Source organism: Ursus maritimus, unplaced genomic scaffold (genome assembly GCF_017311325.1).
Source record: "Ursus maritimus isolate PB19 unplaced genomic scaffold, ASM1731132v1 scaffold_12, whole genome shotgun sequence".
Classification (NCBI taxonomy): Eukaryota; Metazoa; Chordata; class Mammalia; order Carnivora; family Ursidae; genus Ursus; species Ursus maritimus.
The window spans coordinates 34,331,675-34,463,673 of NW_024423564.1; the positions used below are offsets into that span (position 1 = coordinate 34,331,675).

At 43.3% G+C, this 131,999-nt stretch overlaps 2 protein-coding genes and 1 long non-coding RNA gene across 9 annotated transcripts; all 3 read left to right on the forward strand.

Moving 5' to 3' along the window:
* The first annotated feature begins 3,291 nt into the window (after positions 1-3,291).
* MCOLN3 (mucolipin TRP cation channel 3) lies at positions 3,292-27,951 on the forward strand. Of its 3 annotated transcripts, none has more exons than XM_008690651.2 (12): positions 3,292-3,519; positions 6,922-7,089; positions 11,176-11,329; positions 12,583-12,667; positions 12,747-12,843; positions 18,099-18,198; positions 21,212-21,324; positions 21,408-21,557; positions 23,066-23,167; positions 23,277-23,399; positions 24,153-24,359; positions 25,991-27,951. In XM_008690651.2, exons 1-12 carry the CDS (start codon positions 3,292-3,294, stop codon positions 26,123-26,125), a joined length of 1,662 nt encoding a protein of 553 aa, XP_008688873.1. In that variant the 3' UTR covers positions 26,126-27,951. The 3 variants fall into 3 exon arrangements, with proteins under 3 accessions (XP_008688873.1, XP_040483026.1, XP_040483027.1); XM_040627092.1 differs by having other exon boundaries at positions 23,298-23,399; XM_040627093.1 differs by lacking the exon at positions 24,153-24,359.
* Positions 27,952-29,526: 1,575 nt separating this feature from the next.
* On the forward strand, positions 29,527-81,813 carry MCOLN2 (mucolipin TRP cation channel 2). 5 transcript variants are annotated; one of them, XM_040627087.1, is made up of 14 exons: positions 29,527-29,762; positions 47,151-47,310; positions 52,948-53,121; positions 55,133-55,286; positions 59,040-59,115; positions 59,220-59,316; positions 61,010-61,109; positions 66,849-66,961; positions 68,132-68,281; positions 69,695-69,796; positions 69,903-70,025; positions 77,262-77,468; positions 78,481-78,602; positions 80,972-81,813. In XM_040627087.1, exons 1-14 carry the CDS (start codon positions 29,686-29,688, stop codon positions 81,006-81,008), a joined length of 1,692 nt encoding a protein of 563 aa, XP_040483021.1. In that variant the 5' UTR covers positions 29,527-29,685; the 3' UTR covers positions 81,009-81,813. The 5 variants fall into 5 exon arrangements, with proteins under 5 accessions (XP_040483021.1, XP_040483024.1, XP_008688879.1 ...); XM_008690657.2 differs by lacking the exon at positions 29,527-29,762 and adding an exon at positions 30,132-30,231; XM_040627088.1 differs by lacking the exon at positions 29,527-29,762 and adding an exon at positions 37,512-37,709.
* A 3,933-nt stretch (positions 81,814-85,746) lies between these two features.
* Positions 85,747-90,752, forward strand: LOC121102068. The gene is made up of 3 exons (XR_005834123.1): positions 85,747-87,482; positions 87,776-87,865; positions 89,807-90,752. It is a non-coding gene; the product is annotated as an uncharacterized LOC121102068 (long non-coding RNA).
* Positions 90,753-131,999: the final 41,247 nt, after the last annotated feature.

The following is a 131,999-nucleotide window of genomic DNA, read 5'->3' on the forward strand; positions in this document are numbered from 1 at the left end:
GACGCGGAAGGCGCCGGGCTCTATCGGAGGCCTCCCCCGCCCCACCTGGCCGCCGAAAGACTACCCAGAAAGGGCGTGGAAAGGAGAGGGAGCAAAGGGGAAGAGGGTCACGAGTCAAAGCGGCCGAAGTGCGGAGGATGCCGCCGGCGGCAACTGGCGGCCGCCGGGCTCTCGCGCCGGACAGAGTTGAGCGGAGTCTCAGAGGCTTCCGGAGCTGCGCGCCGAGCTACCGCGCCCCCTGCAGCTGAGAAGACCTGACGCCCACCCCACCCCCACCCGCCCGCCCCGCGGACGCTGCCCCCGAGCCGCAGGTGAGTCGAGCCGAGCGCCGCCCGGAGCATCAGGTGTCGTGGGAGCAGCGCCCGCGGCGTGCAGGGAGGGACCGCGATGGGGCGAGCCGTGGGTGACACAAAGCGGGAGGGTCAGGCCCCCGGCCGTCGGCGCCATGGAAGGGACCTCGGTGGGAGCGGGGTGCGAGCTGCAGCGGTTCGGCACGGCGCCGGCTCCGCCGCCAGCGCAAGGTCAGTGGCGGCTCTTGGCGGCCGGGGGTCGGGCGGGGGCCCCGCACCTCTGCGGCTCAACCCCGTCCGGCCCGTCGCTCACCGGGAAGCCCGATACAGGGACCCCGAGAGCAGGAAGCCACCTGCAGCGGAGTCTCGCCAGGGAAGACCTGGGCGGAGGGCGGGGCAGCGGCCGAGATGGTCCAGAAGTTGCGCAGCCAGCCTCTCTGGACTCGAGTGGCCTTTATTAGAAGCGGGGGGTGGGGGGGCGGATGGAAATGGGGGCCCAAGCCGGTGTCCCTGGACTGGGCGACGTCGGCCTCCAGCCAGGCCCGGCGGTCGAAGTCGCTCGCGGCGCGGAGGCCGGGGAAGGGGCGCGCTGCGGCCCGCGGCGCCCTCGGGAGAGCAGCTGCACCGCCTCCCCGCGCCGGACCGCAGCGCCGGGCAGTCGGTCCCCACGCCGGTGAAAGAGAGGGGGGAAGGAAGGGAGGGAAGGAAAGAAAGGAGTTTCGTGTCTGGTGACGTGAGAAAGCGCTTATGAAGAAATGAGGTGGTGTTACTTTATCAGCTGTGAGGTTTTTCTATGTACGCATATTACCTGGTTTTCTCTAACCTTCCGCAGCTCAGTCCAATTAAGCCCCTAGTCGCCGTGAATAACAAACCTCTGTGTGTCGGTTTGTCGATTCTAAGAGCGCGCCTCCTACCTCGGAGAGACTCCGGACCCGCGTCTCCGCCTCCGTGCGTCCGGCGCCGCGCTCCCGGCGTGTGTGAAGGGTGCTCGGCGCGCCGTCAGTGCCTAGGGGTCTGGACACCGAAGGGCTTCTGAGACTTGGCAACGCTAACGTTTGCCGCAAGTGTAGGGCTCAGTCCTTGTGAATGAAATGCCTTGCTTCCGGGATAATTTGATGCCAAGTGCTGAGTAAATTAATTGTGTTTGGCGCATTTTCTCTTTGTTCCTGTGAGTTACTGTCGCACGGCGTGTGTCTTGTTTGTTTAAAGTTTACTTTTCCCTTTACTGGAATAGAAAGGGCTTAATGGGTCCTCAAATCTGTAATTCACCAACATGCTCTATTATTACCAGCTTCATTACTATTGTTGGTATTCATGTGCGAGTTTTGATTAACATAAAATCATCTTCCTTTTACATCCCATAGGTCATGTCTCTTCAGATGCTGGTTTTTGAAGAAGGAAATAAAATGTTCTTGAATGAAAATCCTAAGGGACTAATAGCTTTTCCCCCTCCCTTATGTCTTTATCTAAGAGTTTCTGTACTCATACTTTGACAGGCATTTTAAGACGTAAGAACCATACTTGAATGAGTTCCATCATAATTATTTCTTTTTGAAGATACTGTACATGCTATTTTTATTCCATTGTAAATATGTTTCATGCTTTACTGACTCAGCACTATCCTTGTTAATATTTTCATTAATCAATATTGTAAAAGCTTTCCCCATAGCTAGTTTTTATAGCCAATTTCTATTACTTGGAGATGCTGGGTTTGCTAAGAATGTTTGAACCAGAACCAAATGTGGGATCCTATACATGGAAAGCGGGGTGATACCTAAACAGTGACTTGTTAAATGTTCTATTACTATAGTTTGATTCCCTCCTACCCCCACCTTGACTTCTGAGTAGAAGTCACTGTAAAGATATCACAGAGAACCAGCCTTTCTATTCTACATGGAAGAACTCTACTCTCCCAGCTGGTCTGGGGTATTTTATTTTGAACAGGTCTCCATAATATTAATTAATCTGAGTGAAAATCCAAGATAAGTCCCCACTTCAGGAGCGACATCTTTGTCATTTTGGAAAAGCTGACTACAAAGACAATAAAACTAGCCCCATCCTTTTCAAAGAGACAAAAGAAATAATAGATATGATATACTTTGAAAAGCAAAATGTGCTACATAAATATAAGGACTCCAATAAAAATCAAATACAAGTGATGTGGCTGATTGGGGTTTGGACTTAAATTGAGCTTCTGCGTTCCCCTTTGTAGAACAGTTAAGTTTCCTGAACCTCCACTGCCGCTTAAGAATCTTGTCACCTCTTAAGGAAGCTGCCCTGCTGTTGGGGCTGTAGGGAGTGAGGCTGCTTGCTCAGTGTTGGACCCTATGCAGGGGCTTTATTTGCATCTTTAATCAGAATCATTTGAAGATACGTATTGTTATTACCATTTTGTAGATGAAAAAACTGAGGCTGAGAGGCTGAGTGACTTGCCTAGGGTTGCAGAGGTGTCACATTGTAGAACCAGGATTAGACACCTAACCCAGCCTTACTTCTCTACGCTACATCTTGCTACCTTTAACTCAGAGGTTTTAAACTTATTTCAATAATCTGATGAAACTTTAAGTATTACCACAGGGAACAATGCCCATATCTTCATATATACAAATTTTTCCATAGAATTTTGAGGTCCACCTACCTTGTAAAACCCTTCCATAAGCTTTCAGGTCACCCTGCTCTCACTCTGTTATTGAATGAGGTGGAGAGTGTATACAGTACTGTATCCACAGACATGTAATCCTTTACTAATAGAAACAGCCCATGAATTCAGTATCCTTCAACTGGGTGAAAACTTATTTAGTAGCTGAAACAAAAAGAAACATGACATGTTACATTCTAATTGATTCTGTAAACATCTAAAGCGCAGTTTAGAACAATGGTGTTTATTTGAAACCAGATCTTGTATTTGGGCTTCCTCAACTATCCTGCTATAACAAAGAATATAGAGATTTGTGCCTTTAGTTATGGAATGGAAACCGTCTTTTTTTCCCTCTCCCCAGAGATGGCAAACCCTGTGGTTGTTATAAGCAGCTGCAGCTCTCACGAAGAAGAAAATAGCTGCACATTTAACCAGCATACATCGCCCTCTGAGGAGCTCCTGTTAGAAGACCAGATGAGGCGAAAACTCAAATTTTTTTTCATGAATCCTTGTGAGAAGTTCTGGGCTCGAGGCAGAAAACCATGGAAGCTCGCCATACAAATTCTAAAAATTGCAATGGTGACGATACAGGTAAGCATCTCAAATCATGAGTTTGATGAAGGCCTCTTTTAGTAACAGGAGTAAGGACAGTGGTTTTTTCTAACTTTGAACTGTATGTGTAATGGAGAACAATAAATAAGGAAACATACAATCTTAAACCCCTCTCTCTTCAATATTTGTTTCCCTTCCTTTTTTTCCTTCTCATCTTTTATTAAATTACAGTTTTAGTCACATAATGGAATCAGTTTTTAGGAGAAGAAAACTTTAATATTTGGTTTGTAATAGAGAAGCTGAAGGTTTCTAAATCAGCCGTGAAAACTGGCTGTTGCCCAACCAGAGGCTTCTTTTTCTTCCTAGTTTCCTGGGAATATCTCTTTCTTCAGAAACTTCCAAGGTTTTCTGTTAAGGCAAGTGCTTGGATTCTCACAGCCCTGCAGTGGAAAAATGTGGAGTTAACTAAAAAGGAGTGGCATAGGTAGTGAAATATGAGACTTCATTTTAGGAGAGTTTGAATCTCATTTCCTTGACTTCTGTTGACATTTTTTTGGGAAACCATATTTTGCAATTCTTTATGTATACTGATTGTGATTTACTCCTGTGAAAATATATTTTCCTACTGATGAGAGTAATTATCCCCATTTCACAGATGAGAATATTGGGGCTTAGTGAGGCAAAATAATCTGTCATAGTCAAGAAACTAGAAGAGTGGGAGCTGAGATTTAACTCAGATTGTATTCTAAGACCTGTGTTCGTAATTACTCCTGATTTTTAGAGGGCTTGTTTAGCCATCCTCTGTTTCCTAAGGTGGTCAAGAGGCAAAGTGACCAATGGTTTAAGATGTTAAGCCTGTTAGAGGGGCGCCTGGGTGGCACAGCGGTTAAGCGGCTGCCTTCGGCTCAGGGCGTGATCCCGGCGTTACGGGATCGAGCCCCACATCAGGCTCCTCCGCTATGAGCCTGCTTCTTCCTCTCCCACTCCCCCTGCTTGTGTTCCCTCTCTCGCTGGCTGTCTCTCTCTCTGTCGAATAAATAAATAAAATCTTAAAAAAAAAAAAAAGATGTTAAGCCTGTTAGTAATAAGCATATAAAAGGCATTTAGGTACATTCTTAAAAGGAACTGAAGGTTTTTCTTTTTCTTTTTTAAGATTTTATTTTTAAGTAATCTTTACACCCAACATGGGACTTGAACTTACAACCTTGAGATCAAGTCGTATGTTCTCTGACTGAACCAGCCAGGTACCCCATCTGAGGACTTTTCTTTTCTCCTCCTCCTTCTCCTCCCCCTCCGCCGCCTCCTCCTCCTCCTCCTTTCTTCCTTCCTCATCTTTTTTGTTTTTAGATTTATTTATTAGAGAGAGAGAGAAAGAGAGAGAGTGTGTGGGGAGAGGGGCAGAGACAGAGACAGAATCTCAAGCAGACTCACCGCCAAGCATGGAGTCTGATAGACCGCTCGATCCCACAACCTTGAGATCATGACATGAGGTGAAATTAAGTCTGTCGCTCAACCGAAAGAACCACTCAGGTGCCCCGGAGGGTTTTTCTTAATTGTGATGTTTTCTTAATCTGTATTAGAGCAACCAAGCAAATATTACATAAAGACTTTATAACTGAGCAAAAAAGGGTGACTGGGTGACAGACTCATTCTTCTCAGGGGAAAGAGGGTGGACTTTCTGTTCATTTGGAGATTTTTGTATCTGTAGCAGCAAAAAAAAAAAAGAAAAAAAGATGTCTATGATGATAGGCACCCTACCAAATGTTGCCTTTCTCCACGGCCTGGCACAGTCTCTGAGTTACAGGGGTTTTCTCTCTGCCATGGGTACACCCTTAAGGGCAGGGACCGTTGTTTCTGCATTGCATCCTTGGAACCCAGCTCAGTGCTGGCATGTGGGGTGTACTCATTGGGAATTGGTCTTTAGGAATTCTCTGGAAGCTTTTCAGTCATCAGCTTCATTAGATGTAAAATTCCTGGAATATCAAGCTGTCATTTTCTTGGGTTTTAAAGAGGACACTTGGCTTACTCTTGGCTTAGAGAAGCTCTTCAGAAATAGAAGTCCAGTTAGATGGAGAGCACTGGTGTGTGTGGGGTGCAGGGCATACATCACAAGGAGAGGTGAGAAGAGATTTGTGTGCTCTATTTTTTCCCAATCAGACCCTGGACTACTTTGTGTAGCATAATAGGGTGGCTAGAACTTGGATTTAGTCTGTTAGACTTGGGTTCAGATTTTGACCATACACTTGAGTGATGTGACTTGAAAAAATTATTTAACTTCTCTGGGCCTTTATGTGCCCATCTATAAAATGGGTATGTTAAGAACTGTACTGTGGGATTAGTATGAAGGAAGTTCCTAGTATGGCACATAGGTGCTCAGTGCTATTTCCCTTTTCTATATAAAATACACCATGCTTCAGTCTGAGATCCAAGTCAGAGTGTACGTTCTAAACTTACAGCATGCGTGCGCACGTGTGTGTGTATGAGAGAGAGTGAGAGGAAGAGAGAGTGTGTGCCTGTGAGAGAGAGGGAGGGAGCAAGAGATTGAGATGGTTTCAGAGGGAAGAGAAGGTGGAAGGCACACTTGGAGTAAAGTTTCAGGTATGATTGAAAGATCTTATGTTAATATGACAGCAGTGCAGTTAAATAACTTTTTTGTGCATGAATAACTAGTTTCAAGTAAAACTCTGGGGTCACTCCTGCATGAATATAAGGATATATTATGTTAATATTTTTTAATTTAGAGATCTGTTGGAAGGATGTTTTTATTTTTGGTCTTACTGTCGCAGTTTTGGTAATTAAACTGACGTTAACTAGAGTGGTTTGATCGGAGGCTTAGACTTATTTGAGGCACTTCTTATATTGCGTTGTGCACCTTCTTGGTGTCTTGCACAATTCATTTATAAATCTTCTACTTGCCGTTTAAGCCCCTGCACCATCTGCCTCCAGTTTTTCTGCTGACTTTTTTTGCTTGCTCCTCCTTCAACTGGATTGTGCGGGGATCCTCAGCGTCCCCACAAAGTGCTAAGTTCCACTCTACCTTCTTAGCCTTTTTCCTGTGCTCCTCAAATGTCCCCACCCAAGTTATGCACATGCTTCAGGGGTCTTCTATCATTATGTCTTTCTTAAGGAAACCTTCCCATTTCTTTAGCCAGAGTGACCTTGCTTCTCTAAACTCCTAAAGGAGGACTTCTCTGAGCTAAAGTTTTTGGTGGTGGGGGCAACGACATAAGATCATACATGGAAATGTGCAAAGCCACTTTCTTTCATTTTAAAGCTAGAAGCCCACTTTATCTTTAAGGACAAATTAATTTACAGCTACCAAAAGTTTAATTTCTATTGAATGTATTCAGGAATAATTAGACTTGAATAGATAAATTGATCGTTATATGGAGACCTTTTATTTCATTGCTTTTTCAATCCTTTTCCTTTTTTTCTTTTAAGCTGGTCTTTTTTGGGCTAAGTAACCAGATGGTTGTAGCTTTCAAGGAAGAGAACACTATAGCATTCAAACACCTCTTCTTAAAAGGATATATGGACCGAATGGATGATACGTATGCAGTGTATACACAAAGGGATGTGTACAATCAGATCGTCTTTGCAGTGAACCAGGTAAACCAAGTATGTGTGTTCTTAATGGGGAGAAGGAACAGACTGAGAAATTGTTAGCAATGTACATGATAGAAATTGACATTCCACTGTAGAAAGGTGAACATTGCTGTGATGATATGTATAAAACCATTTTAAAATTATTTTTTAAAAAACATCACCATCAAACTTCCATGAAACTAGAAATCGAGAAAAGCTTTTGTTTAATAACAGAGAGACAGAAACTTTAAAGACTTCATTAAAAGAATCAGAGCTAGGGGTTGGCATGAGTGCCTCAAAGATTTAAAATTATTAACCGTGGCCCTGGTTATAAGTAGTCATTAAGTCTTCAGAGTTTGTACATTCAGGGGCCCTTAACAAATAATGAGAATATTAACTTTGCAGAGCATAGACAGCAACTAAGACCTGAAAGTTCATTTAAAAAATAAATAAGGCCTTTGTGTCATACACGACAATGGTTTTATTGTAACATTGACTAACTGCCCCCAAAAAGTAAAAAGTATTCTAGTGCAGTTACGGTTCTTCATTATCTGGAGACAGCCTGTGCACAGTGAGATCGTAGACTGCTAGGATGACATAGGTATCTACGGTGCCAAGACTTTCTGCTAAAACTTGGATTGTGTACATTGGTCAGAAATCTACGGTGATGGAAGTAAGCTGCGTAAGTTACTAGACAGAATTATGGATCTTTGTGGAAAATTCCTCTGTCAAGGCATGTCTTCGCAGGTTACCTGCTGCCCTGAGCCTTGGGTCTTCTATGTTTCAAGATCTTACAAAGTTCAAGACACAAGTTTCTGTGACCAGGAGGCTCAGATCCTTAGGTAATCCCTGGAGGACTGCTTCACAAATAGTGGGCCCTCAGAAGGGCTACAGGACCCCATACTTGTATGACTCTATGTCATGATCCCTGCCTGTTTTTCCAGCTTTACTTCCCATCACACACCATGCAGGCATACTAGTCTACTTGGGACTTCACCACACTCAAGATCTTTTACCTTCGTTTTCATTTAATGGACTGTTTACCTCTTGCACCCCCCCACCTCCAATATAAAACTACCAGTTTGGCTCACAGTAGCTTTAGTGGGGCTTAATACTCTTATTTCCTTGAATAGAGAACAAAACCTTAAAACGGAGTATCTCCACTCTTATACTATTTGTCCCCTACACGTAGGACATAATGCTACTTAACTTACGCAGCTTCCTTTTATTACCGTAGATTTCTGGCCTCCTTCCCCAATCCCAGTGCTAAGAGAGAGAACTTAGTCCTGTAATTACATATCCTGTCCTAGCAGTTTGCCATCTCACGTGAATAGATTAACTCTAGTAATGAAGAGCAACTACTGCCTTTTGATAATTTTTTTACCTTATCATAAATTTGACCAATATTTTATTACCTACTCTATGCCTACTACTGTTTTAAGTGCTGGGGTTAGAGCAGTGGCCTTGATAAATTCCTTGCCCAGTGGAGTTTACATTCTAATTGGAGGAGATGGATTTTAACAAGTTTAACCAAAATCATTTGGTTTCAGATAGTGATGAGTGCTACGAAGTAAAATTAAGTAGCATAAGGGCATTAACAGTTGCCTCAGCGTGGTCAGGAAAGGCCTCTCTGAGGACTTGAAGTCTAGGGAAGAATATCCCAGGCTGAAGGAGTAGCAAAGGCTCTCAAAGCCAGAAAACATTTCATATGTTTGAGGAAGTACGAAGGAGGTGAATATGGTTGGGCTAGGTCTGGTCTTTCAGGCCTCTATAGACCCTGGAAAGAAGCTTTGAAATTTATTCTGAGAGAGACTGGAAGCCATGGAAGGGCTTTCAGTAGGGGAGAGACTGTAATACACAGAAGCAAAGCCTAATATTTATTCCCTCAAATAGTTAGCATCTGTTGTGTATCTGAAACTGTTTTTTAAAAATATTTATTTATTTATTTGAGAGAGAGAAGGAGAGAAAGTGTGAGTGGGGGGAGGGGCAGAGGGAGAGGGAGACAAGCAGACTCCACACTGAGCAGGGAGCCCAACGACGCAGGGCTCAATCCCAGGATCCCTAGATCATGACCTGAGCCGAAATTAAGAGTCAGATACTCAACCAACTGAGTCACACAGGTGCCCCTCAGATATTGTTTTCGGTGCATGCATACTATAGTGAACAAATGGACGAAGTCGAGGAAGTCATGTTCTAAATGGGAGAGATAAACAATAAAGATATCATGTTAGTTGGTTATAAGTATACATAAGTATACAAAGTACACACACACACACACACACACACACACACAGAAGCAACAAGCAAAGTGAATGAATGGAATGAATGGAGGTGGTCAGGAGAGGCCTCTCTGATAAATGGCAGGTGGGCAGGGCAGACCAGAGTGTGGGGAGGCAGCCTGTGGCCGTCTCAGCGAGGAGCCCTCCATGGAGAAAGGATAGCATGAACAGAGCATAGAACACATTTGTGTTTTGGGTATTGCTGTCCTAAGGACATTGCATGCATTAATTCACTTATTCCTGTAACAGTCCCGTGAGTTCTACATGGAGACTGGACTGTGGTGAGAGGCAGATGGCCAGCAGGAAGACCACTGAAGAGATTCAGTTTGTCAGGGGGGGAGATGAGGTGGTGTGTACAAGGGTGAGAGCAGTGAAGGCGATGAGAGGCAGTCAGATTTGGGATATAATTTGAAAGTAATGCATGACTTTCTGATGGAATGGAAGCGGAGTATGAGAGAAAGAGGCTAAAGGATCATTTCCAAGTTATGGCCTGCAAAGCTGAGTGGCTTATAGAGTCAGTGATTGAGAAGGGCATTTTCATGGAAGGAGTTGGTTTTTCTGTTTGCACAGTTATGTTTGAGATACCTCTTTGACACCAGAGGTGTCATGCGGGCAGATTGTGACCTATGTATAGAATTCGGTGGAAAGGTCAGGAGATGTAAATTTGGAAGTCCTCAGCATGCATATAGAGTTTCAACCTGGGACTGGTTGAGATCACTTACAGGGAGAATGAGGCCGAAGAAGTCGAGGACTGAATCCAAGGGTACTCTGAGACGTAGAGGTTGGCAAGAGCAGGATCCGGCAAAGGAGACTGAGGTGGAGAGCCTGTGTGTCAGAAGTCAAGTGAAGAAGGTATCTTGTGAAAGGGAAAGCACTCGGCTGCGTCAAACACCATGGGCAGGCTACGTTAAATGAGAGCTGAGAACCATGCATCAGATCTGGTAAAATGCTGCTCTTCGTAGCCTGGATGAGGCCCAGCTCAGCATCCATCCCATAGGCTCACATTATAAATGATTTATTTCATTTAATTTAGCATGTTTCATATGCATTGTTTAGAATTATTTATCTCTCTGTCCATCCCACTAAATTGTTAATTCCAATAGATGGATACCGTATCACTTTTATTGCTACTTGTGCCAAACAGCATTGTTCAGAGTAAGCTCTGAAGCACTTTTTTTTTCCTTCTACAGAAATCCATTCAGAGTTTAAGTTGATGATTATTCCAAAGTACCATAAGATCCTCATTTGTAAGATTACATTTTATTTTATTTATAGGACTCCCTAGGATGAGGGAATATTGCTGTGAAAGTGACTAACTGCATTCTTACAACGATAAAGATGAAACAGTTTTTTTTTTTTAAAGTTTTGCAAGTTAGCTTGGAGCAATTGTATCCTCCTTCCTATATCAGAGCAGCAAAACAGAACTCTGACCTTATAAGAAATGGTTCAGAGATAAAGTTAGTATTTACACTGAATGCAAAAGTCCATTCCTGAACATAGCTCTTTAAAGAAGGAAAGATCACAGAGTTGATGTGGTGTAAGCCTTTCATTTTTTAGACAAGGAACCAGAAGCTCAGAAAATTTGTGTCTTGCCCACGCTCACAGAAATGAGACTGGGGCCCAGAACCCTAATTTGGGAGTGCTTCCTGTGGGCTGCTGTCCTGGCGCACAGTACCGTGTCCTGTGCTCTGCGTATCAACGTGAATGTGAATGTCTCCACCCAGAAAGCAGGTTGGAACCTGCCCATTTCATAGGCAGGGTGGGTAGGCAATCATGGCTTCATTTCTGTCTGGCTGGTGTTCCCATTTTCTGTTTCTCTTTTTGGTTGAAGTACTTGCAGCTACGCAATACCTCGGTTGGGAACCATGCTTACGAGAACAAGGGTGTGGAGCAGTCTGCTATGGCAATCTGTCAGCACTTCTACAGGCAAGGAAACATCTGTCCTGGAAATGATACCTTTGACATTGATCCAGAAATTGAAACTGGTGAGGTTCTTTAAAAAACTAGAGCCTCCATTTTTTTTTAACTCCTTGATTTATCCTTAAAATCAGTAATTTCATCTCTGAAAACGTTCATCGCCTGTGCTATTAGGTCGTAGTGAAAAACAATGTAGGAGTTATCATGTGTCAGGTACTGTCCCAAGCCCTTTACTGTAACTCATGATTTTTAAAAACATCAAGAACAAACCAATAAGGCAAGATATCTTATTATCCTCAATCTAGAGAAGACTGAAGTGTGGCTCAGAGAGTCAAGTGATATGGTCCAGGTGGAGCTGGTAAGAGGCAGTGCTGAAATTTCACCCAGACTGTCTGTGCTCTGAGCCACCACATTCTTAGCCTCTACATTCCAATTCCTCTTGCACTGGATAAGCCCGTTAAACAAACTTACAGTGTCCTTACAAAATGTTGTATTTGCAAATTCATCATGTATATAAAATTCCCTCCCCTCAACTGCACTTTTCTACTTAGTATCTTTGATGGTCAGTTAGGGAGGAACCAGAACCAGGACTCAGAATAGAATGGCTTATTATTATTATTTTTTTAAAGTAGGCTCCGTGCCCAGAGTGGAGCCCAATGCAGGGCTTGAACTCACAACCCTGAGATCAAGATCTGAGCCGAAGTCAAGAGTCGGTCACTTAACCAACTAAACCACCCAGCTGCCCTTGAGTGGCTTATTCTTATTAGCAAAGTTCTATTTACCGTGTGTACGTAAAACATTAACTTAAGTCTTTGAGTTAAAAATTAAATATCCAGATGCTTTTAGCAATAGTCACTGAAATGTTTTTTGGAGAGGGATAGTAAAAGATTATAGTACAGATTAGTGAAATCTTCTAAAATGCTGTCTTCCTTTTTTTAAATTATTATTTTAAAATAAAAAAGTATTTTTAAAAATCCTTTAAATTTAGAAAATTTTATCTTAGGTATGGCAAGTGCTTCACATGTATGCTTAGGAAACAAAAAAGGGAGAAGGGACTCAAAGTTTAGGCTCACAAAGGCAGGAAGGAAGATAGCATTCTATAGAAGACTAATGAGACAGAGTTCAGGTCTCCTACCCTTCACCCATTCCAGAAATGTAGCCACTTGGGTCTTAAAAACAAATGGACATTTAGCTTTTAAATCTTAATTCAGAAGAACAGTAGAATCTGAATATCTATTCTTAAATGTATTATTCTTTCAAGATGCAATTCACTTATTTATTTTAGGCAATATGCATTATGTTTTGTTCCTTTCTATGGCAGAATGTTTCTTTGTAGAGCCAGACGAACCTTTTCGCATTGGAACACTGGAAGAAAATAAACTCAACCTGACGCTGGACTTTCATAGGTGAGGCAAGCAGATGGGAGTGTAAGCTGTGTCTGTGCGTGTGTGTTTTCACTGCACTAAAGCCTCCTCTGTTTCCTAGGCTCCTAACAGTGGAGCTGCAGTTTAAACTGAAGGCCATTAATCTGCAGACCATTCGTCATCACGAGCTCCCTGACTGTTATGACTTTACTCTGACTGTAAGTGTGGGCTGGGCTGAATCGGGTCCTGGGCTGAGGAAGAACGGTTTGATTTAGTTACATGTTCCATCTCCCCGTATTAAAGCACGATCAGGTGTATAGGATGTTTCCACTTGAATGTGCCTGGGGGAAGCATTGCATGGCTGGCTCTATTTGGTTATGGTAACTCGTTCACTTGTTAATTCTCTCTCCTCTGTACAATAGCGTAAGGTCTGTGAGGGCAGGGACCATGCCTTGTTCAGAACAGTGCCTGGCACAGGGGAGGTGTTCAGTATGGAAGTAGCAGAGGCTCGTAGGTCCTGTATGGTTGGCTCTCACCAGGCTGCGGCTCTCTGCCTACAGTCATTGCCAAGGGTTCTTGCTTTCTGAGGCCCCTCACCGTAGATGTGTGCAGCCTTTGGGTTATTGCACCCAGGGCCTTCCTTGGGCTGCCTCTGGATGTGCTGGTTCCTCCCCCTTCAGCCCAGCCTGCCACATTCCTGTTCTCTGTATTCCAGTTGCAAACAGAGCGCATAGAGCTCTCTAGAGAGCCTGCGGTGCCTCCCATGTGCGCTCATCACCCCATGAGGCTCGGGCTCTGGAGTCCAGTGCATGGGGGGCGTATGTGGAACGGCATTGGCTGCAACTTGCCTTCGTACAGTCCGCGTTGCTGTTACTTCAGCAGTAGTTTGTACCGGAGCTGTGCCCAGGATATACAACTAATTGCCTATGAGCAATCAAGTTTTCAGAAATTGAGGTTAAAAATATTTTTCAGAATATAGCATAATTAATAATTATGTATATTATTTAACAGGAAAAAGCAATAATACTATTAAGACTATTTTGTATTGGGCTACAAATTGTGATCCTAATATTAATTGGGAGGTTATTACTTGATTTTTTAAAAATTGAGCTATTATCCACAGTCTTGTCTCTTCTCCTTTCTCTCCCTTACCACTCACTGCGCCGCTGTCAAACTGAGAAATGGCACTGTTCACAAGTTTTATAGTCCTCAAGGCTCAGCTCAACTGACGCCTTCTTCCTGGACCCTCTTCATGATGCATCGGTTAGGAACACATTCTGTGCTCTGAACTCCAGGGTTTTATTTTTGGTTTTGTTTTCTTATTTTGTATGGGCTCACCCTCCTTCTCTTTTAAGGTTTTCTAGGCTTTTATCATCAACTCTGTTCGATTGAGAGCTCCTCGAAGGCAGGGATCATTTTATTAATTGTTGCATCCCTCAAAGAACATAGTAGGTGACTTAAATATTTGTGAATGAACAAATAAATGAAACATTTGTAAAATGTAGACCCTTTCCCAGGACTCAGTACAGTGGTGAGAGCAACCTGGCCTGTTGGCCACACGTGGATATTCTGTTTCTCCTGTTGTTTTTTTTTTTTTTTTTTGTTTTTTTTTTTTTTTTTTTGTTTTTTTTTTTTTTTTGTGAAAAATATGTTCTTATTTTTTTTTTTATAATGATTTTTTATTATATTATGTTAGTCACCATACAATACATCCCCGGTTTCCGATTGTTTCTCCTGTTGTTGCAGATTCGACCCAAGCTATGCCTGTGCCTTGTGGATTTCACGGTGTGTCTCACAGAACTTCAGTGGAACTGAGGCCCTATAGGGTAGTCTAATAGTAAACGCAATTAGTGCAACTAATGGTTATAAGTAAACATGAACTGGGGCCGTATATGCCTGATTTAAAAGGCAGGGGTTTTGGAATCAGGCAAGCCTAGATTTTAATTCCAGCTCACCAGTTAGTAGCTTGTAACTTTAGGTAAATTACTTAATTGGTTTGAATTCCAGTTTTCTCATTTGTAAAACAGAATTAATGCCCACCTACCTAACAAAGTTGCTGTCAAGACATCTGTCTCTCTCTCTCTCTGTCATACTTCATATATATGAGATATATAAAGGACCTCCCTAAGTATCTTGTATATAGCAAATATTTGATTAATGCAACAGTTGTTTATGAAACCTTCCTGTGTGTGTCTATCATATGGGTTTATAATGTAAAAGTAGATTAACAGCAGCTATTTGTGAAACCTTCCTGTGTGTGTCTATCATATGGGTTTATAATGTAAAAGTAGTGCGTTAACATTCATTCATAGCAGTTTAATATATTCTTGCATCCTGTATTTTGAAGCTCTTTACTAGGTGTACAAACATCTAGGATTCTTGTGTTCACTTGAGGAACGGACTCTTACATCATTATGAAATGGTACTTTTTACCCCAATAATATTCTTTGCTCTAAAATCTACTTGGTTTGACATTAACATAACCATTCCCGCTTTCTTTTAATTAGTGTTAGTATGGTATATCTTTTTCCATCCTTTTGATAGTAACCTATTTGTATCTCATGTTTAAAGTGGGTTTCTTATTAGGCAGCATGGAGTTAAGTCTTGCTTTTTTACCCAACCTCATAATCTGTACCTTTTAATTGGGGTGCTTAGACCATTTAAATGACATGTGATTATTAATACAGTTTCTCTCTTTTTCTGCCTGGATTGAGTAATTTTTGGATACAGTTTTAGCTCATTTGTTAGCTTATTAGCTATCACTTCTTGTATTATTTTAGGGTTTACAGTACACATATTTAAATTATTATCCTCTCCCTTTTTTTTTTTTTTAAAGATTTTATGTATTTATTTGACAGAGATAGAGACAGCCAGCGAGAGAGGGAACACAAGCAGGGGGAGTGGGAGAGGAAGAAGCAGGCTCATAGTGGAGGAGCCTGATGTGGGGCTCGATCCCATAACGCCGGGATCACGCCCTGAGCCGAAGGCAGACGCTTAACCGCTGTGCCACCCAGGCGCCCCTATCCTCTGCCTTTAAGTGGTATTATACCACTGCATGTCGAGCACAGGAATCTTATAACAATCTATTTCTGTGTCTCCTGTCTTGGCTTTTATGTCGTTGTTGTCACACAGTTTACTTCCAGATATGTTACAAGCTATACAATGCACTGTTAGTAGTTTTTATTTAAACAATTATCTTTTAAAGCAGTTTAAATAATAAGAAAAAAAGTATATTGGCCCATGAAGTAACCATTTCCAGCGCACTTCATTCTTTCCTGTAGCTCCAGGCTTCTATCTGGGATCATCTTCCCTCTGAAGGGCTTCCTTTGACATGTTTTGCAGTGCAGGTCTGCTGAAAGACTTTCATATGCCTAAAAAAGTATTTATTCCATCTTCATTTTTATTTTTTTTTAAAGATTTTATATATTCATTTGAGAGAGAGAGCACAAGCAAGGGGAGCAGCAGGCAGAGGGAGAGGGAGAAGCAGGCTCCCTGCCGAGCAAGGAGCCTGGTGCAGGGCTCGTTCCCAGGATCCTGGGATCAGGACCTGAGCCGAAGGCAGATGCCCAATCTACTGAGCCACCCAGGTGCCCCTCCATCTTCATTTTTAAAGATGGTTTCAGTTCAAAATGGTATAGCATTCTTGGCTGACTGTCCCCCGGTGCTTCAAACATGGTGTTGCTCTTCTAGCCTGCATTGCTCTGATGAGACACGCGCCGTGGTCTTCATCTCCGTTCCTCTGCTGGGGATGTGTTCCCTCCTCCCCCTTGCTGCTTTTCAATTGTTCTCTTTCTCTCTTTGATTGTGATGTGCCTTAGTGTGTTTGAGGTTTATTAAGCGTTGGTTCTGTGGGTTTATAGTTTCCATTATATTTGACGTTTATTAAACATCACTTGTTCAAATACTTTTTGTCTCTTCTCCTTCCTCCTCCTTCAGAGAATCTAATTCCATGTCTATTTGGTCACTTGAAGTTGTCTCACAGCTCAGTAATGTTTTGTGTTTTTGTTTTAGTTTCCAATCTTTTTTCTCTGCGTTTCATTTTGGAAGTTTCTATTGCTCTACCTTCAAATTCACTAATCTTTTTTTCTGTGCTATCGAATCTGTTCTTTATCCTATCCATTGTTTTTTCTTCTTTGTTTAAAGAATTCAACTTCTTCGGAGCCGGACTGAGATGTGATTGACATTGAGCCAAAGTATATTTACTCAGCAGATATTTAGTGAGAACCTACTACTTATAAGGCCCAGAGACTGTCTGTGTGGGAAAAGCATGGTTTCTCCTCGGCAAAGATTTCTGACTCATTCAAATAATGTGAAGCATCTTTCCTCTGTGAGGCCATGGGCTGGGTCCTCCAGTGGATGCGGAGATGTGCAGACACTGACAACACTTTTAGTTGCTTGTCAAGGAAAGAAGCTTATGGTCCAACCTGAGAAACTGAGTGATCAGACTCACTAAACTTATTTGAAATCTTGTATCTTCAGGGATGTCTGGTTACCCCACATGAAGAAGCTTCAATAAAACTCATTTAAATAGCAGACTTTTTCTTAGAGAGAGAGACAGCAAGCACAAGCAGGGGGAGCAGCTGAGGGAGAGGGAGAAACAGGATCCCTGCTGCTGACCAGGGAGCCCGATGCGGAGCTTGATCCCAGGACCCTGAGCTGAAAGCAGGTGCTTAACTGACAGAGCCACCCAGGCACCCCTAAATAGCAGACTTTTGCAAGAATTTTTTTTTTTTTAAGGACTTGAGAGAGGAGACACTAAAAACAAACAAAACCACAACTGATTTCCTTGCTTTCCCTGTCCCTGCATGGAGGAAGTGGGGAGAGCAAGAAGGGAAAGACAGTAGGACTATGAAAGGTGTTCTGGGGTGGCTTTGTCCTGCTCGGTGCCTGCTGTCCTGAATGGTGATCCTTGAACCAAAACATGGCTGTCGACTCCCTGTCACCACATCCTTTTTTATACATATGGTACTAGAGTCACTAAGAAATCTAGGCCCAGGATGAAAATCAGAAAAGCTCCACCTGCAATGTTTCAAGCCTGAGATAATGAACCTCTGTTTTAGTAAGAATTGCAGCAACACTAACAAACTGTCCCCAGGTGAGTCCTGGGGGGGTGGGGACAGTTGTACCAGCTCTTGCTCATATCAGGAGGGCATCTAGGGACACTTAGAGTGGGAAGGGGGAGCTCTCCTGTTTTATGAGTTGTCCAGGGCTGTAATACTGTCCTAGAAATATAGGGTTCTAGAGACTAAAAGGTCTTGACAGACGATCTTATTCAACTTTCTCATTTCACAGAGAAATAAAGGGCACTTCCCAAAGTTGAACAGTTAGCCTCAACTCGGGGATGAGAGTCTGGGATGAGAATCTGGGTGGATATCCTGTTACCTTGAAAGATTTGTTTCCTAATTAATGCATAGAGACATCTTGGCTTCAAGAGCTGTAGGTATGTTTTTGACCCTTTTCCTGTTCTTCACAGATAACATTTGACAATAAGGCCCATAGTGGAAGAATTAAGATAAGTTTAGATAATGACATTTCCATCAGAGAATGCAAAGACTGGCATGTATCCGGATCAAGTAAGTGGTGAATTTTACTAGTTTTCATAATGGTTATTAAATTAAATAAAATAAAAAGGTTATTGAATTACTGGGGTATGTGCAGCATCGAATAAAAGAACTGGAGCATTCCCAAGTTCCTGACTCTCCACAAATAGATCAACTCACTGTGGGCGTCCGGCGCTCCAGGCAATGCAGAAGTTATTAGTAATTGGAATGACTTTTGCTGACTTTTACGTGTACTCTCACTGGCCCAGTTCCTACCAAAAAATGCACATGACCCCCCAGGAAAAAAATCACATTTGCCCAAACTCATATTTATTGAGTGTTTACTGTATAAGGACTTCCACCTAAATTTTAATAGTTTTAAAATATCCTTGAGATAGGCAACACCCCTAGTTACACAAATGAAGAAACTAAGGCTTAGAAGTGAATCTCAGTGCCTGTGGTCATACAGCCAGGGAGAGGTCGGGTAGAATTGGACCCTGAAGCATCCCACACATTACATGTATATTTAGGAATGAGGAAGGGGTACGTTCTTGGAAATATGGACATAAATTCAGGTAGAGACTAAGTACCATTGAGAATTTGGGGGCTGAACAAGAGAAAATCGACTGGAAGAGAATTGATCTGTCTCATTTTTTAGCCCCTTTGGTATGTTGTGCTGGATTAGGTCAGGGGTTCTTGGAGTCTAGCGAGCAGAGGACTCTCCCCAGGTCCCTGCTTAGATACACTTCCCCAGCTTCCTGCAAGGCAGTCCATCGGTCCGGGGCGGGGCCTAGAAAGGTCCAGGTCACCCTTATTCATGCCATACTTGGAAATTCATTGCTTTAGGGCTTCCTACTGGTTGATCCACACAGTTCAGAAGTGGTAATAAGATATTAACGGTAAATGAAATGAAATTTTTGTTTTAGTATTCTTTTCATTATGAGGTAACTTCAAATATATGAGGCTCGTGAATCACAAATTTTATTTCAACTACAAAATTGTTTATTTGAAACACATGCCTGTTTTGTCATCTATAAACATTGCAATACTTCTCCACAAACTTTGGAATAGAGAAAATGAGAGCATATGAGAGCATATGAAAGTACCTGGCATGCAGGCTTTCTCTCAAATGTTTCTTAGTTTTAAAATTTTTCTAAAGTAGATGCAGCTATTTTGATAACAATTAGATGCCCCTTGGCCAATATTACTAGAATGTTTCATTATAGAATTTTGAACTATCGTCTTCAGTGCTTGTCTTTTTATCAGGAGGGAGCAGTCTACCTTGTCAAATGAAACAGGCTCCGTAGCGCAGTGTATGACAGCTGAGACCTCTGCTCACCTCTCTTCACCTGGCCCCCCTCATGCTGGCCTTGACTTAGTGCTTGCAGTTTTCCAGCATCTCTGCGTAGGCAGCTCTGTCCTATCGCTGGTCTCACCTGAGACCTGCTGCCCCTTACTGTGCCATATAAACGAGCCTCTTCTCCCCACTCCTCTCATTTAGAGTAGTGGTTCTCGAAACACAGTGTCATCTGAGAAAGCTTGTGAAAATTCAGTGTCTGATTCAGTGGGTCTAGGGTAGGGCTAGAAAGTGTGCATTTCTAACAGTTCCCGAGGGATGCCAAGAACCACTAATACAGAGTGACAGATGCTGGAGACAGACTGCAAAGGTTTGAATCCTGACTCTGCCATGTACTGGCTACGTAACCTTGGGCAAGCATCTGTGACCTCTTCGTGCTTCATTTTCTCACCTGCCCAAGTGGGGACAATCACTCCCCCCTGTTTGGGGTTGCTGTGAGGATCCAGTGAGTTATAATACATATAAAGTGCTTAGGACTGTGTGTGGCATAGCAATACCTGTTAGCTGTTATGCTTTATTTTCTTCATAATCACTCACTCCTATCTGAAAGCATTCTGTTCATTTACGTTTTACTTCCCTGCATGTCACACTGCAGTAGAATAGAAATTCCACAAGTTGGGGGCCCATCTTGATCACCACTCGTATCCTCAGCATCTAGAAAAACACCTGGCACATAGTGGGTTCTTAATAAGTGTTTTACACCCAGATAGTATATTTTATTAGGATGTACAGGAAGGCTAACTGTATTAAGAACAAAAGACCACAGACTGATAATTAAAGATCTGTTATTGTTGGTTGTAGTAATTTTTAAAAGAAAGATTTTTAACGTTCTTTAAATGGTCATGTGGAGAACACTTACCAGGGACTTTTCTCTCTGTCGTCTTTGCAGAAAGAATGTCTGAATACTCTAAATTATTCTAAAAGGCAGTGTAAAGGGTTCAGATAAAACTTGAAAATGCTTCTGAAGGATGCAGAAAGACCTGAGTCAGAAGAAAGGCACATCATATTTTTTAGACAAGAGAATCTACATTATGTATATGGCAATTCTCCCTAAATTAATATATAAATTTAACATGATTCCCCCCCAAAATTACCAGTAGGATTTTTATTGGAATTTAACAGTCTGATTCTACAGAATATATGGAAAAAACAACAAGCAAGAATAGCCAACAGAAATTCCAGAAAAGAGTAAAGAGAGGCGTTTGTCTTAGGCATTAAAACACACAAAAACATCAGAAGGGTCAGAGATGGTACTTGTATATATACAGTAATTCGACAGCTAATAAAGATGGTGTTTCAAATCACTGGGAATAAGATTTGCTCTTTTAATTGGCAAAGATGAAAGATTTTTAATTTCCAATGGTGGAGAAGATGTGGAGGTGTGTGTAGGTATGTAAACTGGTGTGAGCTTTTTGGAGGGCTATTTCTTAGGATTTCTTTTTAGAACTGTGTGCATGCCTTACCCCAACAATTCCATCTCTAGATAGTCATTCGCCTAAAGAATCACTTGCACTTGTGCACAGAGAGGACAGATTACAGTTGGAGTGTCCTTATAAATCTTATACATCTATCCCGTGGTATGCAATGCAGCAGTTAAAGTAAATGAGGCTAAAAATGAAATGAAAAAAGAAAGTAGAGGTCACCATACTAACATCCGACTGCATAAACAAGTAATGCTCTTCCTTCCAGTTCAGAAGAACACTCACTACATGATGATCTTTGATGCCTTTGTTATTCTGACATGCTTGGCCTCCCTAGTCCTGTGCCTTCGATCTGTGATTAGAGGACTTCAGCTTCAGCAGGTAGGGCTTGCTGCTTTCCAGAAATGCTACGGACACTGTGATTGACAGAGAAATTCACGGTGCCTCCCCTCTTTTCCCTAAAGGAATTTGTCAATTTTTTCCTCCTCCATTATAAGAAGGAAGTTTCTGTGTCTGATCAAATGGAATTCGTCAACGGATGGTACATTATGATTATTATTAGTGACATATTGACAATTACTGGATCAATTCTGAAAATGGAAATTCAAGCTAAGGTAAATTTTTTTCCTATTTATGCCATCATTAGTATCAGATTTGTACTAATATTTTTCCAGAATGTGAACATTTGCAGAGTAAATGATTTCTTTCAAACATCGTATGGAGGAAACTTAAAATCGGTAGCAATAAGTTTCTTACATCTCGAAAGGATATCTCCTAGGCAGAGCTCTCCAAAGCTGATACACAAGTGTCTGTGTCAGAATCACCTGGGGACGTCATCTTGACCTAACAGCAGATTTTAGCACTGTGAGCACCCGCTCTTGTTGGAGCACTTCTTCACTGCGCCATCACTTGCCTGGTTTCCATCCTAAATCACAGGCTGGTCTTCTGACTTTCTTTGCTGGATCCTTCTCCTCTCTCTTACCGACTGATGTGACAGTGCCTGAATGGGCAGTGCTCGGACATACGCTCTTTTCTGCCACTGTCTTGGTGATCTCATCCTGTCCCGTGGCTTTAAATAGTAGCTCTCCACCAATGATTTCCAAATCTCTATCTCCAGCTTGGAATTCTTCTCTGAACTCTAGTTTCAAATATCCAAACTGTCGATTTCCCATTTTCATTTGGATGTCTACTTGGCCTCTCAAATGTAACATACCTAAAACTGAACTCCCTAAATCTCCACCTCCACGGTCCAAACCTGCTTCTCCTTTCTGACTTCAGTCGAAGGCAACTCTTCTCAGTTGCTCAAGACCAAAGCCATAGATGCATCCTTGACTCTTCTCTTTCACTAATCCCCTCTCCCCTCCATCTAATCCAAGAGGAAATCCTATCCATCTGCCTTCAAAAACCACCTCATCGCCTCCACCGTGACCAGCCTGGTCCCAGCCCCCATCAGCTCTCACCCATAATTATTGCACTAGACTTCTCACTCTTCTGACAATCTGCTCTTAACCACAGCAGCCCAAATGGGATCATATCACTCCTGTTCAGACCTTTCAAATCTCCCCAGCCTTTCAGACTAAAATGCAAAGCTGTTAAATTACTCAGAAGGCCCTAAACTACCTACCCCCTTACCTCTATGATTCCGTACTCTCCCCCATTGCTCACTCCGCCTGACTCCTATCTTGCCAGGCACCCTCCTGCTGTGGGGGCATTTGCACGTGCTAGTCTCTGTGCCTGGAACACTCCTCTCCTAGATTTTTGCTTGGTTTGCTCCCTCACTGCCTTGAGGTCTTTGTTCAAATGCCACCTTTTTAGTGAGGACTTCCTGATCACCCCATTTAAAATGCAACCCGGATGGCCCTTCTTTCTCCCCTGCCCCGAATTTTCTCCTCATCACTTACCCTCAGCTAATGTACTGAGAGTTTTGTTCATTTATTTCTGTTCTCTCTCCCCGCCACACACTAGAATGCAAGCTTCATGAGGGAAGGAAATTTTGTCTCTTTGTTCACTTCTTTGTTCTTAGCACCTAGAACAGTGCCTGATTCCTATCAACGCCAAAAATATTTTTTTGCCCAAATGAATTTCTGCTAAATAATCTGTTCCCCCCCCCATGCTGTTTTAGAGTCTAACAAGTTATGATGTCTGTAGCATACTACTTGGGACTTCCACCATGCTCGTGTGGCTTGGAGTCATTCGATACCTCGGCTTCTTTCAGAAGTACAATGTAAGGATTCCACGGGTCTCCATGCTGCTGGTATTTCTATCCCTCTGTGGAAGTGCATGGCTTTGGCTGAGGGGCAAGTGGATTCTAATGGCCTCTCTTCCTTTCCCAGCTCCTTATTCTCACCCTGCAGGCAGCGCTGCCCAATGTCATCAGGTTCTGTTGCTGTGCCGCTATGATTTACTTAGGCTATTGCTTCTGTGGATGGATTGTGCTGGGGCCGTACCACGATAAGGTACCAACAAACAACCTCTTCCTGTTACTATTAAGCTCCTAAAATAGTGCCAGTGGCTCGTTATCCTTTTAAAATGTGTTCCTTCCATTTTGTGACTCAGCCTGAAAATGCTGAAGGTAGAGCACATCTAGCGCCGTGTTTATAAACTGGTACGGTGTGACCGACCTGAGAGAATACTGGATTCGCTCAGCGACTTCGCCTCCTTTTGTGGCATATATCAGATAATTATGTCTTTTTTTTTTTTGACCACCTATGAGGTCAAGATTTGTCCATTTGATTCATCAATATATATTAGAGAAGGCTATTTAGGCAAGACTTTTGGAAGTATGACTATTTCTCTCGATTATAATGCCATGACCCTAAATGGAATGAGCTTTAAAATGAGAAGTAGGAGTATGCATGGTTAGGACTTGGGTATCTCTACAGAAGTGTTTCTAGGATCTCTTTCTATGTAGGTAAAGGGGACAGTAAGACTCGACTCAGAAAAGCAGACCAGCCCCTTCTGCTTCAGTCCAGGGTGTCCCATTAAGGGGAGCATCCAGAAGGAGCTCCTTGTTCCCGGAAAAATAGTAGGTGTTATACAGGTTGTGTATATCACACAGCAAATGCCTGTAGTTTCGTCAGATTAACTATATAGTTTGCAGGGGTAACTTGGGATATCTGGTCCCATTATTTTTAATATGATGTCATGAACAAAAGTTCCACTGGGAAGGAACATGGAATAAAGTGGAATTTTCTCTTTTCTTTTTCCAGTTCCGTTCTCTGAACATGGTCTCTGAGTGCCTTTTCTCTCTGATAAATGGAGATGATATGTTTGCCACGTTTGCAAAAATGCAACAAAAAAGTTACTTGGTCTGGCTGTTTAGCAGAATTTACCTCTACTCATTCATCAGCCTCTTTATATATATGATTTTAAGTCTTTTCATTGCACTGATCACTGATACATATGAAACAATTAAGGTAGGTTCATCAAGAGCCATAAGTAGCAACATTTTTCTAGAACTTGTAGAATGGCAGTAAAATATGGTACCTAAGAGGGAGGAAAACTGATAGAATGTCAATTTTTTTCAGGGTAGAAAAGAAAGACTTCAATTTTAGATACTGAGACACAGAATTGAAGAACTAGAATTTTTAGAAGGTTGAAAGTTTTGTCTCTAAGTAAGCTTTTTCAAACAAGCTTTCTAAACTTTTATTAGAATTATAAAGATCAGGGGTGCCTGGCTGACTCAGTTAGAAAGCATGTGACTCTTGATCTCAAGGTCATGAGTTCAAGCCCACATTGGGTACAGAGATTACTTAAATAAAAAAAAAATAAAAACCTTGGGGAAAAAAGACTTCTAAAAATCAGTAGGCTTTAAGTGAGCAAAAAATATGGCATTTCAAAATTTTATGGGGAAATTTTAAAATCCAATTTTCCTAAAGAAGAAAGGACCTCTTAGTTTGGAGTGTGCTGTGACTGAACCCATACTCTTTGCAAGGCCCTGCCTGGGACCATCCCAGAGGCCTGGTCTCCAGAAGAATGAAGGGATTGATACATCAAGTACTAACCATGTATGCTTTATACATGTCAGACATATGATTTGAAAAACTGTTATTTATATTGTCACTCACACGGGGTATTTTAAAAGTCAGTTTGAGTCCTTTGAAATATGGAAAGGCAGGGTAAATATCCATATATATTTAAATTTCTAACAACTTTATACTATTAGGTATACCGTTGGCATAGACACTTCCACTTGGGGACTTTCTGGGTATGAGAGGGATAATGAACCATGATGTCACACAAATGGTCCCAGGGATAAAGCAAAGATTAGCAGGAGTTGATGGGTTATGAGTTGGTAATTATAAATACCTTGCTAATGAAGCCAGGGCCATGACTTCATTTTTACTGAACCAGATTTCAAGACCTGACTGTCCTCAATACTTGCTTGGCAGGTGTGTGCTTAGGGTCACCAAGGCCACTGGGAAAGAGCCCAAATCCCTCCCCACTGTGCTCTAAAAATTCACTACCTTTAGCTTTGCATGCAGAGAACTATATGTTACCTAAGGGTGATAACTGAGGTCTCAAAAAGTAGCAATGTGAGTCGACAACTCTTGATGATACAAGTCTGAGACTCACAGTTCAGATGTTTACCTCTTTCCATGAGCTCAGAGCACCCGTCAGGTGCACAAGTGATGGCTGATCCTCTCAGGTCAGGGCATGTTCTAGAGATCTTAGACCCCAAAGTGATGTTAATACAAGGCCCTTAAACAAACCTGTCTGTCTGAAAGGGGGACCCAAATGGGTGTGCAGGCTAGGTTCTCCCTGGAAAGACAGCTCAGACTCGGATTCAACATGCCCATTCGGGGTTGAACCAGACCCACAAAAGAGCCTACGAGGACACTGTAGAATTCTAGACTGACTTTTCCTTAGCTAGACTTAAGAATGGCTCTAGAGGCTACATCTCCCTGAAAATACTTGGAAGTGACTGAACTGTCCCTCTAGAAAGATCCCCCTCCCTTGCCAAATGATCCATATTGAATTTGGAATAAAGCTGTTTTCAAGGGACTTATTCATGAGAGCTTTTTTTCCCCCTTATTCTTCTGTGTAGCATTACCAACAAGATGGCTTTCCAGAGACTCAACTTCGTACGTTTATATCAGAATGTAAAGATCTACCCAGTTCTGGAAAATACAGATTAGAAGACGACACTCTAGTATCTATATTCTGCTGTTGTAAAAAGTAGCTATCAGGCTAATCTGTGCCCTGGAGGGAAATATAATGTGTAGCTGAGTTGGGAAGCTATATGGATGTTTTAAGATCAAGTGTTATATGTTTAAAGCCTATTACTTTGAGCAAACTGATAGCTATAATTCATCAAGAACTATTTATATTTTTAAAAGCAATATTTAATATCTTTTGCAGCTTTATGTTGGGTTTATTTTTTTAAACTAACTTTGATGAGAGAAGCTATCGAATTCTTGTTGTTTCTTGTTTATTTTGCCATAGCTTTAGAATGTATTCTCCATCCCCCTCCTTAGCTCTTACCCTCTTGCTTCCAGCTCTTCCAGCTGGGTTGATTGTATCATCAGCGGAGAACAATGCTTGGTCTGACTTCACACAACTCACTAACCCAGGTCTTGACCATTCTCTAGGGTTCATCCCTGAGAGAGAGGGCATGTGGTTGTTGTATATCAGTAATCATTGCGTTTTAAAATCTTCTCTTAAAGGGCAGAATAAGAAAGAGACAACTGTCACCAGCTAATAGTCTAAAATCTGGCTCTGAAGGACAACTGTTATGTGATGCTTTTTAGTCCTGGAAAAGATCAGGGTTTTTTAAGCATTTACATATAAGTTATCTCTCCTTCGGTGTTCAGGTATGTAGTTGAAAGAGTATCCTATACGTATAGAAATTAAAGTGCATACCAAGTGCATATTCAGTCCTGCAAGGATTGGTTCAGTGCTTGCATGGCCTTGCGCAAACTCTGTGATGTACTGTGCCCTTCACAGGCACGTTCAGTCTCACAGAAGGAGTGTTTTAGGTTCAGGAACTGCAGTTTCACGGGAAGAGAGGTTCTAAAGCTCACATTAAACATATTTTGAAAAATAATTATGCTCAAAACATAAAAATAACTGGGAAATGTATGCCTTAAAAAGGCACAGAAACAAAGTCTCCGCTCCTTGGACACTGCTGATTGGAATTTCAGGGATTTTTACAACATGTATCTTTGTTTTGTGTGCTATTTATTCAAATAGAAATGAATTCAATGATGTGCAATAAAGCTTTTCTTACAGCAACTCTTTTTTGGGGGGGAAGGAAACTGATTTGTTAATTTGTAATTTTGTTTTAAGGGTTAAATGAATATAGCCTTGAGACACTGAAGTCTTACTATTAAACATAATGACAGTCATAATAATGACTCCAGGTGTTGAAATGTGAGGTTTTACAACGACTATAAGCTATTCTTGTAGAACTTATGGCTTTTAAAAAATGGAAAATCTAAGTCTCTGAATCCCCTGGTATTTCATTTGCACGCTGAAATTTGAGAGACTTGGAGTTCCCCATTGCAACTTTTTCTCCCTCTACAGTGTTTGATAAGAATTTACTGTTTATTTTAAAAATAATACCTTCATAAAAATTAAAAACAATGCCTTTATACCTATCAATAATGTATGTATCACCAATTACAGCTATTTATGTACATGTATCTTTTCTCCACTTTGTGAAACTAAGGAAACTTCTCCAGATCAGGAAAGCGATTCAAGGGCAGTAACTGTTAATCATGTCTCTGTGAGTGTAGCCGTGTGGTGAGAATAAAGGCTTTAGAAACTCAAAGACCTGAATAGAAATCTTGGATCTACTACAAATTGTGTGGGTGACCTCAGGGCGGCAACTTAAACCTCTCTGAACTCATTTTCCTCATTTCAAAAGGAGAGGACAGTACACGGAGTGCTGAGTGTTCAATGAGATAACATGAGCAGGCACTCTGGGTTACTCCTGGCCCCTTGAAGCACACAGCCCTTGCAAATGGTAAACGTTCTTAATAAATGCACTGTTCGCAATGAATTTTCTTTTTAACTACCCACTCATAAGTTATTCAGTAGAAATCCTGAAGCTTTAGAAAACACCTATAATGAGTAGTTGGCTGATATAAAAAGAAGTTATCCCAGTTTACAGTCCCCTTCTAAAGGGATTGTTGTCCCTAGTGGAGTCCTAACATTTTGAGGTTAATAGTGTAGTTCTTCATGGGCTTTTCTTTGAATTAAAAAGGCTTGAGAATTCCTTAGCATAAAAACTGTGTGTATACATATACTATATGTGATATATAATATATGTGCACGTATTTGCACAATACATATATATATACACATATATATATACATATATATACACATATACATATATATGTGTATATGTGTGTGTATATATATATACACACACACACACATAGTATGTCTTACTTTCCATATACTTCCTCTAACATTTTCCAATCAAGCCACAGTCTGTCTTTTTCACGGAGTCCACATCCTCCCCACAAGAACAGCACTGGACAGTTTCCTCTCTTCTAAAAAGGAACCTAACCAAACCACCCTTGTACCCACCTGTGGGGACTGTACTATGCAAAAGGGATCTTCCAAGCCTGTCCGCACCCAGTGGGCACCTCTGATGAAAGGGACTCCAAAATAAGGCAATTTTGCCTTCAAGTGACTTTCAAAAGGGCAATTATGTATATATATTTACATCATTCGGTCCAATTACGTCTACCTGCAGACGCATATGAAAATAAGTACCTGGCAGAATATTTTTGCCTAGCTAACCCCAGAAATCTTTAAACACTTGCTGATCCAATCGCCTGGAACTCAGGACTTTCCTGCTGCTGCTGCTGCTGCCGCCGCCACCACCACGGAAAAAGAAGGAATAGGACTCCTTGGAAAAGGGGAGGTCCGCCGGGTCCGAACTACCGAGTAAGCATCACCCGCAGCTGAACAGGACATTTGGGCATGTGCCCGAGACCCTCGTCTCTAAGATTCATGCCTGGTTTCCAGCAGGCGGGTTTCCCTTCCTTAGTGTTCTGGGAGGGAAGAGCAGCGGCGGCAGCAGGCGGGAGCTCGGACTTACCCAGTCCCACCGCTCGGGTCTTGCAAGTCGGCGCGATCCCTCTGTCCCGCCCAGGGCCACGCGGACACGCCCTCCCTGCGTCGGCGGTCCGCTCCAGCTTCCCCACGCGAGCGAAAGGCGATTCGTTTCTCTTTTCCTTGTGCGTCCATAGCTCTTAACATCTCTGAAACATGCCCCTTGTCGCAGAGTTTTGTGATCATACACTTCAGAATACAAACAAGGTCTAATGAAAACTTATCCGAGTGAACTTGCCAGTTATGTGAAGTCCTAGAGGAGAGGACCATCTCTATCTTATCCCGGTGTCCACAGTACCTGGCACTCGGCTTGGCACTGTGTCCCCAACGTATCAAAATAGAAATGACTACAGAAGTGCGCAGAATGGTGTAGAAAACCGGAGCAAAGAAAGGCAGGAGTCTCAGAGGGCAGGGAGTGCGCGCCCCCGCCGCCCGGGGGCAGTGTGGAGGGCGCGCGGGCCGCAGCAGCGCTCCACCGCCGGGTTCCCTTCAGACGGCGCTTCTCCCCAGCCCGGCCTCTCCGCAGACGCTCAGGACGCGGGACCCGCCGGCCACAGCTTCCGGCACCGCCGGAGGCCACAGGGCAGGGGCCTCGGGCGAGCACCTCGTGGCCGAGGCAGGTGTAGCCGTCCCACCCTCGGCCTCCTCCTCTTGACCCGCGGGGGCCGCACCATGCCTCCCGGCGTGGAGGCTCTGGACCTGCCGGCGTGGAACGGAGCCTCAGGCGGGTCCTGGGGGCCCCGCGGCAGGTCAGTTCCCCCGAGGCGCTCGGCTCCGCCCCGCTGGGCGCTCCATGGCCTCCCCCCTCCCCCGCATTCCACGGTCCCTCCCCGGGGGCCGCGCCGCCGCCCCCTCCCCGGGCCGCTTTCCTCCTGGGGTCTTCTGGCGGCCGAACCTCCGCTCCACCTCACGCCGCCCCCGCCGGCCTCCGCTTCGCTGCCTCCCGCCCCCGGGGATCGGAGAGGCCCGCCGGCTTACACATGGAAAAAGTCCCCCAGGGCCCGAGTTGAGAAGCTCTCCGCCAGCTCCCCAGTCAGCCCTGCCTGGCGGGAGGCGACGCGGCGGAGGTGGTAGCTCCGGGGCGGGGCGGAAACGCCCGGCCACGCGCCCCTGGACTCCCGGCGCGCACTTCAGCGCTGCGGTCCAGCCGCCACCCCCTGCGCCCCGCCGTCCCCACCCCGGGCCCCGGTCTGCGCGCCCCGGGCGGCTTCAGGAAGGGTAAGAGAAGGAAGCCCGCCTGGAAGGGCTCCGACTTTAGGGGAGGCGTGCCCGGAGGGCCGAGATGCGTGTGCACGGAGCGGTTTTTCGTGCTCGGAATCCCGGACGAAAGCTGTGGAAAGTTTTGAAGGCGGGGGCAGGGCCCCGCTGCCTTATCGGTTTGCCCCGGCCGGGGAAGCCGGAGAGAGGATCAGGTGTTTTCAGGCTAACCGTCGGGTGAGGCGCCTGAGCTGTGTCTTTCGGGATGTCAGATTCTGGAGGAGCTCTCATCAAGTGGATGGCTTTACTGTTCTGGCTAGAGCTTCCTCGCTGCCTTGGGAGAGCTTCTATGAACTGCTTGCAGTTGGTTAAGGAAGGCTGGGCTTTGCCTTCCAGAACAAACAGGACTTTTCCTCAGGTGGGAGGGTGATAGTGTGGTTAAGCCCCACTCCTCTGTCTTTATGAAAAGGCGCACAGTTCAGCCGGATGATGCTGCCAAGGGGCCCCACCTCCGTGGTCAGAGCTGCAGCCGCCCAGCTGCGCAGCCGGGGGTGGGGGGGTGGGGGGGGTGACAAACAGGCCTGGGCTCCCCCTCTGCCCGAAACAAACATAGGGGTGGGCCGTTAAATTTTCTTAAAATAGTGTAGAGACTCTCCTGCTTTTCCTGCGTGGCATTCTCAGTATTATAAATGGACTTAATGCTAGCAAGGAAAGCCAGAATTCAGGGGGAGAGTTTACTTGATCTCTCGTGGCCAGATAAGTATTTAGCTAGTTCCAAGCAAGCGGCATGTACTTTTTTATAGACTTTTGAAAGGCCAGTTTTGAATTAGGAGACATAACTTAGGTACAACTTTTTTTGACAACTGTGTGCTTGTGAATGTTACACCAAAGGACCATCTCTGTTAATGCTAGATGTCTATTTTTAATGGGGCAGATGGGCAGAAATTATACAATTCTTCCACCAGCCTTAGCTGTAAAAGCCCTGTCCCCAATCATGGAGAGCAAATGGACTCTGGCTTTATTTATTGTGTTCTGCTTGGACTGATAAACAGGCTTGTGCTTATGATGGGTGTGGCATATAATCTTTCTCTTTTTAAAATCTTTACTCCAGTATTTTTCCTAGCCTATTTCCTTCAGGACTTAACCATTTGTATCCTCTCCAGTGAGCATCTCCAGGGGCTCCCTTTCTTACAGTACGGGACACATCCTCGGCTGTGCACTAATAGCTTTTGAAGGGATTCAGATTTGAAATATATACGCGTGTGTGTCTGGTTGTGCAGTGCCCAGTGGGAAAAAGGATTGTATCGTTGTAAACCGAAAATGGAAGAAGGGGTCATTAAGAGAGATGGGAGAAGTTGTCTAGACATCAGGATAGGAATTCTGATGTTTTCTGTTGAAGGGACCAGCTACCTCATTCTCCGCAGAGGTGGGATGCGGGCTTCATGCTTTCAGGAACTGCTCACCACCTCTGTGATGTGTCATCTTTCTCTTCATACTTTGAGTCAAACTCCCATGACCGTAAACTTGGCCTTCTCCTGTAGCAAACCTTCCCTAAACCAGGTTCTGTGGCCTGGACCCCTTAGAAACACACATGTCCCACTCTTCGCCTGACTGCTGCCATGCAGAGGTCAACCCAGCGATGCCAGTTTTATTTAACTTCCTGCACTTCAAAATCAGTAAATCCTGATGAACTGTTTGAAGAGGCCATGTTCTTTTCTCACAAAGAAGAGCGTATCAGGAGCGGTGTTTTTAACAATAGAATAATAAATACAAAATCTCTTAATGAGGCAAGGAGGAAGAGTAGGGAGACAGATTTCAAACAGAATGGCAGAGAATAGCGAACTGAAAGTCAGGAATGAGCCTATTCACAAGCTGGGCCCTTCAGGCTCAGTCTCTAACAGCGAAGTGAAACCCAGGATAAGACCATCCTCAAAACTCAGTGGGAAAGCAGGTGGCTTCTTGTGGCTACAATTTTCAAAGTAAAATCGGTGGCCAAAAGAAATCCTTTTGGCCAGGAAAGTTGGGATCTTCCCTGAAGCTCGGCTGTTCTTAGCAGAGGCCCGGAGTGTGGGTTCGGTGTGTCAGTTCTGAAGAATGAGATCACCCTTCAGGGAGCATTAACATCACGTGTTGTGGGCTTCATAGAGAAAAGAAATTTTATTTCCAGACTTCATTCTTTTTTTATTCAGACTGCAATATTCTTCTCAGGGACAAATGTCTAAAGCCAGGTTTTGGTTGGTTGGTTGGTTGGTTTGCTTTGGCAATCATTGGGGGGGGTGCTTCCCCCTTTTTTTAGCCTACCCCTAGCTGAGCTTTCTGCTCTGTTTTGATCTTGGGTCTCTGCTTCCCCCGCCCCCCGTGTGACAAGACAGCATTGGTGGGGAGGGGGGTGCAGTATTCCTGTCCCCTCAGTTGGGAGATGGCTTCCTTTCTTCTCCTTTGAAGGTTGTCTTTTGTGATCTCCCCTCGAATACATCTAGTGTTTCAGCCTAAAATATCTGTCAGGCAATAATTGGTGACTAGTGAAGCTAAAGCTTCCAAAATATTGTCCTTGCTCTAATTCCAGGAGACCCATAATTTAAGCGGTGGGCTTAAAAAAATCATGTTACCTATAGCTACTAGAGGGAATTGTTAGACATAGGGTGAATCTAGGGATTCCCCAACTGACACTGAGATGGGCTTGTCTGAAAATAAGGTAAACTCATTCAATGGTTTGAGGAGAAAATGATCAATTATGGCTTTATGGCTTTTAATTTTACTTTTCTTTAGGGATAGGCATCAGCATGACTCTGTTAAATTGGGCACTTATTGATATGTTAGAGAAAGCAAAATGTAAGGAATGCCATAATGCCAGTCATCTTCTCAAGCTTTTTTTTTTTTTTTTTTTGAGAGGGAGAGATTGAGAGAGAGGATGGGCAGAGCGAGAGGGAGAATCTTAAGTAGGCTTCATGCCCAGTGTGAAGCCTGATGTGGGGCTCGATCTCATAATCCTGAGATCATGACCTGAGCCAAAATCAGGAATCAGAGGCTTAAGTGACTGAACCACCCAGGTGCCCCATCTTCTCCAGCTTTAAGTGCTTTTGGAATCCTGTATTGCTGAGAAATGGAGTTTGGCTTTACTTATCTCTGACCTAGAGAGCTGATTGGTCAGGATGTGCTTTCGAAGGGGTTGTGACTTGTTCAGAACAAGCACTTTTTTTAAAAATAATTTTTATTTTGTTATATTAGTCACCATACAGTACATCCCCAGTTTTTGATGTAGTGTTCCATGATTCATTATTTGAATTGCTCCATGCAATACGTGCCCTCCTTAATACCCATCACCGGCCTATCTCAATCCCCCACCCCCCTCCCCTCTAAAGCCCTCAGTTTGTTTCCCAGAGTCCACAGTTTCTCATGGTTCATTCCCCCTTCTGTTTACCCCCTTCATTCTTCCTTTCCTTCTCCTACCGATCTTCCTATTTCTTATGTTCCATAAATGAGTGAAACCATATGATAATTGTCTTTCTCTGCTTGACTTATTTCACTTAGCATAATCTCCTCCAGTCCCATCCATGTTGCTGCAAATATTGTGTAATCGTTCTTTCTGATAGCTGAGTAATATTCCATTGTATATATGGACCACAACTTGACCACTCTCTCAAACCGTAAATAAAGATAAACTCCAAATGGATGAAAGACCTCGATGTCAGACAGAAATCCATCAAAATCCTAGAGGAGAACATAGGCTGCAACCTCTTTGACATCGGCCACAGCAACTTTTTTCATGACACATCTCCAAAGGCAAGAGAGACAAAAGAAAAAATGAACTTGTGGGACTTCATCAAGATAAAAAGCTTCTGCACAGCCAAGGAAACAGTCAAAAAAACTAAGAGGCAGCCCACGGAATGGGAGAAGATATTTGCAAATGACACTACAGATAAAAGACTAGTATCCAAGATCTACAAAGAACTTCTCAAACTCAGTACATGAGAACAAGCACTTTTAAAATGTGCAGTCCTAGTTCTGCTTTTCTGCAAATCCAGAGGCAGCAAAGTGGTGATGGGAGATGATTTTATAGGAACTTGATGGCAAGGTTGGTCATCTGTAGGGAAATTCCTGAAAGTTGTAGCATGCACATTTTTTATGAGTGGCTCTAGTGGAAAATGAGAAGCTCTACAGTCTTTCTTCCCAGTGCTTCTCAGGATTAGAATGAGCACGTGATTTATGTTCTAAGAGCTAGGCTTAGAAGGTAACCAAGGTTTCTCTGACTTTCTTTTCCTTTTTTTTTCCCTCCTTGACTTACTTTAATTGGGGCCTAACTACCCCAGAGCCTCAGGTGTCTGAACTCTCTCTCTTTCTCTCTCTCTCTCTTCGTCTCTCTCGCTTCCTCTCTCCCTCCCTCCCACCCTCCCCCTCCCTGTCTTCCCCTTCCTCTCTCAGCAATTCAGCAAATCAGTTCATTGTAAGAATTGAAGTAAAAGAAAAAACCCCAGTGTGGTTTGTTGGGAGTGTTCTAAAGTTTTCCATCTGCCAGATTGCCCTGTGACACCCCCCCCCCCATAGAAACACTGAAGTTCAGTCTCTGCATGACTTCCCCACTTTCTCCCTCCTACACAAATGTTGGGCAGGGAAATCCTGGATTACCTGGTATGTATTATTAGATCCTTTTTTTTTTTTTTTTAAGATTTTATTTATTTATTCGACAGAGATAGAGACAGCCAGTGAGAGAGGGAACACAGCAGGGGGAGTGGGAGAGGAAGAAGCAGGCTCATAGCGGAGGAGCCTGATGTGGGGCTCGATCCCACAACGCCGGGATCATGCCCTGAGCCGAAGGCAGACGCTTAACCGCTGTGCCACCCAGGCGCCCCTATTAGATCCTTTTTGACATAGCTTATTTTAACTCATATGATAACTCAAGAATCTGTATGTCAGTCACCAAAAATCAAGGAAATGTGGAAAATTTAAAGAAGAAAATTGAGATTACATATAACACGACTTCAAGAGATTACCAAGTTTTGGTTTCTTTTTCTGGTTTATGCCTTCCAGACCTTTAAGATGTCTACATACAGATATAAATGTCAACATTATTGGAAAGATGGAACCTCAAATTATTTATTTTGTAACTTTAAAAAAAAATTAACAATATGCATAGACATCTTTAGGCCAATACAAAGTTGCCAGTAGGGTTACAATGAACATTTTTGTAGCCATCCTTCTGACTGGTGCTTGTTCTGAAAAACTCACACCCCCTTTGAAAACACATCTTGAGGTTCACAAAGTTTTAAACATTTGTGGCATAAATCCATAGAAGGTTGATTCCTAGATCACAGTTACTCTCCTAGATACTGAGTCCAAGTGCCCTTGAGAAATTTACATTTCCATCAATAGAGTTTTAGTCTCATTATTGATAAATAAAACTTAAGATAGATTTTCACCAGTCTAGCTGTTAGTACATTTTTTGTTGTTGTTAAATGTTCGCTGTCCTGTTCAGATCCTTGGCCTGTTAATATTCTGGGTTGTCTTTTTCTTACTAATTACTCAGAGCTCTCTACAGATAATAGGTGGTAGACTTTTCTAACTATTTAAATATATCGCAGACCTTTTCCCCCTTCTGTCTTTTAACTTCTCGAATTGTAGATGTTTGTGTTAAGATCTGTGTATCTTGTGCATAAGGTCTTTTTCACTGGCTTCTAAATTTCATCATCCTTAGAAAGGCATGTCAAATCGTATTTTAAAAAGTTCTATTTTATGCTTCAACCAATTTTATTTTTTTTTAGATGTATCTAAATTTTACTTTTGTGTTTGGTTTCAAGGAGGACACTCATTTTCTGTCTCCTCAGTGGATTGTGGAATTTTCATGATAACAATTCATGGAGTCATTCATTCTTTGGAAAGACTTTAGGAATATTAATTAAAACAAAATAGGGTTTCTATCAGCAAACCAAGCAGCTAAATTACCTAAAACTCTCTAATGTATCTTGGCTAAGCAAGCCTTTTCAGTATATTTTTAATTCAAATTTTCCTACCCGTGTTTTAGACTTTGCATTCTTGTTGTTGTATTGTTATTATTATATTTGTTGCTGTTGCTGGCATCATTATTAGTTCATCTTATCAAGTACCGGCCAAGGAAATGTTCATGTTGTCAGGGTTGTTGTCTCCTTCATTGACCCATTTCTTCCCCCCCAAATATTCACTGAACACCTATTACATGTTAGGAGCTCTGCTGTATGCTGGGGGATGTAGCGATGAGCAAGACCAGGCCTCCATGAAGTTCACTTGTAGGGAAGACCAATAAAGAATGTGATCTCAGTTATAAAGGAAATTAAGTGATGGGAGAGGCGGTGGGGAAAGACGAGTTGGAGCCAGACATGAAGAGAGCTGGGGGCATAGCAGAAGGACAGGTGAAACAGCAAATGCCAATGTCCAGATCAGGGACTGTTCCAGGAAGGAGGCCGGCCATGGGGTAGTGAGGAAGGGGAAGGGTAGGGTATGGGAAGGAGTGGGCAGGAGATTTTTTTTTTTATTTTAAGATTTTATTTATTTATTCGACAGAGATAGAGACAGCCAGCGAGAGAGGGAACACAAGCAGGGGGAGTGGGAGAGGAAGAAGCAGGCTCATAGCAGAGGAGCCTGATGTGGGGCTCGATCCCATAACGCCGGGATCACGCCCTGAGCCGAAGGCAGACGCTTAATGGCTGTGCCACCCAGGCACCCCAGGAGATTTTTAAGCAATGTTAGGGGAGTTGGATTTTAGTCTGAGAGCTGGGGAAAGCAACTATGGAATTTTAAGCAGGGAAATGATATCTGACTTGGGCTTTTAACATTACCCCTCTGGCTACCATGTGGGAAAGAGGGAGGCTGTTGAAGTTGTCAAGTGAGAGGTGACAGGGCTTGGACCAGGGAGGCTGCGGCGGTTAGAGGGAGAGATGGGGACCAATCCATGACATGCTTTGAAGGAAGACTTGATCAGTTGGGTGTGAGGATTGAGGAAAAGGCGGAGTCAAAGTAGGGCTCTGGAGCACAAGTTCCTTCACTTTCCTGCCCATTAGAATCACCTGAAAAGCTTATCAAAAATCCTGATGCTCAGCTCATAACTGGGCCCCAATTAAATCAGAATGTCTAGGGGCTGGAAGCCAGGCACTGAAACCTTTTCAAAGTCCCCAGGTGCTTCTACTGTGTAGCCAAAGGGAGAACCACTGATAGGGGAAGTGATTACAGCTGCAACATCTGGGTAAGTGTGTGCGATCACGGCATTGAGCAGATGGGTGGAGAAAGGGGTGGGGAGTTGGTTGAGAAATCTAGACATGTGGGTAGAGTTTCAAGGAAGAGGTTGGATAAGGGAATCTGTTCAAGAGAGAGATTCATGTGGGTAGTATTTAAAGCCACAGGACTGGGCAAAGTCTTCTAGAAGGGAGGACGGAGGATGGAAGAGCGCTGGGCTGTGTCGTGAGGCACTCTGGCAGCTGAAATCAGATGGAAGAAGAGCCTACGAAGGAGACTGGGAAATGCCCAGTGAGGTAGGTGGAAAACCAGGGGAGTGGGGTGTCCTAGAAGCAGAGAGCAGAGGCTGTCCCAGGGATGCTGTGGTCAGCTGTAGCAAATGCTGCCAAGCCCCTAAGCCTGAGAAGTGACAGCTGGAATCCGCAGCAGGAGAGGGTTCACCACTGGGGTAGAACAAATGGAAACCAGGGGTTTGCTCTAGAGAATCTGAAGCCCAGAGACACCCTGAGCAAAGTAAATGTTGGATTTGTTCCATCAGATGGCTTTACTTGTTTTTTCCTTCTCATTTTGATAACATGACCATTTAGAAGTCTCCTGAATTTTGGACTAGGATGCTATTGTCTGCTAAATATCACACATTTCTAAAAAAGAGAAATTATATCTGAAATACTAGTTGATTTGAACATAACGCTTTTTTTTTTCTTCATTCCTATCTTATAGACCATGACTCCTTAAGAAATATTTAATTCCGGGAATACTGGAGGGAGTCAGTAAATTGGATTCTTTGGGGGCAGGTTGCAACTTAGGGTCCCTTAGTTGCCTCATTCATAAAATAAGGAGAGGGAACGGGTAATCTCTAAGGTAGAGGATTTCAAACCTGGGGAGCTTTTTGAAAGCCCCGATGCCCAGGCTGCACCCACATCAATTAGGCCAGAATCTCTGTGGGTGGTAGCTGGGCTTCAGTGATTTTCAAGTGCCCCAGGTGACTCTGTGTGCGGCCGAGTTGGCAAACAGTGGCCCTGTGTCTTTGTCTAGCTCTTATATTGAATTATCCTATTCTTGGGTATTAATATATTTCTTATCCTCAACAAAATCAGGTAGAAGGGAGGAATGGATACTGGGTAGGCAGTTAGCAGTGTCTATCAAGGGAGGTCTCAAAATTTACCTTCCAGGCTTCCTTTCTCAGGAAGGGATTGACAGATACTCTCCATAAAAATGAGGGAACAAAGGAAGTCCAGGAAATGGGGAATCCAATTTGGGAAGGAGGTGAAGGGAATTCCTAAATTGATGGCCCCGAATCAGAATTAGGAAGCAAGCCTTGTACATTGGAGCAGGAGGATGAGGGTCTGGGAATAATGAGAAGAAACAAATTGACAAGTTGCCCAACTTGTTTGACTGAATTGAAGGAAGCTGGCAGATTCAGCCAGTTTGGTGGCAGAGTCCTTGTTGGTATGTTGAAAACTAAGCAAATGCAGAAAAAGGCAATTAACCAACACCTGCTTTTTACAAGAAAGAATAAAAAATGGTGGGGAGGGGCACCTGGCTGGCTCAGTGAGTAGAGCATGCAACTCTTATTCTCAGGGTTGTTAGTCCAAACCCCATGCTGGGCATGGAGCCTACTTAGAAACAAACAAGCAATATAAAAATCACAGTGCACTAGGGATTCAACAACGAAAAGTATTTGCACATTCACTTTATAAATTCTAAATATTAATGTCTTCAAAAGTTTTATTAAAATCTTATGGGGACAGTGAATGGGGAGGCGAAATATGTATGTTTTCTTGTGGGAAGCAGATATAAGAGCTAAAGTCATCTTTACCATGGGAGGATAAAAATTGATAATATCTGAAAGAGGAACAAGTAGTGGGACAACATTATTGAGAGATATTAAAGTAAATAACTGAAGAGAAACATGAAAGAATTTGTCTCTAAAGAGCAAAAATCCAGGGTGGGTTTGTTACAGTTCTTTAAAATTATGTACACTATTAAGTTGGGGGAGAAAAGGTGACATTTTTGGGGGGGGTAGGTGGGACCAGATGATGCAGAGCTACCCAGATGTGGGTTCCTGGAAGGCTGGTGGTACTCATTGGTCCCTGTGCTAAGGGTACAGGAAGGGTGGATTTGGGACGTGGTTCCCCTGCTGCCGCTGTGTCATCCTCGGGGACTAGCAAGAGAGTTGTGAATTAGGAAACCCGTTCGGTTCTAGCAGCACTGCACCAATACAAGATACCGAAGCAGGGATGTCTGTCAGGAGCTAGGGGCACAAACACCAGTTTCTCCCAAGCTAAGGAGTTTCTAATATCAGCAGGGATAACAAAAGAACCACCACATCCAAGGTGTGGTTGGAGCTCTGAAACACTAGACAAGTGGTCCCAAATATTTTAGATAACTTACCCCATCAATTAAAAGAACGTCCACTCTCTCTGAATGTATGTTTGTATATTGTATGTAGAATCATATATACTATAAAACAGGTAAAATAAGCATTTTTAAGAGAGGGGAGGGGCAGAGGGAGAGAGAGAATCTTAAGCCCAGGGTGGAGGCTGATGTGGGGCTTGATCTCATAACCCCGAGATCATGACCTGAACCAAAGGCAGACGCTTAACTGACTGAGACACCCAGGCGCCCTTAAAGAGTTTTCTTGATAAATCTGTTTTGTTTTTGTTTTTTTTACAGCTTCTTTTCAGATCAGATCTGCTTTTCATCTTTTTAAAACTCATGGCAAACAAAGTTTGCACTAAGAGGGTATTCATGTTTCCATTTTCTTGATGTTAACTTAGGCTCTCATTAGTTTTCCAGTTCAGTCTCTTTTTTTTGCCAGAATCTTTATGTCATTGCCCACCTTGTGAGGGTGGGCTAAACTGGATGGTATACTCCAAACGTGTTTAAATGGGCCCACATAAGCCTTTAGTGGTAGACAGTGCTGAAAATCAGGGAGGCCACCACCATCAAGCCCTTACTTTGGGAACTTGCTTTCTATCCCCCAGGATGCATTGCATACCTACGTGAGGCCCACGCATCTGTCCTTCTGACCAAGTGAGGACAGCTTCGGCATGACAGATAATAATCCCTGTATTACACCCTGTAAACCTTCACTTCTGTCTTTGCTAGCTTAGTCCAGTTAGAAGCCCCAACCCTTTCTTCCCACATACAAGTGAATGGTCTTAATTCCCCCTTGCGCGTATGCACCCCTCTTTGGAGGCCACTATGGTAGAAAACAGTCTTTCCTACCTCTTTTTGAGTAGGGTAAGGGTCATGCAAGCTGAACAGCTAGCAGCCTGGGCTGGTTAGCTTATTTGCTGAGCCAGTTGTGCTAATAGGAACAAGGTACCATCATTGAAATTGGTATGTGCATTTTTCTGAGGCAAAGGTCAAAAGCTTTCACCAGTTCTCATAGGGGGTTATGGCCCCATGAGATTAAGAATTGCTGGTAACTCATTTTCTTTTGCATTTTTTAAAACTTCAAGCTTCCATAGACTTTCTTAGTCATTGATATGTTAGAGCTCGAATTGCTCTTGGTCACACGATAGCCTTAAAATTAGCTGACATTACACAGCCCTGATTATCTGAGGAAAAAGTAATAACAGTAGCTTTGATGTGCTTCCTCTCTGACTTCTCCCCATAGTACGAAGGCTCGGGCTTCTTTCTTTCCCAAGTCCTGTTTACTTGGCCATTCTAGCATCACTAGCTTTTATTTAGCCCATCGCGTGGGTGAATTTCCATTCTATTCCAGATCTTGTTTTTGTGCTCACCAGTACTGTGCTTTTTCCCTCTGATACTTTGGTCTTTAACAGTGCTGTTTATTAAGCTTATATAATCCAGATCATGCATTTCCTATAGTTTAGTGAAACATAAATAATTCATGAGTCATGATTGTTCTTATTTATTTCGAGCAATTTCAGTTTCAGGACTCTGCTGCCGTTGATGGGTCTGATTTAGACCGTCGTTGATTTCTCTTCCCTAACTGTTTTTATGGTGCAGTTTCTCTTCCCCCGAATTGTGTTATGAGTTCACCGCTCTCTGTCCTTTTCTGAACCTGTTGGGGATTTTCACCATGGGTAGCAGAACTTGCAGTGCTTCTCCCGCTGTCTTCATTCTTGCGTGTAAAGTTGTGACGGAAGCTTCAAGCCTCCTACACCAAACACCCAGCCTGGTGCTCAGCATGGGAGGGTGTTGGATGCATGCGTGTCAAATGCAGCGATGTTTTAGTCGTGTGATATTGTCTTGCCTCTGGTTTTTTCAGTTTTCCATCTTTTTCACGTTACACCATTTGTTTGTTTTGTACTGTTGTGTTTTTATTATAAGATGTCTAGTTATCGGGGCGCCTGGGTAGCGCAGTCGTTAAGTGTCTGCCTTTGGCTCAGGGCGTGATCCCGGCGTTCCCAGCGTTCTGGGATCGAGTCCCACATCCGGCTCCCCCGCTGGGAGCCTGCTTCTTCCTCTCCCACTCCCCCTGCTGTGTTCCCACTCTCGCTGGCTGTCTCTCTGTCACATAAATAAATAAAATCTTTAAAAAAAAAAAAAGATGTCTAGTTATATGTGTGTGTTTACTACCCTTCACCGACCAGGGAGATAGGGCAGATCTACAAACTGGGAAGAAGAGGGCAAGAAAGAGCCCTCAGGAAATAAAGTTTAGAAAACTCAAGCATTTACGTTATCCTTGAGATTCCAGAATTCTTGAACCAAAAATATCATTACCTTTTCTTCCAAACTTTAGATGTTATTTTTTCGGTAAAGATTTATTTATTTATTTTAGGGGGGAGGGGCAGAGGGAGAGTGAGAGAAAGAGAAAATCCCAGGCAGACTCCCCGCTGAACACAGAGCCCAACACGACACAGGGCTCCATCTCACAACCCTGAGATCATGACTGGAGCCGAAATCAAGAGTCGTAACGCTCAACCGACTGAGCCACCCAGGTGCCCCCAGATGTTATTTCCAAACTGAAGCTGGACTTACTAAAAAGAGCCATCTTATCACAAACCTTTATTATTCACATTAATTTTTTCTGTATTTCTACATTTGACTAGTACTACCCTTTATTTCACCAGATGGCTCCTGTATGCTTGAGGGGAGAGTTTTTCGTGCTGGCTTTTCCATTTTTCTGTTTATCCTTCACCATGCTAGAAGTATTACAGCTGCTCTATAAGTGAAAAACTTCTGGGTGGATAGAGTTCTGTAAATAATTTAATGCAATAAGTGACCCTGATGTTTGTTATCTCTTACTTTGTGTGTGTGTGTGTGTGTGTGTGTGTGTCCGCGCCCGTGCGTGAATTATCTTTTTTTTTTTTAAGATTTTATTTATTTATTAGAGAGACAGCACAAGCAGGGCGAGCAGCAGGCAGAGGGAGAAGCAGACTTCCCCACTGAGCAAGGAGCCCAATGTGGGACTTGATCCCAGGACCCTGAAATCATGACCTGAGCTGATGGCAGACGCTTAACCAACTAAGCCACCCAGGTGTCCCTGTGAATTATCTTCTTAATAAGGTTTCTTAGAGTAATGTTAACATCAGTTGCCATTTTTTGAACATTTAGTGGTCAAGTAGCCAAAGAAACTAGCACCTGAAAGAATTATTTGAAGCCATCTGAAGCAGCTGGGGCGGTGTCCTCTCTGTTCCTGGGGTGCTCAATGCATATTTCAGTTATAGCGTGGAAAACATTTTATTTTACTCTCATGTGTTCATATCTCTCCTCTCCGCTGCACTGAGCTGGAAGACAGGAAAGTGCCTCTGGCAGAGCTGGGCTCACAAGGTGTTCACTAAGTATTTGGCCTAATGCCCCGTGTTTCACACCACTGTTTTCGAGAACACCCTCTCTTCTTTCTTCATTATGGTGTTTCTCACACTAGAAACCAAGGCAGGAGTTTCCATGCCATGTTCTGAGGGTTCTATCACAACTTTTCAGATGTCTTTTTCCTTTTATTAAAGGGATAAAGTACCGTGAATCATCAGGATGATTCCATTATCAACAGGGATCCGCTAAAGTGATGGTGGTCAACTCTAAATTTAGTACTGCTCAAACATGCCCATGAAGATTTCTTCTGGCATGTTCTCAGGGGTCTGAAGTCTCATGTCGGTGGATGTTGCTCTCAGGCACAGTTAAGACACCACGTTCTTCTGGGAAATGCCTCCCTTGGTGCTCCTTGTCAGGGGCCCTCAGGACACGCACCCCCTGTGTGTTATGATGGGATTTCCCCTCTGTCAGAGGGGCCTGTTTCCACAGTGTTTTTCACACTAGGTCCGGCATTCACGGAGCTAGGTGGTAACATGGGACTGTGCATGCACAAGTCTCTCTCCTACCAGATGCCGAACATCTGCTGTTCAGGGGCGCTCTCCAGCTCAGAGTCCCAAGCGCCCATCTCGGCCTCAGCACAGTGCACGGTACGGCAGTCCGATCCAATCCAGAGCTGACCGGCCTGGATGCAGGCAAACACATTTGAAAGGTCTCCACATTCTTTTGAGATGAGACTCATGTGGTCATTGATTTTTCATTTCTAAAAGTATTTTTTGTTTTTACCAAATTGGTCTTATAGATATTTTTACCTGTTCTTGTCTTTTACTATGCTGACCATGATCGTCTTCCAACCTGTGTCGGATTCTTGTAGACTTGGCCCTGTTTCTGCTCCCTGTTTCTAAGTAGACTGTTCATGTTACTTGGTTTCCTCAGGTGCTTGGTTTTATCTTGAGACCATCTGGTCAATGTGTTTTTCAAGTTATTCGTTAGAGTGGCCAAGTCCATGGATGAACCTCTGGAGAGGTCTGTGTGAGTTTGCTAGAAGACAGGGCAGTCTCAGTCTGGAGCCCCCAGAACCAAGCAAGTTCATGGTCTGATGTTCTCTGGCTCATCCAGGTGCGAGGCTCAAAGGGCTGTGTCATGAGCATTATTTCTAAGGATGAGCCTATTTTTTAAATTGCCTTTTTTCTTTTCTTTGATTTGAAACTACTCTGGGCTTCTCTGTAGTCCTCTAAGTTTGGGGACAGGCTGTTTTGATGCTAGGTACTTTTCTGAGAGGGTGGCTCTTTGGGACCCCCATCTAAATTGAAGAGGATCTCCTGTCAGATCTTGGATGGGCTTTGGGCCTTGAGTCCTGGCCCCCTCATTCCCCTTTCCCAGGGCTGCACACTGAAGCCTAAGTGGGCCTGAATGGCAGTGGGCCCCCACTCCTCCAGGATCCCCCTAAGACTAGGCTGGGAGTTCCTTGCTCTTAAATTTTTAAGTGTTCTTAGAAACATCTTTATTATTTTTTTAATTGAAATATATTTGATGTATAACATTATACAAATTTAGGGTGTACAATGTGTTGATTTGATACATTTATATATTGTAATGTGATGGCCACTGTAGCAATAGTTAGCTCCTCTGTCACCTCATAGAATTGTCACTTCTTTTTTGCGGGTGGGAATAATTAAGATCTAGTCTCTTAGCAAGCTTGATGTTTATAATATAACATATTGTCTATATTCACTATATTGTGCATTAGATCTCTAGGACTTATTGGTCTGTGTTTAACCCCTCAGTCCTTACAAGTACTTCCTCTACCTGCCCCCAGAAACAAATATCATTTTATCCAGCATCTGTCTTTTTTCTTTTTCTTTTCCTTTCTTCCCTTTCTTTCTAACCTTCCTCTTCCTCCCCTTTCTCTTCCTTCCTTCCTTCCTTCCTTCCTTCCTTCCTTCCACCCAGCAGGAAAATTCTAAATAACCTAGCCTACTAATTCTGGGAATAGGAAATCTAAAAATCAATTTAAAGATAAAAAATTATTAACTGAGTATAAGTCTTAAATAGTCTTAAAATAAGCCTTAAGATGCTCTTTCNCTTTTAGTCTGTCTTTTTCTTTCTTTCTTTCTTTCTTTCTTTCTTTCTTTCTTTCTTTCTTTCTTTCTTTCTTTCATATGTGTGTATGTATGTATGTACGTATGTATATGGGCTCCACATCCAACATGGGGCTTGAACTCATGACTCTGAGATCAAGTGTCACATGCTCTTCTGAAGAGCCAGCCAGGCACCCCCTCTCTAGTCTTCTTTAAAACTTGTTAGTTGAGGTAGATAATGTAGATCTGAAGTCAATACAAAAATAGGTCATTTCAATATTTCAGGTGAAAAGATGCCCCCAAATGACCCCCAATTATAAAAACTTCCCTAGAAATGGGTACCTTGAATGATTGGCTGAACTTAGTAAAATTTAATCCTTAAATTTACCACTAAGACACTTACTGTTGTAAGAAGCACAAGACTAACTCAAACTAGCATAAGCTCCGAAGAGTTTTATTAGCTTACATTGCAGGTCTTGAGATGAGTGGCTTCAGGCACAGCTGGATCCAGGAAGTGATGGTGGTATTTTCATTAGGCTTAGTGTCTATCTTTTGTTTGTTCTGTGTTAGCTCCCCTCTCTGGCATGCTCTTGTGTGATGGCAAGGTGACTTCTACAAACTCCAGACTCACAGCCTTTGCTTTAAGTCTATGATCTCCAAACTTTGTTGATTATGTATCCAATGATAAAAGCTAAGCACATGTTCTCAATGTGTATATATTTGCTTGTAAATTATATGCGATTATATACCACTGTTATTCTATATGTTATATTAGTTATTAGAAGAGTTCAGGTTTCTTTTGTTTTTAAGATAAAGAATAAAATAGGAGCACCTGGCTGGCTCAGTCAGTAGATAGATCATGTGACCCTTGATCTTGGGGTAGTGAGTTCCAGCCCCCAGTTGGGCATAGAGTTTACTTAAAAAATTAAAGTATAAAATTAATTTCTAAAAAAGATAAAATAGAGGTAGTAATACTTTCTATACTGCCAGTGGATTGTTTTGCACACCCCAATTTTGTGACAGCTTAGTGGACATCTTTCCCATCAGATATAATCACAGTCTTAGAACCACAACTCATTGGTTCTTTTTGGGCTAGCTTGAGTCACAGGCCCGTTCCTGAGTCCAGAGCCGTCAAAATAGTAAAAACAAACTTTACTAATGTAAAGTGACATAAATAACTGACTAGGCATAAGTAAATACAATTTTAACTTTTCAAAGGTATTTAAATTTTTGACCTTATTGTCATTGTTATATTTTCCAAAAAGGGGCATAATCATTCTGTACCACATTATAGAACAAAGATTCTCTATTTTCATAGCAATTTAATTCCATTAGTCCATACTCAATTTCTGTGATTTCATACCTGGTGTATCATGAAAGTATCCCATCTAGTTTTTGTTAATATTCCAGTGACAGGTGAATATTATATGTTAAAATGTAGGAATTGGTGAGTCTTGCAAATAAAATCCTATTCTTAGAAATTTTGACAATGGCCATTTTGAACAGGATGGATAACTGTGTGGAAAGGCAAGTGATAGAGGGTCCTGAATAATTTTCGTTTTTCTAAAGAGAAGAGGAGGTCACTGGTTGAAGGGAGAATTTTGCTTGTAAGAATAGGTAAAGAACGTGAATAGAAAGTATTATTCAGAAACTTTCTTTTTTTAAAAAATATTTTATTTGAGAGAGAGAGAGAATGAGCGGGGGTGGGGGGGCGGGCGGGCAGAGGGGCGGAGGGGAGAGAGAGAATCTCAAGCAGACTCCATGCTGAGCGTGCAGCCCAACACAGGGCTCGATCTCATGACCCTGAGATCATGACCTGAGCTGAAACCAAGAGTCAGATACTTAGGGATTGAGGCGCCCAGGCGCCCCTCAGAAACTTTCTGATGAACAAGATGTTCTGTTTATTTAAAAATTGGTCTTCTGTGGCAGAAATGCAATGGCTCATCTTGATTCTGAGGTGAAAGAACAATGTCTGAGGGAAGACCTGAAGTTTTACTTCATGAACCCTTGTGAAAAATACCGAGCCAGACACCAGATTCCGTGGAAGCTGGGGTTGCAGATTTTGAAGATCGTCATGGTCACCACACAGGTAATTCGTATTTTCAGGTTTTTTTTTTTTTCCTTATCCCAAGATGAAACTATTTTCATGCGTTTCGCCCTTGACTTTTGTTCCAAAAAGTCCACACTCAAGTTCATAAAACTGTAAAATTATGTTGACTCTGGATGGCAGATGGTAGGTTGAAGTTCAGTTTCCATAATGACCTTGCTTTAGTAAGGGATTCTGAGGTCATCTTCCCACAGGTTCTGTAAACAGAGATAAACAGTAGGTCTATATAATAGTATATCGGTATGTGGGGGGTGGGGTGGAGTTCTGCATCTGAATGAAGCAGAGACTGGCCAAAGCTGCTCAATGCAAAGTGAGTGTGTGCTTAAAATTTCTCATCTGCTTTCAAACACACTTTTGAAATTGCAGTTTTGACTGCTCTGACTTGAGACTAGACAGAATTCTGTTTGCCTTCCATCAGGAGCTCAGTCGGTGAGTAAATACTTACCCTTGGGCCTGTCAGGGGCATACAAGGGCTACATTGGGATTTTTGTTGAATTTCGTATTATTGAGACTTTATCCCCAGGATCACAATAGCCCTCAGAGTTGTCATCTAGTTTTTGAAACTATGGTTTGGAACTCATTTCAGGGAGGCTCGGTAACTACACTTGAAATGCATGCCCTTTTAAAAACACTACCAGTTCGGGGGATTTGGCTCCTTTGGCAAATAATCATCCTGTTATCAATGTAAAGATGTTCGTAAAGAGGTTAATTCTGGTACACAAAATAAAATACCTTTCTAAAAATACCTTCGTATCGTTTTAGGAATGAGAGGAGCGTTCTGTCGTAAATGAAGTTGCATCTCTATTCTGTGATCCTAAAGAGGTCGTTTCATTGTATGACATGCTCTCCACTGTACCAAGTTTTAGGGTAACCAGGCTGCTCTAAAAGAAACAACAAAGTTGAAAAGAACCTGACAAAGCTAAGATACAGGGACCCCGTTAAGTGTGTATGCCTGGCTTTTTCCATTTAAAAATCTTCTCATTTTAATTCTTGGTTTTGAAGTTTTAATTTTGGCATCCTATAAAGTAGGTACGTTATTAGTATTACTTGGAAGGAAGAGAAGTCATGTCCCCCTTTTCATTTGGTTAATTTTCATTGTTTCCCAGTTTCTTCTATGGCCGAAACAGCTTTCAGTTCAGCTTCTTCATCTATTAATGTTACTAAAACTCTGCCTTATCTGGGCATAGAACATCCCGATGTTTGACTTACCTTCTTTGTCCTGATGTCTACTAAATCTCATGGATTCTTCCTTCAAAACTGTGTCTACTTTGGGGCACCTGGGTGGCCCAGTCACTTAAGCGTCTGCCTTCAGCTCAGGTCGTGATCCCAGGGTCCTGGAATCGAGTCCCACATCAGGCTCCCTGCTCAGTGGGGAGTCTGCTTCTCCCTCTGCCTTCAGCTCCCCCTTGTTCGTTCTCTCTCGCTCTCTCTCTCTCTGACAAATAAATAAATAAAAATCTTAAAAAAAACCCTGTGTCTACTTATGCTTTGCCATACACGCTGTCTCCTCTCTCTGGCACAGACTCTTATCTCCTTAATTTAAAATATATATGAAGCACCTCCTGGGCTGTGTGTCCTGCTGGGATACTCCCTGCTGACGAGGTGGAACCTAACACATGGCGGAGCTTTCTGCGTGTTCATTCATTTCATCCCTACGGCAACCCTGTGAGGCAGGGTCAGTTATTGCGCCCTTCTTGTGGATGAGGAGATGGGGCCCAAGAGAATAAGTAATGTGCTTATGGCCGTTCAGTTGGTAAGTGGTAGCGTCGGATTCGAGAGTTTGTGTTCTTATTCTCAGATTGGTTTTATTCCAGACATGGGTCCTGTCCTCAGTTTGCGGTCTAAGAATACAGCCAAGTTAACGAGGCTGCTTCCAGACTTTGTCTTCTGCCTACCTTCCGTGTCCACACCCACCCCAGTGCATTAAATGCTAACGTAAAACGAAATTTTTTTAGAATGCCTTCATTGGGTCACTCTCCTGCTCAGAATCTTGTGTGGTACCCATTTTCCCACAGAAGAAAATCTTGACTGTGTAGCTTGAAGTTCAGATTTCCACAGTTTCCTTCGATTTGCCTTTCCAATGGGTTTTCATCTGTTTCCTCCCCAACCCCAGCCAGCTGGATGCACGCAGGGATTCTCTTCTTGCCCTGTCCCATCAAGTCCAGAGTGATTCTTTTTCTCTGTCATCTTGCAGGTGCCCTTGGAAGTCCCCCACCAGTCTTGCCTGACCAGTCACCACGTGGTTTTCCTGGAGACACTAATACCTGCTGTTATTTATCTCACTGCTTTTGCTTTTAATAGACTATTTCTGGGAAACGATCATTTACCTTTTGTGTGGGTATACCCTGTCTCCCCTAACAAAGTTGGGGAGAGATTCAACTCTTGTCCTGCTAGAGGACCATTCTAGTTAAATTTTGCTACGTGGGTGATATCTAATTGGAGCAGATTTCTTGAATACCTTTCCTTCCTTCAGATCCCATTTGTCCCTCCTTCTCTTTTTCTGTCTCTTAGCACTCCCTCTTCAAGTCTAATGGGATGGGTGGCATTTTATCAAGGTTGATGAGGAGGAAACTTTAAAAAAAAAAAAAGACATTCCTACCCTGCGTTCTGCAGTAATTTATAATCTTGAGAGAGGTGTCCACATTCCTTTGCCAGTTCCACTCATTCCTTCCCATAGTCTTTGTCCATTATTAGAGCAGTGTCTTGTTTTTACCTGGTACAGAATATTTTCTCCTACACTGATTTCATAATTAGGTCTTACCTCCACAATCTTTGCCAGGCTGCACTTAGTGTGTAACTATTTTTCTGTCTTGTATCATAGTCTTGGCAAATCTTAAGATCTAGTTAGTGGGGCAAGAGTGCATTTTTCCGTCAACCATTTGACCCCCATCATCTTACTCTTGCTCCACAGGGAACATTTGATTCTGCCATAGCAGGAAGGGGACTTACGATCTCCTCCCGAGGGTTTCTCTTCTCTACTAACAGATGCTTTGAAAATCCCACCCTGACCTGATGCTGGGCCATATAGGTGGATCTTAGCTTGCTCTAGGAATAATGGAACGGAGGAAATTTCTTGTTCCTGACGCCAGATGGGGGTGGTTCCAAGCAGAGATCACACTTTCATGTTCTCTCATTCCCAAAGTTGAGTTGATGAGCTTTGAGTTTCAATAAGGTGCTGGCTTAAAATATCAGCAAATAGTATGCTACTTTCTCTGTCAAGTTATACATTCCCCATTCAGATTTTTTCTTCTTTGGTGTTTTTTTGTTTTGGTTTGTTTTGGTTCTTTTAGCTCAAGTCTGAGTGTGGGAGGGATGGGTTGAATATCCTTGCTTCTAGAGTTAAGTTGCAGCATCTGTTTGAGAGGTAGTGTGGCCAGGTGGTCAAGAGAAGGGATCTGTAAGCCTAACGGACCTCATTTTGACACTTTCTAGCTGTTCCAACCTGAATATGTTCCCTGACTTCAGTTGCACATGTATGAAATGGGATTATATTCATCAGCGGGTTCAGTATTTGACTCCGGCACTGTGCTGGGCACTGTTCCAGTTCCTGAGTAGGGGGGAGAAATCCTGTCCTTGCGGAGCCCAGTGTCATATCCCCCTCATAGGGTGTTGGAGAATTAAATTTTTTAAAAAATTGTAAATTTTAGGCACGGTCCTTGGTACTCTTGCCCACGTCCTATCCCAGCTCAGGACAGAATAAGCACTCAGCAGACTTTGATTGAAGAACTTAATTCATGTGCATGTATACCAGTTTTTTTTTTTTCATTTGTGTGTCAGTATTTAATAAAACCTTGAAACAATCATGTGTGTATTGGTTCCCTGGTTTACTTTTGGCTTCCAAAAGGCTACATGACCTTTTCTGGCATCTCCTACAGCTACCACTGACAGATGTTATGTGCTTGGAAGAACCTTTAGCTTCCAGTTGCTTGATTTCTAGCACAGGTTGGATGCTGTGGGGTTTCTTATCTGATAAGCTGGGTTTTAACAATTGCTCAATCCTTTGACTTGGTATTTGAGGAATGTGACCTGGTGAGGCACAGATGCTGAAGAGTATCAGTTTAAGTACGTCCTCAGACAGTAGTTGCAATTCTCAAAAGCTAGCACCTAAATTCTTTTCTATAAGAAGAGTCCCAAAGACAGAGGGAAATTGTATAATACCATAGAGTGACTTTGGAGTTAGACCTGACTTTCATTCTAGTTACGTGATTTACGGCAATTTAATGGGGCTATATCTCAGTTTCCACATGTGTAAGTAGGGATTAACCATAGTGACGTCACCTTTGAGTTGTGTTAGTAACGGAGATCGTGCTTATAATGCAGTTCAGTAAGTACCTGGAGTATAATAGTTGCTGAAAAATGGTAGCCATTATTTTTAATTATTCAGCCTTTTCAAGATGTCAGACAAAACTTAAAAGCTAAAAAATATAAATCACTAAAAAATAGTATATACATTTGCATATGCAGATTACCATGTGTTTCATCTGAAAGGTTCATTAGTTGATGTCTGATTCAGTGCTGTGCAGTCTCATATCCAACCGTGGAGTGACAGCACATAGCAGAAATGCCACAGTCATCTAGTCGGACTTGCTGATTTCACACATGAAGAAACAGAGTCCCAAATTGCTTTGGAGACTTAGTGGGATGAAGATTTAGGGCACAATTTTTGGACTTTTACTGTCTTATAAAGCAGATGAGGAGGTGAAGTGGGTAGATGGGGAAGGGTGTGTGGGACAGGGCTCATAAAGGTTTGACTTGTCTTCTGTCATTGCATGTGCATGAGAGAGAGAGAGATTGTTGCTGTGTGTATAATTTCCTGGTTTTTTTGGGTACACATTTAGTGCCTGCTAATTTCCCCCACTTATTGGGTTCCAAGATGGGCAGGAAGAATACGTTCCCTCCTGGTAAAGAGAGCCCTTAGTGCCTAACCTTGGGCTAGGATACAGTGTAAGGGAGAATAAATAGGAACTTTATCACAAGAAAGGGGGAGCTTGCTGACAGTGGATGGGTTTGAATTCAGAGGGGTAAAGCAAGCCCTGTTATTCTTCCTGGTGCTTTGGTGCTATAGATCTCGGAGCGGGAACTCCTGGGTGTAGATCTTATATAAGAGTTCTTGCGGAGCTGGGATCACTGAATTCCTTTGACAACTCCTACATCTTAGCTGGAGTAAGTATTATGTAGTCCACTTTTCTAAAACATTCTTAAAAGCTATATATAAACATAGCTGTGATTTTTAAAAATAATTACAATTTCTAAATGTTAAATCAACAAAAAATGACATTACTTTATTGAGTACATCAATTTGTAAAACAATTAATTTGAAACCCACGTATACAAAAAATGGATTCTGACTTCACTGATTTGGATTTCTCCTTTTTCTCCTTCATTTAAGACCAGCGAAGTTGGTAGTCACTGGGAGTGGTAATGTCCTGTAATTTTACTGTTTTGACTTGCTGATGTAGTTTGATGAGGGTATTCTTTTTTGATGCTTGTATTTTGACATTAATGTGGTTAGTAAACACTTGCTGACGTTTGGGGGGGGGGGTTGATGATAATAAGAATGCATTTGCCCGCCCTGGTAAATGGAAAATTCACATCTTCTTATTTGATTTTCTTTTCTAGCTTGTTCGTTTTGGTTTAAGTAACCAGATGGTGGTTGCTTTCAAAGAAGAGAACTCTGTTGCTTTTAAGCACTTGTTTTTAAAAGGCTATCCTGGCACGGATGAAGATGACTATAGTTGCAGTGTCTATACTCAGGAGGATGCCTATGAGAGCATCTTTTTTGCTATCAGTCAGGCAAGTGTTTTGTTGTGAATGACCTACATTTTAAGAATATGTCGATACTTTGTTGTTTTAGCAAAAAAAAAAATATATATATATATATGCATGTATTAAACTATTCTAATTTAAATTTTGCACAGTGTGCCAAAAAATGTTCATTGCTCTTTCTCTAGCTACATTTCCACATGAAAGATTTTGCCTATTTAAGTTTTTTTCTTGAAGATTTGTATTTTTTTTTATTTATCCCTTTACACCCACTACTTTTGGGATATTACTTTACCCAAATTCAAATAGCCAAGAGTGGATTTATAAATAATCTCAGAAGTTTTGATGAATGAGATACCAAATCTAAGATTCCAGAGTCTCAATTTTGATGTCTTAGCCTGAAAAAGCCTAGCTGAATCTTAAGAATATGGAGTAGGATATGCAGTTGTATCTAAGCAGTTATTGAGAAACCAGATTGATAGGCCTGAAGAAAGCACTTAGGGGAGAGAAATTGTTATTCTTATTTTTTCTTTTCTCCTTCATTCAATAAATATTTGGGTGCCTATGATATACAAGGTACTGTTCTAGACACCGGGAATGCATCATGAATAAAATGGACAAAAGCCCCATTCTTATAGAACTTCACTGTAGAGAAAAGAACCAGACAAATGAAAAGAAGTGAAATATATAGCACTGAATGCTAGCTCCCTGAAAACACCACCAAGAAAACATGTTGATAAGCAAAACTGAGCTTATTGCTTACAGAGGTAAGGGAGATGCTCCCTTGATAATTCTCATTAGTGCCTTGGGTGAAGAGGGCAAAGTCCAAATACAGATTTTCAAGTCTGATGTAGGGTGGGTCTTTCAGTGTGAGGGGAGCTCAGTTAGAATTGGGTAAAGATATGATGTAATAGCTTTGGATTGGTGGACACAAGAAGGTGAGGGTTTGTGGGGAGAGGGGCATGGTTTCAAAGAGTTTTGGATTTATTAGGCTAAATCTTCAAATTATCTGTCTAATTGAGTTGTTCTGGAAGTTCCTGAAATGAACAATAGAGTTATTTGTAACTTACGTTACTGAGCAAAACTTTTCTGGAATAGGAACGCCTGGGTGGCTCAGTTGGTTAAGTGTCCAACTCTTGATTTCTGCTCAGGTCATGATCTCATCTTAGGATCCTGAGATCCAGCCCCAGTTGGGCTCCATGATGGGTCTGATTTCACCAGCCTCCCCACCCTCTCTCTCTCTGAAAGAAAGAAAGAAAGAAAGAAAGAAAGAAAGAAAGAAAGAAAGAAAAGAAAAGAAAAGTTTTCTGGAATAATAAAGTCATATTCATGAAGGTGGGAGCTAGTGAAGCCCTCTTAACCCTCTTAGTGCAGATAGGCGAACGGTAAAGTCATGTTAATGAGAGCTACTGTAAGTTCATGTAAGCTAAGGCCGGTTATGTTAAAGTGAGATGTGGGGTGTGGATGGCTTGGGTCTTCAATGGGGTGTCAGAAGGTGAAAGCTGCTGTGACATAAAGCAGGGGAGGAGATTGGCAGTGCCTGCTGGAGCCTGTGTGCTGGGGATGGGTGTTTGCAACTTGCACTGGATGGTAAGGGAAGGTCTCACTAAGTGGTAATATTTGACTCAAGATCTGAAGGAGTGAACCTAGCAGACGGATAACACGGGGTTCCAGGCAGGGGGAACAGCATGGAATGTGCCTGGCAAGCGCCAGGAACTGCCTGGAGGCCAGTGTGGCTTGGGAAGGTGGGGCTTGGAGCAGAGGACAGTAGTCTGCTGTGAGGTCAGAGCACCTCTGCTTTGGCGGTCAGGGAGGTGGGAGTGTCTGTCAGCAGCATGTTTACTTTAGCTCTGAGCTCCGTGAGGCAGTGTGTTTCCTGCCCAACCATGAGAAAATTACCTTGTGGTATTTTACACAGGGGAGTTCTATTGAAGGATCTGATATAAACTATTTAAAATAGCTAAAAGTGTATTCCATATGCTGTAACTTCTGATGAAATTCTTAAAAGCTAATATTATTTTTATTTAACTATGTTTAACAGTATCATCATCTAAAGAACATATCCCTGGGGACCCTCGGTTATGGAGAAAATGAAGACAATAGAATTGGCTTAAAAGTCTGTAAGCAGCATTACAAGAAAGGGACCATGTTTCCTTCTAATGAGACACTGAATATTGACAGCGACATTGAAATAGGTAACGCACTGATAATTTCATTATATGCCTTTATCATCTTCTGTGGTAAGAACAGACATCCCCTCGTGTGCTGACAACCCAAATGGAGCGAGGTTGCTTTTGTGACAGCTGACTTAGTTGAGGCTTGAATATACCAGGGAACTGAGATAGGACTCACTGCGATAGGACTGGGGAGCATTTGTGGAACTTCTTGGTACAACTCAAGATTGGTGGGGGAGGGGGGTTGAGGTACATGTACAGGTGTTTCCTGTTTGTTGAGGTTTTTCCCTCCATGAGGAGGCATTTAGGCTTTTGAAAAAAAAAAAAAAAGAGTCTAAATGAAATGTATGTTAAAATGCTTGGTGCTCTTGGCAATTATATGTTAACGACATTAATGCTCTTCAAAGACAAATTGTGGTTAGCAACTCATTTTCTCTTTGAGGAGGTTGCTTAGCAAAAAGTTAATATCTAATCAGGTAGAATTATTTTATGCCACTCTGTTAAGAATTTAAAAACTCGTTATATGTAGGTGCAACGTGGTTGACCTAAGGCTCCCGGAGTTTTGCCATTCATTCAACACGTCTCTGGAGTAGAAGCTATCGTGCCCAAAGCACTTCCTGTTTTGTGTACTGGGGTCATGTACTACCAAGATTAATCAGTCATGACTCCTCAAGAAGCTAACAGTTCAGGAGTGAGGGGGGGTCCTAGGAGCAGTTTAAAGGTAGAATGGTTTTATTTAGAAGAGAGCATCCCGGAGTTCATTCGACCATACTTCCTATAATCCCATCTTAAGACGCTTTGGTAAAAGAATCAAAGAACACATCTGTAAAACAGAGGTTCTGAGTCTGTTTCCGCAGGCTGCCGTTGAGCATCTCTTCATGAGTAAATGTGCCCCATGCTCTTGACTCTGGGAGAAGGAGCCCATAAACCAGCACCACCAGGGGCCCCAGGCTGCTTTCAGAGATCACCCAGCTGGCAGCAGCTTGGTTCTGTGGCCAACAGCCTTGAAATGCCCCTTGTCCTCTTAATTAGATGCATCTTACAACTATTTTCCAGTGATTCTTCTGTTGGTCTCCTCAATTGATTTTTCTTGGAAAATAGTTTAAAGAAATGTGGCCAAAGTCAGCGTCAGTGGCTAGGTAGGATAGGCAATGCCAGAGAACAGGATTTATTAACTGACTCCTGGGCAGTGGTGTCCTTGTTCGTTTTCCTTCTACCAGAATGTAGAATAGTTTTTACCAAATTGAGAGAAGTTGGTTATTAATTTGACTTTATTTTAAGAGAGACTGTTTTAGCAAGTTAATTGTATTTTTGCCTTATGAAATAGAGTTCGTCAAAGGGAACCTTTTGGCATATCTATTCAAAAGATGTAAAGAATATTCTTAGAATACTTGATACTGGATCTTAGACTTTCTTTTCTCAGGTATGTTGGAGGAAGCCTGCACATGATAGGAATGAGAATTAGTAAGGCATTATAGTTTATGTACGTGAACTAGCAGAAGCTGTTCTAGATTATCTATTTGTGAATTTTGCATCATCTTTATTACTAAGAGAGTCCTCTTTTGGTGTGTTAAATGCAGAGGTCACCCTCCATGCCCACTTCCTCGGTGGGTCTCTGCTTAGTTGCCCGACCGATTGTGTAGTTCAGGCTAAAGGTTTCCCGTGAATCATGCTGTGGGCTCTCCTGCCTCTAGACCTATGTAGCTTTACAGTGTAGCCTCACCGGGGGGACTGTTATAAATACTGTTTTAAAAAATGTTTTTATAACATTTAGATGGCTATCGTTCTCCTACAGTAGTACTTGATTTTCTGTGACAAATTTTGAATTCTGTTCTCCTTTCCACATGTTCTCAGCATGAAACATTACGAGCGTTTCATGTGTTTTAAGAACATGTGAACTCTACCTTCCTTTTATCTGTAAGAGCTTTGTTATTTCATTTGCTGGAGTATTCTGCCCTATAAATGAGATTCTTTGGGTGACGAGGCTGCTACTCTAATACCAGGTTGTTCTATTTGAGGTTTGGTGTTTTACTTAAGACTCCTGCCATCCTTAAAAAACACCAGAACTCGGTTCTTAGGTTTTATTGCCACTGGGTGTTTGGTGGCCTCATTAGCAATGACTGTAACATAAGGTCGGCCAGACTTCAGAGAGTCCTGAATGTGTATTTAGAGAAAGTGTAACTCCGTACTTACAGTAACAAAACTTGAATAACCAAATAGACTTTTTATAAGGAGGATTTTACATAAAGTATAAAATTAACCAATGCTGTTGTATTTCTCTGAATCTAAGATGCCGTCAATATTGTTTAAAACTCATCTGTTTTAGAGATATTTAAAAGTGAAAAAAAGAAATAGAGAGAGTGAAATACAGGAGAAAGAGACCCAGGACAGTACGTGGCACATAGATTTTGAATATGTGCCCTCTCTTCTCAGAATTTAACCACTTGTTCAAATCAATTTAAATGTTTTCTTTTACTTTGTCTTCAGATAAGAATGTGGGGGTGGAAGGACCTTAAATATCATCAGTTTGGCTTTTACTTTACAGCTGAAGACACTGGTGTTCAGTCAGGCGAGGTGGCTGAGCCAGAGTCATGTACTGTTTAGTGATGGGAGGTGATTGCTACTCCAGGCCCAGTGGGAGACGGTGCTTAAAGAATCGGGCCCTCAAGTCTGCCAAGATTCTCGAGCACCTCCTGGGCAGTAGGCTCTGCCTTAGCCCTGACTTTTCCATTTCAAAGGCAGCAGGACGGGACAGCCACAGCCTGGGCAAGAGTCAGCCAGGCTGGCTTCCCCCCTGTTCTGTGTCAGGGCTCTGTGACCTTGAGAGGCATTCACCGTTTCTAGACCTCCTTGCTCTCCTGCCAAGGTGTTGAGCTGCACAGTGATGAGACTATTTTCATGTGAGGCTTTTAGAATTATTCTTTTATAGTTTACAGCTCATCATTTGTTTTTACTTGAATAAAACCTACATTTCTTTCTTTTCTCTTTATTTAATTTTTTTTTGTTTTGAAAGAGCATCAGACTTAACAGAAAAGTTGCAAAATAGCACCAAGATTTCCTTGTGTACCCTTCATCTAGATTTCCAAAAGGCTAACATTTTACCACATTTGTTTTATCGTTCTTCCAATGTATAAATATTTCTCCTGAATGTATGAGAATAAGATGCAGACCCGATGTCTCTTTACCTCTAAATACTTCAATGTGCATTTCCCCCAAATAAGAACATTCTCCTATATAACCACCATACAGTGCTCAAAAGCACAAAGGAACATGGATACAGTACTGTAATCTATAAACCCTATTCACATTTCACCCATTGTCCTGTTCTTTATAGAGAAAGAAAACTGCCTCCCCATTTCCCCCCCCTCCTTTAATCTGGAGCAAAATAAAATTCCTTAGCCTTTTTTTTTTTTTTCCATTGACCTTGACATTTTAAAAGAGTAGAATGTGCCTCATTTGGGTTTTTCGGTTTCTTTATGACTTGATCCAGGTTATACATTTGGGGCAGGAATACCACACAAATGGTACATTATTTCAGGAGGTAAATGACGTCTCTTTTTCCCATTACTGGTGATGTTAGCTGTGATTATGTGGTTAGGGTGATATCTCCAAGTTCTTGCCTGTCAAGTTACAGGTCTTGTTACAATGAATATGGATTTTGTGGGAAGATATTTGGAACTTTCAAGTGTCCTGCTGCTCAGCACACCTTGTCCCACTACTTTTAGCATTTGATTGTTGCCTGAAACAATCCTTCTTGTTGTTTCATTGCCCCAGATTGTGTTCACTTAGACCTCTCCAAGTCCCCTGAGGAGTGGAAGAACTTGTCATTCTTCAGACTAGAATTTTATCGGTAAGTAAGTTTTTAAGTCTCATTTCCCAGGAGACAGGGAGGGGGAAAGCAGAGTAGGATAGTAAGACTATGACAATTTATACCTTGTAATATTTTTTATTCAGGCTCTTACAAGTTGAAATTTCCTTTCACCTCAAAGGCATTGACCTACAGACGATTCATTCCCGAGAGTTACCGGACTGTTACGTCTTTCAGAACACGGCAAGTGTCTTGTCACACTAATGCTGGTTTTTATCATTTTTCCCTACTCCTGTTGCAGAAGCAAGTGTAAAACACACTGGCCTATAGAGATGTGTTAGACGCCGTTGTATTTAAAGCAGCTTAATGACATTTTCTAGCATTGTTGATCCAGAGACCATTACTTCAGAAAATGAAGCAAGCCCTTTACACCTTTTTCAAACCAGATTTCTGGGCTGGAAAGAGGAATTTTCAAAATTGGTTTTGACCTCTTACTCCCCTAATACATTAGGGAAAAAAGTTGATGACAAGTGTTTTAAGTGTCTATGATGTTTTTCCTACTTTCAAAGGAAGGTCTTTGCAACTATTGTAGCAAATGTGTTCAAACCTCCAGGCAGAAACTGCTCCCCCTTGATCCCAGGGCCAGTCAGCAAAGGATTAGTTGTTGCTTCTTTTATTTTGGGAGGATGCATGTGCAGTAGAGGAGAATGTTCACTTCTGAGGGCAGAGTAACTGGCTTTCTTGTTCCGTGGACTTCCACACTTTCCCTCTCGCCCTCCCTCCCTTCCCCATGTTTATGGAGGGGCAAAACCAAATGCTGAGCTGACAGTCGTCTGTGACCGCCTTTTAGTACCTCAGAGGAGTGCTTCATTCAACAGCAGTCAGTCAGCACGTCCTGAGTCCCTCCTACGCACCAGCATGGCCATACTGTCCAGGTACAGTGGCCCTCAGGAAGCTGGCGGCCTAGTGGGAAAGCTCGACCGGAAAACAAGTACACAAAGAAATAAAAGTAATTATAAGTCTTGACACGTGGTGATTCAGAAGAATGTCTCTGGCGCAGAATAGCATGATTAACCTCCCAGGGGTGACCTACATATTACAAAACACATTATGAAATCCCCCCAAATTCACGGGCAAAGAGCTTGCAGAGCGGCATGTGTCGGTGATCTGTAATTAAGTCCACAAGGGCCCGGGCAGCTCCACACACAAGCCACACTCTGGGAGCCAAGACTAGCCCTCTGACCAAACCAGAGGCTGGAGAATTAAACCTCCAGGCCCCGTTTCAGTGCCTCTGAGCTGCGAGGACACCTCTGCGAACCCTGGCACACTCAAGGCCTCCTTCTCCCCTAGGAAAGCCCCCAAAATACTTTTCTCAAGCCTTGAGATGCTCAGCCTAGTTCACCTATAAACAGCATGACTGAATCCTGATGTGGAAGATTGAGGCTGTTTGGAAATCTTAAATTCAGCCTGCAGCCTGGGAGCAATCTTTGGCACTTCTGAAAGCATTATATGTAGCATTTGAAGCAAACAGAAAAATGATTTCCAGCCTAGTAGAGACCTAGAATTTCATACGCAAAGGGCTAAGTGGAAGCAAATGCTTTTACGTTCCATTCAGTAAAATACGTGAGATCATGTGTTCTCTTGTCAAAGATCGGTGAATCTTGCTTTTGTTCTTGGGACTGGTGAGTTGTTAGGCTCTAAGATTTCTCAGCACCCGAGTGTGATTCAGTAGAACTTCACGTAGTCACCTTTTGAATCATAGTTTTTCATTCATCATAGAAACCTGTGAAAGAATCATGGGATGAGGCCATTTCCGTCAGTATAATTATTTTTGTATCAGCCTGCTGTTCGGTGCCAGTGCTGTTCGAGGCCGAGTTGGTCTAGCGTGCCGAACTTCCGGCTGGGCGGTAACCTTCCCATACCTTTGTGTCCCCAGATTACCCTCGACAATAAAGCGCACAGTGGCAAGATCAAGATCTATTTTGACAGTGACGCTAAAATTGAAGAATGTAAAGACTTGAACATATCTGGACCTAGTAAGTATGTGACCTGCTTGCCCGTTAGGGGTTATGGGTGATTTTTAATGCCTTATTTTGGGATTTGGGGTGCTAAAATGGTGACGGGAAGAAAGAGCTCCAGAAAACTGAGTGTTCAGTTCTGTGCAGCACATCCTGGAGCTTTGCCTTTTCGCTCAGTTTCAGCAGGTGTTGATCCCACACTTCCTGGGAGAGGCGGTGTTCCCAGTCCTTGGGAGCACTGTTTCTGGAGCCACTGCCTGGGTTTGGGTCTTGGTTCTGTTCACTGTGCCTGTGATCTTGGACAAATTACTTAACCTCTCTATTTCTCAGTACCTTTCTCTATAAAATGAGGGTGACAATAGCACCTAGTTTCAGGATGTTGAGTATTAAATGAATCAGTGTGTCAAGGATAACTCTGAAAATGAGAGTTGGCACGTAGTAATTGCTAGGCACTACGGAAAAGGAGAGAAAATGCCTCAGTGAGAGGGATTGATGTGCCGTGAAGTCTAAGTGGTGGAGGTGGAAAGGGATGAGGATAAAGAAAGCAAAGGTTAACTCTGGGGCAGAGTGAGAAATAAAATGGTTTGGAGAAGGTATGCTTTGAGCCGAGCCTTTGGCAATGGACAGAGATCAAGGCCTCGGAGGTCAGAGAGCAGCCTGTACAAACATTAGGTGGTTTACTCAGTTGTTACTCAGAAAACACCTCTTCATCCACAGTTTAAAATGGGCTATGCAGAGCTTCTCACCGAGGGGGTCATGATGGTGTTAATAACGGATTGTCAGTATTTTTTTTAATTAAATCCAATTAATTAAGATATATCATTAGTTTCAGAAGTCAGGTTTTTTTTAAAGATTTATTTATGTATTTGAAAGAGAGGGAGAAAGCATGAGCGAGTGGAGGGAGGGGCAGAGGGGGAGGGAGAGAGAGAGAGTCTCAGGCAGACTCCCCACCGACCACAGAGGAGGGCTCAATCCCATGACCTGAGCAGAAATCAAGAGCCGGACATCTACCTGACAGAGCCAAACAGGCAACTCAGGTTGTCAGTATCTTTAAAATTAAAAACAAATTTTTTTTTTTTTTAAATCAGAGAGTAAGAGACAGAGACAGTGAGCACAAGCAGGGGGAGTGGCAGGCAGAGGGAGAAGCAGACTCCCCACTGAGCAAGGAGCCCACCCCCAGACTTGATCCCAGGACCTTGGGAACATGACCTGAGCCGAAGGCAGTCACTTAATGGGCTGAGCCACCCAGGTGTCCTTTGTCAGTATTTTTTAATTTATAAGTTTTGTTGAAGTGAATTTGCCTTTGACTGGATTATCAGAACAAAATAAAATATAAAATACCTGTGGTTTTTAACTGTTTTAGATTTGTTTTCATCTAGGTTTGTGTGTGGTCCGTGGCTGTTCAGTTATATAATATATCCTAATAATTCTGAAGGTTTGGTTTCAGTATTTCCATTAACTGACTCAAGGCTCTGATCAGCACAGACAGTTTTAGGTTTTAGTTTCTTTCTGTTTGAAAGTGGTTCCTATTTCCCAGCAGACACACTGCCCCCACAGAAACACACACAGATCGCATGCGTATTTGCCAAGTCCAAGTATAGGTTCAGCTACCTAATGTGAGAAAAGCTAACCTTTGTCGCAGGTGAAATGTGGTTTGGAACAGTCATTCTGACCAAATGAGTTAGTGGGTCAAACGTGTTGCCAGAACCTGGTTTCCTCTCTCCCCACGGGGCGGCTAGGAGGGTGGGGAGTTTTCTTTACCTGTTCTCAGAAGAGAAGAGCTCTGGCTCCCTCCTGTGGCCAGTGAGGAGAAACGCAAACCTCACAGACCGCTGAGTAGAAACACTAACATTTATGTTTTTCCCAGAGCTGTGTCCTAAGAAACCAGATTCTGTTATTAGGGGAATATGAATTTTAAATGATGTGACGTGAAACCCTTAAAAAGCTGAAGTTTTGAAAGCAGCTTAGGAAGTGGACAGCTTAGGAAGCTGTGTGGTAGATTGATTGCTCTGGCTTTGGGGGAAGTGGGAAAAAGGCAAGGGTGACATCTGGTGGGATCTTTGTGCTATATCTAGAAAGTTCTGAGGCTCCTTCATGTCTATACACTTACCCTGAGGTTTTTCTCTTCCTCTTGTTATCTCTGTTATCTCAGGAAAAACGATGAGGGATTGTCCATTTTCACATACAAACCTCACATTGCCTTTTATGACTTCTAATACCTTTCCCCAAGTGTGCCACTTATCTTCACTTTAACTGGATTTTATAAACATTGCAAATTGGGCATGAGGGGCTGAAGGAAGTAGGTATTGGTGGGCAAGATTCCCCACCGATGGGTGCTTTTCCAAGTGCCACAGGGAAAGGGGGTTAAGCAAGCAGGAGAAGCCCAGGGTTAGAGTCGGTCAGGTGGGCGGTGGCAGTACATGCAGGACTTCTCAGGACGTTTGGGAAGAGGAGTGGTGTGTAGGACTTCCCTAACCAGGTTGGTAGGGGCATCTCTCTGGATTAGTGTGTTATAACCAAAGTTTAAGAAATGTTCCTGTGGGGGCGCCTGGGTGGCACAGCGGTTGGGTGTCTGCCTTCGGCTCAGGGCGTGATCCCGGCGTTATGGGATCGAGCCCCACATCGGGCTCCTCCACTATGAGCCTGCTTCTTCCTCTCCCACTCCCCCTGCTTGTGTTCCCTCTCTCGCTGGCTGTCTCTAACTCTGTCGAATAAATAAATAAAATCTTTTAAAAAAAAAAAAAGAAATGTTCCTGTGAGGGTAGTATAGATTCAATGGAGTAAGAAAGCAATTGCAGTGTTCATAAAATACTTTTTGTAGCACACACCAACTAGTCTTCTCAATAGATCAAATTAAAACAGAATATGAGAGCGACAAACCAAGAAACTGACTCTCTCTCTCTCTCTCTCTCTCTTCTTAAGATGTACTTGATTTGAGAGAGAGAGAGAGAGCAGGGGGAGGGGGCAGAGCAAGAAGGAGAGAGAGACCTAAGCAGACTCCACGCTGAGCATGGAGCCCAACATGGGGCTGGATCTCACAACCCTGAGATCACAACCTAAGTTGAAACCAAGAATTGGACAAACCAGGAGTCGGACACTTAACTGACGGTGCCACCCAGGCACCCCAAAAACCAGACTCTTAAGTATAGAGAACACACTGATGGTTACCAGAGGGAAGATCATGGGGGATGGGTGAAATAGGTGATGGGGATTAAGGAGTGCCCTTGCTGTGATGAGCACAGAGTGATATATGGAAGCGTTGAATCACTATATTGCACACCTGAAACTAATAGAACACTGTATGTTGACTAACTGGAATTAAGATAAAAAAATAAAATAAAAAGGTGTCAGAAGCTTGTATGATGACGACAACAGCAACAAAACCAGAATATGATACTGGTTTCTCTGTTAGGAGAGATGGTCTATCCTTCTAGATTATAGGCCTCCATTTCTCCATTTTTAAAGGGACCCAATACAAGTAGTTATAGAGATTTTGTTCTGGTTGTGTGTCAGAAAGGATGTTCTCCTAGATGTTATCCTTGCATTTCACAAGGTTTCATAAAGTTTTCAGTCCCATCTTCACAACTGTACCTATTCCCTCTGTCCCATTCGATGGCTCCCACAGATACATACATACGTACATAGTCAGTCAGTCAGTCTTGGGTTCTGGTTAAGTTGTTTTCTTACCTACCCATCAGATGATATCTCAAGATAACTTCAGTTTCATAATTATAAAATGGCTATCAGTAAATGTAAGTGCTAGGTGCTAGGCACCGTTCTAACAAGCACTCAACGTGGATGATTTCACCTGATTTCCTGACAGCCCATGAAGCAGGCACAGTGGCCCTGTTTGGCATCTAAAGCTTTGCAAGACTAAATAATCCTTGCAGTGAATTACAATTACTAGCTGGCTGTGCTCATACCCTCAGGATGAGCTGCTTTGCCCTCAGACCACCGGCCACAGTCGCTCACGCCCTTGCATCATTAAATCATGGACACTTGGTCTTTTTGTTAAAGGCCTTTTTTGCAGAGGTATCACTGTGGAGTGCTCCCCTTTATAATCCTCCCTGAACGTCCCACTGAAGGTCACCTGTCCTCTGGCCCTTTCTCTTCTCCCATGGCCCTTCTCAATCTACTTCCTGAGCTCAGCTCCTCCCATAATGCCCCACATTGCTGCCCCTCCCCCAGTCCTTCCTAGTCCGTGTTTCCCTCTGTGGTCTCTCTCAGTGGCCGTGTCCTCACCCATGGCTCTAATAGCTACCAAGTCATCCTCTCTTGTCACGAATGTCCAGACTGAGCTCAGTTCACCCAGGACAGAAAACTGGGAGTCGTTCTTGGATGGTCCTTCTCTCTTATTGCTTAGGTCCCTCTGGAGACCACGTTGACTTTTGGTCTCTCACAGCTCTATGCTTTCTCTCCCTCTGCCTGTAACTGAGCTCAGACCTTCACGGGTTCTAGCTTGGATTATTCAGTAGTCTTCTCATGTTCTGCTGGAGGCTCTGTGTTCATCTGTAAGCACACCGACGCATCACGAAGGCACAGACAGTGTAGTGTCAAACAAGCACATTCAGTCCCTGCTTCCTACGGTCAGTCATTTCGTGGGCAAGATAGACCTCAAGTGATATCCAGTAGGAAGCCCTGGAAATGCTCTTTTTTTTCTGGGGCTGTTCCAGGTGCTCTCATATATGAGCTTGTTTAATCCTCACAACAGCCCTATGATGGAGGGTTGGGTTTTTTTCTACCCTTTTTTTTTTTTCAATGAGGAATCTGAGGCAACTTCCCCAAGACTGCACAGCTCCTGAGTGCAGAGCTGAGATTCAGACCCAGCTCCTGAGGCTCCCGAGACTGTCTTTCCTGTTCTGCACTGTCTCTGTGCCCCTCGCCGTGCCATCTTAGAAGATGTAGTCACAGGGCCGGTGGCCATCGAGCAGAGAGGGATAAGCAGAGCTATGCGTGTGTATACTTACAGAGAGTGCTATGAAGGAGCATAGGAGGGGCTGATACAGATGGAGGGATCAGCCCTTGCAAAGCCCCTGAGGCAAGAGAGCAAGCAAACCTGGTAGAAGCAGGGATGGAGGAAGAACAGTGTGGCCTCAAGGTAGAGAAGGTGGAGAGAGAGGCGTGGCAGGTGGTGAAGCTGCTGGAGTGGGCAGGGGGCCAGGCGATGGGAATGCTGCCATCAGGTCTCAGAGACCCTGCGGTTCTGGGTGCATCTTCCTCCAGCACATTCCCCCGTGCTGCTGTGTATTCCATGACAAAAATGTCATTACTGCTGTTCCTACTTCCATTCCAAGAGGCTCTTGGCTCCATGTGCAGAAGCAGCTAATTGGATTGGCCCTGTTTGCTGGTCAAGTACACAGTAAGGTTGAGAAGCAGAAGTGGGGATTCTGAGGAGTGGTGTTTTAAATTGTTCCCTCATTAATGGAGAACTTGGAGTTTGTGCTTTTATGAAAAAGAACTCAAGAGTATGTCAGTTTTGCCTCTTTTGAACAGAGCCCAAGTACACCCCCTTCTGTTGAGCTCTATTCGATAGAAAATATTTTGAGTACATTTAGCAGAGAGTTTATATGTTTTTAAACGTACAGCTCTTACCATCAGAGAATGTTTTACCTTAAAGACTTCTGAATGAATGCAGTGTGATTTGTTTCTGATGCTTAAGCATATATCGTTTGAACTTCTTTTCAGACTACCATTCTGTTTGGAAATTATTCCCAAGTAATGTGAATTTAACATCTGAACTCTATTTTTGTTTCTCAGTTCAGAAAAATACTCAGTATGTCCTGGTGTTTGATGCGCTTGTCATTGTGATTTGCTTGGCGTCTCTTATTCTGTGCACAAGATCCATTGTTCTAGCGCTCAGGTTACGCAAGGTAAGTGTGTGTTCAAATATTTCCCCTCCCTACTTGGCCTCTGTCCTGTTCCTCCAGACGGGGGAGCCTTGAGGTTGGGTCATCCTGCCCTTTCTGGAGCTGACTAGATTAGATTCCTTTGAATGATTGCCCCCCTACAAGGCATTGGTCAACCTGAGGTGTCGAGCATGAGTAAAGGCTCCTGGCATGTGAGGTGGGATCAGATAATTATCCTGCTTAAAACTGAGCCACTAGGCACAAGTGCACAGTGGTGGACTCTCAAGCTTTTGAATGTTTGCGGAATAAACGAGACCCTTTTAAATTTAGGAGTGATCTTAAGAACAGGGTAATAGCATGTGTGGGTTTCATCTTTTGTCTTCAAATCAGAGTTCATTTCGATAGGGAGGCATGGTAAATGGGTTATAATGAAGCATAAAATACTTTATTCTATTTTTAAAAATAGTTTAAAAATTCTCTCCTGAGTTTCATTTTACCTTTTTACCCTCAGAGTTCTTGTGAATATATACTTCAGCTTCCCACAAATCTTACTCTGGTTTGTGGCATGTGAGTAAATGCAGACTCAGGACAGGGGAAATAGGAAGTCATCTGTGGTGGATACCAATTGTGGAACAAGAAAATAGTCTACTTTCTAGTTTTCTTATTCTTGACCTTTGTTGACTGATTTTGTAAATATCCACTTCTCTTATCTGTCCCCCCAAGCCTCTTGATATTCTGAATCCAAGGTCAGGGTCCTGGGTCTGCCAGAGTTAGGGACACCATCAGGAGTCACCACTGACTCCCACCATTGGGAGCCCACATTCTGGAGCCATGCTGCCGAGACCCAAATCATGGCCTAGCCTCTCTATGCCTCCGTTCCCTCTTCTGGAGATAGGCCTGATTCATAGGGTTGTCAGATCGAATGAGTTGATGAGAAGTAAAATATTGGCGATGTACTGAGAGTTAGCTATTATGACTAGAGTCTCTGGGCATTAGAGCATAAGCCTTTGATGTGTGAGTTAACTCAGCAGGGAGAACGTGGCAGCCATAATCCCCACCCTCGAGGTGGGTCTATCCAGTTGGGAAAGCTAGCGCCATATCATTTTACAGGCAAGAGCACTGTTTCGCGCTTGTCTTCTCCTTCCAGAGGGCAGTGTGGTTTGTAAGAAATGCTTTTTAAAATGTTTGCCGCAGAGATTTCTGAATTTCTTCTTGGAGAAGTACAATCGACGTGTGTGTAACGCCGACCAGTGGGAGTTCATCAATGGATGGTATGTCCTGGTGATTATCAGCGACCTAATGACAATAATTGGATCCATATTAAAAATGGAAATTAAAGCAAAGGTGAGGGGCAACCCATTTTAATCTTCTGTTGTTTCTATTCTTCTGGGTGACCCCAGGCACTTTGAGATATAACAATCCTCGTGGAGACTATCTTGAGTCTCACGTTTTCTCTTTTCTCACACCCATGTCACTGAAGATTCCTCTGACTTCATTCTTCGTCAAGGGAACATAGGAAAGCCATTGTTCTGTGGAAGACGATATTCCTATGAGTATCCCCCAGGAGACCCAGTAACATCTTCAGAATAGGAACTGAAGTTTGGGAAGATTGGCTGTTTGGGTGGGCTTCATTTTTTTTTTTTTTTAAGTTGCAGAAGCAGCAGCTGACCCACGAACCAATCCTGTCAAGAGCCAGTAGTGACCCTCCGGGACTGATGGGTGCTCTTGGAGGGGAGTGAGGACAGGAGTATTGAGTGACCTCCAAGCACCTGATGCTCTCTTGCTGTTATTAGTTGATTTAATCTCATGACTACATCTTGCTTCCTCCTTCATCTGGCTGTTTCCCCTCTGTGCTGTCAGCCAGCAGGTCTCACCACCTTCACCTCCTGACCACCTACCGTGCCTCCCTCCTCCCCACTCTGACTACTCTGGCTCCCTTCAGGCCATCTTCCTCTCTGGCCTGGGTGCTACAACTGTCTCCTCATTGGCTTTCCTGCCTTCCACCTTGTCTGCCTCAGATCCATCCACACCACTGTCAGACTCATTTTTCTCGAAGTATCGAAATCCTCTCTGCCTCACAGGGCCCCCACTGGGATGAAGTGGCCTCCCTTCAGTGTGGCCTCTGGGGTCCTCATCCTCTTGCCCTAGCTCTCCCGAACCCATCAGTACTCCTCTCTAGGACATCCTGCCCACCCTGGGCCTTGGGCCTTTGTTCAGCCTTTGTTGACCTGCAGTGCCCCCTCCCACCCTGTCCTCCAGGCCCAGCTCCGTTCTGGTCACACAGTGGAAAGCACTATGTGACAAGCCAGGTGTCGTGGTTCTTACTGCACTTAGCATATTAAGTTAGAACTCTGCTTGTGTGTCTGTCTCCTCAGTGAGACCTAGAAGTCCGCAAGAGCAGGAACGGGCTTAGCAAATCATGTTTGGACCTTTCTTTCAAAAGTAGCTGAGTGGTATTGTTTGATATTTACCAAGCACCATTACTTGATATTCTTCACTGCTAGGTCAGTACAACGCAATTTCTCTTTCAGGATATTGTTTGAACAGAAACTCAGTTCAACCAATTCAAATACTAAGAGGAAATGAGAAACACATTTGGAATTGGGCTCTTTTCTTCTTCAGTTTACAGCTCTTGGTGTCACCTAGAGAGAGGCAGGCAGTCCATTCTTTCCCAAGTCCATTCTTTTCAATTTAAAGGGAGGTGAACAAGCTGAGTGGAGTGGAATGTTTTACTCACATCTATTTTTCATTCCTTAGAACCTCACAAATTACGATCTGTGCAGCATTTTGCTCGGAACGTCTACGCTCTTGGTCTGGGTTGGTGTCATCCGATACCTGGGGTACTTCCAAGCATATAATGTAAGGACGTGGCATGGGGTGGGGCACGAGGACTGAGACTAGTTTCGTCTTTGGGTCCTAGCAAGCCACTTTTTAATTTCCCTCATTCTGTTGATTTTTATTTCAGGTGCTCATCTTAACGATGCAAGCCTCACTGCCCAAAGTTCTTCGCTTCTGCGCTTGTGCTGGTATGATCTATCTGGGCTACACGTTCTGTGGCTGGATTGTCTTAGGACCATATCATGACAAGGTGTGTAGCACTAGTTCTTCCTTCTGCAAATTAGGCACCCGGGACCCTTCCAAGGGGGGGCCCCCCCCCCGCACTGCCCTGCTTCCTACTTTGCTCTAGCATGTACCCTCGAAGTCAGTAAGACGTAGCTTTGCACTGGTTTTCTTTACCTTTTCGGGGTATTGACGTGACTTCAGGATATTAAAACAAGAACTGTAGAACTGTAGCTAGAGGATACATTTCCTAGCTGTCTGGGACCGGCTTCTGGGGGTGCAGACTAACCCAGCCGATCACCGGATGAGAACTGTTTGGACACGAGATTGCTATAATAAAAATGAAAACTGAATGAGGAAAATTATTATAATATCCTTCTAATTTAAAGGATTAGGGTTTTCATCCACATTAATCGAGGAGAATGATGGTGGACAAGGACTGCCCAGGAGGACCACCTGAGGTCTATGATTTCAGTGGTAACCATGCTGTCTTTGCAGGTGGTTTTGATTACAGCGTCATCTTAGTGCCTTATTGAAGATCAGTATCTGAATTCTGGACTACCGACTGGGCTGGGGTCAGCAGCAACATCTCAGGGACATCAAAGTTACGTTCAGATGTTCTTGTTTTAAAACGAGAAGTTTGATTGATAGATGCCTCAGGAAATGAAATTCCTTGTTTTCCCCAACCAAAAAAAGTGAAAGGAATTATTCCGTCTTTTCGTTTTTCTTCCGTGGGCCTCTGGCAGTTGGGACAATAGGAACAGCACAACGAACAATAGTAACAGCTCTTACTTGATTCTAGTATGTTAGGTACCATGCTAAGCATGGCTGTCTTCTCTTATTTAATCTCTACAGCCCAGGGGACTGTTACCTTGGCTTAGGTTCTCTGCAAGGAGAAAAGAGGTAGGAATGCGAAGGATTGTGTCGAAGCTTGTGTTGTGTAAACTCAGCCTTACGTTTTGACCTTGATGGTCGTGTTGAACTAAACATATGATCACCTCTGGTTTGCAAACTACTCCCAGAAAGTAAGCAGTCCACAAAACTCCAACTTTCTGTGTTCTCAAACTAAAATTAATCCTAGTAACTTGACATATAGGCAGGTTTTCTCCTCTGTAAGTGTTACATTTAATAAGTCCAAAGAGAACTACTGTTTTCCTATTTGAGCAACTGTATAATTAACATAGTGACAATCCCTGGGTTAATAGTAAATCTTGATAATCTTATTGCTCTTCCAATTCCTTGCCACTGCTTTAAAGGTGACTCATGAGTAAAAATTGTTCTTTGATATAATCTCTCTGATCTGGAGAACTTACTGTCTTAGTACCCAGGAAAATTTACATGTTTCTTCCTTGCTTGCCTCTTGCTCTGAATGCTTCTCCACATTTTTGTCACTAGAGGGCAGTGTTGCACTGTGTGGAATAAATACTGAGCCTAAGAATGTCTGCTTCAATTCACTGTCTCCCAGGCCTCAGGATGAGTGCTTCTATCTCCTTTGCCTTCCATCTCCCCTACCCCATCATTATTCTGGAAGATGCTCAGATAATGTTGCTTAAATTTTACTAAGATAGCTACCATTCTCGAGCATTATATGCTAATAGATACAGTGCCTAAGTTCTCTACCTCTGGCTATGTCAACCTTCCCAGCAACCCTGTGGGGAAATACGATATTTCTTTTATCAAAAATAGGATTCTTAATATTTTAGATAGTTTTCCCAAGGTTACACAGCTAGTAAATGGCAGAGATAGGATTTACACCCAGATTTGTCTGACCCCCATACACATCTTTTGATCAATACCCTGCAGGGGTTTTCTTGGTATTATACAAAACAGATCATTGCAAAAGAGCATTTAGTTTGATCTATGAATAGATCAACTGTGAGAGGAGAGCTGTGTGATCAGTCTTATTTCCCTCAATGTGTCAACCTTGAAGAAAAGGATGTTATTTGTTTTGTGGGTCCAAGTGTGTTTTCATATGTTGGTTTCGTCCTTTTAAGAATCCAGGTGAGATCAGGATGCTGTGGACAGCACTGCCCAATAAAAATATGAGAGCCACAAATGAGAGCCACATGGGTCCTTTTACATTTTCTAGTAGCCACATTAAGAAAAGAAACAGATGAAGAGATTTAAATTATATATTTATTTAATCCAATGTGTCTAAAATATTAATATATTATTTTAGCATGTGCTCAATATAAAACATTGAGATACTCTACTTTTTTTTTTTTTTTTTGGTACTTTGAAATCTGGTGTGTATTTTGTCCTGATGGCGCCGCTCAGTTTGGACTAGCCCCTATATAGCAGGTGGTCAGTAGCCACATGTAGCTAGTGGCTACCATATTGTACATTGCACCTCTTGACTCGTATCTCCCACTTCATGCCAGCCTTCCATTTCTCCCCCAGAGGAGCAGAGGGATAAGGGCTGTCTCTAGGGTTGCATGGCAGGCCAGTTTATGGCATCTGTCTTTCATCTCTAGCCAGACTGATTCATTGGGGAAATGCATAGTCGAATTAGTCCGGTGAACACATTAGTCAGTGGAGGGAGAAAACCTTCAGTCTGGTTCTGGACATTTGTGCTTTTCTTCTCTATTCTGCTGCTTCTTCTTTGAGTCTGAAGTTTAAAATGTTGACTGCCCCCTGCACCCTTTCCCCTGCAAATTAATCCAAACTGTCAGAATTTTTAGATTCTGTCAGCATCTGTTGAATCAGAAGAACTTTAGAATTACCGAAGCCTTGGAAAGGCAGGCACCATGGCAAGCATTTTCTAGGATTTCTAAAGTACAGCAGCCTTGGGTGTGGAAGCGAAATCTTCCTTTAAACAAACAAATAAAACACTCTAAGAGGAGGTATTGGGAAAACTAGATTCTCGCTGCAGTTCGATTGGCAGCAGGACTCCCATATTTCAGCTTCCTGTTTTCCTGTCAGACATTAGATTTCAGTGGTTCAGCTGAAAGGGAGTAAAGGTGCAAGTGTCCTGCCAACGTTGATCCCAGCACTAATGGACTTTGGCACGGTGCCCTTTCAAAATGTCTGGGCACAGAGGACTAGAGACTGTTGATGTTTAATAATTCAAGATGAGGTTTGGAGGAACATTATTCTACTGTGGCTCTTCCATTTCCAAAGGACTTTTTCACTGTGAAGAATAAATCAGCCTTACCTTGTCCTCATTTTACAAATGACAAGACCAAGCCTTTGAAAAATTGTTGGACTTTGCTGAGGCCCCAGGTAGAAGTTCGACAGAACTACATGACCTCTTCATGCTTTCAAGGCTTCTCGTTGGAGCCAAACTCCTCTCTTATTCAAAACAACTGTTAGCCAGTTAAAATATTTCACCTGAGTGTTGCATGAGGCTCTCAGTACCAGCCCTCGAAGCAAATTTTTATGTCTTTCTCTGTAATAAGCCACTGTCGTTATGTGTTCATTCAAATGAAAGTTCTTTGTGGCTCAATGACAAAGTGATTGTTTGTGGAACAAATGCTTGAGTTCTCACTCTAGTCCCATGGAACCTAGGGGGACTCTTGATGGAAATAACCATCTAATATTTACTAAGCGTACACCAAATCTTGTCAGGTTCTTCTAGATTGAGCTCTTCAAGAGCGGTGACTGGCTCCTTGCTCTTTGCATTGCCCACGTCCAGCGTGGTGTGTGGAGCATGGCAGGGGCTCAGCAAGTTTTTTAATGAACAAAAAACAGAGAGACAGTAGCACCTGCCTTTTAGGGGCTTAAAACCTCCTAAGAACCATAGCAATTCCCTATGAATGTAGCCCTTCTAGACCCGAAGCCCATGAGGACCCTCTTCTCCTTACCTTGGGTATTATTAAAGTTCACTTCTACTATGGATTTTGGCCACCAAACTGTGTGGTTCACAGCCACTTCTTGAGGTACAAAATGGCAGGCTGTGTACCACATATTTTTTTGAGTCTCTTAAATTTTTGGTGGGTTATATAAATCTCGTGCATAGAGGAGAGGGAGGTATAATGGTTGTGAATAACATTAACATTGAGACAGGCATTACAGCCAGGATGATACCAAGTAACTGCACAAGAGACGAAGGAATGAATTTGATATGTACTCACCAACTGGCTGTTTGCACTTTTGGAACCCAAGGCACAGACTGTTACGGGTTTTTGAAACTAAAGAAAGGACTTGACCAGATTCCAAAAGAATTATTAATGGTGCCGGCCAAGTGGTAGTTCATGTCCATAGAAACCAGCTTCGATTTCATTGTCTTAAGGCTGGGAGGGATGGAAAATATTTACTCTGAGAACTGCCTGTCTTACTGTTAAATAATCTGCATATTGTTAAGTGATTTGCTCAAGTGAATGTTCCCTTCAGATCTCTGTGGAGACCAACTTTGGAGTTCTTCAGAGTTGCCGCTGATGCGCTAAAGGCATGGGCATATATCTCTGTTTGGGCCACATTGTGTACTTTCGCTGGGTTACAGGCTTTACCCTGTGGATTCAGTCATGGGGCGTTAGGACACGGTGCGTTATCTAGCTGGGATATGGAGAAGTGTATCAAACCAGTTAGAAGACAAGCAGTGGTTTCCTTGGTGGTTCTTACGGATGCAGAGAACAGGGAAGGGACTAGAGCTGCCAGGCAGTCTGGCTTGAAGTAGACTTTGAAGTAACCCTTCAACATGGCTTAGTGGGGCACAGGGAGGGGAGGGAGAGGAGGAGGGGAGGACATCCCATCAGGTGAAGAGAACCCATCCATGGGGGAAAGAGAAAGAAGTGGGCCTGGTGTGTGGGCGCAGACAGGCACGGGATGCTGATATTGACAATGCAGAGAGGGAAAGAAGCCACATAAAGAGGAAACTTAGGTTGGGATTTTCAGTTTACATCCTAACTTTGTATATTCTTTTTTTTTTTTTTTAAGATTTTATTTATTTATTTGACAGAGAGAGACAGCGGGAGAGGGAACACAAGCAAGGGGAGTATGAGAGGGAGAAGCAGGCTTCCCGTTGAGCAGGGACCCTGATGCGGGGTTCGATCCCAGGACCCTGGGATCATGACCTGAGCCAAAGGCAGACGCTTAACCGACTGAGCCACCCAGGCGCCCCCTAACTTTGTATATTCTTAAGCAAGAGAAATGACCTGAAGGCTATATTCTATGAAGTTTAGATTTTCCTGAAGTTTGGACTGCAGGATGAAGAGGTTGCTTGGAGGTTTCCATAATAATCCGGGTGTAAGTGCTGACATCGGAGTGGATCAGAAAAACATCCTAGGAGCAGACAGACCTTAGAAGATTGAAGACAGGGAAAGACGAATCAATTCGACACATAGTTTTAAGTACTTGATTATTTTGGAGTAACTGTTTCTGTGATAAGAGACTGAAGTCACTGACGGAAATAGGGAATTTAGAGGCAAAGGCCAGTTTCCGGGTCAGGGGGTGAGAGGTTTTCCCTTGTGACATGTGAAATAGTACCACAACCCCTGAGCCCTGAGATATCCGTCAGGGATGGGGCTATCCCCAGAGCCACAGGGACTCCGTGGACATGTGCTCCTCGTGCTCTGGACAGAATCAGGTTCAAAACTCTACACTAACGCGTTCCATCTGTGTTTGAAAACTGCATAGTCTTTTGCCTCTTAGGTTGTTATTGTTCCTTAGACAGAAGCTTTTACATTCCACTGATGTTTAACCCTCTGGCCCTGGAGACATCCCTTTATCAAGTACCTGCTGTTTGTTGCTAGTTGCCCTGACAACAGTTTGTCAACCACTTAAAGCCAGGATGGTTGCCTGTGGGGTTCCAGTGGGATTCCACACTGCACAGGCTCAGCTCCTGAACCTCCCGTTAACTGCCTCATAGCATTTCTCCCTGGCCCCTCAGACTTGCCTAGGAGTCCCCTAGGTGTCTGTCCCTTCCCAGACTTATCTTCATCTCCGCTTCCTCCTCCTCCCAGTCTCTCTGGGATTCCTTGCAACCCTGGGGCTCCTGCAGTCCCCTCTCCCTGGCCTCCCTGCCCCTAGGCTTTGTCGCATTCTAGGAGATCCTCCAGTGCCATGATTACCTTTTTTTTTTTTTTTAAGATTTTGTTTATTTATTTGACAGAAAGAGAGGGAAGAGAGAGCACATGAGGAGGGGGAGAGGGAGAGGGAGAGGCAGGCTCCCCAGGGAATAGAGAGCCTGATGTGGGACTCGATCCTAGGACCCCAGGATCATGACCTGAGCCGAAGGCAGATGCCCAACCCCCTGAGGCACCCAGGCGCCCCCATGGTTACCTTTAACATAAAACAGATCAGATCATGTCACTGCTGCATGAAGTGTCTTACTGGCTTCAGGTGATGGCCTGCCTTAGTCTGAAGTGTGTAGAAGGCCACAGAGGCCCTTCGGCATGGCATAGAACGCCTCTCCAGCCGCTTCGCAGGCTGAACACTGAACTCCTCCTGTGTTCACTGAGTAAATCCTCCCCTTTCTCTTCTCACTGGGGAATGGCTCAGCCGTCAGGCCCTCGTTCTGAGGCTTGCTTTCCTTGCACGGCGCACCCTAGTTCTAACACAGGGCGTTATGTGTCTAGGTTATGGCCTGTCCACTGCTAACATGGGAGCCCCTCGAAGGCACGAGCCATGATCCTTCATCTTTTGACACTTTCACACCCTTGGTCATCTTTAGTTTTTAGTGTGCTAAAATTACCCGGACCAGTGGTTCGAAAGGCTAAGGTAAAACCCTCCATGTAGCAAAACTTGCCTGAGCCGGTGCTATGGCCCAGCCACTTCCCTCTCTACTGGTTGTAGAACAGAGCAGCTCCTGTCCTTTTAGAAAGTGTTTTGGCAGATCAGATCCCGTAACAGGAAAAAACATTGTGCTGAGAAATGTTTATTACTTTGTCCTTTATTATAGCAAACGTTATCAGGATGTCTGGCCAGAGGGAAATAGTTAAATTTGACATCCAAGGAATGGTCTGTTATATTAAAAAAAGGCTTTCTAAGTGTGCCACCCAGGTGCCCTTATTCTAGATGTCTTAAAAGGAACGGTAGGGGCTCCTGGGTGGCTCCGTCGGTTAAGCGTCTGTCTTCGGCTCAGGTCACAATCTCAGGGTCCTGGGATCGAGCCCCGCATTGGGCTCCCTGCCCATTGGGGAGTCTACTTGCCCCTCTGTCCTTTCTCCTGCTCGTGCTCTCTCTCTCTCAAATGAATCAATAAAATCTGTAAAAAATAAATAAAAAGAATGCTAATAATAGTGACAACAACAAAATAAGCTAACTAGCTACTTCTCTGCTTTTTTGGATCATACCTCTTAACAACTAATTTTGGTTCCCCCTACAGTTTGAAGATCTGAACACAGTTGCTGAGTGTCTGTTTTCTCTGGTCAACGGCGATGACATGTTCGCGACCTTTGCTCAGATCCAGCAGAAGAGCGCCCTGGTGTGGCTGTTCAGCCGTCTGTACTTGTACTCCTTCATCAGTCTTTTTATATACATGATCCTCAGCCTGTTCATTGCGCTGATTACAGACTCCTATGACACCATTAAGGCAAGTCATATTTCCTGCCAAAAAACGACGACAAGTTCTGTGTGGATTGGAACATAGGAAAATATTGCACTTTTTACTTAAGATAGTACAATTTTACTTTGAGTTTGAGGTTTTTTAGAAAAGAAACTTTTTAGGTGCTTGCAGTGAATTTTAAGTATGCATTCAGGGCATTGTCCCTGCCACCTGGACGGGGGTGGACTGGTTTGGAAGTGGGCGGGAAAAGAGAAAGGACGCGGGTTCGGATGGGCTGAGTGTGGTCAGTCCAGTCGCGGGGCTGTCTGTCTCCGCAGTGGCAGCTGTGCCTGCCCATCCTGGAACTTAAGCTTTGAATTCTAAGCTTCCGTGATGGGGTGACTCTGCTGCCCTGACAGCCCGTGCAGATACGGGCACGCCTCCACGCTGGACGACGTGGCTATTTGCGTGGTGCAAGTTTCCTTGAAATTAGGAAAGCTAGGGCTTTCGTGGCTGCTTCACACCTGCCCTGGGGGTTCCTGTCTTTGACAAGGCAGTGGCCCTGGGAGTGGGCCAAGCCTCGGTGACCTCAGCAAGCATGGGGTGAGAGGGGGCTCAGGGTCTTTGTGTCTATCAGGAAGAACCTGTGCCCTCTGCCCCACTAAGTGACCAACTTCTGTAAAAGTAGAGGAATAGGGCTTACTTCTCTGCAGACTCTACATTGGCAGTGAGGGAAAGGGGAGGTCTTATCTGCTCTTATAATTAGCAGTAAAATTTTAGATTTTTGACTCTTTCCTTCATGCCCCTGATTAACACACCCCTCCCCTGCCCAGCCATGACTTTCTTTCTGGGATTTTTGGATTGTTTCTGTTCCCATGGTGGCCTTGGCTTGGCTTTCTGGAACTGACAGATTGATGCATCACTGTGAATATCAGCTCTTGGATCTGAGCTAGCAACGTGGGAGAGTTTTATTTTAGCAAAGGTGGGTTTGATGTGTTGACAAAGGGAGCAGTTTCTCATGCCCTATAAATAAGGTAACAACATTGTATACTTTTCACAGAAATACCAACAGAATGGGTTTCCTGAAACAGATCTTCAGGAATTCCTGAAGGAATGTGGTAGCAAAGAGAAGTATCAGAAAGAGCCTTCAGCCTTCTTGTCGTGCATCTGCTGCCTGCGGAGGTCAGTATTGTGTTTAAACAGGTCTCCACGCTCCTAAGGTGAGCTTCTCCGTGGCCTTAACGGAGAGTGCTTCCAAGGTTTACTCTACACTCAGAAATCAGCTTATTGTGGGAAATAATGTGTCCTTCATTTTCTTTCCTCCCACTGAAACTGGCTTCAGAAATGAATTGTTTCTTCTAAAACAGGGTAGAAAGCTCCATGACATGGTTGAAATCTCTTGGGAATATGATGAGACTCTAATGGGAAGGCATGAGTCATGTCCCTAAAGTCAAGAAGGTGAACTCTGAGGTGGCCAAGTAAGAGGGCAAAACCCTTATTTTTAGAGGTGGAGCTCTGGGAATGTCAAAGGCCTTTCCCCTTGCTACAATATTTGGTACAAATAACCTCTCTTGGGCAGAGCAGGAGACTGCTTGAGAGAAGGCTGTGCAGAGCCTTGGCTGGGAACACACACCATCACTCATTCTACCTTGACCAACAGCACTTTGCTCGTGTTCAGCATGACATCTAAGCAAATGGTCTACACTTCAGCGGCAAAGCATCTACATGGTGTTTTGGGGACTAGAATGGAGGTCAGATAAGGATAGTTATCTTAATTATACCCTTAGTTGTTTTCATGTGAAGTCAGAGGTGAGGTTGTTAACTAAAAATATCCCCTACCCATGTTTTTCGAGAAAAAGTCTCAAAATCAAATTCCTGAAGGAAGATGGAAGAACATAATTGCTACTTAAAACCACGGGATGTATTTTCTGTTAATCAATTCATACCACATCTTGGGATTTTGAAATGATATGATCGAGCATTTCCAAAGAATGTCTGGTAAATATGAAATGAGGTCTTCTGAGAAAAGTGAAGTTCCAAAAATCACATTTCTTCCTCTCAGAGCATTAAATTGTTGCCATAGAAGCTGGGATAAAGGGAAATTAATTTTCCTAATAAGCAGCTGCTTCCTAAGAGGCACCTTGTATAAGGAAAGTCTCGAAAAGTTGCTTTTTCTGACGTGTATTTAACTGTAAAGAAAAAATATTCATCAGAGAATGTAACTGTGAATTCTGAAAAGTAACCGGTCAGTCTTTGGTGGTTGGTTTTTGGCCCTTAGTGTGCATCACAAAAAGCCACAGGAGGTGGTTAAATGTTTTCTCATGCAGCCAGATGGAATGAGTAGAAGGTTTAAGGGGCGGACAAGAAAAGTTCTTGATCAGATCGGGTCTGAGAGCTGAGAAAAAGTAGCCTCAGCAGACAGTCGGCTGTGTGGTGTGCTAGGGGCCGTCGAGAAGATGCTGGTTCAGAGGAGGGTCTGCTCCTCATGAATAATGAAAGAATTAAATGGAATGAGAGAGTCTACCACGGGAGTCACCGGAAGAACTAAAATGTTGAAAGTTTTGAACAAAGGGACATCAAAAATAAAAAGAGTAGTGGCTGCTACCAAAGAGGGTCCTGGGTGGAATCAGCTGGAGCAGTTTGAGGTGAATCATCAGAATGCGGCCTGGATCCCAGCAGATTGGGATGGACCCTGCGGAGAGTAAATGAAGGTCAAGGGACAGACGCAGGAAATGGATTGTACTGAGAATAAGTGATGGCTTTAACGCCATCAGAGGCTCAGGACACCTGCATGTGTTTAAAGGCTACGGATCTGAGAATGGTTTAATTGAGGAAGGCCATAAATGGAGAGTAAATATTGGAGGAGGACCTCGCAGAGGGAACCTGAGGAGGGAGGGCATCACAAATGTTGGTGTCTGGGCCGCCTGGCTGGTGCCAATGACTGACAGCCCCAACGAGCACCTCTGCCTCCTGCAGGGCACAGATGGGGGTCACTCTTCTTTAATCGAGCAGTCCAGCCACCACCACAGACTGATTCCCCTTCAAATTATTGCCAGAGCCTCCAGCCTGATCATCAGAACACCTGGGTTTCCGTTTTGGACCCTACCAGTTACTGAATGTATTCCCTGACCTCTCCTTAACCTCCTGGTCTTTCCAGTGCCACCAGGCTGCGACATATGATCCCTGAAACCTCTTCCAGCTCTAACGTGATGTGATTCTTTGGAAAGATCTACTTGGTTGGACAGATGTAGAATTAACCTTTCCCCTTCTCCACTGCTGCGAAGGGGAAAATCTGTTATAGCCATCGAGTGAGGCTTTGTCAATATAGGGAGATGCAGGGTCCCAGGACAGGGACAGCTCCTCAGAATTGCCAAAAGCATCCACTCAGACCAAAAATAATGTGCATTGTCCTTCTTAATTTTTCTTCCTCTTCTCTGTGGCACTCAGCAGGTCTAGAACCTATGCATGCCTAGAACGTGGAGCAGCCCTATTCCATCTCCAAGATTTTGAAATCATTGTTTTTTCTTTCTTCCTCTCCCTTTCTGATACAGGAAAGGAAGTGATGACCCCTTGATACTTGTCAACTAAAGTCCTTCTGCTAAAGATAATCAAGTTTCAGGCCTCTTTACCCAATGACAATGCAGAGGGAGCCCAAACAGCTTGGACCCGCACTCCCCAAAATACTGACTTATTTATTTGTGGAGCAGGCAAGAGGACCGTCAGCTGGTTGAACACAACTGAGCTTCCAAAATTCCTTTTATAAACTTGGATGATGAAGCATAGACCACAGTCAACTCCTGGGCATGGGTGCAATAGAGCAGCGATAATGACATTTGGCAGTGGACTTTAATTTATGACCTCACAGTGTTGGGATGGAAAAAAATATCACGTTTCAGAGTGTGCAAAAACAGTGGCACTTAAAGCCATGCATTGAAAGATGCGTGTTTATCATCCAATAAGGGTTTGTTTTTGGAAGTGATTCTTGGATTAGAAGACATTTGTTAATTCATGGTGTGCACAGCAATGAAGTTGGTTGCAATACTAAATTAAAAATTTCAAGCTGGAGAACCATTAAGCCTTTTAAAGAACACACTGAAGTCAACAAAAAGACCTCTTGTAGTGGACCTTTCTGGGCCTATTTATGTGTGCGTGTGTGTGTCAGCATGACAGGAAGCAAAAATGTTGGCATGGTCAGTGGGATAAATTGGAAACAGAGTCATTTGGACACCTTGTCACTTGTGCTAATTGTTGATTGTACGCATGACATGTGGAGGTGAACTGTGACAGTGCTCACATATTTTAACAGTTGAACTCTACTATGGAGGTGATTTGTGCTTGTCAAGCAAAGAAAGATGGTATTTTTTTCCCAAATAAATTTATTTTTATCACAACAGATGCTGCTACTACTTTTTTTTTAAATGTAGTATTTCTTAATATCTACCTAGTGCAAATTCAGATCTCACATCTCTTTTAACTATCTGGTCTCCAAAAAGGATTTCTCACTTTCTTAAAGGCAGTGAAAGAGGGGTTAGTGTATACAAGTTATTCAATAAATATTTAAGATCATGACTTGAGATTAAGATCGTTTCTCGCATGGATTTATCTCATGCTTGAGCTATCTTTTAGGGGTCAATCATTTAAAATTTATTAGAGAAGAACAGAATTTGAATTAAGCAGGACCCTCTTTCCAAGGCTCTCCCTCTTTTTTCCCCGCCCCTCCCTTCCAAGCCCCTATCAGATTTCCTGTCTCATACTTCTCCCTTTGCCCCCCCACTTTCACCAAATCTAGGCCAGGAAAATCATTCACTTAATGCCATTAAAATTAATAAGTGAGTGACTCATGTCTACACACAGAATACTTTGCTAAAACGATCATTTTAGTTAACTTCTTTTTAAAAAAAAGATTTTATTTATTTGAGAGAGAGAGAGAGCATGAGCCGGGGTGGGGGGGCAGAAGGAGGGGGAGAAGCAAACTCCATGCTGAGCAGGGAGCCTAACTTAGGGCTCGATCCTAGGACCCCGAGACCACAACTCGAGCCGAAGGCAGATGCTTAACCAACTGAGCCACCCGGGCGCCCAATTTTAGTTCTTACCAAAAAATGTCAAGAGTTATATTCAACTTTTAAACTAATGCCCATTTAACTGGTGGTTCTAGGGTCATTCCCAAGACCCTAGAATCAGGTACACAATTAGATCACTTCTCACGTCTGAGTACAGCCCCAGTATTTAGTTTGTCCCTGAATAGAAGTGCTATTAAAGCCTTGCTGTAATCTGCAGCTGTGACTGCCATTTGAATAGAAAATGAATGATGGTCTTCCATGCTCATGTTTTTCTTTTATTGGCTTTCATGTTTCCTTTTATTTCTTTTCCCTCCAGCCGAACAAAACCCTTTCAGGAAGAAAAATCTTTCTCAAGGTTATCCTCTATCCGTGGAAGCCTTGTTTTCTTTCTTTATAATAATTTTAAACAATTGTCATTTTACCAACGGTATTATCTGTTTGGGTCTCATTGAACAATGTTGCTCTCATGGCTCTGCTAATAGACACATCTGGGACAAACCATTTTCTCTCCCACCTAGGCCTCCACCTGGAGAGTTCACCATGGAAAGTAGGAGATGTATTCTTTCTGGTTCTGCTGGCTTCATCCTGGGATCTCCAACTCTTGAGGGTGTACCTCTTCGGCTTGCAGGGACACCCTCACGGCCAGACGCAACCCCCTTGAGCTTGTTGACGTGGGGCAGGAGGAAAGAGCATGGGCGTGGGAGCCATCTGGACTGACTCAAGTGAAAGTCCCAGCTTCCCCTGAAGCTCTGTGGCCCTGGGCACATTACTCTGTGCTTCTAAATGATGATGATAAACCGCAACGGACTGTGGGATTCACATGTGAGTCAGAGAACTCCGGCAAACCCAGCATTGAAATCGAAACCTGAGCCATTCTCCCCATTTGATTTTTCTGCCATGTTTGAAAGTAGGTTCCACGGGACCAGGGAATAGTGAAGATGTTAAGATGTTTAGTCTGCATCCCTTCTTCCTGGGCTCCTGTCCTCCTCGTACTGAATCTTCCTGGACAGATCCTATAGGGCCTCAGTTTCCTCATCTGTACAATGGAGATCGTGAGGATTAAATGAGTCAAACGTGAGATGCCTAGAGCTGGGCGTGACTCCTGAGTGCATGGTGACTGTTACATCTTCGAGATGCTTTTCTAGCATAGTCTACAAATGTGCAGATCTATTCACCTCAGCTGACTGAGAAGATCTTTATTTTGTCATGAGCTCACCACACACTTTTGGTGGCCTCTGTTCCAGTTAGGACTTTGAGCGTGCAAATACCCCACATCCAGTCCTGTGCTGGAGCCAATGATCAGTTCAGCTGTCAGAAACTCATACTTACTGTGCAGAAGTGGAATGGACGAGCAGGTAATGCCCTTCCATTAGGTGCAAAGCTGTCAGTCCTGTTGGGATGGTTAAGGTCACTGAGGTGCATAAGGCATCACAAACCCCAGTCCTTCACTGCATGCTCTGCTAGGAGCCCACTGCCCTAACCGGATTTTTCAGAAGGCGTGAAGTAGGGGGCAGCTTGCTTCTACGCCACTGCGGACATGGGGTGGCGAAAGCAAAAGGGCGAGAGAAGGTATTTAGGAGAAGCTCTTCAGGAAATTCCAGTCACTGCCCCCAGCCCCTGCTGAGGGCCCAAATGGTAGCAATGGTGGAAGGGCCTCCTGGCTCAGGGGAGGCCCAGGCTCAGCATCTCGGGTTTAGGGAAAGCACAGCAGCCCAGCCTTTCACTCTAGGGACACATAGCCAGTCACCCTGCAGTGCTTGAGGGCCTCCCTGCACAAGGGGCCCAGTGCTCTCACCAACGGGCAGGGACCCTGGAGTCCCCGGGCGAGCATGTTTGGTGAACTGCTGCTGTGCTCTTGACCGTGGATCGCTCCTGCCACTGCAAAGATCCATGGTGCGTAAAGATAACGATTCCCGTCATCTGAAGAATTCCCCTGTAACCGCCACTTATTTCGGTAACTTTGGATGACTAGATTGCGTTTTACTATTAACCATTTTCACCTTTGTTTTCATGTAACTCGAGCAAATTTTATTTTGCTGCTCCTCATTCCAGGTGTGAACAGCTCAACCATAACGTTAGCTGAGTCTCTACCAAATCCAGAAGTTCACACTACTTGTAAGACAGGAAGCAGCTCTTGGGCGACAGAGGTTCTGCGGACCTCCCAGATGAACCCCTGAGCCTGGTGTTCAGACCTCAGGCACCTGAGGAAGGACCGCGAGCTCTAGGCACGAGGAGGAAATGTGACGCGCCGAGTTGGGGCCAGTGCGGAACATGTCTGCTTTCCTGTCCCTTCCACTGGAAATGCTTGATACTGGTGTTCCGCAGCTTCGTGGCTGTGTGACTTATGCGGCCTTAAAGGACCCCACACAGGTTTAATGCTTTGCTCTCACAGCCTTGCAATTCTTAATATTTTTTGAACAGGGGGCCCCACAAGTCATGTAGCAAATTCTTACGCTAGGACAGTGTACACAGTGATGGTCTCAGTGATTAAAGCATGGCCCTTTAGCACAAGGCTAGGAAGCCAGCATCGTACTTTGTCTTTAAACCAACTGAAATTTAACAAAAGGAAAGAGTGAACCTGAGTTCATTGGCAGGCTGGATGCTGGGCTGCTCACCTGTCCCCCCATGCCTCATTTTCTTACTTTGTATTCCATGTTTTTCGCTTGACAGAGAGGTAGCTGAGGGCAGTTCATGCTCTGAACTCAAGCATGTCCGCCCAGGTACCATATGACCTCCGACCTGTCTCAGCCAAGTCTTGTGGGACCTGCTCCACGGGACAGTCGGCTGCTCTCTCCAAGCTCTTTGCAGCCATTTGCTGTTAGGATGAAGGGCCTGTCTTGAATGGGAAGCCATACCATTGTTACACATGCTGCGTGTTGGAGAAAATAACATGAGCCCTGGGACGACATCACGATGAACCAAATCTCAGAATGGACATTCAAGTTGTTAGGGAAAACAATGCAACTCATGGCTGTCCTACCATGGGCTCATTTACAGCAAATGCTGCTGCAAGCCAGTGGGCGAAAATGGTGGCAAATGTCTCTCCTGCCATCTGTCTCTGCCAGAGAACCAGGGAGTGAATGCGAAGCTAAATGAGTCACATACTACATTTCCACACCATCTTGTATAACAAGGACAGCAAAACTCTGACTCCTTAAAGACCCCTGGGAGCTATTGGCTGTGGTGAATGGGAGAGACAATTTATTAGGGTGATGTATGTTTCTTAGTTTCTAATGATACATAAATTATCCCATGAGCCATGATACATATGGTTTAAAGAGAATTGTAAATGAAAGCAATTTTTTTTCTAGCAACACTAATTGCCTAGCAGCAGTAAATTACTCATCCCCCGCTGCCTGTGGGCTGTGGTCATTATTCTCTCCTCGAGGTTGAGCAGATGTCCCCCAAGAGGAATGTTTGCTTTGACAAAGTGAATTTACATCCTCACTTGTGAGCCTGCCATGCTGGGTCTACCGGAGGCGAGAGTATTAATAGCACCATTTGGACCTAGCTCCGTGGGTTGTGCCAGCCTGCATGTGTTATCCGTGATAGCCGGACGATGAGTTGGTCTTAGGTCTTGGTTGCCTTTGGGGGAAAATCAGGGAGCTGTTATCAATATTTAATTTTCTCCAGTGGGGGGGGCGGTTTGAGAGGTAGACTTGGCTAATAAGCATGGAAGTTTCCTAGATGACAAGTTAGGCAAGGGATAACCACCACTAATTTGGGAAAACACTAGGTAATATGATGTGGAGGTAGAAGATGGAGATGCTATTAAAGACCATTAATTCAACACTTGTTTGTTGATTTCCGATGCTGTGCTAGGTACTAAGGATGCAAGGAATGGATGCCATGATCTCTGGCGCCAAGAAGTTTGGAGTCTAGTGGGAAAGACAACAATGTACAAAGCAAGGATAAGACAGGATCACCGCAAGTGCTGTATGAGAGAATGACCATCGCTCCTGCCTGTCTGAAGTAGAAATTAAGGCCTCTTAAGGAGAACTAGACAGTGTTGGAACTGAGACTTGAATAATGCGTTGTGCTTGACCAGATGGCCATGGTGTAAGGTCGGGGTAGGGCTTTCTAGAGAAAAGCAGTGGCAGGCCAAAGGCATGGACATCTGAGAGAGAACCCAGCTGGTTACAAAAGCCATTTTGGGGTGGTTGAATGTAGGTTATGTATTGAGGAAAGTAATAGAAGACAAGACCAGAGAAGTGACAAGCAAGGGACTGTGAGCACCAAGGGAGCTAAATGACCAGAAAAGGCAGAGCCGTGAAGGACGGATTGGGGTTGGGTGAGATGAATGCAGAAATTAGTTACCAAGCTGCTGCCATCATCCCGATTAAAACAACAAAACAATGATGCCATTTCCCTATAATTAAACACAACAACAAACACGAGAGAAATTTGCCTGAAAACTGTCTCTAAGGAATATACCAGATCTTCTGTATATGTTTTATCTATCTGTATACATATTTTTTCTTTTTCAAAAGACTTTTCTGCTAAATACCCTGTCATTTTCTTGGGAGTTCATGCTTTTAGACTGTGTATTTATTGGGGAGGGTCTGTTTTCATAACTCCTGTTATGGAGAAATACACTTATTAGGATGAATGGCTTGAATGCATATTTCTATCACATGGGCATTTCTCCTTCCCACATTATTTAAAAGAAGCTTCTCTAAGATTTTCTGTTTCTGTGTCATCTGGCCCCACCTACCCTACACACACACACACACACACACACACACACGTACATGCACTCTGAAGTACTATGACCTTAAGGCCAGCCACACTTTGTGTCTATAAAGGTGGCAATACGAGTGGGTGTAACCACCAACAAAGCCAGCCTGACATCTACAGTCTGAAGTTTACAGATTGCACAGAGCCTGTATGAAGATTCCATCCTCTTTATCCTTTCTTATCCCCTCCCCAAGACCACCATCAAGATTTGGATGTGGGATCACAAAGGCTCAGAACTAAGTGGGGCTCCCTGAGAAAGTTCCAGGTAAGTGCTGGGAGGTGCTTTGCCTTAATGCCTCCCTTAAGCAGGGGCAGTGTGTGGAGAGATTGAGAATTAGGGGTTGGGGAGGTGAACTGACTGAGGGACTCAGAGGATTGTGTTGTGCTCACCCCCACTGCCTCGATTTGGGGGGTGTAATGAAGGAGGTCATGACACTGGTGGTGGGGGAGGGGGCAGGGCAAAGAGGATGGCATGGCCCCCACCTCACAAATGAAGAAAACATGGAGTTGTCCAAATGCCCGAGTGCACGTGGAGCTGATCTGCATATTTCCTTCCAGAGCCCTGCAGGGAAGGGCAGCAGTTTGTGCCATGACCAACCCCAGTGGCACCTCCTTGCAAGCTCTACCTGACTCCAGTAGAGCAACTCCGTGAGTATTGTGGGTGGCAAACTCTTAACCCTTCCTTAACATGAGGGATGCATGGGGCAGCAGGGTGGGAGGAAACCCCATTATGAGCCTCTATACCTCCCAAAGCAGGAGGTCAGAGGAGCCCAGTTGGGCATCGGTGGTGAGACAGAACTCTCAAAGCTGACTCTGCAGGCTGACCATGGAGCAGGGAACCTGTATGTGCCCTGAGGGGCGCTGTGGGCGCCTGGCATGGGCTGCACGCTCAGAGGACCAAACCATGGCCTTAAGGGGACCCACACCACCACTGTGACCCTGGCCGACCAGTAGGACACTCTGTGGGGAAACTTCCATGTCCACACTCACTCTTGGACAATGAGGTCACCCAGCCCAAGTCTGATCTCTGGGGAAGGTACATTTGAGCTGCCAGCCAGACTAACATGGAGATTGCTTCTCATATCCTTTCTTGAGGAGGTCATGTTCCTGGAACAGCTTTTAAGGAACCAAAGTAAAAGAAGGGGTATATGGATCAGTGATGCTTCTACTAGAATTTTCTTTCCCCGGCATAAATGATTCCATAGTCCACCTGGAAGAGATGACCATAAGATGACAGGCAGATATGGGAAGCTGCAGTGTGCGTGTCTGTGGCTAAAACGGTGATGACATGACTACCTCTGTCACACTTTTCTCTAGGCTTAGCATGCCTCTGACCTTTAACCCTTATATACAATATTCTGTTCAAGTTTCCACATTTATATGATTGAGACAGCAGAACTGGCATTTATTGTTTGCCCAAAAAATAAAGCAACTAAATGGGATAAAACCCATCGTTATACATTTTTCCCCATTGACCTTTGCAAAGAGTGGCAATTCACATTCACGGCAGGTGGCTCAGAGGGGAAGTTATTGAGACAGAAATGGGTACACACCAAATGAGCTACCAGCATCATCAGCCAGTATTATCAGGAGTGTGTCTTAAAGAGATGACTCTTCAGCATCTTACCACCATGTAGCCAAACAAATTCCAAGTAGATTAAAGATCTAAATGTGAAGAACAGTCTGTAAAATAACTAGAAACATATATAGATGACCATTGATCGGGTACAAGAAGTAGAGAAGGGCTTTCTGGGTTTAAGGCTATCAGTAAAACATAAAAGAAAAATCATTTAGATTTACTCCCTAAAAATGAAAAACACCAGAGAATTAAGAATCTGAACAAAAGGGGCATCTGGGTGGCTCAGCCAGTTGAGTCTGACTCCTGGTTTCGGCTCAGGTCATGATGTCAGGGTCGGATAGAGCCTGCCTCGGCTCCGCGCTCAGCAAGGAGTCTGCTTGCACATCCTTCCCTCTGCCCCTGCCCCACCCCTCTCTAAAAATACATAAATGAATCTTAAACAAGGAAGAATGTAAACAAAACTTAAAAAGCATACTCGGAAGAAAACAACTGCAGCATATACAACTGGTTTAGTGTCCTTGCTAGACGAGGAGGCATTGCAAGTTCTGGAGGGTGAGCCCCTGATGGCAGGGATTACATTTTCTGGGTCTCCATGTTTCGTGTGCATAGCAGGGTTCCTGGCGAGTAGCAAGCACTCAAAACATGGTATATATTTAAAAAGCTATTTTGGTTGAATGCCTACTATGTGCATGTCCTATTGCTACTCATCCCAGCAAATGTTCAGCTTATGTACCCGAATTTCCATTTTACCAAAGAGAAAACTGAGCACAGAGCAGGTGGCAGAGCCTGGCTTCAAATCTGAAGCTTCTGACCCCAAAACCCTCTGCCATCTCCCCCTGCTGCCTGCCTTCTAAACATTGCTTGCTGAGTAGAATTGAACAGCAGAAAATTAAGTGTCACCTGCTTAATGAGAAAGTGAATTTTAGTTTTGAACAACGCCTTATGAAGGAAACATTCCTTGAACTCACGCAACGCTGCTGCTAATGGAAGATAAATCTGTCTCTTTGTAGGGAGTTGAAAGCACCACGGACATTCCCAGCTCTAACACTGAATTGCCGAGTGGCTTAGACAGCTTGCTTAGCTGCTCCAGGCCTCAGCATCTTAATAAAATCAAGAACACAGGGAGGTAAAGTAACTTGTCCAATGTCACACGACAGTAGACACCAGAGCTGGGACACAGGCCAAGGCAGCACGTCTTAGAGCTGGATCGTTCACAAGGCGGATGTCAATCTAGGAGGTGATGGACGCAAGCCGCTTTGAAAAGGGTAAACTGGACACATTGGTGAAAGGAGGTAAAACAAGGTTTAAGCCTGTGTGTGTGTGTGTGTGTGTGTGTGTGTGTGTGTGTGTGTGTGAGAGAGAGAGAGAGAGAGAGAGAGAGAGAATTGTGAAAACCAAAGCTTGATAGGGACATCGCAAATGTCTGGGTATGTCCTTCTTGACCTATTATCTGTCTCAACTGACAGCTGCAGATGTCTACTGACAGACTGGCCATCCCCTCCCTCGCACCCCCTTCACGTAAACCAGCGTAGTAATACTGACTAATGGATCAAAGTCAATATGCCCACGTTTAGAATCTTATCTAACAGTCTCCTTTAAAAAAAAAAAAAAGAAAATGAAAATAAAACAGACAATTGCAGACAGTGGGGTGGAGTTTCTGGCAAGTGCAATAATGAATTGCCGCAGAGCTGTGATTGACTAACGAAAGCCGCCCCATAAAACTTCAGCTCAGCATGTCTTTCCTCTCCCGGGCCAGAGGCCAGGAGAGCCGGTGTTAATAACGTGTTTAATATCGCTCGTGTACTTTTCATGTCTCAGTGCAGTCTTTGACCATTGATGAAGTCAGCAGTCGTATGTACAACTCAATCCGTGTACCTTTCAGAAAATGTCCTTCATATTCTCTGTATCTCTAATTTATATAATTTATTTTTCTGAGCCATTTGAGAGAAGGTTGCATATATTACGCCTCTATATCTTAATACATCAGTATGTATTTCCTATCAAGAGTAGCTCCTTGTAGAATCACAGTACGATGATCGAACTCAGGAAATTTAACATGGATACAGGCTTTTATCAAATCTTGCAGTGCATGATTCAATGGCATCAATCGTCCCAATAGTGTTTCTGCTGCCATTCCTTCCCCTCTGGTCCAGGATCCTATCCAGGGTCACTACTGAGTTTGCCGTCACACCTCCTTAGTTTCCTTTCATCTGGAAAACCTCCTCAGCCTTTCTTTGTCCTTCATGGCACTGAGATTTTTGAAAACTACTGGTCATCATTCGCATGTAGCCCTTAATGTGGATTTGTTGATGCTTCCTCGTGATTAGATTCAGGCTATGCATGTCTGGCGGACGTACCATGCAAGCATTGCGGTGTCCTTCTCCAGGGATCCTATCCAGAGGTACGTGATATTGGTCCGCCCCTCATGGGTGATACTCATTTTGATCGCCTAGTGCCGTGTTCTCAGGTCTCCCCATCATTGTGGTGGCCACGAAAATGCATGGCCTGGCTCTCCTGCTGTGAGGAGCCTACTGGCGGCTGCCTCTGCTGCTGGGCTCTGCTCAGAATCTGTCTGCACCTGCCTGGAGGTGAGCTTTCCGTGGACTGCTTGGCCAGTGAGGGGATGGAACAGTGGTCCTAAAGGAGGCTCGTTTCTGCTACACAGGGGACCCTCTGGTGGACTCCCCATCAGTTTGGCTGAATCCCTCTCAGAACTGGGCTGCTTCTAAGACTCTCCTACCTGGCAGTCCCCCTTTTCCTCTCTCCTTCACGGGGTCAGACCTGCGTTGCTGCCTCACAGCCCTCCCGGACTCCACTGGCTCACTCCCCTTTTTCCCTTACAGGAGCTGCCCCACAAATTCCCTTGCACTTCTAGTCCTGTCTTGGCAATCTGCCTCTTGGAGGGTCTGAAGTAATACTTAGTGGTACTGAAAAAGATGGTTGAAGTGACGTGGTAAGATGGGGATTTGGGCCTAGTTTACTCACCCTTAAGTGAAGAGGATGAAGAGGATACTGTCCTGAGTGGTAGGTGGGGCACAGAGAGTCCCTGATACAAGGCAGTGGCCCAATTGCCAAGGCTTTCCCTGGTGGTGACCTGGGAAAGTGTCTTGGTGGTGGGGACTGCCATTGCAGCTACGGTGACCCGGGATGATTTTTAGAAGACCTGGTGAAAGTGATGTTTACAGATAGTAGAGTGGTCTCATCACTTCTAAGTTGACTGACACCTGCAGAGAGATGAGAAACTGTGGGCTGAGATCAAGTAGTTAAGGCCAAGTGGGAGAGTGGAGGTCTTGGTGGAAGCCTACATAGAGGCCCTGATCCCCTGTGGTATAAGAGCACACAAGCTGGGCAGCAGACCGAGCACCCTGTTTAGTAGACTTCCTCACCCCTACTTTATATGTCAGTAGACTTCCTCACCCCTACTTTATGTCAGTACACTTCCTCACCCCTACTTCATATGTTGGTAGACTTCCTCACCCCTACTTTATGTCAGTACACTTCCTCACCCCTATTTTGTGTCGGTAGACTTCCTCACCCCTACTTTATATGTCGGTAGACTTCCTCACCCCCTACTTTATGTCAGTAGACTGCCTCACCCCTATTTTATGTTGGCAGACTTCCTCACCCCTACTTCATATGTCAGTAGACTTCCTTGCCCCTATTTTAAGATGGAGGCTTGAAGAAATGACGTAACTTACCTTTCTTCACCCGGATTTCTGACAGGTCTGCCTGTCTCCACAGCACTTACTACTTCAGCAGATGCCTTTGTGTGGATCCACAGATTTGCCAGAAGGAGAAGAAGGCCATGGCCTTTGGAGGGAACGCTGCTCTCTCATATCTACGGTCTATTCTGCCTCATCCCTTCTTCACTACAATTTTGATTGCAATTTTTTTTCATACCAGACTCCCGTTATTTACCTCAAGAATTCAGTGTTACCCACATAAGAGTAATGAGTCAAACGTAAGAAGGCGTAGTAAGATATTCCAGCCCTGCTTACGAGAGCTACAGAACCCATTATTAAGAAAAAACATTTCTTCACACTAAATACTGAAGCAAGTTCTTCTTGTCTTTGGGTGCCCAGGTAGCTGTGAGGCGTGTGTGTTCAGCAAGAGAAAGGTGGGCAGCTGTTTCACTGGGCCATGGTTTGCTAATATTTGTGTAAATATATAAATGGGAGTAGCTTTAGTCGTAAAGATTAGACAAAACCCCATAACAGAAAACTGAGATTTTTTACAAGAAAGGGTAGGTAAGGCATTTTAATATTCACACTCCATCCCAGGACCATGGATTCCTAATGATCTCTTACATTGCATAATATAAAAGGTTTGCAAAGGGCTTTCCCATGTATTATTTAGTTTTATCTTCACAGTAACCCTGTACCCGGTAGAGCAAGTTTTATTATCCCTAGTTTGTATATGGGGAAATTGTATTCTTTCTCAAACAGAAAATTAATTGATATGCCCATGCATTATGGGAAATGTATCTGAAACCTGGCATAAGAGGAACTCAGATTTTGAAACTACCCACTGTTTTGCCTAGAAACTTTCATTTCTTTTATAATATTTAATATTTAATATAATTGCTAATACACTGGAGTCAGTGTTTCCAACCTGCAGAGAACCCTCATGTAAATCTATAATTCTTTTTGCTGCTCTTTGCAATAAGGATTTAATAAATAAAATAATAGGAGCGCTCAACATGAATCCTTTTCTTTTGACATTGCTGAAAAATTTAAGTGGCTTTAAACCTTGTAGATTGCCATGGGGTTAATTAAAAAGGAGAGAGAAAAGAACCAAACTCAGTCATTTAGGTCTGATTTATTAGGGAGGTTAGACAGGAAAGTGTTATTATTTTTTCCCAGTAGGAATACTTCTATAAAAGTTGCAATGGAAGTGGCCAGAACACAGTTTTACAGGCAAAACTTTGCTTTTTAGCAAAGTAGCTCCTTGGAGAATTATTTCTTTTATATAGGTGTTGATTCTCTTTATCCCAAATAACACTTTTTGCCTTAAGGTCTCTTTTGTTTGACAGTAATAGTTACACAGGCTTTCTTTTAGTTAGTATTTGCTAACTCCGTATTTCCTGTCATTACGACTTAGACGGATCTCATTCGCACAGCATGTAGTTGGGTTTGTCGGGTCCATTACAATCTCTCTATGTCAATTGAGTTGTTAGTTTTGCTTACATTGTTATGATAACGGATATATTTGGACTTATTTCTATAATCCTAATTTGTGTTTTCCATAAATTATACTTTTTTTTTTTTTTTCTTATTTGTCCCTCCCCCCACCGCCAACCTTTCCTTCTGTTGGATTAATGGAGCTTTCCTGGATTTACTTCCACTTCTTTTCTTTTAGTATGTACTCTTGTCAACTTCTTACCTGGCTTAGAAAACTCTAAAGCTAATCAAAATATCTCTGCTATTCTTCAGTAATGTAAGAACCTTTGATCTTTTCCCCCAGATCACCTTGATTCTGTTTACTCTGTCTTACATGTTTTTCTTGTCTAGTATGTTAGTTCCTTTTCCCATTTTCCCCCTCGTTCATTGTTATTTTTAATTACTGTCTGGTACAGACAATGTTTCCTCAGATTCACTCATGTTTTTACCACTTACCGTCGTAAAAATGCTTTCTGCAGACCACTTCTTCTTTCTGAGTCTAATTTCCTTCTTTCTTTAGTAGGTGTTTTTTTTTTTTTTTTTTTTTTTTTTTTTTTTTTTAGGCTTATTTTCTTTTTTTTTTAGTGGGTGTTTTTTTTTTTTTTTTTTTTTTTTTTTTTTACTGAGGCTCAGTCTTCATCTAAAAAGCATTTTTATTTCACCGTTGGTTTCAATAGTTCTTTAGCTGGACATTAGATCCTAGGTTGCCCCTCTTTTCCTTCAACACTTTGGTAATGGAATTCCATTTTCTCCTGGTCTTTATTGTTGTAGAAAAGTGTTATCAGTCTGAGTAATCTGACCTTTCTCATGGATTACTTTTAAGATTCATTCATCTTTAATACTTTATTGTGAGTGTGTGTGTGTGCGTGTGTGTTTTAAAATTTAATCGTTTCAGGCAGTTGTGGTTTTTTAATAAAAATAATTCATGTCTTTCCTCAATTCTGAAAACTACTGAGGCATTAGTTTTTTGTTTCATTTTTTAAATATTGTTTCCGTCTCCCCATTCCCTCTTGCCGTGCTTTCTGACGCTCTGATTAGAAACAAGTTGAGGGGCACCTGGCTGGTTCAGTCGGTGGAGCATACAACTCTTGATCTCGGGGTTGTAAGTTTGAGCCCCATGTTGAGTGTACAGATGACTTTAAAAAATACAATCTTTAAAAAAAAGAAAGAAAGAAACATGTTGAACCTCCTCATTCTTTCCTTCTCATTCCTTCATCTCTTAATCTCTCTTTCATATTTTCAATCCCCTTTCTCTTTCTGCTGTAGTCTAATGAGTTTCTTTAAATTTATCTTTCAGTTCATTAATTCTCTCTTTAGCTGCTTTTAAGCTTTTGTTTAATTGGCTCATTGAGGGTTATTTGTTTTGTTTTGTTTTTGGCATATAAGCAACACAAATTTATTTCTCATAATTCTGGAGGCTGGGAAGTCCAAGATCAAGGTGCTTGCAGGTTCAGTGTCTGGCGAGGGTACACTTCCCGGTTCATAGACAGCCATCTTCTTGTTATAACCTTACTTGATGAAAGAGTCAAGGGAGTCCTCTGGGGCCTCTTTTTATAAGGGCTCCACCCTCATGACCTAATCACCACTTAAAAGCTCCACCTCCAAATATCATCACATTGGAAATTAGGTTTCAATATATGAATTTGGGAGGTGGGGGGGACACAAACTTTCAGTTTGTTGTACTCTCCATTATCTGCTTCCCTTTCCCCATCAGCCCTATAGACAACCACTTTACTTTCTATCTTTATAGATTTGCCTATCATGGACATTTAATTCATTGAGGTTTTTTAAAAATTATTATTATTACAATGACTCAGTTTTTCATTTCTAGTAGTTCCTTTTGGTTTTCTTTTCTTTTTCTTTTTTTAAGATTTATTTATTTGAGAGGAGAAAGAGAGAGAGAGAGAGCATGAACAAGGGGGAAGAGCAGAGGGAGAGCGAGAAGCAGACTTCCCACTGAGCAGGGAACCCAGTGTGGGGCTTGATCCCAGGACCCTGGGATCATGACCTGAGCTGAAGGCAGATGCTTAACCGACTGAGCCACCCAGGTGCCCCCATATTTTCAAGTTCTTATGTGAGCTGGACTCAGTAAGATATGAACAGAATATAAATGTAATCTTTCCCCAACTACCCAACTACCCATTTAAACCTAATATATAATCTGGCCTTTTTCTTGCCTTTTGGGTGAAATCTTAGGGAAGTCTCACAGATGTTCTAGTTATTATTAGATAATCAGGCATCTTGTAATTACTTTTAGAAACAAGAACAGCCTTATTTCAGTAACTGTAATGTCCTACTTGATATAATAATTAAATTTCTGAATTTCTTTGAAAGTTAAAATTTCTCTCCTAAGTCTTGTGTTTTTCCAGCAGGAAAACCTGAAGCAGGAGAAGGAAACCTGGTTGTCTTTGGTTTTCTTTTTCCTTTCTGTGCCCTTCTACTCAATCGTCTTAGTTTCTAACCTCTCAGGGTCTAGCCAGGAGGAACATAAGTAAGGGGACATTCTGATATGGCTGGTGCTATCTTGTCTGGCTTTGGGACTGTGTGGATAGTAAATATTCAGTAGTTGTTTCTTTCTCTCACAGGACTTTTCTGTGTTTCTCAGAGATGACTCTCTTCCCCAAACCCCCTGCCTGCTAAAACCTCTAGGAAAAGATAGCTGCGATTTCCATGAGCGGGCAAAGCCTTACTTGTAGCCAACAGCTTACTTTCCCAGTCTTGGCCCCAGAGCCCTCTTAGTGCACCCCCATGGGCTACTTTGCTCTCGAGCAAAATCCCCTTCGAACAGCCTCAGACTGACCGCACGTTGTGTGGATCTTGTTTGACGCACGGAAACGCTAACAACTCTGTGCTGCTGTGGGTGAGATTACACTGGACTCCCAGTGTGGCCCTCTTTCCTCCTCTGCACTACCCGCAGGGTGACTGGGACACCGTTCCTCATTCCACCAGGTGCTCACCCAAATTCTGGGGTAGTGTCTCTCAACCTCTAATGCACATACCAGTCCCCTGAGGAATACTGTTAAAATGCAGATTCTAGTTCAGTGAGTCTGGGCTGGGGTTGAGACTCTGCATTTCTCACAAGCTCCCAGGTGATGTCCATGCTGCTGATCTGTGGACCACAGTTAAGGGTCTAGGGCATATATGTCAAGTTCACTGAATGGTGTTCTCATTCGCTTGAGATGAGGAGGAAGCACCTTGGTCCTTTACCTGAGGTCAAGGGAGAGAAGACATCTCAGTAACAGTTCCAAAGAAATCCCCTTGCTTGACCTCTTCCACTTTCGCCCCCTTGGGGGCTGGAGGGACAGACTGGCCATGTTTTACAATCACTTATATGTTGTACAGCTGCAGTCTAGCGGGTCATCTTAGACTACAAGGTCCTGGGATCTATTTTGTTCTGGGCATTTGGGGCTTCAGTCAAATCCGAAAAGGAGAGGAAGCCATTAAAGCAACTTACTAGAATCATTTTATTTTTATTAACTTAACATTTATGTTATGGAAATTTAAAAATACATCCAAATGTAGAGAGAATCATAATTTAATATAGATTTTCAGTGTGAAGATCACTGATTTTTGAGAAATCAGGATATAGAATATTTTACCCCCACAAGTTCTCTTGGGCTCCTTTCCAGTGAATCCTATGACTCTGATTGCTATCACTGTACCTTGGTTTTGTTTGTTTTAGAGTTTCATATAATTAGAATCATATACCATGTCTGGAATCTTTCATGCAGCCTAAGGCTTTTGATATCCTTCTCAGTTGTTGCTATGTCAATAGTTAATTATTTTTTTTTATTGTCAAGTAGTATTCTATTGTGTACTTATACAAAAATGTATTCATTCATCTGTTGATAGACATTTATATAATTTCTAGTTTTTAGCTATTACAAATAAAACTACTTTGAGTGCTACTATACAAGTCTTTTTGTGGACATAGGTTCTTATTTCTCTTGAGTAAATAATTACAATTAGAATTTCTGAGTCATACAGCAGGTATATGTTTAAACATATAAGAAACAGCCAAACAGGTTTTCAAAACAGTCATACCATTTTATACTCCTATTGGCAATATACAAGACTCCCAGTTGGTTCACTTTTTGCCAATATTTGGTATTTTTAATCTTTTTACATTAGTCATTGTGTGTGTGCACTGCTGTCTCATGGCAGTTTTAATTTGTGTTTTGCTGATGACTTTTGATTATCTTTTCATGTGCTTCTTAGCCGTTTCATTTATATTCTTCTGCGAAGTATCTGTTCTAATAGTGTGCCCATTTTTAAGTTGGGTGTTTTTTTTTATTATTGATTTGTAGGAGATCTTTGTGTATTTCAGATGCCAGTCCTTTGTCAAATTCTTGTAGGACAAAATTTTTCTCCCAGTCTATGGATTATATTTTCATTTTCTTAATGATGCCTTTTGAGGAGAAGTTATAATTTTTTAAGTCCAATTTGTTATTTTTTTCTTTTCTGTTAGTGCTCTTTGTTTCCTGGCTAATAAATGTTTACCTATATCAGTGTCATCTCCTATAGTTTCTTCTAGAAGCTTTATAATTTTAGGTTTTATGGATAGGTCTATGATTCATTTTGAAGTAATTTTTGGCATTAGATTGAGGTTGAGGTTCATTTTCTTTCCACCTAGATACCTAGTTGTTCTGATGCCGTTTGTTCAGACTCTGCTTTCTCCACTGAATTACCTTGGCTTTTGTTGAACATCAGTTCACCATGTGTTGGTGACCTGCGTCTGGACTCTATTCTGTCCCACTGACCTACTTATCGAACCCTGCATCAGTACCACGCTATCTTGATTATTGTAATTTTATACTCCTGAAATCAAATAGTGTATGTCCTCCAACTTTGATCTTTTTAAAAATTGTTTTGGCCATATTAGCTCCTTTGCTTTCTCATATAAATTAAGAATCAGCTTTTCAATGTCTACCAAAAAAGCCTAGTAGGATTTTAAATGGGATAGCTTTGATTATAGAGATTTAATTGGGGAAAATTAAAATCTTAACCCATCAACATGGTATAGTGCTCCATGTATTTCCAATCTGGATGACCTTTTATTTTGCTTAATTACCTTTTTGCACAACTAGAATTTCCTGTAGAATTTTGAATAGAAGTGGTAAAAATGAACTTTTTTACTTAGTTCTCAATCTAAGGGTCGAAGTGTTCATCATTTTGCCATTACGTATGTCAGCAGTGGGTTTTTCATAGATGTCCTTTATTAGAGTGGGAAAAATTTAGAAATTTTATTTCTAGTTTGCTAAGAGTATTTTTTTAATCAAAAATGGTTGTTAAATTTTGTCAAGCGCATTTTCTGCATTAATTGAAATGATCATTTTTTTTCTACCTATTCTGTTAAGATGGGGAATTACTTTGATTTTTCAAATGCTGAATCAGCCTTACATTCATGAGATAAATTTCACTTGGTCATACTGTATTATCTGTATATATTGCTAGATTTGATTTGCTAATTATTTTTGAGGATTACTTTTATATATTCATAAATGATACTGGTCCTTCACTTTTCTTGTAGTCTTCTTGTCAGGTTTTGCTGTTAAAGCTATTCAGGCTTTACAAAATAGGTAAGGAAGTTTTCTTTCCTCCTCTATTTTCTCCAAAAGTTTCTATAAAATCAATACTATTTTCTTCTTAAATATTTGATAAAATTATCCAGTGAAACTCTCTGAACCTGCAGTTTTGTTTGTGAGAAGGTTTTAAATTACATATTCAATTTCTTTGTTAGGCATAATGCTACCAATTTTCTATGGCCTTTTCTGTCAGTTCGTTAAGTCATGTTTCCTAAGAAATTTGTCCTTTTTATCATAAGTTGTCGAATTTGTCAGTATAAAGTTGCTCTTATATTATTTTATTATCTTTTTGTTATGTGTACAATTGATGGTGATGTCCCTCTTTCATTCCTGATATTGTTAATTTTTGGATTTCTTCTTCTTTCCATAGATCAATCTAGTATAGGCTTAGCAGTTATATTAATCTTTTCAACTGCTCAAGAAAATCAATTCCTTGATTTTCTGTTTTTGTTTTCTATGTCATTGTTTCCATTTTTTAAAATTATTTCCTTTCTCTACTTTAGGTTGAATTTGCTGTTCTTTTTCTAGCTTCTTAGGGTAGAAGTTTAGATTGTTAATTTTTTAACTCCGTTTCTTTCTAATAGCAGCATTAAAAGCTACAAACATCCCTCTAGGTACTGCTTTGGCCAGCAGCCCCTTAATTTTTGATATGTAATGTTTTCATTATCATTCAGTTCAAAATATTTTCTAAATTCTCTTGTGACTTCTTTAACTCATAGGTTATTTGTAGGTATGTTGCTTAGTTTTCAGATATTTAGGGATTTTCTAGACATCTTTTTGTTTTTGGCTTCTAATTTATTACCCTTTTGGCCAGAGAATAATTTCAGTCCTCTTAGATTTACTGAAACTTGTTTTATGATTCAGAATACGGCCTATCTTCTGACAGTTACATGTGTACTTAAAAACATATGTATTTGTATGCTATTTTATAGCATTATACCCATAATTCTTCATAAATGCCAATTAAGTCAAGGTCAAGTTGGTTGATAGTGTTATTGAAATCATCTATAACCTAATTTTTTATCTGCTTATTTTATAAATACTAAGAAACAGTACAGTATATAGTCTCCAACTATGACTGTGAATTTGTCTATTCCTCCTTTTAGTGATGTTAATTTTTTATTTCATATATTTTGAAGGTCTGTAATGTGATGTCTTGATTCTTTTATCATCATGAAGTAACCCTGTTCTTTTCTAATAATAAACTCATCTTAAAAATTGCTCCAGTATACTATTTCATTTTGATTCTCACTACATTTGGAGGTAGGTAACTTTGTTCCCTTTATAGCTGTAGGGACTGAGTGAAACTGGTCAAGATTGTGTAACTAATAAATATATTGGAGCATGCTAAAGTTTTTGAACTTGGCAGCAAGTCTTAGAAGTTATAGTACTTTAATTAATACAATCTCCTGTGATAAAGTCCTATAACATGTCTTATTTTTATCTTTTTGGTTTCTAGTACTTTTTAATTTTTTAAAGATTTTCTTTATTTATTTGAAAGAGAGAGAGAGAGAGCGTGCATGGGTGGGGAGGGTCAGAGGCAGAAGCGGGCTCCCTGCTGATGCAGGACTCAATCCTGGGACTCCAGGATCATGACCTGAGCCGAAGGCAGTCGCTTAACCAACTGAGCCGCCCAGGCGCCCCAGTTTTTAACACTTTTTAATTGATGTTTATTCCTATATACATGAGTCATTATTCTCCTTACTAATATTCATACTTCCCTCTCATTGTTATTTGCCTCCACTATATTCAGTCCTACCACAATACAATATAATGAAAGTAAATCATAGCCCAGTAATAAAAAAGTTAAGATTTAAGCCTCCTAGAAAATCTTCTATTATAGCAAAATAATTTATCATGACATTTTCTTGTTTGTAAGTAAAATATTTATTAATGATTGAAAAGCCAAGTATAAAATGACATTATACAATTATTATAAAGTGCTTCTTTCATAAAATTGCAAAATCCCATTTTATTTTATACTATAGCTTATATTGTATTCTATATTATATTTCTAGTTTCAAACTTTATTACATTAAAAAGAAGACTCAAAACTTCTTAGCTGTTGATCTTCCATTTTAAATGAATCAATCCTCTATTTCAAATGGACTAAAGGTTAACAGCTCAGATTGTTTTTATAGTGCATTCATGTCTTAGTCAACTGTGTTATCATTCAAATTATACAAGAACATTAAATATTAATCTGGCTGGCATTTATCAAATCCAACTGAAAAAAATCAATCCCAGATATGAGAATGTTAATGTCATATTACAGCTTTCTTTTGCAAAACAAGGAAAAAAGTTTAGTGCCTAGAATGCAGAAAATTCTAACAAAATTTATTTACAACTATTTCCTTTTTCTTTATCAGGTTTACCAGAATAAATATTTGTGCAGCTGAAAGTGTTGCTATTAGCAAGTTCTTGGTGCCTGCCTCAGGCAAGGCAAGTGTCTAGTCATAGCTTGAGTACCAGGTTTGGGAGAAGTTAGCCTACTACACAAGGCGTTATCATTGTCCTCACAGGGCTTCAGCCTTGTCTGACTGGACCCTCAGCACCCCACATTGTTGAATATATGCAGCCTCCACGATACCCTCTTAAAGTATCCCTGTGTAGTGTATACACATTTCTCAGGCTGCAAACTTTGCAGGAAAACATATAATTATTTTTCTAAAAGTGAATCTAAATTCTATCTTGACCCTCCTATTTCTATCACTGACAGAACTGAATCATGTTACTTTCCAGGTAAACTCAGGCCAATTCAGTGGCTTTGGTCATTTGAAATTTGTACGTAGGCTTCTGTCCCTCTCATTTCTTTCCCTGTTGTGGGATCTAAGTTCCGAATGGACTTTGCAGTGTTCAGGTGTTGGGATGGAGCGGGTGGGTAATGAGAACCTGCTTCACTACATCTTTTGAGAAGTGATCCCCCCTCCTGATCATACTGACGTCTGTCCCTGCTGCATCCGCTGCCAGTATTTCCCTTTAGGTACTTTTCTGCAAGGAACTGACTTCAGTGCTGGTCTGCATCAAACTGGGGGCCCCGGAAAACTCAGAGAGAGTGGATTCAGTTCCTCCCGTGTTTAGCTATGCCATGTCACCACTCCAGTATCGCTGTTCCCCTCTCACAGTGGCATGGAGCGCGTGTGTAGGAATGGTTCCTATCCAAGTCTCAGATGGACGCAGGGCAGGGCGTAGTACTCTGTATTTGTGTCGGTCAGGATAGGCTTGTTATGCTGCGGTGACGAATACCCCCTCCACCCCCAAACCTCAGCAGCTTAGAAAGACTAAGGTCTACTTCTTCCTTGGGTGTCATTCAGGTCAGCCATGGTGCTGCTCCATGCCCTCTTTCCTCCGGGATCCAGAGAGATGGAGCTGCGTCTCCCTGGGACACTGCTGATGCCAGGGCAGGGGAAGAGAGAACACAGAGAACTTTCTGCTGGCTAGTACAGCTCACACTTTATTGGCCAAAGCAAGTCAAATGGATAAGTAGAGGTATAATTATAATTCTCCCCCAGGGAGGGGCAGCTTATATGTTTAATTAATACAATCTGCCACATTACCCCTGGGTTGCTAACTTAAGGGGGAATCTATTTTCTATAACAACGTAGCCTGAGGAGGGGTGAGGGGTCAGAAACGGGGCTATCAGTATTGCTTCTCCTCCAGCTCAAATTCTTCTCCCCAGTCAGGATATCTTATCTTGTCTTCAGGGAGGGTGGTCTGGTTCTCCCATCTGTTTTCTTCTAGTTGATTGTTTCTGGGGGGGGGGGGAAGTTTATGTTAACCTTCTTTCAGCATGTAGCTCTTTGAAACTCAAGAGAACCCATCTTTTACAAATCACAAACCTTGGTGTTTAGTTTTTCTGCTGTGAGTTTAAGGAAATCTACTCAGGAACCGAGGAGCTAAGAACTGATTTCTTTTATTCTTTCTGGTTTTTCTCTGAAAAACATGTTGTTTTGTGTTCTCCTTTATTAAATGCTCTGAGGAACAATGAGTGCTCAGGGGTCAGAGGGGCAATAAGGAAAAGTAGTCAAAGAAGACCTCCATTATTATCTCCAAATGCAGTTTCATCATAACTGTAAAGAGAGTGAAGGGGTCGCTAAAATGAAGGCTGCCTGTGGGAGGAGAGATTTAGGGCGTGGTTATCTTGAGTGAATAAAGCGTGCTTTTCCCTGGTGGTAGTAGATGACCATTTTCCATCCCTTGGTCTCCAAGGCTCATTGTAAAGGATTTTGGTAAAGGACTTCCAATTACAATGCTAGCTTCCTAGCTTTTGCTTGGGAACTTTCCTTTGAGAAGTGCGGTGTTTGCCTGTGGTAGCTCACTAGCCAAGCTCAGAGGTGTGAGCAATCAGCATTCCAGGGAATCCCCACAAAAATGAGTCAAGCTGAAAATGAATAAAACAAGAAGCTAATCCTTTACCCTTAGATTCTGGTTTCTTGGACCATATAAAATTGAACAAACCCTCACATCTCAATTTGGCGATATGCTTTTCTTATTTATAGTTATTTATGTTTGAAAAAGCATACGTTCCACATGACTATTTATTTATAAGAATTTACCACTTCAAATATTATTTTTAGGAAATTTGAGTTACAAATATTATACATGTTCATGGCAGAAAATTTTGAAAATATAGCAAAGTATATAAAAAATAAAAATGGGCATAATCTGGCCTGCCCATAATATCTACAGTTAACATATAAGGGTATTTATTTGTGGTAGTTTTTCTTCTATGTAGGCAAACACGTTTTCAAAAGAAAGAACAGATTTAGTTAAACAGTTTTATATTCTACTTTTTATAAAAATTTAATATGAAATACAATGCGTATGGGGTTTCCTTTTGGGCTGACAGGCATGTTTGGGGACGTAGAAGCATTGTGAATGTCCTAAATGACACTGAATTATTTATTCACTTTAAAATGCTTCATTTCATGTTATGCGAATTTTGCTTAAATAAAACAAAAATAAGAAAATTCAAATAAAAGAGACACACTGAAAAAATTTAATATGAAATGATAAGTGTCTTCCTATGCCATTATATATTCTTTGAGAATATCATTATTAAGGCTGGAGACCATTCAGTCCTATGGATGTATGATAATTTATTTGATCAATTTCCTATTGGGCTTTCAGGTTAGACTTCTAGGTGGTTTTTAACATTTCAGTTGTATAAATACATAAATGTTTATATTTGTATTAACATTTTTACACGCCTCCAATGGTGTCATTAGGATAACTTTCTGGATATGAATTTGCTGGGTCAAATGGTATGAACAAATGGTATATCACAGTTCACCATACCCAAGGTTTCATAAATTGTAATGTGCACCATTATTTTATGTGATACCAAAAAGGAAAATGATGCCAATTAAACACAATGCTTTCTTATCCCTATAGCTTTTACTTGATAATATTGAGTTTTCTGTACTTATTTCAAAAGACAATTAGCTTATATTTTATTCTTATGTATCCAGAAAGAAGAAGCAAAAACCCTGGCTAGGTATTCATTCCTGAACTTCCTCATTCTTTGGAGTCACTTTTTGACTCTGTGTGGTCCTCGGCCTGAATGCATCAGAAGCATTTGGGTGCAGCATATATTAAAAATGTGCTCACTCTTTGCTCTGGGATTTCTTCCAACAGCTGACATCCAGTCTTTAAAATCTGGTGCATATAGGCAGCCAGGGACAGTCAAATCCTAAGTGCTGCCTGGCGGACAGTGATCGTAAAACACATCTCAATTTAGAGGTGTTAAAATGTGAGAAAACTGTATTCCTGAGAATGAATGGAATATAGTCTATTGCAAATTGTCCCCCAGAAAAGTTTTCCCAATTTGTATCCCCACCCATACCACACAAAGTTAACCCATTCCCCTTACACCTTAGTTCATATTGGGAATCTTTTTAATCAAAAACCTTTGCCATTGGATAGGTGACAAGTTGTCTCCCATTTTCATTTATACTTGTTTTACTATTAGATCAGTTGAAATTTATCTTCATATATTTTTGGTCATTTGCATTTCTTCTTTTCCAGTTGCCCATATACTTGCCTTATTTTTGTTTGGATGTTAATCTTTTAGTTTTCTACATGCTTCTCAATAGCTGATGTAGGAAGGATGTTAATCTTTCATCTATCATATGTTGCAAATGGTTTTTCCCCTAGTTTTTAGTGTGATTTTTAAATTTAAATTTATGGGACTATTTTTACTATGTGTGGGAGTATCTAATTTACATGCAGTCAGTTTAGTTAATAACTTCTTCTGTGACTTCTTCCCTTGCTCTTATGTTTCAAAAAGTTCATCTCAGACTTCATTTTTATTTTTTACAAACTTTAAATCAAATAAATATTAATCTTTATTTGCTTCTGATTGTTTTAGGGTTCTTTCTCCTTTTTAACAAACTAACTCTTTCATGCATATGAGAATTGTTTTGATAACTGTCTAACCTTATTTCTCCTCAAAGGTTAATGAATTGTAGCAGGGCAACTGACTGAATAGGCCTTCCCTTTCCTACTGATGTAGGAAGTCAGATTTTCTTCAAATATAAACATTTTTTATACTTACTGTGATTTGTATATGGGATAGCTATTCTAGTCTAATGTTTTGTCTTTCTAGTTTTGTATTAGTGTCATATTGTTTTAATTATTAATTAAATTCACCATATAATCTAATCAACCGAACTAGGCTGCTTTTGCAAGTGAATTATGCCTGGATGACAGGCTCAAATCTGAGTCCAGGGGCACCCTAGTTGCAATGCTTTTATAATGTATTTTCATTTTTGTTACAACAAGATTCTCATCATGACTTTTGTTTTCAAAATTGGTTACTCTTTTCTAAAGCATAAAAATACACAGAAATTAATTAGTGATAGGAAGAGTATCTAAGAAGTATTTTTGAATGATTCACATACATCATATGAGGTGGTTTGCCCAGTTTAAATGAGCTTGAGTTTGATTTTTTGGTATTTGTTGACTATTTCTGTGACTTTCTGTTGCTTTCCACTTCAAGTTACACGCAATTGAGAGGTACTCTATGGGGCTATCACCTTGCTTATGCCATCTCTCTTTTCCTTTGGGTTCTGCACAGTTAACCTTTTGCTCAGTCTTCCCTCAGAACCTTCTAGCTAACTGTTATTTCAGGTACCACTTCCATCCCTCATGCCCTTCCACTTTCGCACACTATTCATCTGCTGTAGGCATCTTCATTGCTAATTAGTACAGAGGAGCAAAAATTTAACAGAGATTCAGCTCAGACTTCCCAAAGTTGAGAACAAGAAGTCTATGAATTTCTGCTCATGTAAGCAGAGGTCCAAACCAAGTAGGGGACAGAGGAACATGAGCCTCTTTCCATAAATCCTGAGAGGAAGAGAAGTCTTGCCTGAGTTCTATGTTGCTTCTCACTGTAGTAGGTGACAAGCTGGGTTTTAGTTTTATTTGTTTATGTATTTATTTTGCAGCCTTTATTCCCCGCCAAGTACACCCTGGTGGACACAGTTTCTCCAAGGCTATAATTGCTCCTTCAGCCATCACAATTCCTTTCCATCAAGCACCCTGGAATGCCCCTTTCTTCCCCTTTATAGAAACAATGTTATAAAGTTTTGTATCTCCAGGAACACAAAACATAACCCTCAGGACACAGGAAGCTGATCAGCAAATGTTTGTTGAAAAAGTTTTGAATGATTTTCTGGCCAGTGATCTTTAAGGCAAAGTATACCCTCAGCCGAGGTGTTTGTCATTTTTCATGTTAACTTTAGTTTTGCTAATAAAAACATTTTGGTAGAGAGGTGAGACACCACAGACCCTACCAGGACTTAAAGAAGGTTCTGGTGGATAATCCCACCAGAAGCTTCTTTCCAAAAATGAGAATTTGGGGCCACATCTTTCTTTTTACTTGTGCTTTGCCTCTTGTCCCTTTTGTCCTTCCCTGCCCATCGGTCTTTAAGCCAGATGTTCTCCCTGCCTCTTTCCCTCTACAGTTCTTTTCTGGCTCACTTTCTTGCCTTCCCCTCAGATCTGACCCACATTAGTTAAAAAAAATCATCTAGCTAGAATGTCTGTTTCCTTTCACAGCCCAGCTCGCCATTTTCCCTTCTCCTTTCTCCTTTGTTTGGGACTCATACATTAAAGGTAGTCACAGCCGGCTTTACAGAATCCCTGTTCTCTTTTGCAGTGCTCACGTTCAGGAGGTTCCCAAGTTACAACACAATATGCTTCCCCAGTGCCTTTGCTAATAAGTTGTTTGGAACCTGGAAAAAATTTCCAACAAAAGAAGGCTTTCACCAGTGTTTACAGTTGCCCATTCACGGTTACAGCAACAGACTCAACATACTACACGTTAGCGTTGGCTAAGTGCTACTGGTTGTGAATTTCTGCGTTCGCCCAGCTGCCCTTTCAACACTGTGCTGTTGGAGTTGAGCTGTTCACTCCCCTGACCTTGTTCTCATATATCATCTGCCACGTTTTTCCTTGTTCCAGTAAACATGATCTTTCTTTAGCACTAGCTCTGCAAGTTGTAGCCCTCCCTATACCCTTCATCTGTAGGACACCACAGGAATTTTCTGAACACCCAGGTGAAGCAACAATAATTTGCACATGTCACTCAAAATGTAGCCATATCCCCGTGAAAGCTGGAGGTGTAGCAGGATGTCATGCCCTCTGGGATGAGGTCCATCACATAAGGAAGGAAACGTTATTAAAGTATCATCTTCAAAGAAAGCAGCATTTCTTGGATGGTAGGAGACAGGTTACCATGCAGTCTGTGTCCTGGGATATGGTTCCTAGTTGACATACAGGGGGTCCCAATATCAATGTCGAATGAATGGCCAAGGGCTACAGGAAGACAGGTGGGCACAGGCTCTCAGCGTTTCCCTAGGTTTTGAAGCATGAGTGGGAAGAACCTCATCTCCCAGTGTTTCTCTCTGTGAAGTTACCAGAAAGGCCCACACTTTTACCACATCTGTGACTTCATTTTGCTTTGCACAGTTCAGAGAGTACAAAGTCTTGAGGACATTGTTTCACTTTGCATCTTTCTTTACCAAAGGTGGGTCAGTGGAGGCTTTATATTTCAGCTTTGAAAAACAAAGTATCCAGGACTGTTTACCCCAGGAGGTTAAGAAGCCTCTTTCAAGAACTTTGTTTTTTTAAAATTACCTGTTTCAACAAAAAGGTGCCCAGGAAAGGCTCCAGTTCAGAAGTACGTGAACATCCTGGGCCGCTGGGGGCTGCCTCACCCTCGAGAAGCTTTAGGGTTCAAGTTTTAGAGCAAGCGTTTGGCCTGGCAGTGAGCCTGCCTCCCCTGGGAGGGTGAGTGTGGGCTGCACTGACCCGCAGCCACTTCAAACAAAGCTCTCCCAGAAGAGTGAGGAGAGAGGGACAGCGCGTTAATACCGCGCTCCGAGGTATGGCTCTGTAAGCCCCGTGGGTGCTCGCCGTCCTTTAGTGGGTGCCGTCTCCTCCTCCAGGCCGGCCACGCTCCTGGGGACCAGTCCGGGCAGGATGGCATCTGCAGGAGCGCCCCGGCGCACCGCTCGGCGCCTAGCCGGTGGGGGGCGCTCTCCCGTGGGAACTGCCGGACGCCTGGGGCAGGGCGGGGCAGGGCGGGGACGCGGCCCCTCCGCCCCCTCGGCGCCACCCCTCGCTCAGCCAAACTTTCCTCGGGCTCCGGGCGTGCCGCAGAGGCCGCTGGAGAGGAGGCGTGCCGCCGCCCGCCCGCCGTGTCCTCCGCAGCTCCCTGCGCCCGGCCGGACCCCGGCACCCGGTCGCCTCGTTGCGCTCGGCCCCGAGGGCATGCGGCAGCCGCAGGAGTCCCCGCTCCCGGGCTCGGCGGCGGGCGAACGTGAGCGGTGAGTGCGGGCGCCGGGCGCGGGGAGGGTTCCCGGAGCGGGGGCCGGCCGGGGCGCGCTTGGGGAGGCTGGGGCGCACCTCCGCCGGGCCGGGCCCGCGGCTCCTCAGGGTTGCCTGACGTCTAGCCGGGCGCCAAAGCCACTCCAAGCACCTGGGACAAGACTCTGGGGGCGCATATGGCCCGCCCCCGCTGTTTTTTTTTTTTTGGAGAAGGAGCCGGGATGCAAAATCGGCGTTGCCTCGTGCGTGCTGTGGGCTGGCGGGCAGGACGCCGAGGGCGCGGCGCAGGCTCCGCTCTGCTTTTGCACAGGTGCCTCTTTTCCAAGCTCGGCCTTGTAGCCGTCGATGGTGACCTGAGATGCTCCGGTGGAGCCCAGGGATGTCACATTTTTCCACCTCCAGTTACGCCCGGTACGTGGTGTGTCCGGGAAAAGCTGGAAGTCTGCAAGGCATAAAGATTCCGGAAATAGTTATTATTAACTGGTAACACCGTGGGGGGTGGTGCTTTGTGAGTAAGCGAAGGTCCTAGCGATCCCCCCCACCAACGGCAGACAAAAGTGCTTTGTTCAGTAGCAGTGTTACTTTATTGCTTTCCCGCAGCAAGTTGCGACTACCCAAAATTGCTTAGAAGTTTCTCAACTTGTAATTTGAGTAGTGACGGCGAATATTGGAAACAATTTAGTCTTATTAAGGTAGTCATTAAAACGGCCCTCAAAAGCAATTTTCAACTGAGTAATTTCTACGAAATGCGTCCCCGTAATTTGTTATTGGCCTTGCAATGCATATTCCTCCTCACCCTTTTGCTGCCCAGAGTATTACCTGGTCTTGGAATGTTACTTTAGAACTTAAGGGCCGCTTAGCTCCTCACGGTTCCTACTTGTTTGGTTTTATAGGTTGGAGAATAAAATAAATGGCAGTTACAGACAGATGATCCCTTCTTTACCAATAGGTTATGAGTCCATACCCTGAATGACATGTCATTAATGCACGGACTTTTCTGTTGCCGAGGAGAGGAGTTAGATTTTCCGGGGAACTATCTATCCGTAGTTGCGAACCCTGCTTCCCCTGAAACTTTGGATCCCATTTTGTGTGGCTTGGGTCCAGCGAATAGAATTTTCCTTTTTTTTCAACTGGAAGTCATACAGTTAGAAACATACAACCTTGGCTCTGTTAACATCATACTTGTCTAAACAAACTAGACCATTCTAAAAAGAGTAGCAAACAAATCCTGCCAGTGAGGTTTCTGTACTTGAGATAAGCTTCCAGAGTTGTCTCTTATGCCTTGAGACTGTGTGGACCTGGTATCATGTACTAGGACATGTTGCAGCTGGCCATTTAACCATCTGGACATAACTGATATTGTCACTAGGAAAGTAGATCATTTAGGCACATTTTTCTTATTTTCTTTGTTATCATTAGCATTCCAAACCTTTTAGCTTTGATTTAACTATAAATGACACATCCTCTTTCCTAAATCTGACAAATGTGTAAACCAACTACCAGCCTCTTTTTATCAGATCAGATCTATTTTAGGGATCTGGTTGTTGTACAGGATGTTTGATAGAACAGATCTGCATATGTTTTCTATAAATGAAGACTGAAATGAGAACAGTAAGACATGTGCTTCTTTTTTGTGTACGTTCCTCAGCCCATTTGAGAGTCTACAGCATGTTCATGCTTTCCCTCATTTTTCCAAAACACACACACTTAGGGGGACTAATGCACACACGGCATTGTAGCCAGGCAGCAACCAAGACACCCTCTCAAAGTCATACATACATACCCAAGGCGGGCTGCCTCTCCCCCAAGTTCTCCATTTTTTTGATGCGGGGCAGAAATGCACCATAACTTAAGTCCAACCTCTTATTTCTTTGGGCTGGGGCCAGGGGAATCGTTGTAACTCAAATGGAAATTACTGTAACTCAAATTACCTATTAGCCATTCTCTTTAGAGTTGCCTTAGTTCAGAATGCTTTCTGGCCTGTGATTATACCCAACAGAGTGGTTAAGTCTGATTGCAAGCCTCTAAATGGTAGAGCCCGGGCCCAAGGCCCTATTAATACGGTGTAAGGAACAGCGCGGAGTCAGGTCAGCCTTTGTTCCGGACCAGGCTTTGTGACCTTGGATACTTGCTTCACTTCTCCAAGCCTCAATTTCCTTGTCTGTAAAAATGAAGATTATATCCACCTCCCAAGATTCGAAGAGAAAGCACTTAGCAGAGTCTCTGATACACAGGAAGTACTCCTTAAATGCTGGTTGCCAGCGTTTCCTCCAAGAGAAATATTAAAATATTGATATTTCTGTAAGCAGCGTTGTGGCGAGGGTGCGAACGTAGATCCCCAAGGCGTAGGTGACTTAGAGGTGTCCACATACTTTCCTTGCTTGCTCTCCCCAGCTTCCTGGTCCTATTGCTCTTCCCTCCATCATTCGTCTTGCAGGTACGGAGCCTCCTCTTCGGCCTTGCCGGTCCTTTGTTCCTCATCCTGGATTCCGCATGGACGTGGAGGAGTCCCCCGGAACTTAGTCCCGCCGTGGTTGGGCGAGTTGGGGGTGAGGGGTGCAGCCCTGTCCGCAGAAGCCCTGAGACTGTGCTTTTACAATGCTGAGTTAGAGAGGCAGGCGGAGTATAGGGGTCTGGGTTCTAGTCCCAGTCCCACCTTTGTGAGTTCTTGTGACTTTGAATAAATCACTTGTTGTCCTTGAATTCATTTCCCCATTTATATAACGGGGATGATAATTCCTTTTCTACCTGTGTGCATGTATTGTTGGGTGCCATGGAGTCATCTGTGTGAAAGAGCTTTGCACCCAGTGAGGCCTCCATAAACGTTGTGGGGCACCCCAGGCAGGCTGCATGGGGGTGGTCGGGTCTCCGTGTGAGTGTTGGGTGTGCTAAGCTGCGGTCCCTCCACACCACTCTCTCCTGCCCTCTTGTGTTGAAGGGGACTTCAGGGAGGAAATCCTGCCAGAGGTTGCAAAATTGCTATATGGGGAATACACGAGGAACAGAAGTTTCAGGACTGAGATGACCTAACACTGTGTGATCTAAGGTGCAGGGCCAAGTTCTGAAGAAACTGTAATTCCCTCGTGGAAACACCTGTACTGTCTGCTCCTCTCAGTGCTTGCTGGACAGAAACACAGAGCTGGCTGGCCAGCCAGTGAGTCAGAAGAGTGGTCATGCAACTGCTGGATATTGAGTTGGGCTGCCTGATGCCACCCTCGCTGGCCTGTGCCTTCTTGCTAACTTGGGTCTTTAAGGTTCACTCTGCAAAGCCCTAAACCAACTCAGTGCATTTCCATGCTGCAAACAATTAAGCTAATTATTTAATTGAGTCTGAAAGTTGTGTTGTTCTCTGCCCTGCCTGGTAAGCCAGGAGAATAGTGCCCAACAAGAGGAAGCTTCTGATTTCCTGGGTTGCCCCTACGTAGCCCTCTTCGCTCCCCAGGCTGATGTCCTTCTCCTTATTTCTCTTCCCTCTTCATCTGCTGACCCCGCCTTTGCAGTACCTGAGCCCTATCCTCCTGTCCTGTCTGCCACTTGCCTTGAACTTCTCCCTTGCCTTGACCGCTGACATCACCCAGCTCCCATGGACCTTGCCTCCCCTCCTCAGATGTGAATCATTCATACACCTTAGGCTGGGCCTGACTGGGTGTCACTCTGAAAAACAACCTGCCAGTACAGACAGCTCCACCCCTTCCTAAGGACGTTAGTCAGCCCCCCTCCTTACTCATCAACTAGTCCTGCGTCTTGATTGTTCTCTGGGACATTAGGCTGGAGGTGCTGCCAGCCCTGGCCTTAACTTAGCCCCATGTAGATTCTGTGGTATCATCAGGGATGGCTTGGCTGGTGGCAGGGCTGGGTTGGAGGGCACTCTAGCTCCTCCATAAATGCCACCAGTTTGTCCAAAGGCCCTCCAAACAGACATGCAGTCTAACAGAAGCAGTATGCTTGCTTTGTGAATGAAGCTTTAAGATTTCCCTGGTCTCCCCTTACAGATAGGCTGCCCCAAGGCTCCTCCTCTAAAGAAATTCTGAAGCTGGGGGCACCTGGGTGGCTCAGTCAGTTAAGCGTCTGCCTTCGGCTCAGGTCGTGATCCCAGGGTCCTGGGATCGAGTCCTACATCGGGCTCCCTGCTCAGTGGGGACCCTGCTTCTCCCTCTCCCTCTGCCCCTCCTCCCCGCTCGTGCTCTATCTCAAATAAATAAAAATCTTTAAACAACAAAAAAAATTCTGGAGCTGCCCCCAGCTAGACTCAGACCATATAAGTCAAAGGTAAGCAGTGGAGTCAGTCCGAGGCATTCGTTCCCCAAGGAGAACTAAAGAAATCCAAAGTTAAGCTCTTGCGGGTAACTAGCTGTTGAAGACCAAAACAAGAGTTCAGATATAGAACTTACTGACTCATTTGCCTCCTGCCCTGGTTGATTTTTAATAGGTTAGTCCTTTGAATGGGGGCCCTTTCCCTGGACTAAACTGAAAATAAGTATGACCTTTTTTTTTGTATCCCCATGGCATTTGGATTAGTCAGGGTTCTCCAAAGAAACAGAACCAATAGGAGATATAGATAGATAGATAGATAGATAGATAGATAGATAGATATCTCTATATAAAGATATATGTGAGGATGCTTATTATAGGAATTGGCTCACAGGGTCACGGAGGCCAGGAAGTCTCATAATGTGCCATCTGTAAGCTGGAGAACCAGGAAAGCTGGTCATGTCTTTCAGTCTGAGTCTGAAGGCCTGAGAACCGGAAGCACTGATGTCCAAGGACAGAAGAAGATGTATGTCCCAGTTCAAGCAACAGGGCAAATTCGACCTTCTTCCACTTTTTTGTTCTAGTCAGGCTCTCAGTGGAAGATGACACCCACTCAGAGGGTGAGGGATGTTCTTAGTTTACCGGTTCAAATGCTAATCTCTTCCGGAAACACCCTCAGGGACACGCCCAGAGAATTTGCTGGCTCTCTGTGCATCCCTTAACCCAGTCAGGTTGACACACACAATTAATCATTGTACCAGCAGTTCAGGAAATTGACGTTGGTGCAGCTCTCTACCATCCAGTCTATAGAACCCATTCCTAGTTCATCAGTCATTCCCCCAGGTGTCTTTTCCTGCTTTATCTAGCATCCGAGTTACCTTTATTTGTCATGTCTCTTCAGGAATAGTTCCTCCGACTTACTCTCTTCCCGAGCTCCTTGCAGCTGTTACAGGTCTCACACTTGGTAGGCGGATTCTCCGTCTGGGTCTAACAGGTGTTGCTTCAGAACCAGACTCAGGTCACGTGTCTTTGGTGGTCCTCTGCTCTTCTTGGCACATGGCATTAGAAGATGCACCATGTCAAACTGTCCTACCACTGGAATATAGGCCTTGAGCACCTGGTTGTGTTGGTGTCTGCAGATCCCCTCACCTTAAAATCACCATTTTTTCCCTTTGAAATTTGTTGGTGTTTGTGGGGAAGTACTCTGAGGTTATGTTAATAGCCTGTTCCTCCAATAACCTCCACCTGTCACCATTCATTGATGACTTCTGCCTGAATCAGCCACGTCTATGAAGTTTGCCACATGGCGATTCTTTATTTCCATCACTCCTTCTGTGTTTACTCATCGGCATTATACTCTAAGGGAGAACTAACTTTCTCCCTCGTGTGTTCATTCATTTCTATTAGGAAGTATTGATGGATTCCTTTTGTATCCAAAATGTTGAAATCTGTTACTGTTATTATTTATTTTGATGCTCAAATTGTCCTCATTTGGCCAGCGGAAGTCCCTCTAAGCTGGCTCCTGTGTCCTTTTGAGGTCCCCATTATTCATTGAGCATTTAAAAATTTTTTAATCTTATTTATTTGAGAGAGAGACAGAGAGCGCGCAGGAGCAGGGGGAGGAGCAGAGGGAGAGGGACAAGCGGACTTCCCGCTGAGCAGGGAGCCCAGTATGAGGTTCGATCCCAGGACCCTGAGATCATGACCTGAAGCGAAGGCAGGTGCTTAACCGATTGGGGCCACGCAGGTGTCCCTCATTGAACAACTAAAAATTTTCTGGCCACACAAGATATTTCAGGCTTGTGTTGACTTTCCTTCACCTAGTCAGTCTCCCTTTTGGTAAAGAATGATATTATAAAGATATGGAAGTTTGATGTGCCCATTGCTTCTGGAGTGTCATTGCTTTAGACCTTTCAGCGGACCGAGGTAGGAAATTATACACACACACACACGTATGTGTTCATAAACTTTTCTGCATTAGGCCATGTATTATAAAATCATGAATTCATAACAAATACCTCCAAGTCCAGTCCAACACCCAAGGATCTTTCTGTTCTCACCCCTTTATATCTTTGTACATATCGTCTCTGGCAGTAGGAAGCTTGTAGCCCATTGTCTTCAGTATTTTTACTTATATTCTTATTTTTACACTGTTCTGCACACGCTAGCCCATCTCCCAACCACGAAGGCCATCCTGCCTCCCCTGTGCCCGACTCTGACACTGCCTCTTGTCCTCAGCTGCCAGGCCTGCCCATCCAGGCCTCTCCCAGCTTCATCAGCAGCCGCAGGCTCCGTGGCTCCCCGACCACAGCCCAGGTCTTGGTGCATCTCCCTGCACTGCCTCTCATCATACTGCCTTCTCACTCCCGAGCTGACCCCTCAGTCCTGGGGTGGGAAGAAAAGAGAAGGCAGAGGAAGAGAAGGGAAGATAGGAATGGAAAGAAAGCAAAGACAGACATAACATATAAACATTTTTACAGCTTTTGATGCATCTTGCCCCGTGGCACTCTCCACAAGCTCTGTCACTTCACCTTCTCACCCCGTGGTCTGCGGATGCCATTCCCCCTGCACTCTTGCCAACACTGAGTTTCCGTCACCTGTTTACACATCAGTCTGATAGCACTTCACTTTTGTCTCTCTCATAGCTCACACCATAGCCACCTCGCAGCAGTATGACACTTTGATTTGTCATCTGACCCTTTAGGTCAGGCTTTCTCAAGCTTGGCACCGCTGACATTTGGGGCTGTGTCATTCTCGGTGGTGGGGGTAGCATGTGTAGCAGCACCCCTGGCCTCCAGCCAGCAGATGCCAATAGCACCCCCGGCCGTGTCTAACACAAATGTGTGCAGCTATCGTGAGGTGTCCTGGGGCAGGGTGTCTGGAGGATTGGCCTGGCTCGATCACCCACTGCTCTGGATTACGAGCTTCCGGAGGGCATTTTACATCTTTAAAGTGTTTGCACATCTCTATCTCTCCTGCATAGAATGAACACTGACGACATGTTAACCAGACAGGGATGAGAGGGACCCACGGCGGGATAGCATTCACCAGGACAGGACCAGTGGAACTCACCCATTACGTATTTGGAACTCGTCACGTATGCAAAGTCCATGAATATCCAGCAGAGGGAAAAGAAAAGGAATGTCGGCAAGGCTAGGTCATTACTAGTCTTTCTCAGTTAATTTCCAGTCTAATTTCTTCAGTCAGGTCATTGAATTCTGTGGTCTAGTTCAACTGGTAGACTGTTGAGTTGATGGGGAAAGTAAAATGCTTTAGGAGAAGGCCTTTCGTAAGTCCCGTTGTTCAGTGCCCTAGAGGTAAACCCCAGTTGCTTGTTCTTCTGAACTTTCTCTGAAGCAGGCAAACTGTGACAGCATTGCTATTTTCTGTGATGTATTTAGAGTTTTATTCTGTCGTTTTCATTGGATTATATGAACTTTTTCCCAGAAACTTTTGTCAAAATTGCTAAGTAGAGATACGCTGACAAATTTTATTGACATTTAGCATAATCATATTATATTTCTTCTGGAATCAGTAAGTGCTTGCAAAAGGCATTGATGTCATTATGGAGAACAAATCTGCATATTTTATTTCTCATGGGGGCATAGAATTAAGTACCGAAAAAGGATTCCAGTGGTCAGTGTGGCCCCAGAGCCCTGGGCCGGAAGGATCAGCGCTGGTGAGAGTGAACCAGGCTGTCCGCGTTTTAGTTTTCTTCTCTGTAACATAGAGAATGCTACACTGCCCGTCTCACCGTGGGATCCAACGGGAAAAGAGATTGGAACTCACTTGGACCACTGTTCAGTGGTATGTCAAGGAATGTGTTTTGATGGATTATTCTAGGATTCAGACAGAGTGGCCTAGTACAAGCGTGGTAGTATAATTAGAATGTTTCAACCCAGCTGGCTAAACTCCTCTAACACATATTCATCTAAATGTTTTCAGTGGTAGTGCAAAACACCAGTTCATGACTCTGGACAGGGTCGTAGAGGAGAGAGAGCCTTGTCTTTGGAGTTGTTATGCTGGGGACCCACCTAGTCTGAGGGAGGGATTCCCTCTTCTGGTCTCCCCTTCCCAGGAACCTCTGTTGAGATGCCCCACTTCTCGGCCTATTGGGAACAAGCTTGCCTTGAAGTTTACTGGAATCTCCTGACTCCTCTGGACTTGGAGATGGGCTGAGGCCTTTACATTGGCTACTTTATTCATTTTGTCCTAATGACTCAATAACCCAACAAGTTAGAGCTTCTCTCCCTTTTACGGCAGACAAAATTAAAGCTCAAAGAGGGTAAGTAACTTTCCCAAGACCCTATTGATAATAACTGTAAAGGAACGTCAGATTTAAATCCACTGACAGTCTTAGGAAGAAGATACTGTCATTATCCCTGTTTTAAAGATGAGGACGTTGAGGCACAGAGAGGGTAACTGGCTGGTAGCAAGGCTTCAGACGCAGGCACGCTCCTTTGCATGTGGATGCCCAGTTTCCCCAAGACCATTTGTGGAAGAGACTGTCTTTTCCCCACTGTGTATTCTTGGCACCCTTGAAGATCCGTTGACTGTATACGCATGGATTTGTTTCTGGGCTCTATTCAGTTCTGTTGGTCTCTATCTCTGTCTTTTTGCCAGTACCACATTGTTTTAATTACTGTAGCTTTGTAATATGTTTTGAAATCAGGAAATAGGTAGCCTCTGAATTTGTTCTTCTTTCTTAAGATTGCTTTGGCCGTTTGGGATCCTTTGTGTTCTATATGCATTTTAGGATTTTTTAAAAAAGTGCTATTGAGATTTTGATAGGGCTAGTTCTGAATCTTTAAATCACTTTGACTAGTATGGACATTTTGACAGAATTGAATCTTCCTACCCACTAACGTAGCATGTCTTTCCATTTATTTCTGTCTCTTTTAATTTCTTTCACTGATGTCTTATAGTTTTCAGTGTGTAAGTCTTTTGCCTCTTTGGTTAAGTTTATCTCTCGGTGTTTTACTCTTTTTGATGCTATTGTAAATGGGATTGTTTTCTTAACTTCCTGTTTGAATGGCTCATTGTCAGTGTATAGAAATGTAACTGGTTTTTGTATGTTTATTTTGTATCCTGCAACTTTACTGAATTCATTTATTAGGTTTTTTTGTGCAGCCTTTAAGGTTTTCTCTGTATAAGATCATGTCATCTGTGAACAGACACAATTTTACTCCTCCTTTTCCCATGTGGTTGCCTTTTCTATCTTTGTCTTGCCTAATTACCCTGGCTGGGACTTGCAGTCGTATGATGAATAGAAGTGGCCAGAGTGGGCAGCCTTGCCTTGTTCCTGATCCCCGGGGGAAACGCTCTTAGTTTCTGACTGCTGAGTCTGGTGTTGCTGTGGGAGCCATGCTCTGTGTTCTTCAACCACACCGCGTCGTCTCTGCTCTCTCTCCCTCCTCCACTCCCTTCTCCATTCCTGCCTCCCTGCTTTGTTCCAAGCAGCAGAAGAAGGAAGTGGCAGTGCCTTCAGCTTAGTCACTGTGGCCCTGGGCCCATTCTCAGGCAGGGAGAAATTCGTTCCTAGACTATAGTTATTTTAGGGTAGCTATAGGATGGATGACTTTGTCATCACTCCTTGTTAAATGAAGGTGTCAGAGCATGAACAGTTAAACTTCTAGAATGCCAGTTGTATATTCCATTCACTTTTTAAAAGAAATTTTGAGTTACCTAACTTTCTTGGAAAGTACGGTCTGCCATTTATTACTTCCTCTGTGCTAAGCATCTTGCTAATGACTTTGTAAACAGTGCTTTAATTTAATCCTTCGGCAATCCCATACAGTCATTGTAGTTATGGTGCCATTTTTCTAGAGAAAGGGAAAGGCTCTGGCTGCATCGGCAGTGTGCCAGGGGGAGCCGTTGCTGAGTGTGACGAGCCTCGGTCTGACTCAGGTGCCGCTGATGCCAGCGCTTCTGCTCCTCGCCCCTGCTTGGCCTGCCCCGCCTGTGCCATGGCCTGCTGCGCTTGCCTCGAGAGGGTTTCGTTTACCAGACTCCACAGGTGGGGCCTTTTTCTCTCTAACCTCTGTTTTGTATGCCAGTGCTGAAATGTTCCTTTCTTTCTTTCTTCTGACTGGCCAACATCTGCTGTATGATGGAGGAGTAGAAAGGAGAAAACGGCATAAAAATAAAACAAACTGCCATTCAGAAGAACAGGAGACCTGCGGCAGTCACAGGCGCCTGGAAATAGGAAGCCTGCTGGGCAGGAATTAGAACCTCTCTGCCCTGGCCGTGGAGTCATTCTGCGGCCGGCCCCTGCTTCTGCTCTCCAGGAGAAGCCTCGCGAGGACCCTGACCTTGACTTTGTTTCCTGTGACCTTCCCGTCCGTTCCCCTCTGCAGCCATATCTGAGATGGGTGTGGGAGTGGGTGTGCTCCTTGGGGGAGAGTGGACAGGGGCCTTTCCGGGCCCAGCTGTGGCCTCCATGGCAACATAATATCCTTAAGAAGTTCCTAGTCTTTCCGGTCTGTTTGCTTCTAGTCAGTCCCGCTCATCAGTCACCGCATTCACACTGTGTTCTGGACCAAGTTCTTAAGCTTGTGTGACTTCCCAGCTTCCGTGGTTGGCCCACCTCCGTCTTCTGTCTTCATCGATCTCTACCCCGAGGTCCTCCAGAATGTGGACTGGGGCAGGAAGGCGCACCTTTACTCTGGTCTTTCCTATACGCCTGTCTTCTTTGCTCCCCTGCACCATCTTGAGAGGCAGGCCTTCAAGAAAGGCTGTGAGTGGTGATAGTACCTTCTGCCCTTTGGGGTCCAGAGCAGTTAACTTCTCTCATCTCCCAGTCTCCAGATGCTGTCTGTTCCTTTACACCGTTGCTTACAATCTTACCAACAGTTCTTGTCTGAGCTCATCTCTTCCTTGTAATGCTTTGCTAAGAGCTGCAAGGAAGGAGCAGCCAGCGCACATTCCCATTCTGTTTCCTTCCAGCGCCTTCACCGACAGCTACAGGCTTCTTGGGCAGAGTTCCCAAAGCACAGTGGCTTGAAGAAGACAGAAGTTTATTTCTCTCTCTTGCTCACAGTCCCGAGGTGAGTGGTTTGGGTTTGAAGGGTCGCTTTCATCTCATCTTTCCACCGTCCGCTAGGGCAGTGTTTCTCAAACTGTCTGTTCAGGGACTGGTTTTCTTTATTTCCAATACAGCGAAGACCAGTAGCTGTGGTTTATACACCACTGATCATGCACTTTGTCTTTCACAGTAATGTCCAAGTGCCATAAACATTTCTAGGTGCTTATTTGCAATTTCGGTACTTATCTCCTCATTGATAGAAACTTGTCAACGGACTACGTAGGATCGTGCAGCTCTCGGGCTTCGCCCTGGTCCGAATGCTGGATGCGGAATCACAGGCCCGTCTCTATTCCAACTTGCAGGAAAGTGAAGAGCGTGGAGGGGCACAGGGCTAACCTGGAAGTAGCGAACTGTTTATGTTCACATTCCGCTGCAGAAACTTAGTCCTGTGGCCAGCCTAGCTGCAAGGAGCCTGGGGAACGGAGTTCGTTACACTTGGAGAACAATTTAGTAGTCTGTGCCATAGAACATAAAGCTAAATACAGATACAAAAAAAAAATTATCACGAGAGAAGTGGCAGGGCAGTATACAGTTCTGGGCAAATGAGTAGCAGAATGAGTTCAGTGCCATACCAGGCAGAGCAGGACTTCCGAGAAATGGAGTCAAAGGTCCTGCTAGTCCTTGTTTGCAGCCTGAGGGTCAGAGGCCTGGTGCGTGGTAAGGTTAACAAGGGGGAGTTCACTTGAGGAGAGGCTGAGAACCATTCTCTGGGGGAAGCCCAGCAAGGATAGACGCAGGTTTGGAGCTGAGTTCGAATCCCCAAGGGCATAGCCAAAGGGCCGGAGCAGGAGCCGATTGAGAGCCTGGAACATTATAGTAGTCAGGACCTGGTGGGGCATCGGGGAAAGGGGCTCTACTAGTCTACCCTGAGCCTAAGCCAAACACCCAGGAGAGAGAGAACATAAGGCCCTGGCCAGTGCAAGTGGGACAAAGCCTGTCCCATTCCAAACCTCTCTGCCAGCAATGCTGTACTACAAACAAGGAGTGAGGCCTGGGGGGCGCCTGGGTGGCACAGCCGTTAAGCGTCTGCCTTCGGCTCAGGGCGTGGTCCCGGCGTTACGGGATCGAGCCCCACATCAGGCTCTTCCACTATGAGCCTGCTTCTTCCTCTCCCACTCCCCCTGCTTGTGCTCTCTCTGTCAAATAAATAAATAAAATCTTTAAAAAAAAAAAAAAATAGGAGTGAGGCCTGGGGTGCCTGGGTGGCACAGCGGTTAAGCGTCTGCCTTCAGCTCAGGGTGTGATCCCGGAGTTCTGGGATCGAGCCCCACGCCAGGCTCTTCCACTATGAGCCTGCTTCTTCCTCTCCCACTCCCCCTGCTTGTGTTCCCTCTCTCACTGGCTGTCTCTCTCTCTGTCGAATAAATAAATAAAATCTTTAAAAAAAAAAAAAAAAAAAGGAGTGAGGCCTGAGACCACCATCACTCTAGCTCCCTACATTAAAAACCTGGTGTTTAAACCTGCAACTTAAAAAAAAAAAAAGATTTTATTTATTTATTTGACAGAGAGAGCACAAGCAGGGGGAGTGGCAGGCAGAGGGAGAAACAGGTTCCCTGCAAGCAAGGGGCGTGATGCAGGACTCAGTCCTGGGACTCTGGGGTCATCACCCGAGCTGAAGACAGACACTTAACTAACCGAGCCACCCAGGCATCCTGAAACCTGCAACTTTTTTATTTTTTTTTATTTTTTATTGTGGTCTCATTATCTCCAACAGCTGAAATGGGGAAGTCGAGAGTTCCAACCTCCATATGTACTACCTTTAGGGTAACTTTCTTCTTGCTCATCTTGAGGGCAGTCTGAGAGCTTAGCATGAGAGAAGAGGGGGTGTGAGAAGTGTCAGGGCTTGAGATAGTTATTCAGGAGTTATCCACATAGAGGAAATAATTTAAGCAACCATAGTTCTGGTGGAAGAAAGTTTTAAGGGAAAAGAAGAGGAGGCCGTGAACAAGTCCAGGTGTGTGTACAGGGTGGGGCTGATGGGAGAGCAGGGGACAGAGATATTGAGGACAGTGGGAAAACACCAGCAAAGGATATAGTCCCAGAGGCTCAGGTGGGGAGTTTCAAGAAGGGAATAACTATTTGTCAACGTCCACAGTGAACCAAAGGAGAAGAGGGATGGAAAGAGAGGATTTGGGGAATTACTCAATAAAAGAGGAACACATTTTTGTTTTGTGCTGATGACAAGCAAGTACTTGTTTGTGCTTCAAAGACCAGGGAGACAGGCTACCAGCTGTGCTTCCAACAGGTTTGGAAGTGATGTCAAGAGAAATAAATATGCGTTAAAGCATGTTGAATGCCATAGAAGAGGTGCCTGGTATTTTCCAGCCAAATTTCCTGAAAGAATAGCCTGCGCTTTCTTTTTACTCCTGGTTATTCAACATAATGTGGCCAAGTTTCCAAGTCCTCTGCTCGCTACGGCTAACTGAAGCTAACCAGCACGCGAACCAAACATTTATTGTGTATCCACTCCACGCCCCTCTGTTGGGCGTCAGGGGCACAAACGTAAGTAAGAAACTGTTCTAGCCCTTGCGAAGCTCACAGTCTGGTGGGAAAGGCTGCCCCTGGGGTAGGGTCACTCAGGGGAGTTCTCCCCAACAGTGGCTAAAACAGAGTCTGAATCTAGTGCATCAAGTCAGTCCAGGAAAATCAGGGTATACACATTGGAGAGTTCCAGCTGTATAGATGTGTCTGAGTTCCAGAGTCAAGGGTGGCCTCTGATCCCCCCCAAGCATGTTTGTATTCGTGCTGGAGGGAGCAGGTGTAGGAGCAGAGGTGAAGAAGGCTGGGCTACGATGAAGCTGTTATGGGACAGGGACGAGCTTATTCCTGAGACCCCCCCAGACCCCCCCCCGCCCCGCCCAGTACTTTGAGGCTCCCTGCTTCTTGGCCTGTTCAGGGACTCCGTCAGGCTCATGTCCCCAGAGTCTAAAGATGGTCTGCCATCATAGCATCCCCAGTGATGCTGCAGGCTTCAGAGCTTCTAAGAGAGCAGCAGGGGTGCAGGGTTCCCCACTGCTGGCCCTGCCACGGGAGGCTGGATCGCTGGTGCCCACCAGCAGGGAGCCCTTGCGGGGTGTCTGCATTGCTTTTGCCTCGAGTCAGGGGGCAGTGCCTCCTCGGCTCAGGTTGTCATTACCTTCCCCCTGCCCTCCTCACAGGCATTATAAGGAAAAGACTACTGAGTCCTTTGGCGTACCGTCGGGTTTCAAACCTGGCTAATCCTTAGGCCCATCTTAACACTTAAATCCGTGTCCTTTATTTCCATGGTGTCTAAGAACAGCAACACAGTTGGAGTTGGGACTGATCCTGGATGACACGGAAGGACATCCATGATACCAACTCCGGTGTGCGGGGATCTGGTGGAATCCAGCGTCGTCATCTGTATTTTATAGAACCCCTGTCACTGTGGGTAACTCACCTATTGATTAAATCACTGACTGTATGCAGAGAAATGTAGTAGGGTCCCAGCGCAGGTAAGGGGACACTGAGGGCGTCAAGAGAATTGTGATAATGGTCCATGCCCTCAGGAATGTGATTTATTCCTCCTTCCTTCTCTGGGAGTCGCTATATTCACAACCAAGAAATGTGAAGTGTAATAAATATTACTAAAAGATTTAAGAAAATCCACAACATATTAAAACCTTGAAAATAACACTTTCTGTTGTATTACAGTGTGCTGGAAAGGACATCTGTATTATCAGTGTTCCACCAGAAACACATGATACAAACTGGTCACGGGAGTGGGGGGACAGTAACTTGGTAACTGGGGGAGGGCAGAGTTCATGGAAGGCAACAAGAGAGCTGGAAAGAGCAAGGAGGCGTTAGCACCCCTCAACCTGAAAGCTAAGGGGAGGGGGGAGAGGAGACGGCCTATGTGGAGAGGTTGGCTGACCGGAGCTAAACAGGCCAATCCACAGCAACCCAGCGAGTGAGAGGGAGCAGGGAAAGTCAGTGTGTCAGCCTCGGCCTCCTGCCTCCTCCCGATGGCTTGCTGTCCCTCTCCTTGGCAGGAGCTGGAGTGCAAGGCCTGCTGATGCCGTCCTGCAGGGGAGGGAGCACATGGAGAATGGTGGAGAGGGGAGTCGGAGGGACCAGTGGATGACATCAGGCACGGCACTCAGATGCCCTTTATATACATTTCATGACCTGGCCACCTTGACCCAGACGCACTCTTTGACTAGGAGCGGGCACAGGGCGGAGAGGGCTGTGAGCCTCCCGCTCTCATGATGAATGCTGCTTCCTGATCAAGGCCTAGAACTCCTGCCCGAGACCCTGTGACTTGTCTGTTTAGTGGAAGCCTTGATTACAACAACTGTTTCCTCTGAGAGCCACATGCTTTGAAAATATGATTTCCCTTTCTCTACAGAGTTTTAGGATTTAGTCAGGCCCTAACGTGGGCCGGTGTGGTCTCCAGAAGCCCAGAGGGGTCCCTGCAGATCACAGTCCACCCATCGCTGGTAACGGCAGGGGATTATTTGGAACAAACAGTGCAGAGCGAGAAGATCTTGAATAGCCTTTACAGGACTGGAGGCAGGGGACAGGATCATGACATGGAATGAGCAAGGGAATGCAATGCCATGATTAGGTTAGGACAAGCAGTTTGGACCAAAATTTTGTCTGTTGTGGATTTTACATCTAAAGACACCTAATTTTCTTCTTGTGGAAGGTCTTTACAGGATCTCTGAAGTTTCCCAAAATATATTGTCACAGTGACAAAGTTGTTCGTACAAGGAGAGTATCTTTCTTCAGCTATAAATTTCGGCACTTTCCTCCTTCAAAGAGTAAAGCATGGGATTGCATCATGGTCTAAAGTTTATTTGCTATACAATAGAACACATGTAGTTATATTCTGTGTAAATATTAATTCTAAGCATTGTGATTAGCGTCTTTACAAAGTGTATCTGTCATCTTTCTAGCCTCATGAATCAGATGGCATGAAAATTGTATAATAGATGCAGCAAACACAAATATTTACCTTATATTCGGATATGTTAAGTCAGGGCATCTGCTGATTGTATAAAACCTGTGTCTCCTTTGGTTTAGTTCTGTATGTTTTCTGGTTTGCTTTCCTGTTTAATCAAGATGTTTAAGACAGACTTCAGTCATCAGTGACATCTGGGGAACAATACGTTTGCTCGCAGTTGTTTATTAAACAAGGCCTAGGGTAGGAGCAGTGTGTATATACCGGGGCCTCTTCTAAATCCACCCACTCGCTGGAGTGAGAGAAAGCTGTGGTCGAGCCCGCTCACATAGGGCGGGCGGCCCTCCCGCCCTGGGGCTCCTCCGCGCGCGGTGGCACCGTGGCCTGTTTATTCTGCGAAGCCGCAGCTGCCGTGCTCCCCCGCGGGTCACCGCCCCCAGCCCGAGGAGGACCGGAGGCACAGATGTTTGTCATTTCCCAAACGCACCCCGTGGGTGCCTGGCCCTCCTCTGTGTGGCGGCCACCTGGGAACTTTACTCCCGGTAGAGTCTCGGGGTGCATCGTGGAGACAGAGGGTCCCCATCAGAGCACTTTTGTGTGCCTGACTTTATTCTTTCTTAAGAGACGGAGCGGCGCAATGTTAGCAAAGCTGAGTGTAGCTCTCTTGAGAGAAATGATCTAGGGTACGAAGATAGGGTATCAGGTTACTTAACAAGCACCCCTAAGTAAACACAGTAGCTTTACCCAATGATCACAGAGGCTCCAGCACTCTGGTATAGACGATCTCCATTTACATTGAACCCCAAACAAATTGCGTCTCTCTGTGTATTTTACCCTAACGGAGGATAGTGACCGTTTATGAAACATGCGAGCTCTGTTTATCTTAAAATTACTGAAGTATCGCGAAGTTCATAACATTCCCCCCCCTTTAAGTCTATTTTAGTATTTCTTTGTAGAACAGTTTTATATTTACAGAAAAATCGGGCAGTATAGAGTTTCCATGTTATACTTCAACTCACGCACACAGTTTCTATTATGTACGTCCTCATCAGTGCGGTACATTTGTTATAATTAGTGAACTGGTATGTGACGGTATGATTAGCTAAAGTCCATGTTTTATTCAGATTTTCCTAGTTTTGACCTAGTGTCCCTTTTCTGTTCTAGGATCCAGGACACTCATCATATTTAGCTGTTATGTCTCCGTCGGTTCCTCTTAGCTGTGACAGTTTCTCAGATTCTCCTTGTTTTTCATGACCTTGACAGATTTGAGGAGTCCTGGTCAGGAATTTTTCAGAATGTCACCCAATTGGGAATTGTCTGAGGTTTTTCTCATGGTGAGACTGTGGTTGTGGGTTTGGGGAAGGAAGATCACAGAGTAGAGTGCCCTTCTTAACATCTATCAAGATTACAGATTGGCAACAAGACTTATTACCACTGTTGTTGTTGACCTTGATCACCTCACTAAAGTCATTTGTCAAGTTTCTCCACTGAAAAGTGACTCCCTACCTCCACCCCCTTCCCTTTTCCTATTGCCCTCTGGGAGAAATTATGTTCTCTTTTAGAGCAGACATGTCTATATAATTTATTTGGAATTCTGCATGGGAGATTTATCTCCTCTTTCTCGTTTGTTATTTTATTCTGTCATTTCCTTACATCAGTACGCATTAAGGGTGTTAATTTTACACATCGGTTTATAGTCCAGTGCTATTTTATTTTGTTGCTCAAATTGTTCTAGCTTTGGCCATTGGGTCCCCCTCTCTTTTGAAGTTATGTTTAAAGAGGAGCCAGTTTCTGATGTCCCTGCACACAAGGGAGAGGTCTCTACTGTGGGACTGCCCTTCAGACCACCCTGTTCAAGGGCGGCAAACTCTGCTCCTCACACCTCTCAGCCAGCAGGGCCCAGGGCCAGGTCTGTGGAAGGAAATGAAAGAGTTGTGAGATCCAAATTAGAGAGTACACCGAGAAGAAAGTAGTAATGCTCAGGTTGGGTAAACAGTTAGGGGCACGCAGGCATGCTTGCATGCATTTGATTTATTTCGTTCTACATTTAACAAGTGTTTACTGAGTGCCTACTATGTGCTGGACATTGTTTCAAGAACTCGGGATGCACCACGACGACACCGCATCCCTGACTTCCTAACCCCTGGGAACAGACGATAAGCCCAATAGACAGTTTCTATCTACTAGGTAGTGAGAAATGCTGCAGAGAAGAACCAAGCAGGACAGAGGGTGGAAACGCAGCAGGGTGGTGTGAGGTGCTCTTTTAGGGAATGGCAGAGGAGGGATCTCTGTGCGGTGACATTTGAGAAGGAATAGGTGGGGAGATAAGCCTGTGTCTATCTGCGGGAAGAGGCTTCCGGGCAGAGAGAATAGCAAGCCTAAGAGGCTTTGAAACTAATGGCTAAAATGAACCTCAGGGATCGTATGTGGATTTAAATCTCCCATGCTATCCTGATTTTGCCATTAACATGAATTATTGAAAGGAATTCAGTGAGCAGACGTGATTGCGTATGCAGGCGTAGTCTCTTTTCTGGCTGTGGGCACGCCAGCCGACCTAACCTCTAACTGCCATCTGGCTGGCGCTTCCAGAGAGGAGAGGACTGTTCTACCTTTGCAGGCCCTCGGAGAAGAAAATATGCACAGCACCCGCTGACCTCGTTCAGGATGCCGCCTGTTCCATCCTAGGAGGCCGAGGGGAGCATTGTTGAAAGCCAGCTGAAAGGCCAGCAGCACCCTGTCCTGTAAGATGAAGCTAGAAATAAAAGCTGCTTGAGTGGTTTTCAAATGTCTTAATTTTCATAATTGTTTCCACATTATGGGCTGGCTGAACGTTTTTTCAGAGAATCAAGTCTGGGAGAGTCTAAATGAGAGCTTTGCTCATGAAGTTTTCATTTGGGTTCCACATATAGACTTTCTAAACCATCATTTTATGAAGTCTTAAATTACTGAAGTTTGAAGTTGTGGTGATAGCTCCAAAGTTTAACATCTTTTGTTTTTGGGTCACAACTAGCCAAATCCTCTAAACCTTTGGTATAAAAAAAAAAAAGAAGAAGAAAAAAAAGGAAAAAAAAAAAAAGCCAGTTTGGGATTTGGCGATTAAAGTTTAGCAACATTAATCTTGAAATTGACCATATTGTGGGCCTACTTAACATAAAATTTGAAAACATATTTTCAGAAAAGTGCCTCTTCTGTGCTTCTTGGGGCTATTAGAAGAAAACAAAGAAACCCTAGGGGCACCTGGGTGGCTCATTCGGTTAAGCATCAGACTCTTGGTTTCAGCTCAAGCCCCTGGAGTCTGGCTCGGTGTTCAGCGGGGAGTCTGCTTGAGATTCTCTCTCTCTCTCTCTCTTCCTCTCTCTGCCACTCCCCATCTCATGTCTGTGTGCGCACTCTCTCTCTCAAATAAGTAAACCTTAAAAAAAAAGAAACCCTAAAGGCTATTTATAATGCCCCCATTTTTTTTATAGTGCAAGGCAGTCTTTGAATGTGTTTTGATTGGCTTATTCTATTTTGGTGATTCTATAGTTATTGTAAGTATGACTATAGTTCTTGGTCCGTCTGGTGTTTCTTTTGCCCATGGAGAGAAAGTGTAATGTTGTCCATAAGCACTCGGGCCTGGGAGCACAGCCTCCCCAACAGAATCCAGGGTCTTCTCTTACTGGTTGTAGGACTGTCAGGAAGGGCACTTCAGTTTCCTCATCTGCGAAGTGGGTACGTTAATAGCATCTACATCACTGTTGGGAGGATTAAATGAGATGATCCACCAGGCACAAAGCAATCACGCAAATACTAGCAATTAAGAATCGTAATAACGAAGTGGAGATGGTAACCAACCCAAGAGCACGGTTAAGTGAAGCTGTTCTCTAACTGACCTATTTAGTGGGTGATGTGTAAGTCAGCAAAGATGTTTTATTGGACTTGTCATTTTAGTGGGGGAAAAGGTGGTGTAGGATGGAGAACCATTCATCCCTTCCACAAATGCTGATGCCTCTAGAACATTGATCGTTTGTTAGAAACCCCCTAAAGTTTTGGTAATTTCCAGCTAAGAAAATATGATGATGTGTCATTAGTATGTCCTGGGGACTGTCAACAAGCTTGGCAGCATATGGCAGGGAAGGAAAAAAATCAAAAGCACGAATTCATAGAACTGCCAGTTATTCATTTTTGGAGCTCTGGGGTGATTGCATTAGGAAATGTTTTACAGGAGAGCTGGGGAAAGTGATGTCCTGAATTTGATTATGGTTGTCAATGTGTAAGGTTTTACAGCTACATGAAATTTTAAGTAGAAAACCATTTTATTTTCATTATCACTGAAAAACTCTAAAGTGTGCTGTGCTGGTGAGAGTGGTAATAATGAACATAGTGAATCCTTGAGGCTTTTCCTTTGAACATTAATTTTGATTTTTTTGGAGCTGTATTTGTCAAAGAAAGGTAGAATACATTAAGTAGGATGCGTGCTCCAAAGACAGAATTTTAAACTAGCATTTAAAAGTCTGTTTATTTATTTATTACAGAAAATGTGGAACAGAGAAAAAACTGGAAATAATTGTTTTAAATGATTCCCAATTCCACCATCCTTAAATGAAGTATTTACACTTTTAAGATTTTTTCCTTATTTTTTTCTATATTTTTAAGATATTCAAGAAATATGTGTGTGTATATGGTTGTGTGTATATAAAATATGTATGTAAATGCATACATACATATATAATTATAATTAAAATAATGACATGTGCTTTTTCTCATATTACCACAACTTCATGGTAATGATTTTCAGTGGCTGTACAATATTCCAGCCTGTGGAATGTTTTTCACAGGTTTCCCATGTGAATGAACTTTATTTGCTCTCATCGTCTGTTTCTCCCAAAAGTAGGATTTGAGGCTTCGAGATAGGGAGCTGCTTGGTGGGAGCTCTGGTTAATTATGTTTTCTTCTGTGCCTTTTCAACTTTGGAAGACAAAACCGCATCTCAGTCTCAGGATGATTTTTTGTTAAAATATGTCTAAGAATGTGCCATTTGGGTTTTGATGGGGGGAAAGTTGAATTTGAAGATTTTTCAAGTAAAAATTATTGAGGTTTTAGGATATCATATAATTGCATTTCACCAAATTGTGAACTAAAACTAAAATGTTAAGACCTCTTCAAAAGGAAACTAGGAAAATTTTGAGTTTTTTGGTAGTATCTTCATACCAACATCTTTCTGACATATTAATTGATATTGCTGATGAGTTAGTCAAGGACAACATAACTTTTAAATTAGAAATGTGTTTCTCTTAGCTCTCCAGAGCATATAGCAAAATAAAATACACGAAATATTTTTTATTAGTGAAAGGACACATAATAGTTGCACCATGAAAATTTCTCTTGGATTATTTGTCTTGAATTTCTGTATACTTCCAACACTATTGAAAGCTGAATATTCTCCTTGAATATTTAAATTGAATTTCACTAGATTAGTGTCTTCTGTTCAATTCTCATATGCTGCTGGTGGGATTAGAAATATATGATCTGTCTTAAGGCAGTTTGACAATCAGTATCAGAAATCTTTAAATACATTTCTATTCTTTACTTCAGCAACTTGAGATGTATGCATTAATCCTAAGCAAATAATTGGCCGAGTATGTGAGATTAATGCACAAGAACACAGCCTTGCTTATGGGGCTAAATATTAGAGGCAACTGAAATATCCAACATCTAGGGATTAGTTAAGTAAAGTGTGTTATGATCATATACTGAAACATCACGAAGCTATTAAAATTAAATATCTATATTTTTAATTTGGGGAAATGACCACAGTACAGCATAGGTCAGTTGGCCTATTGTCTGGAGTTAACTGCTATTGGCAGTTAAACATTGGTGAATATCTGCCAAAGAGAGTAATTTTTGTTTTGTCATTAAAATCAGGTCCCCTTCCTTGTAATTGAAAGGCTCTAGAGTCATTTGTCTCTTAAGATCACTCCCAGTTTGTTTATTATAAGCTTATAAAATGATATTTTACCTTCCATTTGCTGTGGCAGAGAAGTATGTATCTAATTCATTTAAAAGTATCATTACACTATTAAAATAGAAATTAAAAAGAACACTAAGATATATTTGTATTTTGGGCTACTTCAAATATCTGATCTGCTTATCCTGATTCTGGATATGGTATTGGACTGCAGAATTTATGAGAACCTTAAAAGCTGGGGATTTCTATTATGCTTTTGCTATTAGACACTTCATTCCCACCAGTGGACTGCTCAGTGCCTGGGCCTGCTGGATCTCTGGTTCTCCAGTGAATACATTGCAGCCTCGTTCCTTGAAAGGGAGCCCATGGTCATTCTCACTCTAAATTTCCTGGCTTTCAACTCCAGTCTCCTTTGATTGGAC

Excerpts from the sequence above, each read along its gene's own strand:
- MCOLN2 (XM_040627087.1), top strand. The coding sequence starts at position 29,686 with ATGCCTCCCGGCGTGGAGGCTCTGGACCTGCCGGCGTGGAACGGAGCC. Across the intron at positions 29,763-47,150 it reads TCCTGGGGGCCCCGCGGCAG|AAATGCAATGGCTCATCTTG; the intron begins GTCAGTTCCCCC and ends CTTCTGTGGCAG. Across the intron at positions 61,110-66,848 it reads CTTGAACATATCTGGACCTA|TTCAGAAAAATACTCAGTAT; the intron begins GTAAGTATGTGA and ends TTTGTTTCTCAG.
- MCOLN3 (XM_008690651.2), top strand. The coding sequence starts at position 3,292 with ATGGCAAACCCTGTGGTTGTTATAAGCAGCTGCAGCTCTCACGAAGAA. Across the intron at positions 11,330-12,582 it reads TGATCCAGAAATTGAAACTG|AATGTTTCTTTGTAGAGCCA; the intron begins GTGAGGTTCTTT and ends TTTCTATGGCAG. Across the intron at positions 12,844-18,098 it reads GTTATGACTTTACTCTGACT|ATAACATTTGACAATAAGGC; the intron begins GTAAGTGTGGGC and ends TGTTCTTCACAG.